This window comes from Dipteris shenzhenensis, chromosome 25 (assembly GCF_047967505.1).
Source record: "Dipteris shenzhenensis isolate YYH24624 ecotype China chromosome 25, Dip_SZ_1.0, whole genome shotgun sequence".
Taxonomy (NCBI): Eukaryota; Viridiplantae; Streptophyta; class Polypodiopsida; order Gleicheniales; family Dipteridaceae; genus Dipteris; species Dipteris shenzhenensis.
Genome location: NC_141620.1, coordinates 4453545 through 4564229, shown reverse-complemented (window position 1 = coordinate 4564229; position 110685 = coordinate 4453545). Strand labels below are relative to the sequence as shown.

Below are 110685 nucleotides of genomic sequence, written 5' to 3'. Positions count from 1 at the left end.
TTTAATAATATTAGATTTGACAAACACAATATTTATAAATGATATCGAATCCTTAGGCAGCAGTCCATGTTCTGAGGTCATAACCTACCACCATCTAAACAAATTAGGTGTTAGAATATCATAGTTACATTTTGGGTGGATAGGTAATGCCTGTTTTCCTTGGCTTGTTATCGCTTTACCTAGAAATATAGACAACCATATGGATTCTTATATAATTTAAAAAAAAATGAAGTCACAAGTGAAGTTTAAGTCATAAGTGGAGTAAGGAGCGAATGAGTGTATGGGTTGAGAAGGGCTTAGTGGAGGTATGGGAGGATTAGTGTGCTTGGTGTATGGGGTGGTTAAAAGGATCAACTCACCTGATTTGAAAGTGGAAAACAAGAGATGGAGGGAGAATCCATGAGAGGAGAGAATTTGCTAGACCAATTATGTAACGTATGAGCATAAGTTTCTCAATTATCAAGAAGAAAGACTTGGGGTGGTAGAAATACTATCCCATACACACATGCACAAGGTTGAAGGCCTGAGTAGAATCTTATTTCTAATAGTTGAATGGTACACTTGGGCTCAATACAATATCAAAATTACACTTCCTTTGGAGTAATATGGGGAATTGACAAGAGCACATAAGTCATCTCTCTGCTTTCAGTGCTCGTAGCTCTGTCTTTTCCCCTTTCTCATGCTCGCATGTTCGTTGTCCCTCCTCTCTCAATATCATCCCCTCTCTTCTCTTTCTCGTGGATTGCCATTTGAGCTGCCGGGAGCCACCACAATCGGTGACACTCATGGATGGAAAGCTCTTAACAAGAGTGAATCAAATCGAGCATCGACCAATAATATCCTAGAAGTTGCCTCGATCTCTTAAGGGTAGAATACCTTAAATCTTTGCGCCATTGTTAGGAATCAAAGGTACACGTTAAGATTTATACTTCCTCTCTTCTTATCTTCCATTGCCCAGCATTTAGTAGGTTGGTTCAAATGGTGGCTCTTTTTCAGAGTATAGAGAGTTGATAGGCTGTTTCTTTTATGATTTTTGGGTTTTTCAACATCAAAGTAGGTTCAAATTCAAGGATTTGCTAGAAGACCTCAAGTACACGTGCATACGGGGAATGAGGAGAAAACCCAACCTTAAGTGTGATATCTCTAGTTTTTTGCACTTTTTTGAGTTTTTCTATTGTGTACAACTAGAAAATTCTCTATTTTGTGCAAGTTCAATAGTGTTTAGTGTGAATTTTTCAGTTAGGTGTCAGGGAGCATTAGCAACATGATGGAACCCAAAAAAACCCAATATAACACCTCACATCCCAAAGATCTGTGATTTTTGTGGTCGTGGCTACAACATGTGAAAAGAACGTAGTTACATGAATGAAACTACTTAGTTCCACATGTAAAATTGCCAAATTTCTAGATAATACAAGCTATGTCACCTTTTGCAGAAATGCTTATTCTAACCAAGTTTTGCCACTCATGTTGTACATGTGAAACAAGGCTTGCATGATCAAACAAGTATTTGTTTCATGGCTCAAAAATTTGTAAAGTGGTCTAGCTATCATGGCATACCGCAATATAAATCTTCTATAATAGCCGGCATGTCCCATAAAGACCTATACACCTTTGGAATTTGTAGAAGGAGGTAATTTCATAATGATTTGCTATAATAGATTGCTGCAAAACTGAAGTATGGAGGCTTAAGGATGAGCCAACATAACAAAACCCTAGGGCTAATTGTCCTAATTGGACTGTGTCCTAACTGACCTAGATGGTACATAAACTAACTGTACCAATAGTCCTGACTGACTAGGCCTACAAGGCTCATACCAAGGTATAAGTGGCATCTATGGATAGCCCATGAGATAGCCTACAACCAAAGGCAAGGAATTATGCAAATCAAGGATTGAATGGATGACCTTTATCTTTTAACAAAGAGGCAGCCTATAGACAGTACATTAGAAATGTGGGATAGGCTATGGCATGATGATGGGATAAATTTAAGAAGACAAAGATCAATCTCTTTTTTTCCAAAGAAGGTGAGATTTTCGTAAATGAGGATAATGTTGCCCTCTAGAAACACATGATATGAAACATGAGGCATCCAACAGACCAACACTCTATACATGCCCATTGATCCTGGGAGGACTTTAAAAAAGACAAGAAGGCTAACCTAAATGTGAAATTTAAATTTCCATACTTTGCAAACGCTAGCAAGTAGAGTTAATGATGCTCTTAGAGCATGTAGCATAAAACGTTCTTGAAATAATGGTTGCTAATTTGACCTTTTGGTCTATGTGTTGTGTAAGTCAAAACTTGCCGATCACATCCTTTTGACTTGAAACTCTTCTTTATAGACTTGAATATGGCCGAAAGATGTACAACCAATTGCCCATAGCTCCCATGGCGATCCACTATAATGAGCTGCTTGCTTTTTGGAGACATCATTCAACAGCCTGTTGGTCGTATGATTTACCTATGCCATATGAGACCTGTTCTACAGTATGATGTCTCACAGTTGAGCACATATATGCACAACCCATCTATGCACCATTGGCATGCCGTGAAGCATGTTTTCAGATATCTTAAAGGCACTCAAGATTTAGGTCTTCTTTATGGGGTTGATACTTCACTTGTCATGCATGGATTCACTGATAGTGATTAGGCTGGTTGTTCGAACACTCGTGTGTCACATAGTGGCAACTGTTTTATGCTTATTACTTCATGTGTTTGTTGATTCAACAAGAAGCAGAGTACAGTTCCCACTTCTAGCTGTGAAGCTGAGTACAGAGCGGCTTTTACAGCTACAGTGGAGTGTGCTTGGCTTCGAAAGCTACTTGCAGATCTTTGTGCATGTCAGACTTCTCCTACCGTCATCTTCACTGATAGTCAAAGTACTTTGACTGTCGCACGGAATCCAATTTTCCATGCTCGCACAAAGCACATTGAGGTTCACTATCACTATGTCAGAGAGCGATTATCAATAGGTGATATTGAGTTGTCTTATGTTCCCATTGAAGACAACTTGACAGATCTTTGAACGAAGGCTCTACCTCGACCTAAGTTTAAGGCTTTTCGACAAGCTTTAAACTTAGTACCTTTTGTAACTTGAATTGTTGTACCCTGTACAGTCATAGGTTGCTACATCCTACGGGACGAACATGTGCAACCATGACGCTAGATATTTAGGTATCCTGAGCCATTTCCAAGATACTTCAGCCCATACCATGGAGAGGGGTTTGTAGGCTATCTCATGGGCTATCCATAGATGCCACTTATACCTTGGTATGAGTCTTGTAGGCCTAGTTATAATCAATTGGGAGTATTGGTACAGTTAGTTTATGTACCATCTAGGTCAATTAGGACACTTAGTCTAGTTAAGACAATTAGCCCTAGGGTTTTGTTATGTTGGCTCACCCATGAGCCTCCATACTTAAGTTTTGCAACAATCTATTACAACATCTCGTTTTTCTCCATTGTGCTTCCATTTTTAAGCTTCCATTGCTTCCAACACCCAACATTGGTTACATCTATAGCCATATGTGGGATTTCTTGCGGACGTGAATGCATAGTAGAGTGCTACCCCTTTCAAAGGTATCTTCCTCATCCTTTACACCCTGTTGTACTAGCTTACCATTTGAAGGTTTGATTTTTCAACGATTACAAGCTTCCATAACTTCTTCCAATGAGTGGCACTTTTATTTTGCCCATCTTTTAATTATTATGAAGTTTATGTGCTGGCCAGAACTAGGCTTGGTTACTTCGCAGCGTTAATAGTTTAACATCATGGCTTATGAATATGCATAAGCCAAGTTTTACAATTGTCTTTCAAAGAGGGGGCTTCTCATGCCTTTCTATATAGCAAATAATTCCTATGCCCCCCCTTTTTCTTACGTAAATGGAACGATCAAAACAAATCATCGTAAAGCTGATAAAGAGAGCTATCATCTCAAAGTGAAACTTCATTTAGAGAGATATATGGTGCAATATCTCACTCCTCTATACATTAATGTCTATTTTGCATTGTAATACTCATCGTTTTTTCTGATATAGACTCCTATTAAACATAAAAGAAACAGCCAGGAGAAGAAACCCAAGGCAGAAATACATCATGCAGAGATTTTAAATCTGGTGGGATATACTAGATAGAAACCAGGATTGTGGCTAAAATGCCACATCAAACCTGTGATGGTCTCACAAAAGAAGCTGACCTAGAAGGACCCTGCATCCTAAACCAAATAGCTATGAGAGTGTGCACATCATCTACCCAATGCAGATCAAGGTATGAGCTGGGTGGACCTGGGTGCCATCAATAGCCTCTGTACATCTACGACTCATTGATCTTCAAGAAAGGTATTTTGCAAAAGCATTTATCCAGATAAATTGGACCTCATATAGCCACACACACATGGATTGGCCTAAGAAATTCTCAAAACTTGATTATTAATTTGTTTGCGAGTGATATATAATCAACCTACACAAGATAACACGAACAAAAAGAAGCCTTAATTTCGATTACAGCGTGCTGAGAAGATATTTCACTATTATAAATTACTACTGATGATGTCCTCCTTGGGGCACATTTAATTGCCTTCTCTGGCAGTAAATGTGAGTTTTCAACTAGAATGAAAGATAACACTTGATTCTTTCTGGAAAAAAGACTTCTGACACAGACCTTCAATACTGTCAATATCCTGTTAGCTTGGGTTTTTGCTGGCCTTGAACTTCTTAAATAAGGCAATAGACCTGAGGGCTCGGCTTTGCTCTTTTCTTAAAGCTTCATTTTCTTTTATAGCTCTGAGAACCCTAAAATGTGATGCAAACAACCTATCTGTTTCTCCCTCGCAGAATTTTCTATCGAGATCATCACCATAACAGAGTAAATCTTTACTTGTCTTCAATTGAACTCCATGCTGACTAGCATAAGATTTTTTCTTGGCTGTTCTTTTGGGTGGTTGCACCGAAGGATGAAAACCACCTTTGCTGGTTGAATAGACATGAAGTGCATCTTTTGGAGTTACTGTAGCTAAAACAATCTCCCCAATACCAGCCATGGTAGATATTTGAGATGCAAGCTTAGCGATGCCAGGGTGATAATGCCTTGACAAAAGTGTGATCTCCCATAGAACAGATGACAGTGCACCACTTAGATCAGGATCAGTCCCATCCTGCTGAAATACCTATTAAAAATAAAACACAAGAATGTTAAATTGAAGGACTCGGAATATTTTTTCTAATGAACAGCCATGATCTGTCAAACAAGAAATTACAGATCTTCACACTCCGTTCATCCTTGAAGAAGTGAACCAGTAAGCAACTTCCCTTGGATGTGGAAAGCATTCAGACAGAAATGGGTACTTGTAAACGTAAACACACAATGAAGAATAATGGTGGAATAAAACACACTTGCATCCCATCTGTGTCATTTCTACTGGCATTGCCCTGAGTCAGTGCGCCATGTCAAGACCTTCTAGTACAAAGCTTGTTTCTTGAAACGTCTAGAGGCAGCCCTATGCATTAATCAGCCTTATCTCATGTGGGAGAGCCAGCTGCCAACCCATTTTATTTCTCTACAAGCAGCTTAATTCAACAAGTAGATACAAATATCCTTTACTAAATGGGGAGGACACATGCATACAAGCTGAACCTTAAAATTCAAGTCAGTGGGCTAATTACAAGCCTAAAAAGATCAAAGCTTGTAGGATATTTTTCAGGTAATATGCACTTCTAAATGCACCTGATCTAGGTTAATTGACTCTTACAACTTTTCTCTCTTTGACGAGGATTTGTAAATCGTCTGTAACCAAAACATCCTCAGACTAAGCATGCTAACCAGAAGAAAATTATACTCAAAACCGTGCGACATTCGCAAGCTTGTCACTGTTAAGCACCATTGTGTTGTCCATTGTACTATATTTTTACATACATGCACCAAAAATGAAATAAATGAAGAACTTACAGCTATGCTACCACCAATAGCACCGCCGCCTCCATCATTCTCCAAAAGGTTACAACACTTCTTATAGCGCTGCAGTAAGTGCTGGACTGTGGCAAGAGCTGCACATTTGTATAAATGTTTGTGACAGCCACAAAAAGATTGCAGTTTCAAAGACAAGATAGAAAATCAGGGGACTCAAAACTTTTGATTTTGTACACAGAAAAGCAAATACAACCACCACAACTCCGTTGATTGCTAGACTCTTCAGTCTTAAAATTTTCCCACACAACTTCATTGACTTCCAGCTTGTAAATAAGCGCACTGTCAAGACACATTCATAGATCAAGGCTTCAAATCCTGAGGATACAATATTTTAGAAAGTGACAATATGACACTGAACTCTGGAAGGCAGGAAGGACAAAGGGGTCCATTCAGATTCCAGTCCACGTGACCCTTTTTTTTTGTGTGCAAGGCCAAGTTGTGGCAGCGCAATTGCGTTTACACACTTATTAGGTCTTTAGCTTCCCTTTTCTAGCTAACTTAACACTAATGCTTTCAAAAGCTTTCCTTCATGTTAAACAGAGGCTTTCAAAACGTTTGCAAATACAACCGGAAAATAATCCGGTTCCTATTTGGTTCTAAAAATCATATCCTTTTCAAATCAATTGACAAGCACATGGGAAATATGAAAGAGCAAGAACAAAATTCACACGTAAAACAGAAGGAAGTAGACGTTTTAAAAACGAGATGCATCCACCCAACATACCAATATTGTTTAAGTGGCCTAACCTTGTTTTCGCTTACTATGACATGTATGAGGGTCCCAACCTCATCACCTAGCCACCCTCCAATGAAGTATTCATTCCCAAAAGTGAATCCAGGGATACGTCCTCTATTAATTTCAGCCATTATATGGGAGGGTCCACCAATATCCCCATGTATGTGTGACTAAGGGCTCTTTGGCATTGCGACATGTTGGCCCTCCCCATATATTTGTTCTAACATTTTCCCTTCAGCCTAGCCCAAGGGTCCATTAGGGTTAACTTCCAACCCTCACTAAATCCTTCAGAGGGTTTGTGGTTGTATATACAACATTTGGCTGCCGCTGCCCCTCGCTGTCCCGCTGCCCCGCCATCTCCTCCCTTCCGCAGCCTACTCCGCCTCCCCCCCGCCCTCCTCCTCCTCCTCCTCCGCCCCCCCCCCGCCGTCCCTTCCACCCCTTCGGCTTCTCTACTGCCCACTCCCCAGCCCCTTCCGCCATCTCCTCCGCCTCCCACCTCCTCCCCTCCGCCGGCTCTTCTCCTCTTCTCCTCCACCCCCCACCTCCTCTCCCCCGCCTGCTCTTCTGCCCCCCCCCCGCGTCACTTCTTCAACCTCCCCCCACCTTCTCTTCTTCCTCCCGTTGCCATCCCCTCTTCCTCCTCTTGTCGTCCCCCCTGCTCCTCCTTCCGCTGCCCCCCGCCGCTTTCTCACCATCCTTGCCTCCCGCCCTCTCCACCTCTCTCCCCCCATCTCTTCGCCTCCTCTTCCCTGCCATCCCCCGCCGCCCCTCTTCCCTTTTCCCGCCTCCTTCCCTGCCTTCTTCCTCGTCTGCTCCCCGCCCCGCCTCGCCTCGACTCCGTCTCCTCCTTGGTCTGGCCAGAGGGGCTCTATGGCAACACCCTCGAATCCCACAGACGTTAACGTTCTTCTTTCCCAAGCCGACAAGCAACGGGTACAACAGGCAGTTCAGTCCCTCTAGGACAAGGCGCTTGTGGGCACAATTGAGCGCCTCACTCCTACAAGGAGATAGGTGCAAGAGCGGATCTGGGCGAGCTTGGCACTAGAGGGTGACCACATTATGGAGGTCACCATCTATGAAAGAGGCGTATTACTTATCCAGCTGAGCTCCCCCGACACTGCCTCAACGCTCGTGAAGCAGAACCCCATCCTCCTTGGCCCACATCTCGTGTACCTCTTCCCTTGGTACCATGGCTTTATAGTAGAGGACATCCATGGACACGACACACCATGTTCCCCGTTTTACAATTACGCTCTGCTTCCCAGGGCTCCCAAAGGAATATCGAGACATCCTACCCTCCATTGGTCAAGCATTTGGAACCGTGCTAGAGTCTCTGCCAGATTCGACAGCATCAGTGGTAGCAGATGACGGGGTCCCCACGATCAGACTGGTGGTTGAGAGCCTAGAGTCCCTCCCAGAGTTGATCCTCCTAGAGACCCTTGAGGAGAGTACACTTCGCTAGCGGCCGTCCCCCTCCTTCCCCCTGCCCCCCTCCCTACGTCCCTGTCTCCATCTCCTTAGCAGGTTCTTTAGCCTCCCTCCCCTCCCCTGCCTCGACACCCTTGCCAGTGGGCAAAGGTAAGACAACGTCCCCTTCCACTTCCCCTTCACAACATCCCATCCGCTCTTTCCATTCGAGGGGGGAGCCAGAGGGAAGGAGCTCGTCCTCTCGATCAGCCGCTTCTGCTTTCTAGCTTGGGCGTCCCTTACTGTGGGACTTCTGGAGATTGGAACCCTGTAATTATCTAGAGATTCCGGACTCTTACCCTCTATCCCTAGAGGTAACACTTGTGATCTTGCAACCTCGGAAAGGGAGTTCGATCAGCGTAGTGCACTCCCAGACACACCCAGTTTGGAAATTCCAGTTCGCCTCCACAGGATTGAAGAAGTGGTCCCCGGTGGTGTTTGATGCTATACTGGAAGATCAGATCTCACGCATGATGGGCGAGTGGATGGGGCCACAAGGACTCGACCTTTGGCATGCCCATGGTGCTCAGGTGGACTTTCAACTGGGCTTCATGCGGGAGACGCCGTTGTGTCGTTTAGCGGTAGGAGTGATCAGATCGCCACTTAGGGCAAAGGTTGATCAAGCATACTACTGGCCGCTTCAGAAGTGTGCAGAGTTGTTCGGGGTGGAAATCTCCTTCATGATTGGCACTGAGTCGGTGTCCACCCTCGTACGCCAACGTATAGACAAGGACTACTCGTCCTCTAAACCCCCGCAAAATCACATAAAGCAATCTTTCTGAAACAGACACCCACTTACAGGAGAGCCTTGTTTTCTGCATCCTCGTCCTCATGAGCTCGACCTTAATGAGTTAAAACGTGCACGGGCTCCATGACCGTGCTCATAGTCAACTGCAGTAGTTGATCCTTCGGCAGGAGCTATAGAGGGCAGTGGTAGGGCGGGCAGTGGACATCCTTCTGGTTCAGGAGCATATGTTCTCAACATCAGACATTGGTCGTGACACCACCTTCTCCCGGGGAGAGGCCCGAAAGTGTGGTCCCCCGCAGTAGGACGGAGCGGAGGGGTCTGCATCTCGGTCTCACAGCCAGTGGCTCTAGAGGTTTATGATCAAGGCGAGCTTTAGGACGGGCAATTTGGATGGAGAGTCCGGGATTGGGATCATGAACGTGTATGCCCCAACGTGCAAACAACATCATCCGGCCTTTTGGAGGAGGCTGACAGAGTGACTTCCGGATGTAGATTCCTGAATTGTTGGAGGGGACTTCAACAACCTAGAGTTTGGGGAGGACAAGCAGGGCGGTGCCTCCTTAGAGATGCCAACAACAGAGCGGAGCACCTGGGAGCAATTCATTTTCATGATCAGTGGCAAAGACCCGTGGCAAGAGTCAGAGTTTAGCACATGATACCTGGCAACCTCTTCTCTTTTGGACAGAGGAGACATGATGGATTGCTTGAGAGGCGAGACCGCTTCTACGTTGGGGACTGGACACTCCACAAAGGCGGCTCTACCGGGATTCTGACAGGCACCACGATGTCAAACCACTATCCAGCAGTACTCCACTTACAGCAGCCCCGTCGAGGTCTTCCCCAAAAGGGGATCCACATCCTAGAGGACCTCCTGGAGGATGAGGAGATTCAGCAAGTCATGGCAGAGATTTCGTAGCAATCAAAGACGGCACCTTGCGAGGGCTGGGCTTCGTGGGTAACTGATGCGATCTAGAGAAGCAGTGAGGAGTTGCAGGCTCATTCCTTTAGGAGGAGGAGGGCTCTTCAGAAGCGCGAGTAGACACTGCGGAGAGACCTCGCCTCCATAGAGAGGTTCAAGGAGAAAGACCCAGGATCCAAATGGCTTAGTGGTAGGTTTGAGAGCGCGCGCCTTGAGCTCCAGGACACGGAAAGTCGGTGGCTGAGTTCTCCTATCACTCCTCCCAGGCCCATGGGACAGAATGACTAAGCAGTTCTTTTAGACCACTGGGCCCCGATCGGCAGGCACACAGCTACAGTGTCTTCGTGATCCGCAGGGCATCATGTACATTGATCTGCAAACCCGACTACATGCTTTTACAGCCAACTCTTTCAGATAGAGAGGATGACTACAGCTTGTCTTGTGGCCCGTGAGGTAGTTTGGGATCACATTCCGACAGTAGTCTTGCAGGATTTGAGCAGCAGTTTGGAGGAGCCCTTCACGGATGAGGAGCATTGGGAAGCCCTCAAGGCTCTCTCGTACAAGGAAATGAGCAATCACCAAAAGGAGATAAGTTCAGGGCACTGTGAAATTCCTCAAACTTTTCCTGTGGAAGTGCTTTGGTAAAGACGTATGCAACATTGTCATGTGTTGACACATAGATCATATTGATCTCCCATGCATGCAACTTCTCTCCAACATAATGACAATGAACCTCAATGTAGTTTGTGCGAGCATGAAACATAGGATTCTTCGCAATTGCTATAGCACTCTGACTACCAGTGAGAATTGGAGAAGGACCCTCCAATGAAAGATAAAGATCAGTAAATAAGCGGTGTAGCCACACACATTCAACTGTTGCTGTGAAAGCTACCTTGTACTCAGCTTCACATGAGGAAGTAGCCATAGTAGATTGTTTCTTACTTAGCCAAGAAATGCAAGCATGTCCCAAAAAGAAACAATTACCACTTGTGGACTGCCTAGTGTCATAATCTCCAGCCCAATCTAAGTCAATGTAAGCATGCATCTGCAAGTCACCGCCCTTGGGAAACATCAAACCATAAAACTTTGTACCTTACAAGTAACGGAAGATGCATTTTACAGCCTGCCAATGTGTTGTCTTTGGACTGTGCATATGTCTGCTCACTTGTAATACTGCAAACTAAATATCGGGCCGTGTATTGCACAAATAAATGAGGCATCCTACAGCCTGGCTGTAGAGTGTGCCATCTATGATTCACCTGCATCATACATAGTAAGCTTCAGCCGTCGCTCCATGGGAGTGGCTATAGGCTTGCAATCTTGCATTTTGAACTGATTCAAGAGCTTTTGCACATACTTGGATTGAGACATAATGATGCCATGTCTGTCTTGTATGAACTGGATCCCCAAGTAAAAATGTAACATGCCCAAATCTGACATGCCAAATGTAACTTTCAATGCAGCTTTGAAATCTGCAATTTTTTCTTCATGTGACCCTGTGAGTACCATGTCATCTACATAACGAATGATGACTAGAATATCCCCCCCATCCTTCTTGATGTAGAGGGTACTTTCAATTGGATTGTTATGAAGCCCCTTACTGCTCAGAAAGGCATCCATTTTGCGGTACCATGCACGTGGGACTTGTTTCAGCCCGTACAAAGCCTTATATATATATACCTTTGTAAGACTACAATAAGTCCAATCATACAAATTTAGATTTTTTGTTGTTCTAAAGACCAAAAATCTACACAGAAAATAAAAGGAAAAATGAAAGAGAAGAAAAAAGAGGTAAACAAAAGCTTTTATAAAAAACAAAAGAAAGACATACTTAACAAGCAAGCAACACTTATGTCGTCATCAGTGCCCAAGCATAAGCAACTATACTAGGTTTCTAAAGACCCACAGGGGTACATTGTACGGACTGATTGTGCGCTTGCTTGCACATTGCCTGTACGGTCGCCGTACTGCTGCATGGCTCAGCCAGCCCACCCGCCGTACAATCCGTACACCCAACGCTGGCTCGTTGGTACACCTGCGCTAGCTCGTTTGTACACCTGCAACTCTAGTGCTATAGAGTTCTGTAAGCCCATCCGTACATCAGTTGGTATCAGCGCTGTACAGTTCCGCTAGCCCATCCGTACATTTGTTTGTATCAGTGCCGTATAGTTCTACTAGCCCATCCGTACATCCGTACATTCATAGTCCGTATGTGTCCGGACAGGTCTCCCGTACTATTCGTACAGTTTTATCGTTGTAGTACAAACCTGGGCCAGCTTTAATGGTCATACCTTTGTTTGGTGGGACGCTGCTTCAGCTACATTACAGGAGAAATTTGGGGCTTTTGCAGACAATTGCAAAATTTGGGGCTTTCAGTCAATTTGTCCTTTTTCTGCAATTTCTCGAAAGAATTTGGGGCTCTTGTCATGCGGATGCAATTTTGCAGTGTACAAGCTATTTGGCATTTTTGCAAGCAGTTTTGGACTCAGATGGAGTGACATTGCAGACAATTGTTATTTTTGCAGTGTTATTTTGGCATTTGTAGGACATTCTGGTGGCACTTTGAGCCTTTGATTGGTTATTTTTGAGCAGTACACAGCTTGCATCTATATCCCGGACGGGATTTGTGTTGTGCACCCATAAATCCTAGGAAGGAATATTTCTTGTCACATTCGCTGCATTTTGTTTTCTTTGGCAGTTATGGCTCAGAACAATCCCAAAGAAATGTTTGGCGTTCTCACACAGGAGGATAAGTTGGATGGTACCAATTTCTCTTTATGGAGTTTTATGGTACACAATCTTTTAGTTGGCAAACATTTGTGGGATTACGTCACTGGGGATGAGACACGGCCAGAGAATGTTGTTGCACTTGCCACTCCTCCTCAACAAGGTGGAGGAAGGGGTAGAGGACAAGCTCAGGGTGTAGGACAAGTGCTAGGTGCAGTGGCTGCTGCAGTTGTGCCTCCTTCACAGGGCCAGAAAAGATGGGATTCACTTGATGCACAAGCACTTTCAATAATCTCTCTTTCTGTCAAAAGGTTTATTATTCCACACATTCAGTCATGCAAGACCTCAAAGGCAGCTTGGGATATTTTGGAGAGTATGTTTGCAGCTCACAATGATGCCAAGGTCTCTTTCCTGAAGAGAGAGTCATCACATACTCACATGGATGAGGGTGACTAAATGTCTGATCACCTCACCAAGCTTTAGGACTTGGGAGAGCAATTGTTGAATATAGATGAGATTAACATGGATGAGGGTGACTCAATGTCTGATCACCTCACCAAGCTTTAGGACTTGAGAGAGCAATTGTTGAATATAGATGAGATTATATCTGATTTAGAGATGATAACCACTACTTTGAATTCTCTTCCTGAGTCATATCTTGGATTTCACACCTCGCTGAATTTGGCATTGAGGGAATGTGGCAACTCTCTCACTTTTCACAAGCTGATAGGACTTCTGTTGCAGGAAGAGTAACATAATTTGTCATACCTTGCAGAATTTGTCATTGAGGGAATGTGGCAACCCTCTCACTTTTCACAAGCTGATAGGACTTCTATTGCAGGAAGAGCAAACCAGGAAGAACATGGCTTCACGGGCTGGTGAGCATGCCATGCTTTCGAAATAAGGGAAGGGGCAGCATAAGCAGCATGCAAATCAGCCTATACATCAGCATAAAGCTGATTCTAGACAGCCTTCTCACAAGGCTAGAGTGATGCAGAGAAACCTAGGAAAAAGGGCATTTGTCATTATTGCAAGAAGCCGGGTCACTACATAGGAGAATGCAAGAAAAGAATTCCCAAGGAAAAGAAAAAGGATTCAAGCATGGCTGTCACAGATTCAGCTCCTCATGCACATGATGGTGGAGATGCTTCAGCTAACTTAGTGGAAGAAGACTACCCTTTTGACTTGTATTTCTGATTTTCAGGTGGTTGCTCTGGATACTACATCCACATCTGAGGATGACTCTTATGCTTTTTTGACTTGCAGTTATGACCCTTCTAAGGATGCATGCACCTTCAATGTCAACGAGACATTGAATAATTGGTGTTTTGATAGTGCTGTCACGAAACTTTCAGGAAGTATTTGTTTGATTCTTTGCATCCATCACCCGCTGGAAAAAGGGTGTCTTATGCAAATGATATTTCTTATTCAATTTGTGGCATTGGTGAGATTGTGCTTACAGCCACAGATGGCACAAATTTCAAAATACATGATGTGCTTTATGTGCCTGGAATCAAGAAAAATTTGCTTTCAGTGTCCTCTCTCAATTCAGGTTGTCTTTGAAGATGATAAGTGTGCAGTTCGAGACAGAGAAGATGATTATACCTTGAGACTCTCTGGTACATTGTTTTGTAGTCTTTTTCAGCTTGATATTTTTTAGAAAAGACTAGATAATGCACTTGCAGTTTCTACTCCCACTATTGCTATGCAGAATGCGGAGTTATGGCATGCCAGATATGGGCATATGAGTTATGGCAGCTTGATGATACTTAAAAAACATGCTATGGTTGATGCTTTGCCTCCCTTGGTAGAGTGGTTTTGGATTTCCCAAACCGGGTGAACCATGCAAGTAACTCCAGCTCGTGGCTTCTCCTTGGCCCCCCTTACATGCAAGACACATGCTTGAGCAACAGGTTCCTGACAGAGCCCTCTCAACGTTCCAGTCAGGCTTCAGACCAATTAATCGGCACATAAGATCTCTTACTTCTTTTCGCTGGTGACATAGGCTCGCTTGAGAGGATGGGGAGAGAAGTACATGTCAATGCTGCAAGACAGGCATCCTAGAAAAGAATTGACTCTCTCTATGGAGCTGCCCAATGGCTCGGACATTTATGATGCATTCAGCCAATGTTCAATTCAATGATGGGAGCTTGGCTCATGCAGGATGACACACATTCCATATTGAAGCCGTAGCCCCCACTTAATTGGTGACTGGGGAAACAACCATGCACTAGAAGATCCAAGATGTCACAGTCCCCAGACATCACCCCTCATCCGACAAGGGATAATGTCTCCAAGACAGTGGCAAGCAGCAAGCACAACATATCTAGGTCGTGAGTTGCAGATATCTGATGGGGCAATGGTAGACTCCACCGGCTGCCACCCTCGCTCGATATCATCTGTACTTGGTGTGAGAGCAACACAAAGAAGGCTCCGGCAAGACCTCAGAGCATCATGGAAAGGATTCCACAGCTTATATTTTGATGTCTAACATCTATGTGGATGCTCACATGCAAGAGGAAGAGAAGGAAATTGAAACAATGAGAGTGTGAAGAACCAGCATCAAAGAAGCCAAGACAAAGTTGGACTCACAATGAAGGTATTGTGCATTTGTTTTTGGTGGGGAAGGAAAGACATTCCCATGCCTTCTCTCAAGAAGAGGAAGGGCATGTCCAAGATCTGCATTGGATATCATGAGACGAATCCATTGATACAATTTATGTGGGCACACTGAGAAGGTGGCTATCACTTATGGCTTATCAATAGACCCAATGGGACACCCAATTGTGTGTTCAAGAGTCTCTCGGTCTGTAAGGACAGCATGATATGTGCAAAGATACAGATCTTTCCCTCATAATGAGGATAGGCATGTCCTCCTGCAAGCTTTGCCTGCAGGTACTTTCTAGATTCTTATGGATCGAGGAATTCGCTGTTTCTATAACCCCTCACATTGATTGTTGGCACCTACTCTGAGGTTACATCAGACATTGAACTGAAATCCTGAGAAGCAAGCTGCAAAGCAGCCTGTCTCGGGATAGGTGATCTTTTGTTGGTTTTCAAAGCATAATATATAAGGTTCTTTTCTTGAAAAAAAGAGGGGGAACTAAGGCTACAAAGGGCAGAAACCTTAAGGACTAAAAAGCTAGGAGTCTATTTTTAAAACAACAGAGCTCCTTTGACCTGGAATTTCAAATCAAACTCACTCACCAGCCATTGCTTCAGCAGTTCCAAGGTGCAACGACTGTGATGCTAATCGCTTCACAAAAGCGGAAACCCTTTGCACGTCATGTTGTCGACTTTCCCATAACATGACTTGTAATGCTTCTGCTAGAACAACTGCATTATGTTCATCTCTAAAAAATTCATTCACAAGGAGTCAGTCCAGAGAAACTCAACAGCTGCATCAGCATGTTAAACAAAAACACGCATACCAAGTCAACATCTGACATACTGCAAATGGATATCATTCATCAAAAGAGAGTTGGAGATAACCTGACAAAATCGCGGCTTAGCAAGAGATTATAAAACGGAATATAGAAATCCCGGAGGTCAACCTTCAATGCATCCAGATTGCTTCTCACAATTCTGAAAGCAACAACACAACACTGAAGCCTGTCTGCAAAAGTCAGAGGGAATCCATCTTGCATCTCATCTCCTGCCTTTTGGGCACTAGCTTCCGCAGCCAGTCTCTTCAGAACTGCTAACAAGTCTCCCATAAATTCTACACTTATAAGATTAGAAAACTTTGCTAAGCCATCGAGACATGGCCTTAAAAGTGGACGTGGCCCATATGCAGCCAATTTTCTTTGTAATCCTATTGCCTCAAAATCTTGGACCCTGCAGCATGAAAACACGAGGCATGTTATCTGACTGACTTTCCTTATGATGCACTGACAAATCACCCGTCATACTGATTTCCTTTGACAACATTTCAAATAATGACAAGACCAAAGGCGAATTGCAAGGAAATGTGCAGAGGAAGACCTATCACTAGGCTCCAAGCTTGCTTTTAGAATGCGGAAGTAGGTTTCGAAGACAGCTGATAGTGTCTGTGTTTGCAATCTCCAGCGTTCAGAAGCATCTTGCAAGGCAGAAGACTCTTTGAAGTCTGCCGCAACCTTCACGAGTTACAATTAGACATCGGAACTTTCATGTCAGGAAGCACTTGCAAGTCATTCTCTGAATTATTATATTAAACATGCCTTACTTTCTGCCATCACACCAAGATGGCAGCTTGCTCATGCAATCCCTGTACAAAGGTCCAAAGAATATAAATAGCAAAACTTTTAGTCATTAGATCTAACCTCCTCTCTCAGCTTTTCTGCCAATTGATGTTTCTTTGACTTCTTCTGTTTCTTTTCCTGGCGATTGGATTTCTGGTTCTCCACTTTGTCCACACCTTTCTCTTTCTCAGGTTTTGATACATGTCTATTGAGGTCATCATCAAAAGACAATGCCAAAAAAACCTGCACAAGTTAATTACAAATGAAATCTGCATTAAGACAGGTCAAAATTTAGTAACTAGAATAAAATGAATCAATACAAGTTAAATATACATATTCAAAACCACAGCATAGGCTATCCTCCACCTCAATGGTGTCAGGATGCAAAACACAATTAGTAGCCTTCACAAAGTCAGCAATCATTTGAACTGCTTCAACTGTAGCGACACCAGCATGTTTCCCTTCATTTTGGAAAAGTGATTTGACTGCATCACAGCTCATTTTTCTGCCACAAAACCCAAAATCTGTCACAAGTTATGCTATAGATCTAAGCCTTGTAGGCAAACATAAAAGGATAAAGACATTTAAACCATTCAACAATGCTTGCATCGTTGAGATCAAAGAGACTGAATAGCATTTTTTAAACTGCAGCGCTGACATTCTTAACAAATCAAACTAATCCAAAGGTTCTCATAAAGATGATCGTAAAATACTTCAACATAAGGCAAATCCACAACAAAGTCTCAGAACAGATACAGGACGGATTTCTTTATTCCACCTTGTGAGGGAGGGGAATTTGGGAAGACAGGCTATATAAGTATCAACATGATACTCAAGGTAATGAAATGGATGATTCTGATCCAAACATATGAAGTATTTTTTAATATGAACACGACACCTGGAATAGTATTACCTATTGAAATTGACCCGACATAAATTCGTAACAGCTAGGATCTCTGGTAGGCAATTCACAATCCAATTTGGCAGCTCGGGATCAAATAGGAGCTGATACTGACCTTTTGGAATAAATCGCAATCAGTTCCAGCCTCCTGGTAGAAATCACAATCAAGTTCTAGACACAGGGCGTAGCTGGAAACACTAATCGCAGCAGCCTGCCAGGCTCTGGGGGCTGGAAAAGGAATCGTGATGATAATTGGAGAGGATTCCCGCGTTGGAATCAGTCACATCACTGAGGGGAAGGTGAGGAAGATCTGAGAAAAAGTGAATCACACAAGAAGAGGCGAGATAGAGGAGAAGACAATACACAACACTAGGGCCCACAAATAAGGGCTGGACCCCCCCGAATTTCTTTATTGCAATAGAATAAACTTTGTACAACTGGCTTTGAGAAGAGCATGGAGCTGAGTACAACCTTGAATGAATCTAGGAGTACAAACTTGGCCTAGCTAAAAGCTAGACCTGCTTTTCTAAAGCTACTTTTTACAAAAGCTAAGCTTTCCCGCTTTTAGTCAACCTTGGGGCAGCTTTCATGCTCTTTTTAGAACCCCGTGGGTCCTTCTTTAATGGCGCCATCTCCCGGGTGCTTTTTGCCTTGTGGGACCTGCTTTTTGACACTTGCTCCAGCTTTTTGAGCCTTTTATCATTCTTCCAAGTGCTACACAAACTCCAACACTTTAACCCATTAAAGGTGAGCGAAATGCATGCATTCCTAGTTCTTGGACTAACCCTAGTCCCTTGTGGGCATCCCCACAATTCACTTTTACCAATGCAAAACAAAAGTGAAACATTAAAACTTATTCTTAGTTAACCAAAGTCAACATTCTTTGACCGAAGTCAATTCTAATAAAGTTTATACTTTATTTCTTGAGAGAAGTACCAAATGGTGACATCCCCTCAGTTGTTCTCAGTTGAAAAGCTTCTTGATATAACTGCAAAACTTAATGATATTCTGAAAAGATTCATATCTCTCCTATGCTTATCTGTAGCTTTCTTTTGCTTCTGTTGAGATCTTTCAATTGCTGTCTGAACCTGGGAAAAGGCTGTGACCAAGTCTCGAACATACTGATCAGCTGCAAATACCTTTTCCTTCATTCTAAGGATAGGTGGCAAAATCATATTTCCATAAATGGCTTCGAATGAGGCTTTTCCTGTGGAGCTGTGAACAATATTATTATATGAAAATTCCACCAGAGAAAGATACCTTTCCCATTCGGCTTTCTGTTTGGACACATAACAATTTAGAAGATCTGATGCCATAGAAATGCCATTTTCACTTTGTCCATCTGTCTAAGGGTGAAAAGAGGATGAGAAGTCCAACTTTGTTATCAAACAATGCTCGCCAAAACAAACTAGTCATCCTGGGGTCTCGATCGCTGACAATCGACTTAGGCATCCCATCGTGCTTAAAGATCTGCGCTAGAAACTATCTCGCCATGTGGTCTGCCTGAATGGTTTTTCTTACTGGAATGAAGTGGGCCTGTTTACTGAACCTGTCAATTATGGTTCATCTGTCTAAGGATGAAAAGAGGACGAGAAGTCCAACTATTTTCGGTTTGTCCGTTTGTCTAAGGGTGAAAAGAGGATAAGAAGTCCAACTTTGTACCCATGTTATCAAACAATGCTCGCCAAAACAAACTAGTCATCCTGAGGTCTCGATCGCTGACAATCGACTAAGGCATCCCATGGTGCTTGAAGATCTGTGCTAAAAACTCTCTCGCCATGTGGTCTGCCTTAATGGTTTTTCTTACTGGGATGAAGTGGGCCTGTTTACTGAACTTGTCAATTATGGTCCATATCCCATCATTCTCGTATCTGGATTTGGGAAGGTCAAAGATGAAGTCCATAGTAAATACCCTTCCCTGGTCCCTGTGGTATGGGCAGTGGCACGAGAAGTCCTAGGGTCTTGTGCCGACCATACTTCACCTTTTGGCACGTACATTCCATCACAAACTTGAGTATATGCATTCCCGACCAAAAGAAAATTCTTTCAATGGCTTGTGTAGTATAAGAAATGCCTCGATGTCTGCTACCCTGTTCTGGGCTCTTGGAATATAGACAATATGGAAATGGAACATGGACAAGAATCTTTTCCACTTCATCTACTTTTCGAAGATCTTTGTTTGGGTCAAGAAATACTTGAGGGTCTGATGGTCGGTCTTGACTATAAAGTCAGCTCGAAGTAGATAATGCTTCCAAATAAAGCATGAATGACAGCCAACCTTTCTTTTTCGTAGATACCCATGTATCTCTCTACGTCACCCAGCTATGACTCGAACATCCTGATGAAGGGCAGCTCCTATACACTCCCCACATGCATCATAGTTAAACTGTTTGTGTAGATCTAGAACAGCGAAAATTGGCTTGGTTGGTAAGTTTTCTTTGAGATGGTTGAAAGCTGTCCTTTGCTGTTCTCCCCATTTGAAGACTACAAATTTCTCCTCAAATAATGTAATGGGGGCTGCTATATCAGCAGATGAAGTGTTTGTAATAGTAGCAAAGCTGAGGAAGCTATGTACTTCATGTACCAAGGTAAGCTCTGGCCAATCCTATATAGCTGTTATTTTTGCCGGATCCATCCGAATCCCTTGTTTAGAGATAATATGCCCGAGGCAGTGAATCTCATCAAGAAAAAACTTGCTCTTCTTGCCATTTATAAAAAGAGATGTTCTTGGAACACGGCGGCCAAGTGCTCCTTACGTTCTTCTTCTATCTTTGAAAAGACCACGATGTCATCGAAGAAAGTACCTGTGAAATGTTTGTATAGTCTGAAAATCCTGTCCATCATGCGATTAAAAGTGGCTGGTGCATTGGTTAACCCTAAGGGCATCACCATCCTTCCTCGCCCACCCCTCGCGCTGCGCTACCACACCCCCCACCCCCCTTCCTCCCCCTTTCCCACCTCTGTGCCACGCTGCCACCCCCCCATCCCCTCCCTCCTCTCCTCCTTGCTTCCCCGCCTCAACCTCGCGCTGCACTGCCACACCCCCGCCTCTCCTCCCTCCCCTTCCCCGCCCTGCGCCGCGCTGCCCCCCCCTCCCTCTTCCTTTCCTCCCCTCCCTCGCCATTCTCTCTCCACGCTGCCGCCTCTCCTAACTCCGCTTCCTCGTACATCTCCATCCCCTCTTTCCTTCCCCACCTCCGCCCCATTCCTCCCTCCCTCGCCTCTGCCACCTCCTTTCCCCCGCCTTTTGGAGATTTTGTAGTTTGTCGTGTTGGGGTAAAGTCACATTGCCACCCTTTAAATGTTACGACCGCTATGACTGTCCTAAGACAGTCATAGGGTGAATACCTAATCCTAATAAAACCTTTGAGTTTGTGGTGTGGCTCAATGCATTTCTTTACACACCCACACTCCCTAGTGTCTACTGTCTCCTACTGTTCCACTCCCCTCTTTCCCTCACAAGTGGTATCAGAGCCTACCTCCTCCCTCTCTCACTCCTGTCTACCCCTCCCTCTCCCCGTGACTCCCCTCGGGCCTCGTGCCCTCTGTCAGCAGGCAGCACTGTAACTGCTCTCGAGTCTCAGCTCGAGCTGTGTAAAGGCTTCGGGCAGCATTCTATCGTGTGGCGGTTCTCCTTCAGCGCGGGCAGCAGCACGCGGTTCTTCAAGGGCAACAGCGAGCTCTTCAGCTCGCTAGCAAGCGACTATCGGCAGCTCCAAGGCGGGCGCGCGCAGCGCGCGCAGCATCGGCCGCGCGCAGCCAGGCCAGCTGCAGCCTGCAGCTGCAAGCTGCAGCCAGGCTGCACAGGCAGCTGGTCGCGACCGTGACCAGCCGCGACAGGTAGCCAGCCGTGCAGCTGTTAGCTGTCGGGTCGTGTGACCAGCAGCAGCCGGCTGCACACAGGCAGCCGACCTCCATCAGCGGGCTGTGAAACAGCTGCGCACAAATCGGCCACGCACAAATCTTACTGTTCAACAGCATCCTCGGGACACGTGCACGTATAGGTACAGCCGTACCCTCAGCCAAGGTTCGAGTGCAATTTTTTTTTTAAAAAGAATTTCGACAGTTTTTTTTGGGGATCCGTGCCCTCGCAAGTACAGGGTACAGCAGGTACTCTGTGCAGGCACAACAGGTACTTGCAGGTACAGTAGGCACAGAAATTTTTTCTGGGGAAGAAGGAAAAGAGTGAAGAGCACTCTGCTCTTTTGCGTGGTACATGCAAGTACGCGCACGTACAAAGTACAACAAGGCTGTTTATGCATTTCCCGAGGATTACTTAGAGTAAAACTGTGTTTTTTTGAGGTACAACAAGTACTCTCATTGTCCCTCTTGCTAGGAGGTGACCGGGGCCACAGTGTGTGGTTGTTTGCACAGTTTTTGACGGGAGATCATATGCTTTGATTTTGCAGAGGGCTTTTATGCTTTTGCTGAGTGCAAATCTCAGCTTTCGGGTGACAATTTCATAGGGCTTTTGCCTGACAGTGAATGCAGTGTATGCCTTGGGGCAATGTGGAGCCACGGTGCCCACATTGGTCTCGTTTTCCGCAGTGTATCAGTGACATTTCTTTGCAGGTCACATTTTGTGTACGGCACTTAGAAAATCTCAGTTGAGCCACGCTTGGCTAGGGCGCATCGAGTTTACTCGGTCCCTAACTGTCCATCGTTGACAGTGCTCAAAAGATTTTCTTTTCGGTGTTTGTACCGGTGTTTGTACGTTGGGATCTGTGTTGTTACTGTGCACACAGGCAGTTTATGCATTACATTGTCAGGTGAAAGTGCCAGGAGAGCGCTGAATTTTGTATGCTACCTCATTGTTGAGGGTGTTTATCACTTGGTACAGGTATTGATCAAGGGGCTTTTGCCCAGATTGTGCTTGAGAGCACTTTGGTCACTGTGTAGAGACTTCATATGCCTTTTATCCCCTTGACATAAGGGTGATTTATTGGGATTTGTCCCGTGCTTTGTTGCAGGTTTGTGACAGGCTGAGGTGTTTGGAGCATTTTTCAGTGGTCAGTATAGTGTATGCCAGGTGGTTGATGCATGTTTAATCAGTGCAATACCTCATCTGAGGTGGGAGAAGTGATCAGGACATCAGTGTTTTGTGTTTCGTCAGATGATGATGCACTTGTAAAGCACTTGTGGAACAGCTGCAGCATTCTGTAGTTACTGTTTTATGCCTATTTGAGCATGGTACAGTGACTGGAGGGAAAATTTTCTGTTTTGCTGCAGGTTTTTTTGACAGTAAAAAACAGCACTATTGTGAGTGCTCCTCGCTCTTGATAGAGCAGGTTTTCTGAGAAATCAGAATTTTACTTAGTCATTTTTTGACTTACAGGGAGTCAGGCACTTTCCTTGTATGATATGGCATCAGGGGGAAGTGAATCCTCAATGCTGAACATAAAGAAATTGGAAGGGGCACACAATTATGCATTATGGGCAGAACAGTGTTTGAATGTACTTCTGTTGAAGAAGATTTCTAAGCCCATAAGGTTGAAGGGTGTCCAGCCATCTGGGATGGCAGATGATGAGTGGGAGGAGCTTGATTTGTCCGCAAGGGCGTCTATCATGCTTACTCTCACTGATTCTCTTGTGTTCAATGTTCGGCAGAAAAGACCTCTTATGGCCTATGGCAGAGGTTAGAAGAGTTGTATGCCCAAAAGAGCTCAGCCAGTAAGGTTTATTGGCTGAAAAAGCTCGCTGACCTTCGCATGAAGGAAGGTACAGCTATGACCTCACATTTGAGTGAGTTCAATGCCATCTTTACACAGCTTATCGCACAGGGATTGAACCTTGATGAGGAGTTCAAGGCTGCTTTCTTGTTGTGTACCCTCCCTGAGAGTTGGGACACTTTCAAGACCACCCTGTCAAATTCAAATGTCACTCTTACGTATGCTGATGTGGAGAGCTCTCTCCTTATGGAGGAGATGAGCAGGAAGAACAATATGGGCAGCAAGTCTTCCAATGCTTTGCAGGTGCAGGAAAGAGGTAGGACTCAGCAGAAGGGGAGATCTGCTGGCAAGTCCAAATCCCGCAGTCAGTCCCGTGGCAAAAAGGATATTGAATGCTTTTACTGTGGCAAGAAGGGACACGTGAAGTCTAAGTGCTTCAAGTTTATATGGGATCAAAAAGCCAAGAAGGCTCAAACAAAGGATGCAGGCAGTGGAAGCAAAGGCAAAGGCAAGGCCAAGGCAGATGACTTGGATGCAGTCAATGTTGCAGCAGAGGACAGTGATGGAGATAGACATGATGTTTTATGCTCTTCTGCTGTGATTGCACATACCTTGGTTGTTGATGGCCATGACATGCACACCTGGCTCTTGGATTCAGGTGCTTCTTTTCATGTTACACCTCATAGGGAGTGGTTTACTTCCTATACAGGTACTCATGGAGTTGTTCATCTTGGGAACAACTATGCATGTCAGATTGCAGGGATTGGCAGTGTACAGATTGTATTCCCTGACGGACGCATTTTCATGCTTGATGGTGTTCGCCATGTGCCGCAAATCAAGAAAAATCTGATTAGCACTCGCTTATTGGAATGGCTTATTGGATGACAGTGGTTACCACACCAAGTTTGGGGATTCCAAATGGGTGATTACTGATGGCCAGGTTGTAGTGGCTGAGGGTTATAAGAGAGATACCTTGTACCCTCTTTATGTTTCCAGTGTAGGTAATCATGTTGTTGCCATAACCGAGCTGCCGAAGGTTTCATTGTGGCATAGCCGGTTGGGACACATGTCCGTTAAAGGAATGCAAGAACTGTCACGTTTGGGTTATCTGCCGTCTCTTTCATTTTCAGATTTGCCTACTTGTGATCATTGCATTTTTGGAAAGCATTCTCTGACTCCTCATAAGAGGAGAACTCCCCAGAATAGAGCACCGCTTGATCTAGTGCACACTGATTTGTGTGAGATGCCACAGCTATCACTAGGGGGTGCAAAGTATTTCATTACTTTTATTGATAATGCCACACGCAAAGTGTGGGTCTATTTCTTGAAGCATAAGAGCGATGCCTTAGATGCTTTGAAGAAGTTTGTCGCTCAGGTTGAGAATCGGACAGGATGTAGGCTGAAATGCCTCAGATCCGATAATGGGGGTGAGTATGTGTCACATGCTTTTGTACAGTTATGCGAAGCTAAGGGCATTAAACAGGAACTCACAGCCCCTCATAATCCACCTCAAAATGGTGTGAGTGAGCGGATGAATCGAACTATTCAGGAGAAAGTTCGATGTATGTTGTCTTATGCTGCATTGCCCCATGGCTTTTGGGCAGAAGCCGTGCAAACAGCAGTTCACCTAATTAACAGGTCGCCGAACAAGGCTTTGGAGCTGAAAGTGCCAGAGGAGGTGTGGTCTGGCAAGCCACCTTCATACAAGCACTTACGTGTGTTTGGCTGCGAGTGCTTTGCTCATGTACGCAAAGAACTGCGCACCAAACTGGAGCCAAAGTCTTTCAAATGCATCTTCATGTGTTACGGTGACGAAGGTGACATGGGGTACAGGTTATGGGATCCTGTCAAACGGAAGATTATACGCAGCAATGACGTCATCTTTAAAGAGGATAGTGTACACAAAGAACCCGTGCAACCTGTGGAATACAGGAGGGTTGTTTATGATGATGTCGGACAGCAAAGAATGCCCATTAATATGCAGCAGCAAGCTGCTGTAAATAACCCTGTTCAAGAGGGTATATAGGCTGAAAATCAGCCAGACAATTTTGCCAATGATGCACCACTGGATATGCCAGCAAATGGCGTTGTAGGACAGCCAAATATGGTGGTACAGCCACCCATCATGCATGACGAACAGGCTAGACAGCAGCCTAATACGGAGCATTTTGTTAGGAGGAGCAACCGTGTACAACGGCCTCCTCACAAGTTTGTTCCAGAAGCCAATAATGTGGCTGATTTTATCATGCTGACAGATTGTGGTGAGCCTTCCAGCTTCAGGGAAGCTATGGGAAGAACAGAGAAAAGGAAGTGGGAGAAAGCCATGCAATTAGAAATGGACTCCCTACTTCAAAATGATACATGGGACTTGGTGCAGCTACCTGCAGGCAGAAAGGTTTTGCCATGCAAGTGGGTTTACAAAGTCAAAGTGGATTCAAATGCTTTACCGAGGTATAAGGCCAGATTGGTTGCCAAGGGATTTAAGCAGGAGAAGGGCATTGACTTTGATGAGATCTTTTCCCCTGTAGTCAAGATGACTACTTTGAGAGCAGTGTTAGCTCTTGTTGCTCATGAGGACATGGATTTATGTCAGATGGATGTGAAGACTGCTTTTCTTCACGGAGATCTCCATGATGAGATCTACATGAGTCAGCCAACGGGATATGCTGTTAAAGGAACAGAGAAGCTTGTGTGTAAGCTCAAGAGGAGCTTGTATGGACTCAAGCAGGCACCAAGGGAATGGTACAAGAAGTTTGATGCCTTCATGCAGTCCCAAGGGTATCATAGGTGTGAGACCGATCACTGCTTGTACACCAAACGGGCAAAGGATGGCAGTTTGATGCTACTCATTCTATATGTGGATGACATGCTGATTGCCAGCAAATCTCAGCAGGAGATTAGTGCTTTGAAGAAGCAACTGCATAAGTCTTTTGACATGAAAGACTTGGGTGATGCAAACCATATACTTGGTATGCGGATTATTCGTGACAGGTCCAAGGGACTTTTGTTCCTGTCACAGAAGGAGTACATTGGCAAAGTACTGCAGAGGTTTAAAATGGAGGGGGGGAAGTCTATTAGTACCCCGTTGCCTCCACATTTAAAACTCAGCAGTGAGGACAGCCCCAGATCAGATGATGATAAGGCTGAGATGGCCAAGGTTCCGTATGCATCTGCAGTTGGTTCTTTGATGTATGCCATGGTTGCCACTCGTCCGGATATTGCTTTTGCGGTGGGAGTCATCAGCAGGTATATGGCAAATCCAGGCAAGCGGCACTGGGAAGCAGTGAAAGGTGTCTTAAGGTATCTCAAGGGTACCAAACACTTGTGCATATGCTATGGTAGGCAAGATGCATTGGTGCATGGTTTTACAGATTCAGACTATGCAGGAAATGCAGATAACCGGAAGTCTACTACCGGTTATGTTTTCACATTTGCAGGAGGTGCTATATGGGTGTCTCGTTTGCAGAAATGCATTGCACTGTTAACCACAGAAGCTGAATATATTGCAGCCACTGAGGCTTGCAAGGAAGCAATATGGCTTACTCGGCTAGTGGGAGATTTGGGCATTACAGGAGATATACCAGTTTTGCATTGTGATAGTGAGAGTGCTATCATGTTGGCAAAGAATCCGGTCTTTCATCAGTAGACCAAGCACATAGATGTGAAATATCATTTTATCAGGGAGGTACTGGAGGACAAGCAGCTTGAGCTTGTGAAGGTGCACACTGATGATAATCCTGCAGATTTGCTCACTAAGAACTTGCCTACAAAGCAGTTTGCACATTGTCGCCGCATCATGGGATTAGGATGAGACCATTCTTATCTTATGGTCTTGTATACAGTAACTGTATATTGCTGTAATTTTTATTCTTTTCTCCCCTTTAGGCACATTGGCCTTTAGGTGGGAGGTTGTTGGGGTAAAGGCACATTGCCACCCTTTAAATGTTACGACCGCTATGACTGTCCTAAGACAGTCATAGGGTGAATACTTAATCCTAATAAAACCTTTGAGTTTGTGGTGTGGCTCAATGCATTTCTTTACACACCCACACTCCCTAGTGTCTACTGTCTCCTACTGTTCCACTCCCCTCTTTCCCTCACATGTCGGTGCGGTATGGCGGCCGTAAGTCCAGAACCGGTGGCCCAGACGGACCCCCCCCCTCCTTCAGCCTACCGCATAACACTGACAGAGCATCAGGTCTCCTTGGTGAAGCAGGCCGCCACTGACTTTTCCCAGACTTCCGTTTATGGAAGAGTCATTGGCTACGCCTCTTCACGAGCACACATCAGGGACTGGCTGCAGTCCACCCTATACCTTGAGGACAGCCACATTAAGGAGGTCGCACTCATGGGACGTGGTATCTTCTGGCTCAAGCTCTCCTCAGCACAGGTTGCGAGCGATATGGTCAGACGGTCCCCTACCTCTGTGGGTGGGAAGATCATCCTTATGGTCCCATGGTATAGGTGTTTCAGTGTAGCGGACTTCGATGCCCGCTTCCGTATCCCCCGCCATCCAGTTACCCTCATCTTCCCATGCCTCGCAACAGAGCTTCGCCCAATCATCAAGGACTTGGGGGCGCACTTTGGCTGGCTCATGCAGGACACCTTCGTTGATGCGGCGGCAGCCCAAAGGGTGCCACGCATCAAAGTGGCAGTCCTAAATCCGCAGAGTATCCCCTCGGAGTTCGAGATTGAGACGGACACAGGTGTGGTGACGCAGCGCATTATGGTCACTGGTCGCCCAAATCAATGTCTGAGATGCCACGGCTTCGGGCACCAGGCGCGCTCTTGCCCTCGATTCACGAGGACAGAACCTCAGTTGGCCCCCAGCCAGGCAACTCAGGAACCCCCCCGCCAGGCATCGACACCCCCTCCCAGAAGGGGAAGGCTGGACTGAGGTCAAAAGGAAACGGAAAGGAAACAAAACAGTAACCAAAAAGCCCCCCCCTCTCCAGCAAGAGACCCCTGTGGTCACCAATCAGCAGCAGCCCGGTAAGGGGAAGGAGAAAGGGAAGGAGAAGGTCAGCCAGCCTCCTCCTCATCCTTCACCCCACCCCCCTCCCCCCCCCCTCCTCCTCGGTTCCCCTACCTCCCCCCCCTCCAGGACCCCCCGCCCCCCCCCCGGCACCTTTGGTTTCAGCCCTCCCCTCTCCTTCGAGCATGATCCTGCGGGAAGCCCCCCCTCCGCCTGCGGCCCCCAAGCCAGGACAGACCTCCTCGGCGCCTATCCCCCCTAGCCCGGTGGAGGGGAGAGGCCCTTCCCCACAAACGACCAACACCACTCCAGCTCTTTCGACAGCCAGCACCCCTCTTTCTGGTTCTGACTCCTCATCTTCGTCCCCCCACCCAAGGGCAGCTCCTAGAGCTCTACCTTTGGAGTTTTACCAAGTAAGACCTTGGGATTACTTGGATGCCGCTGGTATTGGCTCCTTCCCTGCATGCCTAGACATCAGCATTTTCTTCCTCCGAAAGGGGGCGGAGGGTAAGGTGTCTGTGCTTGCCCCCCATGATGGTCCTAGCTATTCCTTTACTATCACTAGTGACGGGAATGAGCAATGGTGGACGAATGAAAATGTTTGGGAAACGATTCGTGATCAGTCCCAAGAGCAGGTACAGGACTGGGATCGGCCTCTACGGAAGGTTTTAGAGGATGGGTCCGATGATCCGGCCTCTCCTTCGAAACCTTCACAGAAGCGCCTTCGTCTGCACACTCTCCTCTTCATGAGTATACGCATTATCTCTTGGAACGTCAACGGGTTCCACTCATCACGAACCCGCGGCCCCAGGAAGATGGTGCTCAGACAGGAGCTCCAGCCAGCTTTGGTGGGAAGGGTAGATGTGCTCCTATTGCAGGAACACAAGCTTTCGGCTTCTCAGACCAGTAAGTGTGGGAAGGTCCTCACACGGCGCTCCCACACCTACTGGGAACCTTTGATTGGCGAGCAGGGGAGGAGCGGGGGTGTCTGTACCTCCATCAACGCTTCTCTAGTTCAGCATGTGTATGGTTTTGGCACCTTGATCCTAGGACGAGCACTTTGGGTGGGCTTGAATATTGAGGGATCCCGCATCGGCATCCTGAATATCTATGCCCCGATCAACCTTAGACGGAGAGCCGCTTTCTGGAGCTCTTTGACAGACTTATTGCCAGAGATGGATTCTTGGATTGTAGGAGGGGATTTCAATAACCTTGAGGCTTTAGAGGATCAGCAGGGACGGAGCCCAGAGTTCCTCGGTATAGCTCAGGCGGAGCAGGCAGAATGGGACTCCTTGTTCGCTGTGGGAGGTCGGGACAGTTGGAGGGAGCCTTCCTTTTGCAAATGGACAAGGACCTTGGACTTCTCTTGGGGTTACAGGAGGGAGGGAGGCAGACTTTTGGAGCCGTTGGACCGTTTCTATGGCGATAGGCAGAGGTGGAGAGTCAGGGGTGGTTCTAGAGACGACCCTCTCTGACCATGCCCCAGTCATCCTAGTCCTGGACTCAGCCTCTCATTCCTTACCTCCCCGCTTGTGCCGGATCCCAAACTCCATCTACTCCAGAGTAGTGGACCTGTGGGAGCAGGATTGGGACCCCATGGGGGATATGGCAGCTCAGGTACCTCAGGTTCTTGCCGAGTCTAGTCTCATATGTCAGCAGGAGGCCACTCTGGTCAGGCAGCAGTGGCGGGCGAAGAAGAGGGGTCTCACACGAGACCTTGCCTCGATACACCGGATGCAGCAGTCTTCTCCAGGCTCTGAGGAGCTCAGACGACAGGAGGTTAGAGCCCGAGCCATGTTAGAGGAGATCACCCAGTGACGCTCAGAGTTCTCGTTCCACGCTTCCAAGTCCTTTTGGGCTAGGAAAGGTGACAGGATGTGCAGAGAGTTCTTCAGGACTCATGGCCAGAGGTCAGCAGGAGAACTGCTCCGATCTCTTAGAGCGCAGGATGGTAGTGTTAGGACAGATCCAGACGAGGTTCGAGACTTGGCGACAGATTTCTATAGATCTCTGTTTCAGCAGGAGCCCCCGGACCCTTGTGCCCACCGGTGCAGGGAGGAGGTGTGGAGGTATACGCCGTCGCTCGTGCAGCCTAGCATGAGTGAGACCCTTCTCGCCCCATTCACCGTGGCAGAGATGCAAGATGCTATGAGCGATATTGATGGGCAGAAATGCCCAGGTGAGGATGGGCTCTCTAGAGCTTTCTTCACCACCTTTTGGAAGCAGATCCACCAGCCCTTGCTCGCAGCCTTCCAGCATATCTTCTCCAGCGGACAGATGCAAGAGAGCCTTGCGACAGGCTTGATTTGCCTCATCCCCAAAGGGAGGGACCGTCAGGAGATCAGACAGTGGCGCCCTATCACCCTCCTCCCGACTGTCAATAAAATCCTCGCCAAGATGATCAATGGCCGCATCCGACCCCTGCTACATGACTTGATCCACGATACCCAGACTGGTTTTGTCCAGGATCGCAGCATTTTGGACAACATCTTCACGTTCTCAGAGGCGACGGAGTGGGCCCAGCATAGTGGCCAGCACCTTGCCATACTCCTTCTTGACTTTGAGAAGGCGTATGACAGGGTAGACTGGTCCTTCTTGGAGGGCACACTTTCTCGGTTCGGTTTCCCGGATGAGTGGATTCGAGGTATTGCTAGCCTCTACAGATCGACCTCCAACCGGGTTATCATCAGTGGCAGGATGGGGGAGAGATTCTCCCTCGAGCGCTCGGTACGTCAGGGCTGCCCGCTTGCGTCCTACCTCTTCCTTATTTTTGCGGAGGCCATGACTCACTTCCTACGAGCCCGTTCCACTGGTCTTCAAGGGATGTGCCTCCCTATCCGGGACGATGCAGAACTTCTGGACTCCGAGTATGCAAAAGACACGGCCCTGTATGTGCAAGATGATATCAAGTCACTGGAGCGAGTGAGACTGTCTATAGAGGTTTTCTGCCTAGCCGCTGGGGGAAAATCAACTGGCATAAGTTAGTTGGTTTTCTTACGGATCCGGGAACCAGCTCACAGTGGGGTATTTTCCTGGGGTTTCGCTGGATCCCTAGAGGACAGACGACACATTACCTAGGATTCCAGGTAGGGCTGGATATCACGCCGGCTCAGCAGTTCCTACCGGTCCTAGCTTCCATATGACGGAAGCTAGCCTTCTGGAGCACGGCTCGACTATCTCTGGCAGGCATGGCCCTTGTGATCAATCAGGTCCTTCTAGCCACCGCTTGGTATGTGGCATCCTCCTGGTGCTTCTTGAGATTGTGCGTACCCAGCTGAGGAGACTGGTGCGGAACTTTCTGTGGTCTGGCTCAGACAGTTCCGGCACCACCAGAGCCCGGGTTGCCTGGCAGACACAGTCATTCTCCCCCAGACAGAGGGCGGTCTTGGCATCATAGATCTAGAACTTCAGAGTCAGGCAGTACTTGGCAAGTTAGTTATCCGCGGTCTGACCCCAGGAGGGCAGACGTGGAAGCTCTTGCTTCAGTAGGGTCTCAGCGCGTGTATCCCCCAAAGAGGGGGTGATTGGCAGCCTTCTATCCAGTGGATTTTCACTTCAGCCCCGCTCCCCCTTTCTCCGCGGCCTCATCTCGATCTGGAGGAAGTTGCGGCACAGCCTCTCCCAGGTTCCCCCCAGCTGCCGAGAGGAGATAGACAGACAGCCCTTGATCTGGAGCAGCCGGGTGATAGATGATACAGGTCGCCAGCTTGGAGAGAGATCCCATATCCCATGGGCGCTCTGGGCGCATGGGCCTGCGCGCTCGCTTCGGGTTTGGAGGGACGTCTATAGCTAGTTGGGCCCCGGCGAGCTGGCAGCAACAGTAGGTACGGCACGTGGGATCTAGGCTCGGCGAGCGGAGATCGATGCTGCCATTCCTGCAGGTTGGAGGATTCCCATGATCACCAGACAGCTCTTCCCAGGAGATGAGAGGTGGCTAGGGCAGTTCACACCCCACGGCATTCCTTTGGTGGTTGCAAGCCTTTTCTCAGACTCCTCGATTCATTTCTTCTCTGTCGCCGATGGTAGCCATCTCCAAAGCAGAGAGGCCGTGATCGACCCCTAGCTTCCCTGGCAGCGCCTTCGCATCATAGGGCTGCAAGGGAAAGCGTGGCATATAGACCGCCTGATTGTTCAGGACCAGGACTGGAGACTCTGGATTTGGGAGGGCCGCTCCTTGACAAAGGTGGAGTGGGACCCAGGGGAGTGGCACTGGCCACCACTGGAGACCTCAACAAAGAACCCTACCCCCTTCTTCTCATACAGCGCGCGTACTGGTAGACGTGCTTTTGGGGCTCTCCAACGCAGGCTACCTACCCAGGCACATAGTTGGTATGCCCAAGGGATATCTCTGGTCTTTCTTCGTACCTTCTAGAAGACTCTTTAGGCAAGTTGTAGCCGAGGAAGATCTCTTACTTTCTTTGGATGGTGGTCCACAAGGGGCTACCAGTTGGGAGATGGCTGAGGCATATGGGGCAGGAGGGGCTCTGCCAGATGTCTTTTCAGGAGGAGTCCCTGAAGCACTGCCTTTGGAGCTGTTTGCATGCTCAGACAGTGTGGAAGGGAGTCATGGGGATCTTAGCGAGGGCTGCACCAGAGCTAGGACCGATCACTTCAGGAACTGTTTGCTCGTGCAGCACCGAGATGGAACATCACTTGGCTTATGAGTTCTCTCGGCAAGATCCAGTTTTCTTCATCACGCAGGCCACCAGGGCATACATGGAAAGCTTCCCCTGGCATCTGACAGAGACAGATGCAGGAGCGACGACTCGGCACCCAGTTTGGGAGATCATAGGGAGTATTGTAGGCTGGCATATCTGGACTTCCAGATGCGCGCAGACCTTAGGAGATCAGGCTTCTTCTGCTACATAGACCCTAGCGGACATCTGGAACACGATCATTCACACGCTCAAGGGTCAGTGGGATCAGATTCAGGGGGAGTCTCGGACAAGGAAGGAGAAGAGACAGCGCTTCCTTCACGACTAGGACCATCAAGAGCTGTTCTTCCAACACTCTGCTCAGAGTCTTCAGTGGCATTACTCCCCCCCACCGTGGCTGTTTGTCCACACTCAGATGATTATGCCCTGAGAGGCTTGTAATTATTTTGTTACCACTGGCTGTATCCGTTTTGTGATTACAGCCCGCTGGCCTTTAGGCCTTCTTGTACTCTCGTTTTCAAGCAATATAACTAGCACTACTTTTTGCGCCCAAAAAAAAAAACAAAAGTCAACATTCTTTGACCGAAATTAATTCTAATAAAGCTTATACTTCATTTCTTGAGAAAAGTACCAAATGGTGACACCTATAGAAAAGCTTCTTTCGACGTTGTCCCCACCATGAACCTTTTTTGGTTGTTTTATTAGAAGAGCTCCCTACCAAGATCCAATTCTATCGCGACCACTTCCTAAGAGTATCGGAGGAGGGTTTTATCATCAGACCCCAGCACCTCGAGGACAGAGGAGTCTTACATGCATTGAAAAATCGCAATCCGGCAAATGCATGTTTCGTCCCATGAGCTGAGGATTGAGGCTGTGAGAGCCGCAGGTATGCCCAGAGAGCAACGGTTCTGTATGTTATGGACACTAGGGGCGGTTGAGACAGAGGAGCATTTTCTTTGTGTTTGCCCAGCCTATCTGAGATGCGGGGACCATACCATTGCCTCAACCTGGAGGGGAGAAGCTTTGGTCCACTCTCGTGACTGATCCACTTCCATGATCAAGTCTACATTGGGCTCTATCTGATGGAGATGCACCGACATAAGGAGACACTACTACGATAGATTGGAGAGCAGCAGGAGGCAACCAGGCCATAGGGTACAGACGCTGATCGAGCACAGCAACGCGTCACAGACTTCTACGCATTGGAGTCAGCTCCATGGCACACGGAATAGAGGAGGCGGAGTTAGCTGATATGAGGGCAGCCTAGATTAGCAGAGGGAGCCGAAACAATGCCGTCGAGAGAGGGACACAGACCACTCACGACACGCAAAGCTATCGAGGTCTGTCTTGTCACAGCTTTCCTTAGTGGAGACCCCCAGAGACGAGGGGTCACTATGGACATAGCTCAACGGGGAGCGCAATCTCCTCGATCTCTAGACCAAGATATTTTCAAAGCTCACCAGAGAACCACCACGGTGCTAGGCTTCAGCTTCTGAGTCCCAGCTCCCAGTTTGCTTTGACTGACCTCATTAGATCAATATAGATTAGTATTCAGCAAGGGCCTTAGAGCGCCCATTGATGCTTGTATGAGTTTCTCTTTAGTGTACTTTCTCCCATAGGCCTGCGAGGCCTCTCGTGGACATTAATACCTCTCTCTCTCTCTCTCTCTCTCTCTCTCTCTCTTGCGTAGCCCTCACTGCAGCTGTGTGTCAGTTCCACACTAGCTAAACTTTTTAGCAGAGTGCTTGAGGCAAAAATCAGCGATTGGGCTGAAGAGGCCAAGAAGAGGGCCATTGGCCAAGCAAGCTTCCGTAAAGAACATAGAACTGCAAATCACCTGGTCACATTAAGAGTACTCATGTATGAGAGCAGGCTCAAAGGAGAAACTCTTCTGTGTTGCTTTGTAGATTTCAAGAAGGCATTTGATACAGTCCCGAGAGGTGGCCTATGGAAAAGAATGCAAGACCTCGGAGTCCCTTTGGCACTAAGGGTAGGCATCTCTCGCATATACAAGAAGGTATCATGCAGACTCAGGCAAGAACATGGACTGTCAACTGCCTTCCAAAGTAATATGGGGGTGAAACAAGGTTGCCCTCTTTCACCCACACTCTTTGGAATATGCATTGACAAGATAGAAAAACTGATTAATGAATTTGCAGAAGAAGAAGGGATACAAGAGCCCAAGCTTGGGCTATGGACAATACTATTGCTCCTATATGCAGATGACGTGGTTATTTTCGCTAATGACCCTGACTCCATGTATCAACTATTACAGGTACTACAGGTCTTTTGCACGAAAAGTGGGCTGCAAGTTAACAATGCCAAAACCAAAATGATGGCAGTATGCACCACCTAACCTGAACATCCCCCGGTTATCAGCTTTGAGGGGCAGCCCATTGAATATGTCGATACCTTTGGGAATTGACATACCAACCGATCACATATGGTGGCAATGTGCACAAAGAAGGCTGGATACAGGTTGGGGGAAGTACTATCAATTTGAAAACGACTGTAGGCACACTGACACCTAGAACTGGAAGATTCGGAATATGTTATTTGATGCATATGTGGTTCAAACAGTGTTATATGGAGTAGAAGTATGGGGGGGCAGCATCTCTCTCTCCACATGGAATGAGATTGAAAAAATACAAAAAGCTTTCCTACGAAGACATCTAGGAGTCAAGGCAACTACCCCTTATTCAGTCCTCTTATTGGAAATGGGTAGGCGGCCAATTGAATTCCATGCACTGATCAGAGTGATGCAGTACCTAGTGGAAGTACAACAAATGCCAAAAGAAAGATTGCCACATAGAGCATGGACTGCTAGTATGAAACTTCAGAAGAATCGTAAAAGCAAGATCATCTGCACAGGATGGGGGACAGATATAAGGAAATGGTTCAGCAGATGTAAAGTGGAATCATACCTGTCTATGCCCCCTGAAAGGGTCAAGATGCAAGAATTCCAGTTGTCCCTACTATGCACTCTACAAACCCAATGGTTGACAGCAGAAAAGAGGACCAAGCTAGAATACTATCAAGATCAAATAAATCCTTTATGCTGGTCATCTTTCATGACACCAAATGCCCCTGCTTAGCCATACATCAGTACTCCCATACCTCTTCTCTATCACAGGAATATTGCTAGATTCCGCACACGGTCACAAACCTTGGCAATAGAGACAAGAGCTTGGCTAAATCTGCCGCGACATGTCAGAATTTGCAGATTCTGTGATTCGCAAACAGTAGAAACAGAGGCACATATAGCCCTACACTGCCCCCGATATGCACACATCAGAGACGACTATCAACAAATACTCGCAGACACCACTCAGATCTCGCCAGTTCTCTCCACTACCTCTCTGGCAGTGTTGGGATCTTTTGTCACTCCACTTTTTTTGTACCATCAAGAACTTGAAAATTCTTGACCCCTCCACAGCAGAGGAGATTTTTGTACTAAGGATTAGGTCCCATGGGTCATTTTTGGCCCCCCGAGGACAATAATAAAATTCTACTTCTCTCTCTCTCTCTCCCAGTGCACCTGCGTAGCCCTCTCACTGCAGCTGTGTAGCCCTCTCCGCTTGTAGCCAGTTCGTAGCTAGGCCGTCATCACTGGTAGTCAGCCCGTCAACTTCTCCGTTCGTAAGATATGGCTCAAATGGAATGGCCTAACCTATCTTTGAAATCTCCCTCTGCTGCAACCCAAATACCACCAACTTTTATGAGGAAACCTCTTTATTCCTCAGTCGCCAGGACATCCTCTCCCTACGCAAAGACATACTATCGAGGTGGTTTTGGCAGACCTATCCTTGGACAGTACGATCAGATTTATTTTCTACAACAACACGTGAGAGATCTACAGCAACCAGTAGACGCTCTCACAGCTCGAGTACAAGCTCACGAAGGATCTGGTAAACAGGACGTGGCTGATAAGGCAATGCGGACATACAAGGCTTCCCCTCCTAGCCCTCAACTACTTTCTACAGTGAAGGATCTTGTACAAGCCGAGGTACAAAACATTAAAAAAGAAGTGATTGCAGAGGTAGACACAAAGACAAGCAAGACTCATATCCAAGCAGAAATCAAGGAACACAAAGCCAAACGAGAGAATGCATTGAAGATCAGGATTGGGGGGCTTCCGAAAGGTTGGTTCAAGGTTGGGGACTCATACAATGAGACTTTAGCAAACATCAAAGCAGCTACTCCTAACATTGAATGAGCAGGAGATGATGACGAGGATTCAATGACTAATATTCATAATTCCAATGGACATGTTGTACTCACAGTTAGTTCAAGGGATATGCGACTAAACCTTCTACGCCAATCATACAAGCTGAAAGGTACTAAGATTTGGGTAGCCGAAGAACTCACACGAGCCCAACTAGCCCAAAAAGCAACGGAACTAGCCAAGGTCAAGGCTGCTAGGAAGGAAGGAAAATGGGCACTATCTCATGAGGGTATAGCCCTCATCAAGGAGTGTAAATCAAAATCAAAAGTCTTAAACTGATGTATGGCCGATAATATCGCTTTTATTTCAGTCTACAATTTAGGTAATCTAAATAACTTGGAGTTGCTCTTTGCACTCCTTGAGAGCTGCCTTGTGCCCGGACAAACAGCGAAAGAATGAGAGCATAGACATCCTCGCACAAACAGACAGTAGCAGAGTTTCAGAACCCTAGGGTTGATCCATCCAAGAGGGGATTGGACTCGCGTGGACTGCAAAAGGCCTGGCAAGAGAGCCACAAAGAACTAAGGATGCCATGCACGTCGACACCATCCTCCCCCCCCGCCCAACACACACACACATATTCTCAACTGACCAAGGAGGCTCCCCCGAGGACAAGTGCAGAGGCACCTACCTTGTTCCCCCTATTACTATCAACCGTCCCACCCCCCTCCTCCCACCTCCCCCCCTCTGCCCCCATTCACAGACGTCTGGCTGCTCTCTTCTTCTCGCACAGCCCCCCTCCCCTGCCCCTGCCAGTGATCACCATCACCACAGGATTGCCTAAGCCATCTGCTCACTCTGGCCAAGGCCCAACTTCCTCGTCTCAGTTCCAACTCACCCCTTCACCAAGCAAAAGCCAGGGCTCCCACAAGGCCGACATAGGAGCATCCCTTCCCGATAGAGTTATGGCAGTTGGGTCCCTAGAACTATCTCAATGTCCAAGGAAATTCAAATTTTGCAATATTTGGGGAAAAAATCCAAATGGGCTCAGCATCTGTTTTCCATGCCTGTAACACATGTAAAATGTCCCAATTGCACACATACACATATGTTGCTCCAGAAAGTGCATGTATTTGGTAATAGTATACTCCATGAATCATAAATTTCAATCATTTGCCTCTTTTTTTGACCCCAGACTAGGTAACCCAAAAGTTAACGGCTGGTTTTCAACCAAACGTTTCCAAATGTTTGGTTTTTAAGCAAACCTGTTTCATTGCAAACTATGTGCCCAAGAAGCTCTAAGTGTAAGCAATCTATTTATGCATGCATCTAGATTGGTTTGCACTCGGCTTGTCCTAAAAATGAGGTTGCATGCAGCTTTTCCAAAATGTTGGTTGTGCAGGTACCCTTTGTCAAAAGGCAAAATGCAGTTTGGGCCCATAATGACCTTTTCTAGATTCGGAACCTGCCTTTAGCTCATCATCAGGTGGACGATCTCCCACAGGGGGACCAAACTGCAGGCTCGGGGGTGGTACTTGTATCTAGAACCTATGCTGGGTGGTGCACCGCTAGCTCCCTACATCACATGTTATCAAGGGCACCTCATCTAGGGTATCCACATTGCCCTTTTCGCTCATGTAGGTCAGGACTCTACATGTCAGGCTGTAAAGTAGCACAGCTGAATCCTACTCACAATGATACTCCAAGTACCATAGGGACTTCCCATCACATATGATCAAAAGTGCTATTACAAATCCTTTACATGTATTAGATGGACCTTTTCCCTGGGAAGTAAAAAACAAACAAACAAAACCCAACAGTGCAGTTATTGACTACATGAGATCACACATATGAGTCAAAAACCATCAATTCCCACTGACATCGTGAATGCCTGATGCCATCGTATAAATATATGCTCACACACATGCTTACATATCCATGCATCCACACACATACATTTTACACAAAGGTCCTTGTACCAACTTTTGTTCTGGAGCACCAGAGGTGGAGGGCATACTCAGTCAAGAAGAAGCATCTTCTCTTCATCTCTATCCAGACAAAGACTTCAATGTAACAAAGCTTAGAAAAGGTAACTGATCGGGCAAAGTACTAATAACTGGATTGAAGACTAGGTTTAGATATTTATTCGATACAAGAGTGAAGATGGAGAAATTGTCAACAGCTCAAGTGTGATTTAAAATGCATTTATGATGGATTCAATGTATGTGTAATTCACTGAGTACTTGTCGTTGGGATAAAAGGTTAAAAACAAATTTGTCATATCTGGTTTTTTAAATCCCACCTAGGCTGATAGCACCTTGTGACCATTAAACTTAAAAGAAAGCACAGACTTGCTGTATCCTGCTACCAAAATCACAAAAAGTGAGATTTAGAACACCTTCAAAATACAATCAACAATTCCGACCCTCCATAATTCAGTCTATGTGCTGAGTCCACTGATAATAGCATACAAATGGTGCATTCAAAACTGACACATGTCTATTTGCATCACAGAAACAGTGACATACCTGCACAAAGCATCTGCAGAATCCATTTGTGGGACCACAATAGACAACAAACTATCTTGATAGTTGAAATGTGGGATAGCCTCTAAGAGTCCACACACACAGCGAAGTGCCGGTTTGAAATGAACACTGGATTTGACTGAGCTGGCAAGAACCTGAATATATTTCTGTACAACAGACAATATCAAGGCAATATGAAAATTCAGACACACATGAGCTCAAGAAAACAATATAACAATCCATTCTACAAGAAAATACACAAACTTTGGTTTAATAAATAGAACATTTATGGAAGCCACAATCTATCTCTTGTTCCTTTTCCTGACAAATCGAATCTTTGCAACGCTTTATTACCCCATGCGTTTAATATTCTTAGACTCCATAGAGAGCATAAAGTGCTCACTTTCAGAAACATAACAGGCGAATTGAACATTGGCATGGGACTTCTGCCCTGACAAAACAGTACTATAAAAGAGAATTACATCACTGTCCAACACATATCCATACGAGGCTCAATCTTGCACAGCACTATGGAAAACATGCTCACCAATGTAGCCTGTTCAATTCAAGGTATAATGGCTAGAGCCTCAAACCAACTTGCTTTCCAAAGTCTAATACTTCCCTGAGCAGCCAAAGTGACGATGTAAGTAGTAACTAGGAAACGGAGGTCCAACAATGTCGGAGGGTGAAATAATATTTCTAAAGATAGATATGAAGAGGGTAGGACACTCAAGAACATATAACCAGGCATACGACTGTAGTCTATGACAGAATGGCCAATACTACTAATGCCTCTCATAAAGAGGTGGTGACCTACAGCCTGGCTATAGCAAAGGCCTTCATTGTGGAAGGGCTCCTTGAGGTATTAAGACGCTTGGCTCAAAAAGTTGTCTGCATTTGGTAACTGCAATGCTCTGATATCTGATCATTTTCAGTTTAAGACGTCCTGTTACATCATAATGGTCTCAAGAATCTCCCATGCACGTTGTGAAGTTCTATATAAACAGCTGTGAGGAATGGATCTCTTGATTGACATAAAGATCAGAGATAGGACCTGAGTATCATGTGAGTCCCACCTAGTCTGACTTTGTGTAGGAGCTGGAGGTCCTGTAGCCTGGGTCGCCTCTGGCTGGTGTGGCAGGTTAATTACCTACAAGATGAGACACATGCCCACTAACATATCCCTATAAATTCGTTGCAACCAAAAGATGACTCAAAAATTTGTTGGTTGCAGTCTGCATTAGAAATCTGCCCCAAAAATTGTAGCTAAACCAGCCTACAGGTCTGCTAATTTAGCTTAATCTTCTAGCTAGACTAGCACTAGGGATAGCTGGTTGGAATGCATAGACAAAAAAGCAATTCAAAATGTAAATCATTAAGTAGGTTAGGGGCACTCTTCCCTCATTGAGGTTTTTCCCCCTGACCACAGTCCAATCCCTAACTACGGTTAGTGGATAGGATAGGGTTTTGTCACTTAGACAAAACCCCTCACTCTCATTTTTGTGCTTGCTCATTCTATTCAGTTATTCAGTACACTTACCTTTGCTCTCCATCTTGCTCATTGCTCAGTACACTTCCAATTGGTATCAGAGCAATTCCTTTCTGCCCACCCGTACAAGATTTGCCACTGTCCATACATCGGCACGGATTCTGTACCTGCGTGTCAAGTCCGTACAGCCGTACAGCTCAGTCGCCATTCCGTACCTACAGCTCCCGCAAGCACTCCGTACAGCGCCGCCATTCGCACAGCGTATGGATTCCGTACCTGACAACGCCCGTACTGCACATGCGAACTGTGGAGCTCCCCTACCTGCGTACCGTACCTGTTAGAGTGCCATACAGCACCGTACCACAGTGCGAGTTCCGTACTGCATTCCGTACATCTTGTCGCCGTGCACCTGCTGCATCAATGCCGCCATTCCATACTCTGTCCGTACAATCAACTGCATTTAACCATGCAGCTTACGTTAGCTGTCTGTACAGCCGTACTGTATGGACTGTTGCAAGTCTTCAGAGCAGGGTGTCTTCTTATTCACTGTATGGAGTGGGGGACATCATACTCACATCCACAGATGGCACAGATTTCAGAATTACATATATTCTTTATGTGCCTGGTATAAAGAAGAATTTGCTTTCAGTGTCCTCTCTCAATAGAGCAGGATTTCAGGTCATATTTGATGATGCTAAGTGTGCAGTCCAAGACAAAGAGAAGGACTATGCTTTGATGTTGTCTAACACTTTGTGTCATGGTCTTTTTCAGCTTGACATTTATAAGAAAATATCTGATCTTGCACTTTCAGTGAGCACTCCCACTGTTGCGATGCAGTAGGCGGAGTTATGGCATGCCAGATATGGACACATGAGCTATGGCAGCTTGATGACACTTTAGAGGCATGCTATGGTTGATGCATTGCCTCCCTTGGTGTCACCTCCTCCTCATGCATGTGAGGGCTGCATCCTTGGCAAGATGCATAGATTTCCTAGTAAGAAGGATGGAGCAGTAAGAGCTACTCGAAAATTACATCTCATACACAGTGATGTCTGACTACGGTCCCATGATGACACCTGCTTTTGGTGGTTATCTCTATTATGTTACATTCATAGATGACTTCACCAATTATACTTGGGTCTATGGTCTTAAGGCAAAAGCAGAAGTGTTTATGCATGTCAAACACTTTATGGCTATGCTTGAGAATGAGACAAGACTCAAGGTGGAGACACTTCGCATAGATAGAGGGAGGGAGTATATGTCTCATGAGTTTGAGGCATTTTTTGAAGGAGAAAGGCATCACGCATCAGCTTACAATGAGGCTTACACCTCAGCAAAATGGCAAAGCTGAGCGCAAGAATCGCGCTCTTATGGAGATGGCTGGATGCATGCTCACTAGTAAGAAGTTGCCTCACAAGTTTTGGCTCAAAAGCCTCATGTGTGCAAATTATGTTTTGAATCAAGCTCCCACAAAGGCTTTGAAGACAATCACTCCCTATGAGGCATGGCAAGGGAGAAAGCCTTCAATGGATCACTTCAAAGTTTTTGGTTGTGTTACATATGCCCACGTGCTTGTGGAGTTTCGACATAAGTTGTCAAATAAGGGACGTGAGTAGAGATGTTATATTTTCAGATAATTAGCACATACAAATGCTGAATTTACTATTCCAACTTCTTCAAATGATGTTTTTAAGGGGATGCTTACTATAGCATTTGGTTCCCCACCTGAGGCTCATGCTGAAAATCAGAATTTACAGTAACTTCCTCCTGATCCACATGCTGATTTTGTACCTCCACGGCACTTTTCCCTCATTCAGGTTTTTCCCCTAACCACAGTCCAATCCCTAACTACGGTTAGTAAATAGGATAGGATTTTGTCACTTAGACAAAACCCCTCACTCTCATTTTTGTGCTTGCTCATTCTATTCAGTTATTCAGTACACTTACTTTTGCTCTCACTCTTGCTCATTGCTCCCCTTTGTCTCACAATTATGATGCATCATGAGAGCACATATACCTAGAAGAATCTAGGAACATTCCCAAACTCATCCTCTAAAAACACAACATAGTGCAGTTTCAATCTCACGATAGTCACTCATAAGATTGAAAACCATAAACTCCATCACGCATAGCAGGGACTAGCTACTATGATATCCCCACTGACGTCATCAACGCCCAACAATGGGTAGACCATAGTATAAAAGTATGCATCATGAGAGCACATGTCTCCGAATGTGAATGAAGATCAGGTCACAAGAGGTACTTTGACAATGGAGCTTAAAGATACCTCACCTCCAAGGATTTGTTCAGGTCTTTCAAGATTGCTCCAACTGGCGAACAAATCCCTTGTGCTAATAATTTTGCCTATATCTAGATGAATCCAGGAACATGCCCATACTCATCCTCTAAAAACACAGCATAGTGCAGTTTCAATCTCATGATAGTCATTCATGAGGTTGAAAACCATAAACTCCATCACACATAGTAGGGACTAGCTACTATGACATCCCCAGTAACGTCATCAGCGCCCAACAGTGGGTGTAGACCATAGTATAAACATATGCTCTCACACATACAAATTCACACACCCACATAAACTTGAGCATCCATTTAAACCAAGTCTTCGAGCTGAGTTTTTGTCGGCACTCCGAAGGTGAAGGGTAGACTCAGCCATGACGAAGGCTAGCACTAAAGGAGATGGCTAATCAAAAAGTAGTCCAAAATCTCTTCATTCAAGCTACAACTGCTTGTGAAGACTAAACAATTTCATTTTAGTCTCTCCGAGACGAGCATAATTTTGCCTATCTAGTTAACAGCGTGTGTGAAATAACTCTTATTGCTGCTGATGGTGCAGATTTTTACATTTCAGATGTGTTATTTGTGCCACGTATAAAGAAAAATTTGTTGTCAGTTTCCTATTTTGCAAAGCAAAGTTATGGTGGTGACTTTGAGGACGACAGATGCACAGTGAGGGATGGAGAGAAGGTAGTCACAGTGACGTATAGAGCAAAGGTAGCCACTTTTTGAACACTGTGTCAGGGCTTGTTGCTGGGATTGAGGATGAGAGAATAACACCACAACGTCGTTTTATATTGAGAATGCAAGAGTTGTAAATACTTGAGAATAACCAAAATGAGAATGATGTCCTCTACATTGGAGACCACTCTAATACTAATTCTAGGGGGAGAAACCTCCAACTTGGTGGACAATTTTGCCCCAAGAGTGTGTTCTCACCACACTACTCATAATCTAACAAATTTCCTTGTGATGACCATATGAACATGTAAAAGTAAATGGATCGATCACCAAAAGGAAATAAGCCTGAAGCTTTACGAAAAGCTTCCAACTTTTCTCTTGATATTGCCTTGGTGAACAAATCAACAACATTCTCTGTGTAGAGCAATAGGTCAATGCAATCTCCCCCACATGAAGCCTAGTGATCTCAATGTGCTTGGTATGAGCATGACAAGCTCGATGTGACATAGCCATAGCACTCTGTCTATCCGTGAAAATGGTAGGGGTTGTCTGCTGACACTCATGAAGATCTCCAAGTAGCCTCCTTAGCCCTCCCAAACCTACCATAATATTAAAAGCTTCCAACCTCATAGGTATAGTAGGTTGTCTCTTACTCAACCAAGTGCTTAAATTCCCAATAAGAGAACAATTCCCATTGTGGACTGCCGGATATCATAATACCTACACAATTCTGAATCACTCAAAGCATCAACTGCAAGCTTACCCCTTGAATAAGAGCATCCAAGTTTCTATGTGCCTATAATAACAAAAGATACGCTTACCTATTTGCCAAATCTTAGTACCAAGACTATGCATAAACTTCCTAGCTTAGGAACAACAAACTAAATATCTGGTCTAGTGTTGCACAAATAGAAAAGATATTTGATTGCCTAGCTGTACATTCACATATCATAGGACTCTCTTGCATCATAAATATGCAACGTCATCAGGGTTCCATTGGAGTAGAAATGGAGTTGCAATTTTGAAACCAAGGTTTTGGAAAAGCCTCTATATGCACTCGGACTAAAACAACAATATTCCTTCATCTGACTGCACAAACTATATGCCTAAGTAAAAGTGAAAAAGGACCAAATTTCACATCTCAAAAAGGTGTGAGTGTTAACATGGTGTGGATCGGATAGCAAGGGGTGGACATACTAAAGAAAAGATAGATGAAAGAACTCGGTGATATGCAAGGCAAAGGCAAGGGATCCCATGAGGTAGGGTCTCGCTCATTGTCGAAGCCCCGCAAGGTGAGAACCCGGCTGAAAGAATCATGTGATTGTACACTGAGAAGAGTCTGCTAGAGTGCCTCACCCTTGTCTCTATGATCGGAGTAAACATTATCAGTGCCTGATTGCCTCATGAATGAATGCGGCCAAACACCTCTGGTCTGGAAAAGCAAGGAAGTGGGAGAGCAACCCGAAGCTATCTCTTTTTTTGCCGAAAAAACAGTTCTAATTATATTACTTCGAGAACAAGATACAAGAGGTCAGCTTATAGCTGACGGGCTGCGTTCACAAACCGGACGCAACCCAAAAGGTAGCATAATAAATCATACTCTCACGGAGGAATATGCTGAGTGTGAATGAACAGCCATCGGGGTGGTGAGTAGTGCCACCGAAGGCCCTGCGTAGTCTGCTCGAAGAAGAGGCTCTGTGAATCCCAAGCCTGGAGGAAGCGTCTCCGCTTCTCCTGCCCAGCCCGGGAGTCTCCCTGAATCTGGTCCCACTGGCCTCTGAGGGTATGAATAATCTCACTCCAAATCTCCGCCATGATCTGGGCAGTCGATAAGGAGGTGCCACCGAGGATCTGCGCGCAGCGCGAGGTCCAGATGTGCCATCCTGTAATGCTGCTGATAATCTCCCAGACTGGCTGCCTCTCCCGAACTCCTGTAACAGCCTCTGCTAGGTGCTGTGGGATACCCTCGAGCGGCCCCCACGTCCCCTGTGTGATAAGGAAAGTGGGGTCCTGCTGGCATGCCTCGAACAAGTGATGAAGACCAGGTGCGGTGCTGCACCAACAGAACGCGCCCCAAGTGATCACTCCTAGCTCTGGTGCTGCACGAGTAAGAAGCCCGAAAGTCCACCTCCACACTTCCTGGGCGCGCATGCAGCTCCACAGGCAGTGTTTTGGTGACTCCTCATCCGCATGGCAAATCTGACAGCAACCGTCCTGGCCTATCTGCCTCAACCAGCTCCCCACTGGAAGGCCTTTGTGGGTAAGAAGCCACAGGAAGTATGAGATCTTCCGCGGCCGCCAGCTCTCCCACAAGGCCTTCCAGAAAGCCTGCAAAAAGAACCTGGAAATACCCTGTGCGTACCAGCTAGGACGCTGGGTGGGGGGGCGGCTCTGCATCCTCCCGAGAACTCGCCTGCCCAGAGTCGTGCTGTAAGCGAAGAAGGAAGTCTGCCCCTGTCCTGTCACAATCTCTGGCCACCACCACTCTCCTGGGTCCCACTCAAGCTCTGACAAGGCCCGCCCCTCCCAGAGCCAAAGACGCCAAAGCTGCAACTGGTCCTGCTCAATACTAGGGTCGGTATGCCAGACCTTCCCAAGAAGGCCTACGACCCTAACCCTCTGCCACGGGAGTAGGGGGTCAATGAGCGCATCCTCTCTCCTGAGTCGTCCGTCCCCTGAAACCGCGAAGAAGGCGATAGAGGAGTCATCCAAACGTCCTGCGACCACCAGTGGGATGCCACGGGGGGTGAACTGTCCCAGCCAGTGGGTGTCTCCAGGCATGAGGACCTGAGGCTCAGGTGGAGCCAACCAAGCGGCTGGGATCGCGCCGTCGATCTCCGTGCGTCTCGCCTGGACTCCGCGTGCACCTCCCGCTGCGTCTGCCAGATCGGCCATCTCCAGATGTCTGTACGTGTCCCTCCAAACTCGAAGGGACCGGGCTGGCCCCCTCATCCAGCCGTCCCACCTGATATGTGATCTCTCCCCCAGCTGAAGGCCCTCGGCGTCTCTGACCTGCCCATTCCAGACGAGCGGCTGGCGATCGATCTCCTCCTGACAGCTGGGCTGGGACTGAATGAGGCTGAGACGGAGCCGCCTCCAAACCATGAGGAGGCTACAAACGAGTGGGGAGCGGGGCTGAGTGAGCGGGGCGGAAGTGAAGATCCACCTGAAGGACGGTAGCCACTCTCCACCTCGGCGCGGGACACAAGAGCCGACTCCCTGCTGAAGTAGCATCTTCCACGTCTGCCCCCCTGGGGTCAAACCGCGGATGATAAGCTTGCCTAACAAGGCCTGACTCTGAAGCTCTGGATCAATGACCCCCAGACCCCCCTCCGCCTGCGGAAGAATGACTGTCTGCCAAGCAACCCTGGCTCTGGTATCTCTCTGCCCATCCTCCCCAGACCAAAGAAAGTTCCGAACCAACCTCCTGAGCTGTGCCACGCTGGATCTCGAGAAGCACCAACAGGAAGCCACATACCAAGCCGTGGCTAGAAGGACCTGGTTAACTACTAAAGCACGACCTGCAAGGGACAGCTTAGCAGTGCTCCAGAAAGCCAGCTTCCGTCGGATGGAATCTAGCACCGGGAGAAACTGCTGAGCTGGCGTAATGTCTAGGCCAACCTGGAAGCCAAGGTATCTAGCTGTCTGTCCACGTGGAATCCATCTGAAGCCCAGGAATCGCCCCCACTGAGAACACGCCCCCGGGTCTGTGAGAAAACCAACTGATTTGTTCCAGTTGATTTTCGCACCAGCGGCCGAGCAGAAAACCTCCAGGGCCATCCGCACCCTCTCTAGCATCCTCTCATCGTCCTGGACATAAAGGGCTGTATCATCTGCGTACTCTGAGTCCAGAAGCTCCGTGTCCTCCCGGAGTGGAAGGCGAACACCCCTGAGCCCTGTGGACCTCGCCCGAAGGTAGTAAGTCATGGCCTCGGCGAAGAAGAGAAACAGATAAGGAGCCAGGGGACAGCCCTGACGTACTGATCTCTCCAAGCTGAAACGCTCACCCATCCTGCCTCCAATGATGACTCTGCTAGACGCTGTCCTGTACAAAGCTGAGATACCCTGAATCCAGCCTGCCGGGAAACCTAGTCGCTCCAGAGTCCCCTCCAAAAAGGACCAATCCACGCGATCGTAGGCCTTCTCGAAGTCGAGAAGTAAAATGGCAAGGTGTGAACCGCTGTACTGAGCCCACTCCGCCGCCTCTGAAAAGGTGAAGACATTATCCAGGATACTGCGATCCTGGACAAAGCCTGTCTGAGTGTCATGGACGAGGTCTGGGAGTAGAGGTCGAACTCTGGCACTGATCATCTTGGCGAGGATTTTGTAGGCAGTGGTAAGGAGAGTGATCGGACGCCACTGGCGGATCTCCTGTCTATCTCCTCCCTTCGGGATGAGGCAAATCAGTCCCGAGGAAAGGCTCTCTGGCATCTGACCGCTGCTGAAAATCCCCTGCAGAGCTGCAAGGAGGGGCTGATGGATCTGGTCCCAGAAGGAGGTGAAGAAAGCTCGGGATAGCCCATCCTCACCTGGGCATTTCTGCCCATCAATAGCCATCAAGGCCTCCAACATCTCATCCGCGGTGAACGGCGCCAACAACGTCGCCTGCATGCTGGGCTGGACCAGGGATGGAATGTGCCTCCACACCTCCTCACGGTCACGACTAGCACGAGGGGCAAGTGGCTCCTGCTGGAAGAGGGTCCTGTAGAAGTCAGTGGCCAACCCCAGGACCTCCCTCGGGTCCGTAACAATGTGACCATCCGCTGTCCTGAGACTCCGTAGCTGATCACCTGCAGCTCTCTGGCCGTGTGTCCTGAAGAACTCCCTGCACATCCGGTCACCCTTCCGGGCCCAGAAGGAGAGAGAGGCGTGAAAGGAGAACTCGGAGCGACGCTGGAGGGTCTCCTCCAAGAGGGCTCTGGCTCGAAGGGCCTGGATCCGAAGCTCCTCCGAGCCCGGGGAAGACTGCTGAAGTCGCTGAATGGAGGCGAGGTCCCTCCGAAGAGCTCTCTCTCTGCCCCACCAATCCTGTCGAACCTGTAGGGCTGCGAGCTGGCAGATCTGGCTGGAATCCTGCAGAGCCTGCGCGACCGAGTCTACCAGATCCATGCCCTCCCCCCAATCTCTGTCCCAAAGACTGCAAATGCTGCTACGGACGTCCGCCCTCGAGAAGATGGAATCGGGAATCCTGCATGATCGGGGGGGGAGAGTCTGGGCTGCCGAATCTAATGAGAGGAGCACAGGCGCATGGTCGGATAGTGTCGTCCCTGGAACAATGCCCGCCTGGCCACCTCTGCTGATGGCCCAATCGCTGACATAGAACCTATCAAGCCGCTCCAGGAGTCTGCCTCCTTCCCTGCGGAAGCCCCAAGAGAAGTCCAGGCTCCCGTGCCAACGCCGGAAGGACGGGTCTCTCCAACTGTCCCTCCCTCCTGTCGCGAAGATAAAAGAGTCCCAAGCTGACTGCTCTGCCTGAGCCATACCTGTGAACTCCGGATCTCTACCCTGCTGGTCCTCCAAGGTCTCCAGGTTGTTGAAGTCTCCTCCAACAATCCAGGAATCCATGTCTGGAAGAATCCCTGTAAGTGTCCTCCAGAAGGTGGCTCTGCATCTGAGGTCTGTGGGAGCATAAATGTTGAGGATTCCTATCTTGGATCCCTCCAAATTCAGGCCTACCCAAAGGGCTCGGCCTGGGATCAACGTGCCGTGACCGAAAACTGACTGAGCTAACTGCTCGCACACGGAGGTACAGACCCCCCCGCTCCTCCCCTGTGCGCCGATCGAAGGCTCCCAATAAGTGTAGGAGCGTCCAGGGAGAACCTTCCCGCAGCTACGGGCATGAGCCGCAGAAAGCTTGTGCTCCTGGAGCAGCAGTACATCCAATCGACCAATCACTGCAGGCTGAAGTTCCTGACGCAAAATGAGCTTCCTGGGACCACGGGTACTCGAAGAGTGAAACCCGTTCACATTCCAGGATACGAGGTGTAGGCTCATGGAGAGGGATGGGGGGCTGCGAACAGCTGTCTGCTCGCAGAAGAAGTCGAAGAAGAATCAGACAGATCGGAGTGGAGGCGCTGCCGCTTGTGAGAAGGTTTGGAGGGGGAGACGGGGTCGTCCTGCCCGTTCTTCAACACCTTCAGCAAAGGCGAGAGGCCTCTAGTGCCATGAACAAATGCTTTCTCGAGCCAGCTCGAGATCTCTGAAGCAGTCATCCCGTAGAAGGTTCGGAGTTTCTGTTGGGACCAAGCTCTGACATCCTGGGGAAGAGGCCATGCCAGGGGGGGTCTGAGGATCACGATCAATCGGAAACGTTTGGCAGCGCAACGCCACCGCAAGCGCACATCGCCCTCGGACCACTGAGTCTCGAGGAGCTGCCCACCGGACGGGCCTATCCAGGAGCAAATCTGGGCGTGTGTCTGCTCTCTGAGAGCCTCCCACACCGAGTCGTCTGTCCAGGTCTCGGTGCCATCGCTGAGGAACGTGAAGGCGAAGCTAGGGCCATCCCTGGGAGCCAAGGCACCAATCCTCCCATCCGCCCCTTTGCGGAGCATGAAGATACTAATGTCGAGACAAGCCGGGAAGGTCCCAAGGTCGGCCACATCCAGGTAGTCCCAGGGGCCAGATCTGTAAAAGTCTCGAGGGAGCTCTCTCTCCTGGAGCTGAGACCCAGCTGAGTCTGCCACTGAGGGGCTAGCGGGAAGGGAAACCTGCTCCACTGGTGGTACAGACACCGGGTGTCCTGCAAGCGGGGGAGGAGGGGGAGGAGGCTGCGGGATAGGCGACTCGGGCTCCACGGAGGCGACTGGCGGGGAAGGTGGAGGAGGTGGAGGAGGTGGAGCGGAGGCTGCACTCGGCTGGGAAGGCGACGGTGCAGCTAACTCTGTAGGAGGGGCGAGGGGAGCAGGGGGGGGAGGGGGATGGGGATGCATCTGGAACTGGGGCTGAGAGGGAGGGGGAGGGGGAGGGGACTGAGGAAAAGGAGGCGGGGGCTGAAACTGCGGGGCGGGCGAAGGGGGGGGAAACTGGGGAAACCGGGGAGAAGGCGGGGGGGTGGGAGAGAGGAGGATCTGAGGCTGTGGAGGGCGGGCTGCCGTCGAAGAAGAGGCTCTCCCAGGTCCCTGGGGCATCTGCCTGTCAGGCCTGTGGAGTGCTGCTGCAGGAATGGTGACCTCTGCCTCCTTGCCTTTATCCGAAATCTTCTTATTCTTTCCTCTTTTCCTTCGAACCTCGGTCCAACCGCCCACTACCTCTGGCCCAGGCTCCGACTGCCTCGGCTCCTCCTGACGTGGCTGTCCGGGGGGGGAGGTGGGGGCGGAGGGGGCGGGGGCGGGGAGGGTCGAGACGAGCTGGCAAAGCGTGGACAAGCAGCCGCCAAGTGCCCAAAGCCATGGCACCGCAGGCACTGACCTGGCTGTCCGGTGACTATCATGCTCTGGGTGATACTGCTGGCACCTGTAACGATCTCGATCACTGCAGGGAGAGTCGCAGGATCCGCCACAGCCACACGGACTCGGGGAGCTCCTGCCGTGGTCACCGCGTCGGCAAAGGTGTCGTGCATAACCCAGCCAAAATGGGAGCCCAAGTCCCTGACAATCGGCCGCAGCTCAGTAGCAAGCCCTGGAAAAACGAGTGTCACTGGGTGGCGAGGTATACGGAACCGAGTGTCGAAATCCGCTGCGCTGAAACCACGGTACCACGGGACTATCATGATGATCTTCCCATCCACCGATGTGGGGGAACCGGCAATCAGATTGCTCGCAGCTTTCTCACTGGAGAGTTTGAGCCAGAAGATGCCCCTTCCCATAAGGGCCACCTCCTCGATATGGCCATCCTCTAGCAAGAGAGTGGACTGGAGCCAGTCCCTGATGGTAGACCTGGAGGGGGAGTGTCCAATGACTCTACCGTAAACAGAGATACGAGCAAAGTCACTGGCTACCTCCTGAACACGAGATGATTGTTGCTCTGTCAGGATAACGCGGTAGGCATCTGGAGAGGGAGGGTCCGACTGGGCCTCCGGATCCGGGCTGGGGGCCGCCATACCGCCAAGACTAACTGCAAGCTTCCGATGAAGAAAAACAGGCTGCCACCCAAGAAGAGATGAAGCGGCGGTGGAGCCTGGGGGTGAGGCGGCGAGGCGGGATGGAGCGGAGGGGGCGGCTGGAGCGGAGGGGGCGGCTGGAGCGGCGACGAGGCGAGGATGGAGCGGAGGCGGGCGAGGCGAGGCGGGATGGAGCGGAGGCGGGCGAGGCGAGGCGAGGCGGGATGGAGCGGAGGGGGCGAGGCGAGGCGGGATGGAGCGGAGGCGGGCGAGGATGGAGCGGAGGCGGGCGAGGCGAGGCGAGGCGGGCTGGAGCGGAGGCGGGCGAGGCGAGATGGAGCGGAGGGGGCGGCTGGAGCGGCGGCGAGGGGGGGGGTTGGAGCGGGGGCGAGGGGCGGGTTGGAGCGAGGTGCGGGATGGAGCGGAGGTAGGGGGCGGGGATGGAGCGAGGGGGCGGGATGGAGCGAGGGGCGGAGGTGAGGCGAGGGGCGGAGGTGAGGCGAGGGGCGGGATGGAGCGAAGGGCGGAGGTGAGGCGAGGGGTAGCGGGGTGCCGGCGGGGGGGGAGGAGAGGGGACGGGGGTCGAGGGCGGACGGGAGGGGTGGAGGTGGACGCGGCGAGGGGGGGGGGGAGCGAAGGGGAGGTAGGGGCTAACGGCGAGGGGGGGAGGGGAAGCTCGCAGGAGCTCGATGGGAGCTATTATAACTGTCATACCCGAAGCTATCTCTGAAGAGACAATAAAAGCGACCTCGCATCACGTAATACACTGGACATCTGAAGATGAAATGTTCCTCCGACTCGACCTCCTATAGATCACAATAAGTGCATATGCACCTCTCTCTGGGTACTCCCTCAGCTCATCCACTCTCAATGCGGAGACGGTGTGACAAAACTTGGAGTTGTCCAATAGAGATCCTCAATGAATGAGGAAGATGAATCCGAGTATATCTTGGGGGATCAACAAAACCCTCATCACTTATGTGTAGGCAGTGATCTCTGTAGAAGCTAAGCTTCACTGGGAGCTCACTCGATTCCACCCAGGTGCGGAATGTGTAGCTGTAGGAGATCCTCGCGTATGACCTAACCTTGTGCTACCCAACTGGGAGAAAAGGCACGTCAACGTTGTACTTGAAGGGAGGAAGTCTATCTATGCCAAACCCCAATCTCTTGAGCCGCTTGTCTATGTGTGTGTGTAGCAGCATCTCTGGTCACCCTCGGCTGCTAGGGCCATAGAGGAGGATAATGCCAGCCATGGAAGTTTGTGAAGTCCTGAAGTGCAATCTTCGTAACTTTTGACGCGATGTAGATATGTGATGATCTCGAAAGCTGCATCAAGTTGTAGTGGAGACGACCCAAACGCGGCCTTGATGATCTGGTGGGGGACCGATGGCTTACTCCGAATCATCCGTGACAACGTGAGAACCTGAAGACGCTCCACCCGAGCCCACTCTGCATGTCGAAAGCCTTGGTCCATGGTCATGAAAGTGTGAATGGAAACATTGTCTCTCCAACCTGGCTAACAAGGCATACCCTCTACTAAGACGGGCCTGCATCGCCAGTCTCATAGTGAAAAATTATGGCATGCAACATTTGGGCATATGAATTATGGTAGCCTAATGCTGCTGCAAAAACATGGTATGGTATAAAATGTTCCTCGTGTAGAGATGCCACCAAAGCATGTGTGCGAAGGATGCATCTTGGGTACAATGCACACGAATACTATTTTAAAGGATGGGTCAGTGAGGTTGTCACGTTATTCACAGTGAAATATATGGTCCCATGAGGACACCATCTTTTGGAAAGTATCTATATTTTGTAACCTTTAAGGACTTGGGTTTACCCATTGAAAGAAAGTCTATAAGTATGTAAGTGTTTTCAGCATTTGGCTGAAAATGAATCAGGTTGCAAGGCGCAGGCCCTCCGTACAGACAAAAGGGGGGGTATATATCAAATGCAATCAAAGCATACTTGGCAGAAAAGGGTATAAAGCCCCGAACCTTTTCTTTCCAAACCAGATAATTCGTTCCATCCAATTTTCCAGCCTCGCCAAAGTTCTCAACAAAGTTTGGTATAAGTGAGTTGTGATCGCCATGGAAAGGGTGTAACAAACTGCAAGCCACACCAACACACCTGAGTATGGATTCCATGCACTAACTGCAAGCCCAAACCAACACACCTAATATGGAAGCTCCTTCTCGGCAAGGACAACACCCTTCACGTAACGAGCAATGGTTAATGATCATATGATAAGCAGCAAGACTTCTTAAACCTTTAGCGAGTCGTCTTCAACATGCACCACAGAGAGGGAAGAGAGATGAACTGAGCTGGGATTGGACTGAGAATGAGAGAGATGAAGCAGAGATAACTGAGAGATGAACTGAGGGAACTGAGAGAGAATGTGCTGAGCTGTAAGCTGAGAAAGAACTGCTCAAACAAGACTGAAAAACCTCAACTTGCTGCAGTCCAAACCTCCTGCTGTGCTGTGTTGAGATCTGCCCACAAATCACAATCAATTTGGAGCCCATTCAAGGCCAGGTATGGAGTTGGATTTGGACTCGGGTTCACAATGAGGCCACAGCATACAACAAAATGTCCTCAATTAGGAACTACTGATGTACATTTTGCACTTGATGATGAGTCCAGTGTGTCACAATGCACCTAGTGCAGGGGTGCATGTGACACTCCAGTTTGGAGGAGTGTCCCGGTCTTCAATACCTTGGGCTTTGAATCACGAGCAAGGCTATCCTTGGATGGCCATCTTCAGCTCTGATACCATGTAGAAAAAACAATAGGACAGTTGCCTGCTATAGGCCAACACTCTCGAGCATAAGATTGACCGAGATTACAAGACACTTCAAGAAAGACACAATTCAACTTCTGTGCTTACCGAACAATAAAGAAGGCAACAAAGACCTGAAAAGAACTCAGAAGCACAGTCAAAACAGAATATATAAAGGTAGATACCAAGTACAAAAACTGCCAACAGAGGTACTAACACCTTCAGTAAACCACCACTGAATTAAGGTACCAAATCTGGCTCCGATTGCAGCACCATCTGAAATAGACTTCTCTTCTGCCACGTGTGTTGGTGTGTAGGCTTTAACCTTTAATAGCTGCTAAAAAATTTAGAGTACTCTAGCAAAGTTTTGCTCCTAAGTTCACTGCTGTCAGAGCTCCCTCCTGTGCACCTTCTTATGCTCTCCTACAAACTGTAGGTATGCACCTAGGTGTGCTCTGGATGCTAGAACTTAACGCTCTTGCAAGAACTCCTGTAGTGTGTATATACCTAGATGAATCCAAGATCATTCCCAAACTCATCCTCTAAAAACACAACATAGTGCAGTTTCAATCTCATGATAGTCACTCACAAGGTTGAAAACCATAAACTCCATCATGCATAGCAGGGACTAGCTACTATGACATCCCCACTGACGTCATCACCGCCCAACAATGGGTGTAGACCATAGTATAAAAATATGCTCTCACACATACAAATCCACACACCCACACATACTTGAGCATCCATTTATACAAAGTCTTCGTACTGAGTTTCTGTCGACACTCCGGAGGTGAAGGGCAGACTCAGCCATGATGAAGGCTAGCACTAAAGGAGAAGGCTAATCAAAAGGTAGTCCAAAATCTCTTCATTCAAGCTACAACTGCTTGTGAAATCTAAACATTTTCATTTTAGTCTCTCCCCAACGAGCATCTAAATCTAAATCTAGCTGATAGGGCAACGCACCAATTAAGATAGAAAGAATTATCACAATACCAGCAGGCCGCAACTTGGTGAAATTTGCATGTCCGCTAATACGGCAGAAGCATATACCTAGATGAATCCAAGAACATTCCCAAACTCATCCTCTAAAAACACAACATAGTGCAGTTTCAATCTCATGATAGTCACTCACAAGGTTGAAAACCATAAACTCCATCATGCATAGCAAGGACTAGCTACTATGACATCCCCACTGACGTCATCAGCGCCCAACAGTGGGTGTAGACCATAGTATAAAAATATGCTCTCACACATACAAATCCACACACCCACACATACTTGAGCATCCATTTATACAAAGTCTTCGTACTGAGTTTCTGTCGACACTCCGGAGGTGAAGGGCAGACTCAGCCATGATGAAGGCTAGCACTAAAGGAGAAGGCTAATCAAAAGGTAGTCCAAAATCTCTTCATTCAAGCTACAACTGCTTGTGAAGTCTAAACATTTTCATTTTAGTCTCTCCCCAACGAGCATCTAAATCAACTCCTGTAGTGTGAACTCATCAATGGATCAGCCTCTTCCTTTCACCTTGGAAGAGACCTAATTCTCGGATAGTGGAACCCCAAGTGGGACTCCTTATATAGGAATCTAGCACAGCGTCGACTCAGACTGGTCCACTACTGACGTGCCACAGGTTTGTGGTCCGTCTCATGCCCCTACCCGCTGCTGCCTGTCTCCCGATTGTTGAACACACAAATTATGCATGCAGCTCTCCATTGGCTTACCTGAACAGACCAACCAGACTGCCTGTAAATCATACTTCTAATGAAGCCATTCTTGCCCAATACCAGGGCCTGCAGGCTGCAGTATGTTGAAGCATGGGGCAACCCCCTCGTGTGGTGTGGAAATAATTGAAGGGTAATGAGGCCTCTAAGCACTGCATGAACGTGGTCCCATCCCCGTCAACAAGGAACACTGCATGGCTATGAGGGAAAAGATGCCAAAAAATATAAGCTCAAATTTTATATGTACTACAACAATGGGCCTTTCATTGGAAATGAGCTCTTTGCACATTACTTCTTTCATTGCCATCAAAAGTGCCATGAATGTTCACCAAAAGATAATGTATACATGAAGAAAATGAGCATAACCAAAGAGAATGAGATACGCTACCTGGTATAACCGAAGAAGCTTTGTTTCAAAATCACGCACTTTTCGTACTTCCTTTGATACTTGCATCTCCAACTCCTTTGCTGTAGGTATTCGTATTTGGTACCTAGCATTACAACATGCTATAGTAATGTGAAAATAAGTAAACATTAATACGTTTCACAAATTTGACAAAACTGATTATCTTAGAAAATATAATGTGAAAATTTGAGTATATACATTCTCAACTACTTTACATATGTGTGTGTGTGTGTGTGTGTGTGTGATTGATATTACCTCCTCCTTGGATTGCCCATCATGCTAATTCTTTATGGCATCTGAACAAATCATTAGCCTGGTGGAAAGGAAGATTGCAAATGATATGGAAGTTGAAAATGCCATTGAAGCAAAGACTATTCTTATGGAGATGTATTGTTGGTATTCTTCCAGTGGGAGTGAAATTGGCTAAACGACGAATAGCTTCACCTCTCTGTCCAAGATGTCACCTTGCATCGGAGAGTATTCCGCATTTATTGTGGTTTTGTTCATATTCCAGAGACCTTCTAGATAGAATCTCCTATTTTTTATCTCTCAGATTTCCAGCACACAGGTTCTACAGGTTTTTATGGATGTATGGCAAACTATCAGCTTCTTTGTCACAGTATTCTCTCTTCTTCCACTGGATCAGATATTGGGCCTTATGGACCCTCTGGCTGCAGCGCATCCAAGCATATCTGAATTCTCCTCTTCAGCATCCTTATGAGTTTTTCAGAGCCTCATTAAGGCAGTCTTTATATGATGCCTTCCATGAAAAAGATTTGGATGTTTCTTGTATTCAACTTTTCTTTTACTGTTTCTGATGGATAGGGCTGTAGCTCTATTTTGAGCACAGCCTGGATGTAAATGAATGTTTTATAATATAAGTATCTTGGTTTTACCATTTAAAAAAAAAGTGTGTGTGTGTGTGTGTGTGTGTGTGAAAGTGCTTTACATACAATGTACAGAGCCTCTGCAATGTCTCAAAGTGGAGGCTTTTGTGAAATTATGTACATAAAATGCAGCCAGAATTGTTTGTTTGCAAGAGCATAATCAACACTCTAAGGCTGGTCATCATGATTACTTTGGCGGCTATGATATATATTATGCTGGTACCACTACCTACTCAGGTGTATGCATAATGGTTAGACATGAGCTGGAGCCTCAGTTCGCATTCAATGACATCAGTGGCCGATGGATGGCCATACAATGTAATGTCAATGGTGATATTCTTGAGTTTGCATCAGTCTATGCCTCCCAGACCTCTGCCATGAGGGCTTTTTTATGGGATTCTTTAAGCAAATATCCATGGAGATCTAACATATTTATCTGTGGATATTTTAATAATTCCCCTCTACTGAGAGATAACACCACTTCAAGATCTCATATGCTATCATCAGAAAGACAGAAATCGGATAACATGCTTCTTTCTGTGCAGGCTGAAGATTTATGGCTGCTTCTCCAAGGGTCAGTGCCTCGATAAACTTTTCATCATAATGCATTTACTACATAATGGGCAAGGCTTGAAAGATGGTATTTGTTTTATCCACAACAATATGCAGATTTTAGCCCTCATCTCCTCATAGATTTCTCATTGGGCTTGTCAGATCATGCCCCATTATGGATAAATCTGCAACTTGGTATGCCACTGGATGATTTGCCAACTCTTTCCAGCAAATTACTGCATGTTAATCAAGCTTATTTCCGACATCAATATTTCCAGCAAATGATCAGACTTGCAATTCATCCCTTGCCTTTGCATGCCCACGAGGACATGAATTATGCTTGGGACAATTTTGTCTCTCGTATACAAAATGTCATTAGGGAGTATGGAAACTAGCACATGGCTACATGGAGGAATGAGGTCAAATGGGCAAAAAGGGCAGCACAACAACTGACTGATAATGATCAGAGGAAATTGCACAAATGGCAGATTAGAGCAAGAATGAAGCCCCTCATGGATAAGGGCTGCTCATCAAAAGCCTTCTTCCAGGGACTGCATGCTACTCGAAAGAAAAACTCATGTCTAAGGGTAAGGAAGCTAGATGGCTCCTGGACGCACTCTTTCTCTGATCTCCAAGATGAATGCCAAAATTACTTCCGGAAATTGTTCTCTACCCCTGGCTCCCCATCAAATCAAATGACTGATGCGAGGACATAATTTCTTCAATATGTTTCTGAGATAGTGGAAATGGATGATGCTCTTACATTCGACAGACCTTTTACTGACACAAAACTTGATAATGCATTGTCCCACCTCGGCAAATACAAGTCCCCTGGCTGGGATGGTCTTACGGTGGAATTTTATATTTCCTTTTGGGGTGATTTGAAAGATGTTCTCTTACAAATGATCAATGTTCCCTGGCAAGAAAATCACTTGCCGCACCTTTGGAAGCATGGCATAATCAAACTTGTGCCCAAAAAACATCTGTGTGACCATATGTCAGATTGGAGGCCTATTACATTGATGCCCGTAGTTTACAAACTCATTGCCAAAATGATTGTGTATAGGCTTCATGGGATACTGAATGCGGGCCTTCATCCTCATTAGTATGGGTTTGTGCCGCAAAGACAATGCCATGACAATATTTCCAATGCATTGACTGCAATTGAATATGCTAAGTACTCGCATCAAGATGTGCTCATATTGCAGGTAGATATCACTAAGGCATTTGACACTGTTCAATGGGATTTTCTCTCTCAAATAATGACAAAGTTGGGCTTTGGTCCCAAGATAGCAAATGCAATTTATTGGCTTTATTCTGGCTCTACCTCTCAGCGCATTCTTGGGAGTCATCTATCTCAATCATGGACATTGGGTAGATCAGTTAGACAGGGCTGCCCTCTTAGTGCTCTCTACTATGCCATTGCGACCCATCCCCTCTTGATGTATCTTCATCATCTTACAAACACAGGACAGATCACTGGTCTTAAAATCCCTGGGGCTACATCTTTTTTGGCACAGGCATATGCTGATGATTCCTTCTTTATGCCACAGAACTCTCCCTCGGAAGTTCACATGCTTATGACCACACTATCATTCTATGGATTAGCAGCGGGATTGCATGTCAACTTTGACAAATCTAAATTGCTTCCCCTGAAACAATGTGACTGGCATTCTATTCTCTGGCCAGGTTAGGTAGTGCATTCCAAAGATGTAGTCAGGCATTTGGGATATCCTATAGGATGGCATATCACCAGGAAGCAGCATTTAAAATGGACCTTCCAAAGACTTCAACATAAACTGGAATATTGGAAAATTTCTACTTGGCCACTTCATGTCAGGCTCAGAATAGTACAGTCTATTGTAATGTCCTATGTTCAGTTCTTTTTGCCTTTGCTACATTGGTCCTCTAGAGATATTTCAGCCTTTGTCTCAAGCTATGGAGCTGTTATGGAGGACAAAAACTGCTGTGAAAGCATTGAGACTGATGAAGATGGAAATGGTGTGCTCTCCTAGGATGCATGGGGGACTTAATGTTCTCAATATCAGATATCATGTACTTGCAAGGAAGGCGACTATGCTCCATACTTTTTTCCGTCAACAACAGCCATGGACTTGTATGATAGCATCCATGTGTGTCAACATGAGGACATCTGCTTATGGCCATTGGACTACTGTATCATTGGGAGGTTGTCATTGGGGGATTCCTGGCCGCCCTTTCTCTACTGCTCTGATACTTGACTGGAAACAAGTACTTTCCAAGGTCAAATGGACTCCTGATAATCGCTCGGGGACAAACTCAATGAGGAAACAAAGTATTCATTGGAGTGCCATCTTTGACATTCCACTTGCTTTAGAGGAACCTGTTCGGGCATATAATCTCATGAAATTGGGAATTAGATACATCAATGATGTGGTAGATGATTAGGGCTATGTCTTATCTTTTCCTCAGGCCACTGCCTCCTATGCATTGGGAATGCATCATAGGTCGATATGGAAGAAAATTGCAGATCTCTTATATTCTTTTCTACCTGTTCCTCCTATGGCTGACACAGACAGGCTTATGGATTGGCAATTGCACCCCTCTGCTACATGCTCTCATCCTGTTCCTCTGCCGGTTTTGACCTCCATCAAAGCCTACAAGCTTCTTCAGCCTGCTCCATGGATTCAGCAATATGCTAATACTCTGTGGCATATCAGGCAGCCCCTCTCATGGTGACGAAAGAATCTCCAAATATTATGGAGGTGAAAATGCCTTTGAAACAAAGACTTTTTCTTTGGAGATGCATGACCGGCACATTGTCAGTGGGAATCACACTTGCCAAACGTCACATTGCACCATCCACATGTCTACGGTGTTAGGCTACTTCGGAGACTATCCCTAATTTGCTTTGGCACTGCCCGTCTTCTAGGAACCTCCTTGGGAGAATTTCAGGTCATCTTCGGCTCCGTTTCCCGAGTCATAGATTTGGGAAACATTTTTGGTTATTTGGCACATTTATGAGGTCTTTGTCTTAATATTCACTATTTCTCTCATGGGTGAGATATTGGGCTCTTTGGACAATCTGGAATGAGCATAATTTGGCATACTTGGGCCGCCGGATTTGCAAGTCATATGAATCTTTCAGAGCCTCATTGCGGCAATCCTTATACGATGCCTGCCATGAGGGTGATATACATGCTTCTTGCATAGAGCTTTTCTTTTTATGCTTCTGATCTTTGGGATACTCTCCATTTTGGAGACTTCCCATCTTGTAAATTTATGAGTATATAAATACAATGCGCTCGATTTTACCAAAAAAAAAAGTGTGTGTGTATGTGAGACCAGATATAGCTTCCATTATTAATTTGAATTTTGCAAAAGAAGCATATGGTGAACATTTTGAGTATTTTCCAACTCCACCAAAGAACAATATATTTCAGCCCCCTACAAGTACATTCTTGACTCCATATCTTGGAATACATACAAACTTCATTTTCTAGCACACATAAAAAAACTCATTGTACTTCATTTTGCTATTTTAAACAGGAAATCACGAAGAAGACAAAGAAAAAGAAACAAAAGGACCATATTATGTATATTCTATTCTATGTATTGCTACAGCAAAAAGATATATTGGACAAACTAGTAACCTTGAAAAAGGGATAGCACAACACCAAACCAAACCTCCATAAAAAATTAAACATGATGTTCACAGGCAGGTACAAACCATTCCACTCAAACTTCAAAACAGAAATCCTAGCCACCATAAGCTTAAAAAGCAAAGAAGATACACTTAAAGAGAAATTCATAAGAGAACTCAACATAACCGACTTGACATATGGCTACAAACAGCATCGTCCCAAGAACTAGGAACGCATGCATTTCGCTAGGTAATTCTCCCAAGAAATAAAGAGGAGTCTCTATCAGATTGACTACAGTAAAAAAAAGTTGACTTTGTTCACTAGAAGAAGTTTTATAATTTTTACTTTTGCTTTGCATTGGTAAAAGAGGACTATGGGGACGCCCACAAGGGACTAGGATTAGTCCAAGAACTAGGAATGCATGCATTTCGCTAACGAGTTAAAAGTGTTGGAACTTGTTTGGGCAATGTGTAGGACCTAAGAGAGTGCAAAAAGGACTCAAGAGTGGGGAGAAAAGCACAAAAAGGAGGTCCCACGAGGCCTAGGGGACGTCTCTTTAAAAGAAGGGCCCACAATATAAAAAAGGTGCCAAAAGCACCAGATTTGAAAAGAAAGCCTAAAAGGCTTGGCTTTTATGTAAAAGTAGCTTTTAGAAAGCACGCCCTAGCTTTTTGCTAGGCCTAGTCTATAAAAGAAAGCCCCCCATAAATCTGTCCACTTCAAAGATCCTCTCTTTATTGTACAAAATGGGAGGTACCTTTCTTCTGCCTTCCACAATATCAAAGGGTGCTTTCCCTGTGGAAGAATGCAATGTATTGTTGTAGGCAAACTCAACTAGTGGCAAAAATTGCTCCAATTTTTTTTGCTGGTCTGAAACATAGCATTTTAGAAGATCCAGGGCAGTAGAATTTGCCTCTTCTGACTGTCCATCTAGCTGTGGGCATAGTTGCAATGAAACGCGTTTTTTTTTTTAAATAAAAGTTTTCAAACATTGCCAAACGTTTGGAAATAAAAAACGCGGTTTTTTGGCAGTGGTTTTTGGGGCAAAAGGCCCTAAGGTCAATTTTTCGCCCTATTTTTCATCAAAACAAACCAAGGAGCTGTCGCCATCACGCTTTGTTGGAAATCGAATTATTGGTATATTCTAGGCAGTGGCCAATGTAATGTAATAAGTATGTTAGGGGCACTTTTCCCTCATTAAGGTTTTTTCCCCTAACCACAGTTAGATCCCTAACTACAATTAGTGGATAGGATAAGGTTTTGTCACTTAGACAAAACCTCACACTCTATTGTACTTTCACACTCATCTATTCAGACGTTTTGCTCACTTTTGCTCTCACTCTTGCATTATGCTCCCTCTACTCTCACATTTAAAATCTCCCAAGCTGCCTTCGAGGTCTTGCATGACCGAATGTGAGGAATAATAAACCTCTTCACAGAAAGAGAAATAACTGAAAGAGCTTTTGCATCCCTAGAATCCCATCTTTTCTGCTCTGCTATGGGAGCCACTGGAGTAGCAGCTGCTGCTCCAATCACTTGTCCTGCATTTTGACCTCTACCCCTGCCTCCAGCTGTAGGAGTGACGGGTGTAGCCACAGTTTCTAGCCTGTCTCATCTCCAATTACATAATCCCACAGATGTCTGCCAACCAAGATGTTGCAAACCATAAAACTCCACAAGCTGTAGTTGGTGCCATCCAACTTATCCTCCTGTGTGAGGACTCCAAACACCTCGTTGAGATTGTTCTAAGCCATTTCTGCCAGAAAACTCAAAAATGCAACAAACTAGACAAGTAAAATCCCCTTCCTATGATGTAAAATGCACAACCAAAGCCTGCCAAAAAATTCTGCCCACAATGACAATTGCTCTCACAGCCTATCAAAGGCTTGAAATACACCAAAATGCTCTGCAAAGTAGATCTACAAAAAGTGGCAAAGAATCATGTGTTTCATGCTCACACGAAGCACATTGAGGTTCATTATCATTATGTTAGAGAGAAGTTGCATGTAGGGGAGATCAGTATGATCTATGTGTCAACACATGACAATGTTGCAGACATCTTCACCAAAGCACTTCCACGTGAGAAGTTGGAGGCATTTAGCAGTGCCCTGAACTTATCTCCTTTTGGTGATTAATCACTACCTTGTACACCACATTGGCACTACAGGGGGGGAATAGAATTATTTTGTATATTCTAAGTAGTGGTAGAATTATTGGTATATTCAAGGCAGTGGCCAATGTAATGTAATAAGTAGGTTAGGGGCACTGTTCCCTCATTGAGGTTTTTTCCCCTAACCACAGTTAGATCCCTACCTACGGTTAGTGGATAGGATAAGGTTTTGTCACTTAGACAAAACCTCACACTCTCTTGTACTTCCACACTCATCTATTCAAATGTAGGCACATCGAAGATGAAGTCCATGGCAATGCTTTGCGAGGGTCTATCTGGAATAGGCAATGGCTGTAGCAATCCGGTTGGCTTTTTCCTGTCATACTTTACCTTCTAACAAGTGATGCACGTCTTCATATAAGCCTCAACATCTTTCCTCAAAGTCGGCAAGTAGAACAAGTGCTCCACACCTTTGACTGTGGCTTCAATGCCTCGATGTCCTACATATGGTGGGGCATGACTCTCCATTAGAACCTTCGGCCTCAACTGCTTTGTGACACAAAGTCTACCATGCATCATCACGAATCCATCCTTAAGCATATAGTGCTCATGCCTATGGCCTTTCAACCAGCTAACCATAAATCCTCATAAAATCGTCATCATTGGCATACTGATCCTCATGGCATCAATTTCACTGTGGTATGCAATGGTGACAAATGAAACTTGCTATAGCCAACCTTCAAGAAACTAAAGGGCAGTAATCCTCGTCTACTCAGTCATAAACCTCATAAATAGCCACAATGCAAGCTTTAGTCACTTCCACCACTTAACAATACTTAGAAATAAAGTTCAACAACAACAATAGGGAGGCGAGAATACCCCTGCTCAGTGAAAACAATACAAAATACACCCACTGGAACCAAATTCCTTGGTACCCCTTTCGGTATTTAATGCTTCTGAATGGAAATGCTTTACACCAGGGGCTCACCCCTGTACTGTTCTTCTCCGTAGATCCTCTGACTATCTTCTGGGCAGCTATTCCATAGTGCATCACTAGAATCCAACTGGCAAGGCAATCTTAGGCATCCACTTTTGACCTGACCCAACTGAATGGCATCCAAGAATCAAAACCACTAGCAAACTATGCTCAAAGCAGCCTCAACGCTTTCACATGCAACACAGTGGCCCTCTGGCCTTTCCCTAGGCACACCCTTTGCTTCTGAGTGCTTGCTTAAGCTTGTGGGGACTCCAAACACAAGCGATACACTGCAGATAACTTCAAAATAAGAAATGACAATCAAAAGAAAGACATTAACCAAATACCCGCTGTCCCTTGGCAGAGGGGCGAGCTCAATCCTTGCACCTATCCCCTAGCCAGGCTCCCAGCATGATGCAGATGTCTTCCAGCCTCTGGGAGAAAAGAGAAAGAACAGACACAGAAAGCCGAAGAAGGGCAAGCAAAGAGTTGGAGAGGCTAAGGTCCACACACTGTCCCGAATGGCAAGGAGAATCCGTACAGAAGGAATAATCTGCCCCGGGATCTCTGCCCTGCTACGATCACCTCAATAGCCGTATCATCTACTAACTCACTATACCTCATGTCTCAACGAAAGACTCAGCCCTACAATATCAGCTTGAGCTCTAAGGTAATAGCTCATAGCTTCGGCCACAAATAAAAAAGGAAAGGGGGCTAAAGGGCATCCCTGACGGACCGATCTAGTAATCTGAAATCTGTCTCCCCTAACTCCACCAATGAGAACATCGGTATCGGCCGATCTGTAGAGAGCTGACACCCCTCTGATCCATGCATCTGTGAATCCAAAGCGAGCAAGGGTACCCTCTAGAAAACCCCAGTCTACTCTGTCGTAAGCTTTCTCAAAGTCTAGGAGTAGAATGGCAAGCCTATGACCATTCCGCTTGGCCCATTCAGAAGCCTAATGTAAACTACTCAGTGCTTTCTAACAACTTGGAGATAGGGCGTTACAAACTTTAGAATTTTATAAGGTACTCACGGATGCATTCTGGAAGAGATTACATGAGAATGTGAGATCTGGCAAAGCTTGACAATTTGCTGAATATGTATAGCAATAAAGAGATATACACAATTCGAAATTTGCAAAACTTGCTGACATTACACAAGTTGAAGGGCTAAGACGGGGCCCCCCCTTATGCAGGCTTACTTTATTTCTTGAAAAAGAGATACAAGACCAAGGTGCAATGCACCTCCCAAACTTTGAACTCAGTTGATGACTATGACCTAGACGGAAGACTTAGGAACACTGTAGAAAGAGATAAACAGTAGAGAGAATGACTCCATGGCTGAGACTAGAACGGCTTCAGCTCCTAGACATCCCAATCCTCAAGGAAGAAGCCTGCAACAATCACCACTTCCATCCAACATTGGTTGCAAGACTAGTTATCTAGAAAGAGAGCAATACCAACATGAAAATGTGTTGCAAATGAGACAAACTTGTAATTACAGACTCCCCTCATGACTTGATTCCTTTGGAGATGGAGTCTTTGATGCTTTTGCAGCCCCCTTGGATGGGAAGAGTGAGAACAAGAGGTTGGAGTGAGAACAGCTCAGAAAAGAGGCCTATAGGCTAGAGAGAGAGAATCTGAAAGGAGTGATGCTTTTAGAAAGAGAGTATCATGGCTGCTCCCAGGCTAGCAGATGGGAAAGAGATGTTGCTGATGTCTCAAAAGTGCAGAGAAGAGGCTGATTTCTGCAGAGGGGAAGAGCCTAAACTGTAGAGAGAGAATTTATGCACAGTAGAGAGAAAAAGACTGGCAGAGGAGAGAGAAAGCTTGCAGCAAGAGAGAGAAAGGCTTGGAGAGGAGTTGGCTGGTCCCAAAGGGTGGAGGAGGGGCTGCTGCACCAAGGGAGAGAGGCTAAAAATGAGTTTTTCTATGCAAGAATGGGAGGGGGAAGGCCCTCTCTTATAGGCTGAGCCCCCCCTCTCAGCCAAGGATAGAAGGAGGGACACTTGGCAGCTTGCATGGGGCTGCAATGACAAGTGGTGCCATGGTCCATGCATGGCTCTCCACTGGTCCCACAGGCTGCCATGTGTCCCATGTGTTGACATGTGCCTATGCCACATGTCAAGGCTACCATGTCAGCATGCCACGTCACCCAAAAACCCTAAAAATACAAAGTGGTCAGAATTCAATTCTGATTCACCATCGGGTTCCTATCAGTTTGTACTATCGAATGACGTACTCTAAAGTCACAAAAGAGCCATAACTGAGCTCATTGGTATGTCATCTTATCTTGTATCTCCATGTCTCTTTGGCATGCTTCCGGGCTCACACCCAAAGCTTGGAGACATTCTCCTAAATAGTTGCTAGGTCAGTATACAATCTGTGCATTTGATTGGTCCCATAAATCGGGTACTCATGTGGAGTGTGATTTCCAATGTCCCTCCTAAAGGAGGTCATAACTCAGTGGGACACTAATGCTTATAACCCCAACAAAGGGGATCCACCGTCAAATACTAGACCTTGCCCCCATGTACCTAACTGAACAGTAGGAAAAACATTTTTATTCTTTTGCAAAACATATCAAATCTAAATCTAAAAGATAAATTACCAAGCAAGTGGATACATGTTGTTGAAGCAAAGTGACACCTCCCAAAATGAGAAAATATTATCGAAGATGCTCTTGCCATGCACAAATCCCGTCTGCGTATCATGTATAAGACCCGGAAGAAAGGGCTGCAGACGTAGACTGATTACTTTTGCTAGGATTTTGTACAAAGTGATCGGTCTCTACTGAGACACTAAATTCCTGCAACCCCCTTTTGGGATAAGATGGGATCTGCACCTAGAATCCATACAATCGCCTCGAATCTCGCTCTAAAGTGTCCATACAACTGAACAGACTGTCCGTACAGCTAGTACGACAGTCATACAGCAGCCTTGGTTGCCTTGAAAATCGTGCCTAAGGGCCGTACAACAGTCAAGTAGCCTCGGGTTCAGTGCAGGAGCTAGAGCAAGCGTTAGAGCAGCAGCAACAGGTGGAAGAGCAGTAGTAACAGATAGGGAGAGCAAGAAGATGCAACGAAAACAGCTCCAAGGGCTTCTGCAAAACTGAGGATGCGAGAGAGATGGTAGGTTGGGGACAGCACATGCATTTGCTTGGCCCTTCATTAAAGTCCTAACTACCATACCATGGACAACGTTAGTTGTCCTTGGGCCAACTTTAAAACCCCTCTAAGATGCCTATGCCTTGCCCCTAGGGACTCCTAGGAAGTCTGCACTTCCTCTAGCCAGTCCCTCACAGCCAAACTATTACTAGACTTAACCACGGTTAATCCCGGATTGGATTACATTTAGCTTTACATCACTTTTCACGTCAGGAGTCAAAGCAGCAACAGAAACAAGCAGGGAGAGCAAGAAGATGCAACGAAAACAGCTCCAAGGGCTTCTGCAAAACTCAGAATGCTCTAGGAGGGTAAGGGAGAGAGATGGTAGATTGAGGAAAGCACGTGCATTTGCAGGCATGCCACTTGGCCCTTCATTAAAGTCCTAACCACCATACCAAGGACAACTCGATTGTCCTTGGGCCCAACTTTAAAACCCATCTAAGATGTGCCTATGCCTTGACCCTAGGACCTAGTGGGTGCACTTAGGAATTGCCTCTGGGGACTTGCCAGTCCCTCACAGCCAAACTATTACTAGAATTAACCACGGTTAACCTCAGGTTGGGTTATATTTAGCTTTACATCACTTTTCACATCCCCGTGACATACCCTCCTCTTAACACAACAAACTACCTGACAACTTACATAAAAAATAAGGAAAATACGTAGAAATAGCCCATACCAAAAATATACATCATCTGTAAGATACAACCTGCAATGATAATATGGGCTAAGAGAGCTTGAAAATCCATCCATACATCGATGCATCCTCTGTGTCGAGTGTCGCAAACACCCATCATGGAGACCTCACGGCAGAAATACTGTCAGCAAGCAGCATCTCGGGTGAGATAATCGATGTCACCAAGCGATCTCCAAATATGTGAGCAGTCTGTATCAAGGAACGGGAGCTGCTACCCTCCTCTTGAGCACCAGGCAATGCTTTAGATCTCTGCTCTACCGAACCCATTGGAACCTGCACCACAGTGGGCTCAAGCTGAAATGCATCCAGGTAGAGCTACAAAATCTGAGGTGACTCTACTAGACCACCCTCCTTCATCCACTTCGCATATGCAAGATAGTTCCTGAACTTCACCAGGTAGCGACGAGAAACTCTACCTCTTACCTTTCTTTCCATATGTGCCAAAATCTATTTCGTACCAAGACTTCATCTAATTCTTCAACCTTGAGCTGATCCTCATGAAGTAAGTCAATAGGCACATCGCCATGTAAAGGCTTCAATAAGTCACATGAAAGGCATTGTGTATTGTCCAATTTTCAGGTAGCTTCAGCCTGTAAGCTACATCATTAATCCTTTCAGAAACCTAGAAAGGACCATGTAAGAAATCCTAAATTTACTATATTTAGAAATGTGCTAAGGAACAGAAAGGAGACTGAAATAGCAGAGAACAAGGAATAATTGTATTGCTTGAGTGTCTGTAGTGTATCTCTAGTGTGTCATCCATACAATTGGGCCTCTCTTACATAGAGAGTGAAGAGTCACACATGAAAAGGTGTATACTCCAAAGTGTATGTGCATGACGAGGTGTGTATCCCTTATGAAAGGTGTGACCCTTGATGAGAGGGTACATTACAATAGGAGTGTCTCTTCAATAGAATGTCTCTTGTGAAGGGTTGTGCCTCATAGGAAGTGTCCCGTCGAAAGAGCATACCCTTCCACAAGTGTCCATTCATCAAACCATCCATAAGTCTAGATATAGAGAAAGGAATACGTCACAGATCGTGACATCTCCTCCCACTCAAAATAAGACCCTGGTGGAGATAATGAACTGATGCAGAAAATATCACGGTAAATTCTGAAAATACTGCTGTAAAATGTCAGGGTACTGCTGTAAGTCTTGATCAAATTGCCAAGTAGCGTCGGAGTCGTTCAGATCGCGCCAAAGAACAAGGAATTCCGTGATAAGTCGATGTCGAGTCTCTCGCTGTCAATGGTCCAGAATACGCTCACGAATAAGGAGAACATAATCGTCTTCAATTTCTGGGACTTTACCCAATGATGGTGGTAATTCCAATTTGTAACTTAAAGGTAAATTTTTCTTGACGATCCGAAAAGGTCCATAGTATCTTAGTCGCAACTTAGGAAACACAGACTTAACCGTCTTATAGTGATGTGGGGCTACAAATAATAGCACCATGTCACCAGTGTCAAATTCCAGGTGACGTCTATGTTTGTTGGTAGACTGTTGATACCGCTCTTGCATTTCTTGAACCAGTTTATCAGCTAGGGCCACTCGATGTTGAAGTACAAAATTCGTTGGTACGATGGGAGTGTGTCCATAAGCTGCTTGGAAGGGAGTCATGCTGATGGCACTATGGAAAGAGTTATTATAAGCAAACTCAAGGAGTGGTAGATACTCTTCCCAAGCTACTAGGCGTGACTGAATATAATGTCGAAGCATTTCTTCCAGAACTTAGTTGACTCTTTCAGTCTGGCCATCTGATTCTGGGTGGTAGGCTGAACTGAACAGTAGAGTTGTACCCAAAGATTCGAACAGCGAAATCCAAAAGTGACTGGTAAACTTAGGATCTCTGTCGGATATGATATTCTTGGGTAATCCATGGTGTCGGAAGATGTGTTGTATGAAGAGTTTGGCGATGTCCGGAGCCTGTGCACTGCTTTTGCAAGCAAAAAAGTGTGCCATTTTGGACAATCGATCAACAATTACCATAATCTAAGTGCTACCTTTGGAGGATCGTGGTAGTGTTGTAATGAAATCCATGGAAATACTTTCCCACCTTTCAGTTGGAACTGGAAGAGGCTGAAGAAGTCCTGCTGGAAGTTGTCGGCTTGCTTTCATTTGTTGACAAGATAAGCAAGATGTAACCATTTTGATGACGTCGCTTTTCATCTCAGGCCAGTAGTATGTTGCACTAAGTAACCTATAAGTCTTGTTGATGCCCGGATGGAAAGCATAAGGAACTACATGATGCTCTTTTGACAAAAGACGTCGAACATCCTTGTCATGTGGTACACAGATGCGATCTTGATAATACAAAAGGACGTCCGTAACAGAATAGGATGAGAAAATCTTCTATTCGGAAGTCGAAGGTTGATCTTTTGAAAGAACTTGTACTCCTGTGCCAGAGTCTTTATCATTGAAATACTTCCCTTTGAATGAATTCGGAACATCCACAGATAATGTAGAGATTACCATAGCTGATGCTAGAGTTAACCTACTGGGAGCATCTGCAACTACATTGCGCAGTCCTGGAATGTACTCAATGGTCATGTGAAAGTTGGCCAGAAACTCAACCCAGCGTGCTTGTCGAGCGTTCATGACTGGCTGAGTAAAGATATACTTTAAAGAGTGATGGTCTGTCTTGACCACCGAGTCGCCTCCCATGAGATAATGTTTCCAAGAGCGATAAGCATGTACAACGGCAAGAAACTCCTTATCATAAACCGGGTATCGGGTTTGGATATCGGAATGTTTATGGCTGTCAAAAGCAATAACTCTGCCTTCTTGCATCAAGACTACTCCTGTAGCGATGTCGGAAGCGTCAGTCATGACCTCAAATGGAACGTTTGGGTCAGCAATAGCCATAACTGGTGTTGTAGTGAGTGCTTGCTTGAGTTGTTGGAAACTATACTCTGTTTCGGGAAGCCATTGAAAAATTGCTGTGCTTTTCAATAATTCGGACATAGGAGCTGCGATTTCGGAAAACTGATAGACCTTTGTATGGTAGAAGTTTGCCAATCCGAGAAAAGAGGAGATATCATGAACATTCTTAGGAGTAGGCCAGTTTTGGATTACCTCGACCTTCTTGGGATCCACAGAGATGCCTTGAGCTGAAATAACCCAAATATTCGAGTTGGGTCTTGAAGAACTCACTCTTCTCAATGTTGATGTAGAGAGAATTTGCGCGGAGAACTACAAAAACTTGGTGAAGTTGTTGCTTGTGCTCATGTAGGAATCTGCTGAAAACGAGGATGTCATCGAGGTAAACGATGACCAAACATTCATAGTGTCCATATCGAAAAGCTGTCTTGTACTCATCGCCTTCTCGTATGCGAATTTGATGATAATCTGAACAAAGATCAATCTTTGAGAATTGTGTTGCGTGTAGAAGTTGATCGAAGAGATCATCGATGCGAGGCAATGGATACTTGTTTTTTATAGTGAGCTTGTTGAGGGCTCAGTAGTCGATGCAGAGGCACATTGACTTATTCTTTTTTTCCACAAGTGGTACAGGAGATCCGAAAGGGCTGCAACTGGGCCGAATGTGACCTTTGTCGAGTAGTTCGGTCACCTGTCTTTGGATTTCTTCATTTTGAGTGTAAGAAACCCGATAAGGAGGTTTCAACGGTGAATTACTGCCAGGAATAAGTTCGATTGGGTGATCCACTGGTCGTCGAGGTGGTAACTGCTTTGGCAATTCCTGTGGAAAAATATCCAGGTAGGGCTGGAAAAAAGATTGGTTGAGATATTCAGGAGGATCCTTTGTTGGTGTCTCCTCTACTGCCGTAACCAACAGAAGTGAAGGCTTTACTTGACGTTTACGAACCCACTTCTTTACTTGTAGTGCAGAGGCAACTGGGGTTAAAGGAGAGTCCCTAAAACCAGTTAGCTCAATAAGCTTTCCCTGGTGGACAAACTAGATAGTATGGCTGCAAAAACTGATTGATGGATCATAGTCGTAGAGCCACTGTTGTCCAAGTATGACATCGTACCGAGAAAGAGGCATGATGTCGAAGTTCAACTTCTCCGTATAATGTTGGATGCGAAAAGACAAGTTTTTGATCCTGGTGTTGCACAAGAAGGTAGTTCCATTTGCGAGTTCAATCTGATAGTCCATGAGACTAGGACTGGTGGTCAACCGAAGTTTGTCGACCATAGAACTAGATAGGAAGTTATGAGAGCAGCCATTGTCGATGAGAATAGTGACCGTTGTTCCACGAATCGATCCTTGAAAACAAAGTACTTGAGTGGCCAGGGACGACTCGGGGTTGCTGGCAAGGCTCATGTGGATGGTATTTGCCATTTGAACAGCTTTGCCTTTCTTGTCTTGTGCTGGGGTAGCATCTTCTGTTTGGGAAGTGCTAGGTTCTATATTGGAATTTTGCTTTGGTCGCTTGGGACAATCGAACCATCTATGGTCGCCTGTACAGATGGTACAAAGTCCTTTTGTGCTGAAGTTGTTCTTCTTGTCAGTGGCCGCACCTTTATGTTGGGGATGACGGTAATGACTTTGTGAAGAAGAAGAGGCGCGATCCTTGGAGGGGTGCTTCTGTTGGAATCCAGCATATGATTTCTGAGACTTGTGGGGATCTTGAGACTGTCGATGACCTTGATTGCCCGAGTTTTTTCTAAACCTGGGGTTATCTTGAGGGCGAGCACCTTTGGCCATAGTAGAGTTCTGTGTTCTATTAGCACTCTGCTTCCCTGTGTTTTGGAAATCTGTTATGCGCTCTGCGTAAGCAATAGCGCTAGTTGTGGTGGTGATTTTTGCTTTAAGGACATCAATGCGTAACGAGGGATGTAGGCCTGAGATGAAAGCATGAAGGTGATCATCATTAGTTAACCCATCAATCTCCAGTACCAATGTGGTGAACTGAGAGATGTAGGAAGACAGGGAGCTTGTTTGCTCCAACTGTCGGAGTTTTGAACATGCTTGGAAGTCCGCATTGGCAAGTATGAACTGCTTACGGAGTACGTGTTCAAAACGTTCCCAAGTTAACACACTTTTGTTGTCCTTTAAGCGTCTTTGCCACCATAGGAAAGTTGTATCCTTAAGGAGGGAGTCTGCCAAGGCAATCTTTTTGCCTTCTATGAGGTTAACAGTATCAAAGTACATGCGCAATTTTGCGAGCCATTGGTCAACTGTTCGGCAATTTCGTTAACCAATGTAGGCTTCCAGAAGTTTAATGTCGAGTCTTTTAGTTTTGGAAGCTTGAAGTAAACGGTAGAGGGCACGGAGTTCAGTGTTTTCTACCTCTGGTGGGAATGAGTCCACATAGTCGTCTGGTTACGTCACGTCATCCTCTGTATGTGTGGTACTGCGAGAATCTTGGAGCTGTTGGACTTTCTAGACCAAGTCGGAGATGTTGTCCTGAAGCTGGGAAATTTGAAGTTGAAGTAGTGCTTCGCCTTGTAAGTTGACTTCAGGGGTCTTTTTTGGACTTGAGTCGCTTATCTCCAGAGAGGTTGCACGCGAGCGTTGCAACATATTTGAGGTCCCTGTGAGAAAAGCACGAACCTACACTCTAGTTTGTACCATTCCTGGAAGAAGATTCACGCTGCTCCTTGAGGTTACTCATGTTGGAGGAGGCAAGAGAAGCAGGATGAAACCAGCCGTGGAAATCTGGTAAAGGAGGTCATGTCTGAGGTAACACTGGTGATGCCGAAATGGATGTTACTGCTCGTGAAAGTACAAGGATAGGTTACAGAGTCCACGGATCTGAGAAGGGATAAGGAGCTACTGTCGGAAGTGGAGGATATCTAGGAGGAGTGCCTTCAGAGTGTAAATACTGTCTTGGGGAAGGTACAACCTGTATGGGAGGATATCTCGGAGCTTAAGGAGGTGGAGAGTACCCTGGAGATGCTGAAGCTCAGGAGTGAAAGTCTCTCCAAAGATGGACAGCAAACTCGTGAGGAATATCGGGTTCTGGGTATCTACGTGTCTCGTGGAACACAACCTGGACTGTGCTGAGGAAGTAATGTAACTGAGGTGCCTCACGCAGAAGGTATAGGATGTGGTCCAAGTCATTGGAAGGGCACGTGACACAGAAGACCCACGATGCAAAAGCTCCGAAATGGGCTGGTTGTGCAATCTGAACACGATATTGTGTGGTAGATGATGCCTAAGGTGTCCTTGAAAGGACGGGTGAATTACCAAGGTTTCCATGCTTTAAGGAGAAGGCTTTCATTTGCTGTAATTTGATAATGAGCGTCAAATAACAATATGAAAGAGAATCCTTAGAAATAGAATGGAGAGAATCCACCTGGCATAGATTAGATCTGCCAATTAGTTGCATAGAATGGCCTGAAAATCTCCGTCCGGAGGTCCATTTACTATCTTTGCAGGTTCACGTTTAAGTGTGAGCAAGAAAAAGATGCCTGGCGAGACTTTCGACGCAAAATGGGGCGTTGGCATAGGCTGGGTGCAGAAAAGGCAGATTTCGTGGAACCAATCACGCTTTTCCTGCGTTGAATTCAGAGGCAAGTACCGGTGGGGTGCGAGGAGCAGATCTGGGCCTGGCTGGTCAGAATTGGAAGGCAGCAAAAGTGCGCTTTTCACAGGCTAAGGTGGCGAGATAAGCCATCAGGATTCAGCTGGTCTGAATCGCGATAGAGGGGCAGAAAAACTGCTGGGCACAGGTAGGGGAGGCTTAGAAGAAATTCGCTGCATCTGGTGCTGTACTTGCGGGCAACAAGGCTGTTGATCGCAGGTAATCATGGCCAATTTCTGGCACCTTGGCGCTGTTTGCAGAAAACGAGGCAGCAAGTTGACGATAGAGGCTGCAAAGGGGGTCTGTTCGATCACCAGGTCTTGCAGGCAGGTATGCAATAGAGCCGGCTGGTGCAAGCCATTGAACGATGCAAGATTGAGGCCTGACAAAGGGCACGTGTTGGCTGGAAGAAGATGGCGCAATCACGTACGGCAGAATATGGCGAAACAGAATTCTGGAATTCACGTTTTTTGATTTGGGCACCTAGTGCTGGGTGGTGGTTACCAGAAAATTAAAACGTGGGTTTAATTAACCCTTGGGTAGTCTAGGGTTAGGCCTAAGGTATGGGGCTGGTTTTCCTTTTTAGCCCTTTTAGGTACCCTTTTGTAGGGTGCTTGGTGCCAAAAGGTGTGCCTCTTCGAAGGGGTGTGACCCTTGGAATAGGTGTATGTTGGAAAGGTCACCTCCCCATCTGTAAGCCCCCAAATGAGGAGAGCGTGGGGGAGGGAGACCTAGGGCAGGATGTGCCCAAGAGAGAAAAAGGAAAGTACCTGGACGCATCAAAGTGGCTGCAACACATGGCGTCGAGACCATGGCAGATGGCGATGCATACATGGCATAGATCTGGCCTGGAAGAGACATATCTGGAGCAGCGCGAGATGACGGGGTATCCCGGTGTACAGGCGCCTACATGGCCAGCTATCTGGCAAGGTGTGTGGGTAGGCACATGGCCTGCAGCATACCCTAAAGATGGCGCAGGAATATGGCGGGACAGATCAGCAAACAGGTCAGCCAACAGTAGAGCTGGTTGGGGCTGGTTGAGCCAGCCAACCAGGCTTTGGTTAGGCTGGTCAAGAGGGCTGGGTCCCTGCATGGAACAAAGGCTGAAAAGGGCCTAGTGAAGTCCCTTATATAGGGCCCTGGTTGGGCTGGTAGGGACAGCCAACCAGCTCGGTTTTCAGCCAGAGACTGAATCGGCCAAAATAGGGCTGACCAGTCGGTATTTTTGCCAGGCCTCAGGGCCTATAAAAGGAGAGGCTCAGGCCTCATTTTAGCATCCAGCAAGTGCAGCTTCTAGCAGAGCAGAAAGGAGCAGCAGAGCACAACCCTTGGGGCCTACATCCAGAAGCTGAAGGAGTACCAGTGTTGCTGCAGACTTAGCTCAGTGTGAGGCTCAGACCTTGGCTGTCTTCTAGGGCAGCAAGGAGCTGAGGTCAAAGGACGGAAATTCTACAGAAGCTCCAGGTGGAGCACGTGGGCTCGAGTCTAGAGATAGCCAGCAAATAGGAGAAGGACCTTGTCGTAAGATCAGAGGACCACATCATTGGTGGGACTCTGGATCTGTCTCTTTTGTATTGTGTCCATATTTGTGGACGGAAATATATATTTTGGTGGTTTCTCTATCTGGTTGGTTCATTATCTATTGATGAGTCTGCACATCTATCGAATGCACATAAGTAAAGAAGTTTGTGCACCCACACCACATTGTGTGAGCTCTTGGGCATTACTATAAGTCTTCCGCTGCGTGTACCCTCTGTTGGGTATTTTCTAACATGGTATCAGAGCCCAAGTAGGAGGCTCACAGGTGTGGGAGCCTGAGCACATCAAAAGACACGATTTTTGTCGTGTCCATTCACATCAACTCGTGATGTGGGGGAGATGGAGAGGCCATTTATGACTTTAGGTGGGGTTGGCGCTAAATATTTTTACGCTCATTCTCTCCATCTCTTCCATGCATAATGTGCAAGGATCCTTCTAGCGGAGAAAGATGTATCAGATAGGCGCTAGAAGGTGGGGGGCATTTCCTACAGACAGGAGCGAAATTTGCTCTGATACCACTGTAAGAAATCCTAGATTTACTATATTTAGAAATGTGCTACGGAACAGAAAGGAGACTAAAATAGCAGAGAACAAGGAATAATTGTATTGCTTGAGTGTCTGTAGTGTATCTCTAGTGTGTCATCCATACAATTGGGCCTCTCTTATATAGAGAGTGAAGGGTCACACATGAAAAGGTGTGTACTCCAAAGTGTATGTGCATGAAGAGGTGTGTACCCCTTGTGAAGGGTGTGACCCTTGATGAGAGGGTACATTACAATAGGAGTGTCTCTTCAATAGAATGTCTCTTGTGAAGGGTTCTGCCTCATAGGAAGTGTCCCGTCGGAAGGGCATACCCTTCCACAAGTGTCCATTCATCAAACCATCCATAAGTCTAGATATAGAGAAAGGAATACGTCACAGATCGTGACAGACCATAGTACCTCATTTTCAGCTTTGTGTACACTTTGTCCTTGCCTTTCATCTTCCTGAGTTGTGCTTTCTGGAAACACAGTAGCACCCAATCGTCCTCTTTCAAGAGTAGCTCGTGGCGATGTTTATCTGCTGCCCATTTGTGCTTCTCCTGGCTTTTATGGAGGCCTGGTTTGACCTTCTGGTAGGCAGCATCCAAACTTTCCACAAATCTGTCCGCTTTAAAAAAACTATTCAAAGGGTTGAGGAATCTCCCTCAACTTAACACGAGGGTCTCGATTCTACATTTCATAGATATACTTTGGCGGGGTCCATTCTGTCTCCATACAGCCCTCTATCAGCTAAGTCTGCAGCTCCTCAGCCCAGTTCACCTCCTGGTCATAGGCCCAACTCGTGCTGCTCTACTCCTCCTACCTGCTCCCTGAAGTGCTGCTCCAAAAGATGATTTGTGAGGGCTGAATGGCCCCCTTTTATAGGCCCAAGGCCTGCTCCAAAAAACCGACCAGGCAGCCTCATTCTGGCTGACCAGTCTGCTGCTGGTCCAGCCCTTTAAGGGCTCTCAAACCGGGCCCTTTGGCCCACACTTCTAGGGCTCTGGCCCTCACATCAAGGCAAGGGCCAGCCCTTAGGTCTGCCCTATATAAGGCCTACTTGGCTGCCTCCAAGCAGCCCAACCAGCCTCTCTCTTGACCGACTCTCTCTGCTGGTCTGCCCCGCCTCTGCTGTGCCCCTTTACCAGCACCCTGTTCTGCCCACATGTGTGCGCCTTTGCCGCTGCAGCACTTCCACCATGTGTCACCTTTTCTCTTGGGTCCCTGCTGCTGTCCTCTGCTCCGCCTTATGCTCCTGCAGATCAGCCAGGTACCCTCCTCCCTTCTTTTGATGTGAGGTGCTGCCCATTTCGCAGCCCCCTCTTTCTTTTCTCTTGGGCACATGCCCTAGGTCTCCCTCCCCCACGCTCTCCTCATATGGGGGCTTACAGATGGAGAGGTGACCTTTCCAACACCTCTTGCCCCTCCTGCTCGAAGATGGTCAACGACCTCTCACGGTGTGGCATGCTTGCTGAGATTGATTACAAAATTGCAATGAAGGCTTCCTTCACCCAACACTACCAAGGCTCACCTCTATAAAAAGATAGTGACGATCCCGACAATGCAACCACTGTAACCAGCCCCTTAAAGAAACTAAAGCAAAGTAATCCTCATCTACTCATTCATAAACCTCATAAATAGCCACAATGCAAGCTTCAGTCACTTCCACCACTTAGTACTTAGAAATAAACTTCAACAATAACAATGGGGAGGTGAGAATGCCCTTGCTCAGTGAAAACAATGCACAATAAACCCATTGGAACCAAGTGCCTTGGCGACCCTTTTGGTATTTAATGCTTCTAAATGGAAATGCTTTACACCAGGGGGGCCTTCTTCTCTTCCTCTGACATCTTTTTCCGAGGCGATTTTCACCTCTATCCTGCAACAAATCTAGACTTGACAGGCTGCTCAAATTATCTGAATGTTTATGGCCTTCCTGTTTGCTGCCGCTAAACTTTTGTGCTTCCTGGTTACTGCCCTTGAAACCCAAAGTCTTCCCGTGCAAAAGGGCATAAGCTGTAGTGGATTTTCTATCAGATGAGACATATTGGAGACTTCGGTTTTGGTGTAGTAGTCCCGAATTTCCTAGGACAGCCCACAACAATACTTCTCGGTATGTTCGCACCTGTAAGAACTCACAGGCAGCAAGGCTTCCCAAAGCTTTTTATTGTTTGGATGCATTCCTAGGGACTTCTGGGAAGTATCACTTCCCCAAGGCTAGTCCCCCAAGCCAAAGGTAGTCACGGTTACCAAATTCACGTTCCCGTGACAAGAATAGAGTATTGTTTTCTTGAACTTGTTTCAAGGAAACGCTACTCATAAATGAGAAGTCTTGAGAGCCTGATGCGCTCAAGTATCGGTACAAGTGATCATTGGCCACGTGTTTCTTTCTCTTATTTGGGAATTGAAGTTGGAGTTTCAGCCAAAGAAGTCGAGGGGAATAGAGAGCCCTTGGAAGAAGCAACCAGTATTATTACGAAACTGTTGAGGTTATTTGCAAGGAAGATGATAAGCAGAGTATGGAAAAACTCATGAATTTCTATTATTATAGTCTTGTGACTGTTTTGGAACACCTTCCTTCCACCACCAGCATAAATGGCAAGAGTTAGGGCATGTGAAAGGCAAAGCCGTCAACTCCACAGAAAACAAGGGCATGTATTTGCCAAGAAAGAAAAAAAGGGTTCTGAATTTGCCAATGAATCATCTCTGCTGTTTTGCACAAAAACGACCGGCAGCTGAATGCTTTTTTAGTAAAACTTGCTGGGCCAGCAAGATTGCACTCCCCCGAGATGGGATAAGTGGAAACAGGTCTGAAAACTACCTCAAAAGTGGGGCAACAACTCAAAACAGTAGGCAGCCTGTTCAGAACAAAACAAACAAATCCGGTACAGCTCGAAATTATGACTGTAGCAGCCACGAAATGCAGTCTGCAGACTTCTTTTGTAAGTGGCCAGTGAAAAAAAAAGGTGCAGCAAGTCCCAAACAGCAAAAACGCCTTTAAAAATAGCTCAACCTGCACCATTTTGGCTCCAGATGAAGGCAGCCTGATGCAAAAGCCCTCCATGAGTGAAAGTTGAAACGCCTCCTTCAAGACAGCAAAATCAGATCGAAACCAGTCAAAACAGAAGCAATCTTCTCCGTTTTTGGGGCGGCCAGTAGAAGAACAGCTGCAAGAGGACGCTCCACACCAAAACTGAGCTCATCCACGAAAAAACAGGGCAGCTGATCAAAAACGGGATGGAGCAGCAACTTTCTTGCAACGAAATACCTGTCCCCAAGGGCACAGAAGGGGAGGGGAGGAAGGAGGAGCCAAACTGTGAATTCATTTGCTGTCTAGGCTGCTGACCGCACAAGCATAGGCATTTGACCAATTTGTATGACGTGCTAAGGTGGACAAGCTGATTTCAAGCAGTTAATCCAACTATAGTGGTGTTAAGCCTAATTTCTAAATACTTAGGACATGGTACATTTAGGACTTAGGATAGTACTAACTGTCCTAGCTGTGAATTCATTTGCTGTCTAGGCTGCTGACCGCACAAGCATAGGCATCTGACCAAACTGTATGATGTGCTAAGGTGGACAAGCTGATTTCGAGCAGCTAATCCAACTAAAGTGGTGTTAAGCCTAATTTCTAAATACTTAGGACATGGTACATTTAGGACTTAGGATAGTACTAACTGTCCTAGCTGTCCTACACTAATAGGCCTTAGCATCACTTCGATCTCCCTAACAAGTGACCACTTTCTTACTTCCTAACCCCAAGGCACCCCCCTACGGGCAATGCTACACCCAACTATCATTGATGTAACATTTCCCCCCCTTAAGAAGAGTTGATGTCCGTGGCAACGATATTATGAAATAGGTTTTGAGTTTTCTCTCACTTTCCCAGGTGGCATTTTCTTTTGAATCTTCTTTCCACTTTATAAGGTATTCTTAAATAACTGCATGGCACGCACACCTTTCTTTGATATCAGGAATTCCTTGTGGTTTCGCACTTTCTTCGAATTCCAATTCTCTTGTATGTGGATTCACTTAACTTTTAGCTCTATCCCGAGCTATACTATTCTAGGGTCGTTTTCAATCCACACTCCATAAACTTGTCGATGGCTTGCTTCAACCCATTGTCAATAGTGGCCAATGATTTTGTAAAGATTCTGCCTAGTGATGACTTCCAAGCAGCATAGGCAGCATTCAGTTCGGTGCTTTAATCTCAATTTGGGAGGAGAGCTGCTCCCTCCATTGCATCTCTTGTGCTTGGACCTCCTCATGGGCAGCTCCCTTACACGTAAGAAGCCTTTTTTAAGATTCACATGCCCTTATGGCATGTTTACAGCAGGACTTGAATAAAATATGCAGGCCCCCTTGTAAACCCTTTCTTAACTCTGCCTGTCTCCCTGCCACTTGTAATCTTCTCTCTTTTTAGAGCCGTTCAGAGGTTGTGCGAACATTCCACTAGCACTCCACATGCCCAAGCCCATGCACGCTCTTTGGGCCACCCAAACAGTCATTATTAACTCAGTAGCTGCAACTATGTCAGGTACACAAGGGTGAAAATGAAACTACCAAGGGAAATTTTCATTAGCCTTGTGACAAGTAGATTCGCCTTGGTAGGAGAGGCATTGCCTATGAGACCCAAAATGTGAAAACAATCACACCTCTAACAAGCTACTGATAAATATAAGAAAATAAAGGCAAGCTTGTGGAAGAGGACGTGGCGCGGTTTTTTGGGAAGGCAGCCGGGGGGGGCGCTGCTGTGCAGGGCGCTTCTCTTCACCTGCAAATCACATCATTTGTCAGTCATGAGTCACCCTCATGGGGTGATGGGTACCCCATTGGGAGTCCTAGTGTCTCTTGAACATATCCGAGATCAAATGCTAGCGTCCCTCAACTCCTTACTAAGCACTTTTAGTCATGGATAGCGTTGACGCCGAGATGCAACAATCATGGTACCACGAATCGGATAGGTGCTCGCAAGTCTTGTATCCAATGTTCTACTACCCTGGTGTGTCTAGATCTCAAGGTCACAATCCCAGCACACCCCAGCCACTTCTCCTCCTATGAAGAAAAAGTTAGTAATCTCATGTTCTCTAGGACCATGACCCATAGCGGACTTCACGAGTCTAGATCTGAGTGTACTCCATGTTCCAAAGTTGTTCCTCCCAAATCACATGTCATGTCAGTCTCACGAGTCACCCTCATGGGGTGATGGGGATCTCACTACGAGTCCTAGTGTCTCCTAAACACATCCGAGATCAAATGATGGCGTCCCTCAACTCCTTACAAAGCACTTGTAGTCATGGACAACATTGACCCCGAGATGCAACAATGATTGTACCACAAATAGGATAGGTGATCGCAAGTCTTGTATCCAATCTTCTTACTACCCTGGTGAGTCTGGAACTCAAGGAGTCAAGGTCACAATCCAGGCGCACCCCAGCCACTTCTCCTCCTATGAAGAAAAAGTTCGTAATCTCCTCTTGTCTAGGACCATGACCCATAGCGGGCTTCACAATCCTAGATCTGAGCCAATTGACCTCGTGTACTCAAAGTGCAGTACATCAATTCAAGCAGCCCCATTCAATTGATGCAGTTCCTCCAGGTAACGATTTGATGAAGATGAGACTAGATTAACGATATTGCATACTCCATGGCTATTGGTGATGACCCAAAGCAGAGCAGAAGGCCAAGACTAAGAGAGTCCCTCAATCCCCCTCCTTTTCCATCCTCATGTAGATCCGTTGTGCCCACTAGTGTGCTAAGCCAAGCTAATATACCAAAAGCACAGACTTCAAAGACTTGGCAAAAAAAAACCAAAACATAAAAAGACTTGGCAAAAGGACCATTCCACCACTCCCCCCTTTTGCATTGAAGGCGTCCAGATTCTGAAGTGCAGATTAATTGCACACCCACTGTGCTAATGCACAAAAAAATGTAAATTTTTGTTTCCTAGGTTTGAGATCTCTTTCTGCATGTAGATGGAATTGTCAAAATTTATTGGTGGTTTGTTTCTTAATTTGTAGCAGCCATATCAGCATGTTCATATGTTGAGAAGACATCATCTCCTCCCTCTCCAAAAGCAAATTTAATGTGCTTGCTTCTGCAGGATAGCATGGAGATAGAAGAGATCCTTGATCCCTAGCTTAGGGGTTCTTTCAATCTCCTCATGGCAGTTTTGAGACCCTCCTAGTACACCTCCCCGTGTTCCTCCTCATTGGGGGGGGCTCACAGGTGGGGAGGTGAACTTGATAATCCTAACAATATTGCAAATGTTTGAGGCTGGTAAGGCGGGATTAGAATGCAATTTTGCTTTTAGTGTTTTACAAACTGTACAATAAAAGAGAAAGATCTAGGCACCGTAGTGCTTGAGAATAAAATAGGCAAGATTGGCAAAATAATGAAGGGGAAACAGGGGCAATTTAGAGGACCTTTAGAGGCCTCTTACCTGGGAAATGTGGAGGGACTATATAAATCCCCATCCACCCCTATTTGTGTACTTTTTTATGTGAGATCTAATCCTATCTACTCCCACCTCCTTCCTCCTACGTGCTGTCTACACTCTCTCCCGATCTCTCTCTATCTTTCTTCCCCTCACTCCTCTCTCTTTTCCTCTCCCTCTACCCCTCTCTCTCCTATCTCTCTCTCTCCTCTTTCCTCTCCCCTCTCCTCTTCCCCTGCCATCTCTGGTGCTCCACCAATTCAGCCCCGGCCTCCTTTCATTGCAAAAAGCCATCACCACACTAGAGCAGGCCCCCAAACCTTGAGGACCAAATCCAATTCATGACAGTCCCTTCAAAGTTTCCTAGGACCGGCCACAAAAAACTGTACGAATACCTGGACCAACATATCTGTGTTAAAAATGCTCAGTCCCTAGAAATAAACTGGGTAAGTCCTTAAATGTTCCTTTTGAGGTGTTTGCACGCTGTGTCCAGAAAGCTTTGGCAGAAAGTATGCTTTTGAGATACCTTCTCATCTTGCTCTTGTCATTACAAGAACAAAAGCAAACAGAAAAATTTGCACACAATTGGATCTCACTTACCCAGGGATAATATCTTTGTATACAGCAAGCAGAGAAAGCATTGCCAGTCTGGCAATATTTCCATCTTTATCTGTACAAAACTCTTGCAGATCCTTCAATGAGTCAATGTTATTTTCTGGATTAGCAAGCACTACTGTTCCAAGCTCAGCCATATGAGCTCGTGCTTCTGCAACTCTCTCCTCTGCAGAAAGGTCATTCCTCAATTCTTCCTGAAAAAACAGCTTCAAGAAACAATTATAACCCAGTCCATCCTGAAGGAATGTATTCGACCAAAAAAGATCTGTCAATTCACACAGAAAAACTCAGAAAGTTGCAGTGCATAAAAGCCTTTTGGAGAACCGAAAAACTCAGAAAGTGTGGAGTACATGAAAAACTCAGAAGGCTAAATTGTGTATTAAACTTCTTTCACAAAACTCTGTAATTACCAGTGCCAATGACTGCAATGCTGGAGGTACATGAATTTCAGCAGTTTCCCCATTCATAACCTGTTTTGCCACTTTCCGTGCCCTCTTCTGCTTGTTTTTTAAATCAACTTTTGAACCCTTCTGTCTGCCCTCATCAGCTTTGTCTTGCTTATTGCCTAGCTCTCCAAGAGTTTGTTTCAAGGAAGCAGTCTGTTTAGCCTTCCGCACGAGTACCTTTCTGTCTTCCAGACTCAATGAATTTTCCTTTCCACCTATTCAAATCAAACATGAGACATCAGACTCTCACAAGAAACATAGAATGATATCTTGAAAAGCGGGAGGAGTATACAAGGGGGGAACAAAGAACTTCCATCAAGACTCTGATATCATGTTAGAAAGAAAGAAAGAAATATATAGTAACGTCCACGGGAGGCCTCGTGGGCCTATGGGACAAAGCGCACGGAAAAGCGAACTCATACAAGCCTCAATGGCCTTGAAGCAAAGGGTACGCTAATCTATGCTAACAGAATCATAATCATATCATATCAATCAATCTCTCCAGGCACTAGGACGAAACCGAAGCCTGGTACAGTGATGGCTCTCTAGTGGGCTGCGAAAATATCTCGTATCTGCGTCTGTCGAGCTGTCTCGAGCTGTGTCGGGGGGCACGGTCTCCTCGCTCTCTGGACTCTCTGGGCTATGTCTAGAGTGAACCCTCGTCTCTATCGATCTCCTCTGAGAAAAGCTGTGATAGGTCGGACCTCAATAGAGTGTACTCTGGGGGCTCTCTGTCGCACATGTGGCCTCTGTGTCCCTCTCTCGGCGGTACTGTGCCGGCTGCTCATCCAGACTGCTCTCATATCGGCTAGCTCCTCTCCCTCCACTCCACTGTGTCCGGGGGCTGACTCAAATGTATAGAAGTCTGTGACGTGCTGCTGTGCCCGGTCACCCTCTATGTCCTGTAGTGGTCTGAATAACCCCTGCTGCTCTTTGATCTGTCGTAGAAGCGCCTCCTTGTGTCGCCGCATGTTCATCAGATAGAGTCCAATACAGACCTGGTCATGGAAATGGATCAGTCGTGACAAAGGACCAAAGCCATTCCCTTCTAGGTAGAGACAATGGTAGCGTCCTCAAATCTCATAATAGGCTGGGCAAACACAAAGGAAATGCTCCTCTGTCTCAACCGCCCCTAGCATACATAGCGTGCAGATCCGCTGCTCTCCCTGCCTCAAACCTCAGCTGATGGGATGAAACCTACATCTGACCAATGGCAATCCTCAGTGCATGAGATACTCCTCTATCCTCAAGATACTGGGGTCTGATAATGAATCCCTCCTCTGATACTCGCAGGAAATGGTCGCGATAGAACTCGGTCTTGGTGGGGAGTTCATGGTCCTCCCCCCAAAGTCCGCGATGTGTGAAGCTAGAGGAACCGTATAATACGGTTGATCTCATCTTGCGGGATCAACTCAGGAGGTGCATCCATGCTGTACTAAAAGGAGGGAAGCCTATCCATCTGGACACCGTGCCTAGCAAGCCATGTAAATATGTGTGCATACATGTGTCTTCCCCGCTTTCTACGAGTCGTCTGGATGACTCTAGGGCCAATCTCGAAAGTCTCCAATGGGGTAAGTCCCACACCCTGTGGATGAAAGTCACTGTCTGAAAGATGGCGTCAACCTAGAGAGGCGTCATGGCGAACTCTGCCTATACTATCTCATGTGGAACTAAGGGCTTAGATCGGATCATCCTGGATCCCATCGTCACCTATAACCGCTCGAAGCTCCTCCAATCTGTCCTCGGAAGATCGCACCCCCAGAAAGGTGCTGCATACATGACAGTCGATCGCACTAGTGTGTCGAAAAGCCAGCCCTTCATTGGTGGATCTTGGAAGTGCGCCTAGAAACATTGCCGCTCTAGCCTAGCCAAAGCACGCCCTCGTGTGAGTCGTGCCTGGGCTGCATGTTTCATCGAGAAGATGGGTCCTGTGAAGACTGCTCCCAGATATATGTGTGACTGCACTATCTCCACTCGTTCACCAGCTCGTGAGGTGTTGAAGATCATAACCTTAGTTTTCCCAAGGTTAACCGTTAAATCTCTCTCTGCAAAACACCTCTAAGGCCTCCAGATCTCTCTGTAGTCCCTTTGCTGAAGAGGATATGAGGACTATATCATCAGCATATAGCAGTATCTGCATGAGGAGATCCCCTAGAGATGAGCCCTCACCACCTATGCGATCTATGAAAGATGTGATCTCATCAATGTAGAGTCCAAAAAGAGTCGATGTTGGGTCTGCGCCCTTTCTCCTCAGTGGACCTTCTGTGGTATATAAGCTCTCTTTTGCCTCAGAAACCCCTATTGACCGATATCAAAGCTCTATTGAACTAGCCAAGGATCTTGTATTTCATGCTCGGACAAAGTAAACCCTGGAGATAGTTCACTAAATTGCCCTAGGGGTTAAAATTAACTAAGGTAAAAAAGAGTGGTGTGGATCGATCTTAAGTTCTAGATTAGGATATCCATGATGTTTTGTCATGGACAAGGGCTAATGTGGCAAGCCCCCATACACAACCATCATGGATAAAGGGGATGGTTGCCACATGGCACCAATCCATTGGTTTATCTCATGTGGCAAGCCCCCATACACAACCATCATGGATAAAGGGGATGGTTGCCACATGGCACCAATCCATTGGTTTATCTATGCATTGTATAGTGGACACTTACATCATAGTCCAAGATCTGGATGAATTTGTAAAAAATGGCCGATGTGGATAAGGTTGACTCAATTTTGCACCCATTAAAGGGGATATAATTACATGGGATGTTGTGGCTCACTATATAACTTGTGCTTGTAGTTTCTGAGGTTTCATGCTTGGGGTACAGGAATTTCAGCAAGGCTAGTCAAGCGATTCCAAGGGCATACTAGCTCTACTTAACACTAGAACTCCCAGGGACACATGTTTGCGCTACTTTTCCTATGATGTGTGCAAATATTTAATTTTTAAAAGTGGATTAGTATAAGGGGGAGCGGCTTTTTTTGTGGTTTCAGAAATTCAATGATTCTCCCCCCAAATGGGGGGGGAGATAGGGATTAGGTATATGGCTCAGGCTTTTGGTATGCGCCAATGGAATGGTCCCAAATGTCTGAGGGACTTTGCACCAGCCCACCCACACATGAGTCTTCAACCACCAAACTAGAAGCTTTTTACGTAATTAAAGAGGGCTTCAGATGCCTAGGACATACAGGGTGGAGAGTCCCCTAGGTGCATCCAGAGGGGAGAGGCTTCCTTCCCTATCCAGTTGCAACATACATTTGACTATTGATGCTTTCAAACATATTCCAATTAATCTTCCAAGTGGAAGCATTTTTGTCTAGTGCGGAAGCATAAGCATAATTGAAAGACAAATAAGGACTCTGAGATGCTGTCCTCTGTGAGACGAACTACTGCCCACAAGGGAGGCTGTTGGTTGTAGATCTGCTGAACAATGTGTATGCAGCTGCTGGTCTACTAACCTCCACGTGTGCAGAGTGTCGACTGCACTGCTGAAGAACTAGCATTAGGAGCTGATGGAAACAATGAGGCTCAAGGCTCTATTAGACTAGGAGGACCTGATCTGGACTGACCAGTCTGTGGGTCTGACTGACCAGGCTCCTGACCTAGTCGACTTGCTCTGTGGTTCGGACGAACTGGCTTGGTTGGTCCGTAGACCCTATAAATAGGCCCGCATCCCTGCTGTTGTCCTTTGCATTTTGCTGCCTGCTGCTGACTTCTTGAGAAGGCAGCCTTTTGTCCCAGATGGTTGCTGATGCTTTGAAAGGTTTTGGCCAGGCACAAAACCGATCCCCCCCCCCCAAAAAAAAACCCAAACACAGAAACAAACACCCAAAAAAAAAAAAAAACTCACCGTACGGATGGAGTTTGAGGATCTCTGGGTAATCTGCTAAAAACTCTTCATCCAACCAAAATGCCTCAAACAAGCTTCTGTGTTTGAACTTGTATGCAGCAGAACTTGCTAAATGTGAAATCCAACTATTTGTTCATTGGCTAAGCTCATCTCTAATTTTTTGAATCCTGTATAGATTATACTGTCACGGGGGCGTGAAATTCCAAGTACTTTAATGTACTACAAGACCGTGACAACTTTGGTTTTAAAAGTCCAAGCATGGGCATAATAATGTGTAATTAAACGCGGCATGGTGACTAGCACATAAGCGTAATTAATCCCTAGGCCCAAAGGCATTCCAAGGAATTAAAAGAGTGGTTGTTTGGAAATGATGATGTGGCATTTTTAATGGGCCCCCTAGAAGGCATTGTACCTTCAGTGGCCCCCCTAGAGTTCCAGGTGGCTCTAGTGCCTTCTACATGCTCCTTTGCCATTCCTGGACCTTCCTGGGCCTTCTAAACTTCACATATGTGGTTTTCTCTCTCATCTTCTCCCTTTGTTGAGATTTTGGACTGGTTTTTCAGCCTGCTTCAGCTGAATTCCGTTTTTCTTCAGAACTCCTCACCCGTTTGGATTCCTCGACTTCCGTTTGGCCTGATGGCTTCCCCTCTGTCTCCCCTTCATAGTGATATGCTTTTCCCTCCGTGCGTTTGGTAGAACGGGCAGAGCTGAGCACTTCTTTTGCTGGTCGAATTTGCAAAAGTGGCTTTTTCTTGACCTTTTTGCTTCCGTTTGGCCCGATGGCTTCCCCTCTGCCTCCCCTTCGTAGTGATATGCTTTTCCCTTCGTGTGTTTGGTAGAACGAGCAGAGTTGAGCACTTCTTTTGCTGGTCGAATTTGCAAAAGTGGCTTTTTCTGGACCTTTTTGCTTCCGTTTGGCCCGATGGCTTCCCCTCTGCCTCCCCTTCGTAGTGATATGCTTTTCCCTCCGTGCGTTTGGTAGAACGGGCAGAGCTGAGCACTTCTTTTGCTGGTCGAATTTGCAAAAGTGGCTTTTTCTGGACCTTTTTGCTTATGCCGCCTCCTGGGCCTCTCCTCTTGCAAAGCTACAACTTTCTGTTGAATTTCGAGTGGTCCCACGCGCTGGTTGACTGGTTTTTCTCAGTTTTGGAGGACTTTCCGGCGATGAAACTTCTCCAAAACCTTCTCAATGCATTCCTCTCTGAAGCACGCTTCTTTTGAGTCCAAGAACTCCCATTTCTTCGTGACAGAAGTGCTTCTTTTCGCATTTTTCAGTGGAATTCTTGCTGGTCGGCTCTTGTAAATGCTCTTTCTTCATGCTTTTGCACTCCTCTTTGGCTCAGAATGCAATTGGGCATTGGCTACTATGTCCTCTTGGCGATTGAGGACTTGGTTCAAGTTTTCAGGGCTTGGTGAGTTGTGATTTTGCTGCTCCAATTTCTTTTTGCCATAAGCTATTGGTTGGCCTCGTGTGCCGCCTCTTTCTTGGCTCACAGGTGCCCAGGCAGTGCTACATGAGTCATTCTTTGGTTGGATACTTTGCTGAATTTATTTTGGAGCTTTGAAAAGCTTTGTGAATGCCATCTGGAAACCACTCAAAGAGAGTGCAGCTGGGGTGCAGTGTGATTGCATCTGGACAGCCAATGGAATTGCACTCGGAAAAGAGAATGCCTTTGGATTGAGCCTATGGGTTAAGTGCACTTATGTGATGGTGTTCTATGCTTGAAAGCCTTGCGAAGGCTTAGTGAATTGGGGCTGCGTGCTAGTTGCAGGGAAGGTCTCCCAGATGCAACTTGTAATCATTTCACTGTGAAATATAAAGAAATACCGAAAGGAGCGCCACGGTGTTTGGGGCCAATCGGGTGCACTTGTCTATGTTTGTTGAGCAGGGGCATTCTAGCCTCCATCCCTTTTTCAGTGGTTTTGTTTGTGAACAAATGGGTAAATGCCAAATGGTGATCATGCAATGGTTAATGGTTGTGATATATGCTTTGTGAGCTGTAAATAAGTACTGAAGTGATAAAAGGTTTAGTTCCACTACCCTCTAACTGATTAGAGGCCGGTTTCATATACCATTTCATTTCCATAGTTCTTCAGAAACAATCAACATCAAGCTGGCCCTGGACAAGAATTCACCTTTGAAGGGAGATAAAACGCCATTTATAACTCTATGGTATCATAAAGTTTAGATTTGCATGTTCTAGGTTCACCCAATTCCCCTTCCCAATGAAAGATATCCAAATCCGTGATGCCAATTGAAGTTGCTCGGGAACCAGACCACATAATGACAGGGTGAAAGAGACTTATACACAAGATCCCAATCAGGTTCAAGCATGACTTTGTCAACAATGGACAAACCTATCATTTACGTTACCTACCTTGCTTAGCCGTGATACCATGCTCATGATGAACAAAGAGGGAATTGGGAGAGGCTACTGCCATTGAAAGAGAGAATTACCTTCATCCTTCTTCACATGGGAAGTACGGTATTGAAGCTCTCCAGATAATGACTTGACTGGAAGGACATCAGCGGGCTCCACAGAATGGCCTTCGCCAGCTTCCTCTCTAAATGAAGGTGTGTACTTAGCTTTTTTCTCATAGTATGCCTCCAAGTTTTCTTCGTCCTTCTTTTTGGACTTCAGCCCGAGAACCTGCCTGCCCAAGTGAACAAATTGCAATTCAGATATTCTGAAGATAATCACAACATACAGAGCAGATATCCATAATGCAACAAATGAGGCTGCACATCCTAACACAATGAAAAAATCAACTAAGACATTTATAGTGATAAAGTAATGTTAAATCAATTGTTCCTTCGAGTACGAAAAAACTGAGACAGCCACACATCAAAGAGCAAAGCCTAGGATATATGATGCATTTGCAGATAGAGACGTGGTTCGGCGGGAATCCACTTGAAAGTTAACAAATGAAAATGCTGCTTTGTTAAATTTGTGGTTTCTTCCTTACTCTAAACCAGAGTCAGGAAGAAACCACACACACACACACACATATATATATATGTATACACACACACACATATATATTTATTTATTTATTTACGCATATATATGTGTGTGTGTGTGTGTGTGTGTGTGTGTCAATGCAACCCCACAGTGATCAAAACATAAATTTGTTAAAAATCATTCCTATGTTCTACGAATCTGGATCAAGAGCACAGTAGTTTTCTAAAGAAACACCAATTTTGCTTTGCTGACATAATTTCTGTTCCCCATGGGTTTCAGCAGCTAACCTAATTTTGCAGTAGGACACATGCATTAGGTCATAGTCGTGCACATGCCTTCGGCCAAACAGCTGCAGTTTTCCTTTTTTGTACACAGGTGGAGACCATAACGGGTACATTTATGGCAGCAAATCACATTTTGATGACCATATAATGGCAATCAGTAGAACAGCACTCAAATGAGGCCTAACCGTGGTTCTTTTATTGTGAATTTCAGCAGACTACAGTTTCATATTTGGTGCAAAATAGGTAGGATATGGATAGCATGGCCTATATTATCTTGGACTGCATGATGAGAAACATTCGCTGGCAAGTTGTTATAATAACTGCTGAACATACAATATCTTTCGTAGATGCATGGAATCTAGGGTTTCCTCAGGCTGAAGGATCTGCTTCTGCAACTGAATCTCTGTTCCATTGAGAGGCTTCGGTAGCCAGGAGTAGGCAGGAAAGGAAGGAATGTAGAGGCACTGGAGGTGAGGTACTGAACTGGGGAGAAGTGAGGGGGAGGGGCTTCATATAGGCACCAAACTGGCGGACCAGTAGGTCAGTTTGTTCAACTTTGTGGGGACATAAGGGCTGCCCAGGGACATGTTTGAAGACGTTATTATACTTTGACTAAGACAGGCACTGGAGGGTTTTTGGATCCTTTTTTGAGTTGATTTTGCAAGGTCACTGGACCCTTTCTGGAGCAGCAGGAGCCGCAGGAGGCTGCACAGTAGCAGGCCCCGACGCTGAAAGATGTGTGGTCTAGACCTTTTATAGGCCACTGGACCAGTTGGCCTGCAGACACGTCGGCCAGCCAACCAGGCTGGTCAGCCTACTGACCAACTATTAGAGTTAGGTTGGGACTCCTTGTGCCTTTGTGATCTACTGAGCTTTGTGCTTCTACTTTATTGGGCCTCCACTCTCCAATCCTAGGTTCTCAGGTCACCTTTAGCTAATTTTGCTATTATTTGTTACTCAGATCCATTTTGCCATGCTCTAGTGTTCCACACTAGGTACTGCCAGAGTTATTCAATCCTACTATCTGACATTAACCGACACGGCTGCTATTCTTTCACCTATAGAGTTGCATTCCTCTATCCGTCCATTGGTGATGGCGTACTTTGCAAGAACCTGTCTTTGGATGTAGTTGATGTGAAATTATGAGAGCGATTGCTACATATCAACATCCTCCACAAGCGGAACACTCCTCTTCTGAGGTTTGGTCAAATGCAATGCACATGAGGCATTTTCTTTCTTGATCTTTAGAGCCAATTGCTTTGCTAAGATCAGCTGCATTTTTGCGGCTGTCAGAACTGCAACACCAATGTCTTGCCTTTTGTGTGTAAAGTGGAGAGTCATGACATTCGAATCGACACTAAACTCCCCCATAGATCTCATCCAATCAGATCCCAAATGGGACCCATCTCCAAGGCAAAGGGATAACACGAGCTGCTTATTGGCAACCTTGGTCGATCTCCAAGGCTGCCAGCCTTACTTCTGCAAGGTCTTGGTGTCCCACTATCCAATAGCATATGAACAGTCCTGCCATCAATGTCACCTCTCAACCTAACTAAGTGTCTAAGCATTTTTGGCACCCATCAATGCATCAAGGGATATTCAATAGAGCTCTGACTGGACTGGGAGCATCCCAATACTGCTCCCCCTCATCCATTGAAGAATTTCCCTCAACCTCATTCCAGGTATGGAATGGCATAGCAATGTCGTGGATGCAACTCTGGAAATCTCAGACGGAGTACCAGCATTGGGCTGAGAGGTAATTCTCTCATTGTCCTAGATCCCTTGGCTGCCCAATGCAAACACACACCGAGTCATTAGTATGACTTGGGTCAAAGGGAAAATGGGGCATCTCGGGCTTCTCGGGCCCCAACCTCTGTATTTGCCCTACATCTTTGGCAGCATCTATCTCGGAGGTCAAAGGATAAGGAGCAAAACAGTGCCTTACCATTGGCTGTCCACCGGAGAAGTAAGGAGGTGTGTTTGCAGGCCACTCAAGCTCTAGGAGAGCATGCAGGCTGACAATGCTTTGAAGGTGTCACGAAGAGGAAGGAGAACAGTTTAGAAGTGACAAAGGTCCACATCTAGGCAGCACCTTGCTGCTAAATTGTGGCATACTATGTACAGGTTTTGTCCATCTTTAGTCAACATATATTTACTGTTTCTACTCTCATGAGCATAGGTTTGCATCTCTCTATGCACTTGTACACAATAACGAGAGAAGTAAGATTTGAAATAGCATTGTGCTGTTTCTAATGCTGCGTAGGGTGTTGGCTGTAGCAAGCAACCTCCACCTCTGTTTTGTAACACTGCCAGATCTAGATCAATGTCAGGCAATAGAATCGAGTCGTACTGAAAATCAATGATCGGTACCTGGAGGTGGCGTTGAAATCTCCAAGAAACTCGAGAAGTCCATGATATTTGGATATAAGGGAGCATACGGAGATGCTTCTCTCTACTCACCAAGCTCCCTACCAAAGTGCGAGGCCTCCAAGGAAAAGTAGCAAACTGCGATGAAGTATGCTGCGATGATATGCTCCTAATCCGGATCCAAAGGAATCTCGCATGTGGGGATGGGTCGTGCCACTCCACGGTGATCATCCCAGTCAGAGATGATCAGTATAGAACTGCTACACTGCCCAATCCTCATACCCCTCATGTCTCTCTAGTCTCATTCTGATACGATAACTTGCATGTGTAACCACAGGCTGTTGGTAGTGGGTGCTCTAGGCTCTGATGAGTCTCTATGTAGAAGACAATGGCTCATCCTATGTATATGACTCCGAGAAGTTCCCTGGCTCTCACCATAAGGTTCCATTATAGCTCCAAATGGTACAATCGGAGTCTCACTCCTATCAGTCTCATAGACCCCACCTCAGTAGGTGAGTGTGTCAACAAGCCCTTATCTAAGGCTAGTCAAGAGCCATCCCTCACGTACCACTGCCCAATTCCACTCTCTACGGGCGGCATCTTGCTGCTGTTTGTAGAAGCACTCGTCTCTCCTCTACCAGGTGACCCAAGGATGGAGGTCACAAAGGTGGTGGCATCTGAAACCGTGGAGCTGGTGCATGGAATCTCGTGGACCCTGATGTTGAGCCTTAATGACACTCATTGCTAGTGGGTATATGCTAGTGGCTGAGACCGCTGCCATTGCAGGCTCACATTACCCCAAATCCACCCACCTGCATGTTTGAATCTATCGAGGCTAATGATGGAGAGCAAATCTGAGACAAGAATGTCAGATTGATGTTGAGCTGAATAGATTCAGATTGATGTTGAACCAAGGTATATGCCTCTTTTATAGGCAAAGGAGCCTTATCCTATGACTCAGTCAACACACACTTGGCATCACTGATGATGTCAAACACAAGCACGTGGACATCATAGATGATGTCTATTAAAAAGACAATCACTAGAACTTATTCTCACTCGTACATACCAAACCACAACCCTGTTCATACTACAGACACCAAACCCCCCCTCGGACCAAAGGTGGTCAGACCTTCGGAAAGAAGTACCAATCTCCAACTTCACCGCAATACGGGGCCTGGAGTCCACACCTCCCGTTTCACAATCAATCAGCTTGCAACAAATAGCTGAGATCGTCGTCAATCCCCACCCCCTAGGGTAAAGCTGGACATTACGAAGCTTTTTATAAACAAACAAAAAATAGAGTCATATCTTAGGGGGGCTGCCCAAGGCAGAGAACCTTCATTTTCACATACATAAATAGAGCACTTAGAAAACATACTCTTCATCCTGAAGATTAAGGTCTTTGAACAGTGCATGCATTTATTTTAATGTCTCAACACTGGTTTCTTCTTCTTCATCTTATGCAACCAGATTATGTGAGAGATTCAGAAGAGAACTGACATTTCTAATCCAGCCAAAGCCGCAGCAATAAGGCTATGCAGGGTAGCAACAGCAGCACACAACCGAACACATCAAAATTTTGAAAGCGACGTCAAATCAAGTATGTTTGAAATGATTCGAGCGCCACGTAAACATACTTAGTAATAGTGGACGTATCGAGGTTGGAAAGGAACCCAGCATAGCGGCCATGCTGAGTAACAAATCTAATATCGTCGTCGGAAATATTCACGTCGTCTGCCGCAACCTCGGGAGGAAGCAAGGGAGTTGTATGTGCATGACTCTGCCAACGCCACATTATTAATGCGGTTACAGAAGATAAATATTACAGAAAACCATGTTTGGACGGAAAAGGTGGTGCACCTGCGACTTCCGATTGCGTTTTCGGGAGGACATAGCTGCCGTTTTGTGGGCAGAGGGATGCACCTGAGAAAGGCGACCTACATTCAGTCCTGAGTGTGTGATTTTCCGCCGTTGTCGAATCGTTTACAATGTTTGGCCCTCGTTACACATTAAATTAAGTCATGAGGAGCAGCAAAGTTGATGAAAAACTCTGTCGCTCCTTTCTTTTAGTGCTGTCTGATATGTTGATTCTTCTGGATCCTTGTGTCTCCCTTGGCTCGCTCCCTGTGTGCGTTGAGGGAGCTGTCGTTCAATGCCGATAACAAGATGCAACTTTTGCACCACTAGAAGAAGCCCTAGATTTCAGGGTTGTCCGCCCTGCCCAAGCTTATGTTCGCTACCGAAAGATCCTGTCGCAGCCTTGAGTTCTCAGTCACATTTGTGCAGCTTGATGGAAGCCATTGAAGGTTTAGGGAATGATATACTTTTCATCATAATGCATTTACTACATACTTGGCAAGGCTTGACAGATGGTATTTGTTTTATCCACAACAATATGGAGATTTTAGCCCTATCTCCTCATAGATTTCTCATTGGGCTTGTCAGATCATGCCCCATTATGGATAAATCTGCAACTTGGTATGCCACTGGATGATTTGCCAACTCTTTCCAACAGATTACTGCATGTTAATCAAGCTTATTTCCGACATTAATATTTCCAGCAAATGATCAGACTTGCAATTCATCCCTTGCCTTTGCATGCCCAGGAGGACATGAATTATGCTTGGGACAGTTTTGTCTCTCGTATACAGAATGTCATTAGGGAGTATGGAAACTGGCACATGGCTACATGGAGGAATGAGGTCAAATGGGCAAAAAGGACAGCACAACAATTGACTGAATTTTCACATTTAAGGCCTCTCTCTGAATCAGAAAATGATTCCCTTTCACATGCTCGGATCAAATTGACTGATAATGATCAGAGGAAATTGCACAAATGGCAGATTAGAGCAAGAATGAAGCCCCTCATGGATAAGGGCTGCTCATCAAAAGCCTTCTTCCAGGGACTGCATGCTACTCGAAAGAAAAACTCATGTCTAAGGGTAAGGAAGCTAGATGGCTCTTGGACGCACTCTTTCTCTGATCTCCAAGATGAATGCCAAAATTACTTCCAAAAATTGTTCTCTACCCCTGGCTCCCCATCAAATCAAATGGCTAATGCGAGGACTGAATTTCTTCAATATGTTTCTGAGATAGTGGAAATGGATGATGCTCTTACATTCAACAGACCTTTTACTGACGCAGAACTTGATAATGCATTGTCCCACCTCGACAAATACAAGTCCCCTGGCTGGGATGGTCTTACGGTGGAATTGTATATTTCCTTTTGGGATGATTTGAAAGATGTTCTCTTACAAATGATCAATGTTGCCTGGCAAGAAAATCACTTGCCGCACCTTTGGAAGCATGGCATAATCAAACTTGTGCCCAAAAAACATCTGTGTGACCATATGTCAGATTGGAGGCCTATTACATGGATGCCTATAGTTTACAAACTCATTGCCAAAATGATTATGTATAGGCTTCATGGGATACTGAATGCGGGCCTTCATCCTCATCAGTATGGGTTTGTGCCGCGAAGACAAATCCATGACAATATTTCCAATGCATTGACTGCAATTGAATATGCTAAGTACTCGCATCAAGATGTGCTCATATTGCAGGTAGATATCACTAAGGCATTTGACACTATTCAATGGGATTTTATCTCTCAAATCATGACAAAGTTGGGCTTTGGTCCCAAGATAGCAAATGCAATTTATTGGCTTTATTCTGGCTCTACCTCTAAGCGCATTCTTGGGAGTCATCTATCTCAGTCATGGACATTGGGTAGATCAGTTAGACAGGGCTGCCCTCTTAGTGCTCTCTTCTATGCCATTGCGACCCATCCCCTCTTGATGTATCTTGATCATCTTACAAACACAGGACAGATCACTGGTCTTAAAATCCTTGGGGCTGCATCTTTTTTGGCATAGGCATATGCTGATGATTCCTTCTTTATGCCACAGAACTCTCCCTCGAAAGTTCACATGCTTATGACCACATTATCATTGTATGGATTAGCAGCGGGATTGCATGTCAACTTTGACAAATCTAAATTGCTTCCCCTGAAACAATGTGACTGGCATTCTATTCTCTGGCCAAGTTAGGTAGTGCATTCCAAAGATGTAGTTAGGCATTTGGGATATCCTATAGGATGGCATATCACCAGGAAGCAGCATTTAAAATGGACCTTCCAAAGACTTCAACATAAACTGGAATATTGGAAAATTTCTACTTGGCCACTTCATCTCAGGCTCAGAATAGTACAGTCTATTGTAATGTCCTATGTTCAGTTCTTTTTGCCTTTGCTACATTGGTCCTCTAGAGATATTTCAGCCTTTATGTCTCAAGCTATGGAGCTGTTATGGAGGACAAAAACTACTGTGAAAGCATTGAGACTGATGAAGATGGAAATGGTGTGCTCTCCTAGGATGCATGGGGGACTTAATGTTCTCAATATCAAATATATGTACTTGCAAGGAAGGCGACTATGCTCCATACTTTTTTCCGTCAACAACAGCCATGGACTTGTATGATAGCATCCATGTGTGTCAACATGAGGACATCTGCTTATGGCCATTGGACTACTGATCATTGGGAGGTTGTCATTAGGATATTTGTAGGGAAGATTCCTGGCTGCCCTTTCTCTACTGCTTTGATACTTGACTGGAAACAAGTACTTTCCAAGGTCAAATGGGCTCTTGATAATCGCAAACTTAGTGAGGAAAGAAAGTATTCATTGGAGTGCCATCTTTGACATTCCACTTGCTTTACAGGAACCTGTTCGGGCATATAATCTCATGAAATTGGGAATTAGATACATCAATGATGTGGTAGATGATCAGGGCTATGTCTTATCTTTTCCTTAGGCCACTGCCTCCTATGCATTGGGAATGCATCATAGGTCGATATGGAAGAAAATTGCAGATCTCTTATATCCTTTTCTATATGTTCCTCCTATGGCTGACATAGACAGGCTTATGGATTGGCAATTGCACCCCTCTGCTACATGCTCTCATCCTGTTCCTCTGCTTGTTTTGACCTCCATCAAAGCCTACAAGCTTCTTCAGCCTACTCCATGGATTCAGCAATATTCTAATACTCTGTGGCATATCAGGTAGCCCCTCTCATGGTGGCAGAAGAATCTCCGAATATTATGGAGGTGTAAAATGCCTTTGAAACAAAGACTTTTTCTTTGGAGATGCATGACCGGCACATTGTCAGTGGGAATCACACTTGCCAAATGTCACATTGCACCATCCACATGTCTATGGTGTTAGGCTCCTTTAGAGACTGTCCCTCATTTGCTTTGGCACTGCCCATCTTCTAGGAACCTCCTTGGGAGAATTTCACATCATCTTCGGCTCCGTTTCCTGAGTCACAGATTTGGGAAACATTTTTGGTTATTTGGCAGATTTATGAGGTCTTTGTCTCAATATTCACTATTTCTCTCATGGGTGAGATATTGGGCTCTTTGGACAATTTGGAATGAGCATAATTTGGCATACTTGGGCTGCCAGATTTGCAAGTCATATGAATCTTTTAGAGCCTCATTGTGGCAATCCTTATATGATGACTGCCATTAGGGTGATATACATGCTTCTTGCATAGAGCTTTTCTTTTTATGCTTCTGATCTTTGGGATACTCTCCATTTTGGAGACTTCCCATCTTGTAAATTTATGAGAATATAAATACAATGCACTGGATTTTACCCAAAAAAAAAAGAAGGTTTAGGGAATGGGAGCCAGTGAGGGTTTAGGGAATGGGAGCCAATCCCGGGCACACCGGAGGCCCGCAGCGGTTGCCCGGGTTCTCGATCACGATTGGCGATGACTGGGGTTGATTACCGGTCGTCAGCGGATGTGGGAGGCAGAGGTGTACATGTGTTTATTGCGGGTTGGAAGACGATTTGGCATGATAGCGGTGCGTGGTTGTGAGCGTGGCGGCGACGTGTTTGCGTCTGGGAGTTATGTGGTGGGGCGATAGGTAACGTGTTGGTGCAGGTGCGGCTTATTTTGCGAGGTTGTGCACGGTGTTTTTGGTGCTTTTTGCTTATGTGTGGTAGTTGTGTGTGCGTGCGCGTGTTGGAGGCATGCTTGTTTTTTATTGGGTGCATTTAGTGTGGTGGCTGGCTTTTGGTTGTGTGGTTAGTTGCGTACATGTTTGTGAATGGGTTCTACTTCGTGTCTGTTGATTTTGGTTTTGGGTCGTTAGATGTGTTTTAACCAGATGGTTCTAGCTTATTTGTGTTTATTTTCATTTGTAGCCGTTGGATTGGATGTGGTTTGACGGTTGGATTTTCGTCTTGGCTTAGTGTGTAACTTTGTTTCTGTTTGTTTCCTCATGGGAGTTGATGATGCGTGGGTTGTCGGAGGTGACACTAGAAGTTTATGGAGCTAGCGATGGTGAGTATTGAGCATGGCGATTCCCTTATCACCTCTTCTATTATTTATACTGGTTTAATCTGTGAGGTCAATGAGTGTTCAGTGGGTGTGGTGTTGTGGTTCTTTGGTCTGCGATGGATGGTGTTGATGTGCCATCTTTTTTGTTAAGGGTATCTACTGGAGTTTTTGATGATTTGGAGTCGGGTTTTGTTGCTAGTTCGGGTATTTCTTATTTTGAGGCTTCTGGAGGTGATTTGGGTGTTTCTAATGTCGCATCGTCAGTAGTGTCTATTCCTTTCTTGGCTATTGATGAGGATAAGGAGTGTATTATTAGTGAAGCTAGGTCTTACAGGAACATTGCTAAGGGTGAGTCGTTGTTTTTCGAAATGTGGAGGCAAGTGAATGGATTGGATGTCTCGGTGAGGTTAGAGTGCTTGGAATATAGGGAGCTGAATGATCTTCTGAAGCGGTTATGTTTGCAAGTGGTGAAGATTGACGGGAGTCTTTATCCTCCGGAAGCTTTGATGGGTATGTACCTTGTGTTTTGATTGGATGTTGAGAAGGGAGCAAGATGTGAGGGTTGCGGCTTGTGGCAAGATGGAAGTTTCTTTTGACATCGTGATGAATCCTATGTTTAGATCGAGTCAAGTGGCTATTGTTTCTGCAATGAATCGGTCTGTACAACATGGTACTAGTGCTTAGAATGATGGTAGTTCTATTGTTGGTGTGGGGGAGGAGCATAAAATTTTATAGGATATTGATTTTAGCATGTATCATCCTCATGGAGTTCTTCGCACATTATTGCTTGTCCAAATTCTGTATCCGCGAGGGGAAGGAACTTCACTTCGTGTTGCAGGCGGATGTCTTCAGGAACTCTTATGAGCTTGGCGACCACGTGGAGTGAGTTTCTTTTGCTTTGCTTTGTGATCAATCGTGTTTATGTTGTCTATTGTTGTTTTCTATGTGGAGTTTGCACTCCTTGCTATAGCTTACAATGAAGAGCCTTTGTGCCATAAAGATGCTTTTGATAGCAAAGAGTGGATGGATGCAATGAAAGCTGAGTTACAATCTATTGCCGAAAATGACACATGGGAATTAGTAGATCTCCGACCTGGCAAGCACGCCATTGGAATGCGGTGGGTCTACAAATTAAAAACGAAATCTAATGGCAACATAGATTGATACCCGTCTTGTTGCAAAAGGGTATGCCCAACAACAAGGCATTGACTTTGAGGAGACATTTGCTCCCACCTCTAGGATTACTACCATTCGATGTGTCATTGCCATTGCAGCCCATCATCATTGGCAAGTGCACCAACTTGACATCAAGACCGCTTTTCTTCATGGGGATTTGCAGGAAGAGGTCTATGTCACACAACCTCCTGGCTTTGAGGTTGTTACTTTTGAAAATAAGGTATGCCAACTTAGAAAAGCCCTTTATGGTTTGAAGCAGGCACCCAGGGCATGGTATGCCGAAATTCATGCACACTTACTATCCCTTGGTTTTCAGAATAGTCCCACAGAACCCACTCTTTATGTCCGTGGGAGTGGATCTGATTTTTTAGTGCTGATTTTATATGTGGATGATATGCTTATCACGGGCCCAAATACTCAGCAAATTGCACCTTTCAAGGTTGATTTGCAGCAGATTTTTGACATGTCAGACATGGGACGGCTCCATTATTGTTTGGGCATTTAGTTCGCTCATGTTGAGGGGTGTATCATGATGTCTCAGTCCAACTATATTGGACAGCTCCTTGATCATTTTCAGTTTGAGGATTGCAAGCCAATCTCTACTCCAGTGGACCTTGGCTTCAAATTCTCAGCTCATGATGGGAGCCCACCATGTGATATCACTCTTTATCAGCAGGCTATTGGATGCCTGATTTATTTATGTCACACCAGATGTGACTTGCAGTATGCGATATCTCAGCTCAGCAGATTCATGCACATGCCCAGTTCACAGCATTGGCAGGCAGTGAAGAGAGTCTTTAGATATATCAGAGGCACTCAGGATTTAGCCCTCTTCTATGGTGATCAGGGTTCACTTACCATCATGCATGCTTACATGGATAGTGACTGGGTAGGATGTTCCGACACCAGAGTGTCACATACTGGCAATTGTTTTTTGCTTGGCAATTCATGTATTTCTTGGCTCAGCAAGAAGCAACCGATAGTTGCCACATCTAGCTGTGAGGCTAAGTACATGGCAGCTTTCACCGCTATAGTAGAGTGTGTTTGGCTTCGACAGTTACTTACAGATCTTGGTATTCACCAGACATCCTCCACTATTGTCTATACTAACAGCCAGAGTGCTTTGGCCATTGTGCGTAACCCAATGTTTCATGCGTGTACCAAGCATATTAAAGTTCACTATCATTATGTTCGGGAGCGGTTGTCAGCAAGAGACATAGAGTTGTCCTATCTTCCCACAAAGGACAACATTGCAAATATGTTTACAAAGGCACTTCCTCTTCCCAAGTTCGAAGTCTTTTGATAGGCTTTACACTTGGTTTCCTTTGTTACATGATCTGACATTCCTTGTACATTCACAGGTGGCTATATCCTTTTGGATGAACATGTGCCACCATGACCAGAAATTACCAGGTATTTTGAGACGTTTCCAGAGTACTTCAGCCCACCATCCCATGGAGGGGGGTTTGTAGGCCATCTTCTGGTGGTCCTAATGATGCCCTATAAGCCATGGTATGTGCCTTGTAGGCATAAGAGTAGGCACTTATAGTGCTAGTGCCTTTTAGGCCACATAGGACACTTCGTCCTAGGTCTAGGTACAAGTACTTTGTACTTGTGTGTTATCTTTTATCTAAGTTTTGACGTGACTACCTATCTATTGACTCATTACGTACATGCACTCTCTCCTTCTTTGTTTCATACCTACAGGCATCCTAAACGATTCAGATGGTCTAGAGTAACCACAAAACCTTGACAAGTATACCTCGCAGCTTGTATTGCTCATTGACTATAATCTTGGAATCTAGTTACCATGGGAAACATGTGATAGATAATCCTAGGGGGTTCCCTTAGTTTTTAGCGATTGGATAGATTAAAATCAAGGTAACATTGATATAAACTATGAGGTTGTCAAGTTTAGCCTTCACGGAACAAGATTCAAGTGGGGGAAATGGTAGAATTTGCCAGTGATGTGAAAGGAGGGAGCAAGGAAAGCCAAGATGGATGCAAGATCGAAGGATGGCAACACCTTTATTCATATGGCTATAGTCCATGTGAGACAATATTGTATAGACTTCAATGAGGATCAATTATTGTATTGCCTTATTCATGTATTTGTTGGACTTCAGGTTCCAAAATATGAACATTATGAAATCAATAATAAATCACTACCCTTGACATTTGCAAGAAGGATCGGGTCCTCATAAACCTTGTGTCGCATCTCATATCCACCATTTTACTCTTTCACTTTTTTCCTTGAAATTTTGATAAAATAATAAGATTCATGTTCAATTTCAAGTTAGTTGTTATGTGCTCCATGATGCAAATGCTGCGTGTTGCCACAAATCTAGCTAGCTTAAGGTTGTTCTTTGCCCCAAGAGGTGACGGAAGGTGAATGGCTTACACAATGGGCACCACCCACAAATCATGCACTAGGCCAGCCCACAGTCGAGCTGCATCCAATGTACCATGGACGGCTCTAATCTGCAAACACCTTGAGGCTTAGTAACACCAGGGTGGAGGAGGAGGTTAATTACCTTACTAATTAATTGAAATAAAAAACTTGATCCATAATGTTCCCTTAGGCAATATTGGGTTCACCTCTCCTAACAAATTCAATTAATTAATTAGTTTTGGTGCATATAGGCTTAATTAAGCTATGTTTATCTATGGCTTAATTTATTTATAGTTTAATTAACCTATGTTTCTCTATGGCTTAATTTATTCATGCATTAATTAACCTATGTCTCTCCATAGCTTAATTTATTTTATGCATAGACCAAACATTTAAGAGCCCAGTACCAATATTTGAACCCAAAACTTTCTTTTTCCCAAGCAAGAGCCCTACCACTAGGCTATTAAGTAATATTCTATGCCTCTTTCCTTATAATAGTATCATGAATCCCCCTCCCCCAGAGGGGGAATTCATGAATCCCTCATCCCCCTCCCCCAGAGGAGTGAAAATCTACTCAGTTGAGCATAGGCCAGCATGCCGCAAGGGATGATGTGAGGGTAATGGCCTCCCCCAGTAGACTTAGCTTCCAGTGATTCCACATCCAAAATGTCGCCATTAGCCTCGATTGTTTGACAGCTAATTCTAGCTTTAGCCACACACCTCTAGAGAGATGACATCTCCACATGAGGTGCTGCATGTCCTCTAGGGCTACCTCACAGAGAGGACACACTAGAGAATCCAAAAGGAAAATTTCAATTCTACAACGGCGGATAGGGAGCCACTGGTGAAGTGCCTTCCAAAGGAGGAAGCATGCTTTGGTGGGTAGCATGCTTTTCCAAATATCCATGTGGCGGCTATGGATCCACTAGGTAGGGCTCCTCCTGGATTGCTATTTCCCAGTGAGGTCAAAGCCATTTCCAAATCTCCCTCTAGCAGTGGATCCACCAAATAGAGCTCCTTCGGGATTGCCATTTTGCCATTGAGGTTGAACTTGGGAGGGGGTTCCAAGTCTAGCAGGTGATCATAGATAACCTTGGCTAAGATTCAGGTGAGCTGAGTGCCTAGCCTCCACATTTCAGCCCGCCACATTGACAAGGGGATAGGATTAGCCCTATGATTGCCTTTACCTCTATACCATATGACAATAGAGGTCCACGAGGTGTTAGAGTTGGAAACACAGGGTGCAACTTGCTGAGAAGTGCATGGTTACGGGACCTATAATCGCCAAGGTTGAGGCCTCTATGTAGCTTAGGGAATTTGAGGGTGTTCCAAGGAATGTGATGCAACTGTCAACTGTTCCCCGAGAGGAATGCTTGAAGGACTTGATTGATTTTGTGCCCATGGCACTTGGCAAAGTTCCACATAGAGGACAGAAACATGGTGGTTGTGGCTAGCACATGTTAGATAAGGGTTTTCGCATTCTAGCATAGCGAGAGACCATTCTAGTACCTTGAGGTGCTGGTGGGCTTTGGTTTTGGTTTTATTTGTTTCAACCCTCTTTGGCAATGCCGCATTGCTACTGTGCCTCAATGGTGGGATTTCCCTAAGAAGATCCATCCACCTGGTACCCCTCCTCTTTGACCTTGTTAAGGCATTGGAGCTCCCTAAGGGTGGTCGTAGCTCTTTGTGGATTATGGCCAAGACAAGCACAGTGTTGCTGCCCTTATGCTTAGATCTGACTTCGACCACCCCTTGATTGGTCAAAGGGGTCCCTGGTTCATTATCTGGGTGCTCCCATTGGCGTTGGAGCTTGTTGTTCCATCAGTTACCTCAAGATTCCGCCATGTTGAAGTCTCCCATGACTATGGACTCCCCTACTATGAGTAGGTGTCGCACAGTAAGGCCTTGTAGTGAGTTTGGAGCATAAAGGGAGAAAATATCATAGATCAAATGCTTGTGTTTAAATTCTACCCCAATATCATTATGACAAATAAGAAGTAATACCTGAACAATACAGCTAACTAAGTCTTTGTATATACCTTTTCTTTTCAATAAATAAGAAACTTATGTTGATACTTGTTGAAAAACACCATACAAATCAACTTCCAAGGGAGCCAAGGATGGTAAGTACAATGAGAAAAAGCTAGATATCAAGAAAGAACTAGCCTGTATTAGAGAACCATCTCAATGCTTAAGGAACCTTGAGAATAGGGGCTAACAACTAACATGGTGGTCCATACATCTAGTGGATATCTCTCATGGGAAGGGTGTGAAAGATTCATGCAAGCCAAGCCTTGCAAAAATGCTCTTACCTTTTGGTAATTGCTCTCAACCTTGGAGTATCGTCTCAGTATCGTGCTCCCCAACGCATAGAGTAAAGAGATGTCCTGGCAGATGGCAACTAGGGTAGTCATCAGAGGGACCGGTTGGCCGTCCATCACCTAATTGCACCGTGCAACCTAGATGTTCCAGGCTATGATTTTGGACACCATCTCCCAAACATTGTCCTCTACCACGATGATATCGGGCATACACGAGAAGTTGGTGGTGCATCGTATAATTCTATTTGAGAGATATGATGACCATAGACCCTGTATGTTGGCAAAATTGGATAAATCGAGAAGGCATGCCCCCCTCCATGAGCCATGCAACTATCCCCTAGTTGAAGTCCTATTGCATTTGTTGCGTGTATGCCACAATCTTAAAGGCCGCTAGCCATATCCTCTAAGCTACAAGGTAGCCCCATAAGCAATAGGGGACTCTCTCTATACAACAAAACCATCTGCCATCTACTCACATCTACTCTAACTGGGGGCCGATAGGCAATCTCTTGTGAGTCGATAACATTAAAAACTTTTATGGTCTCATCCTAGTCCAAAGATGAGGCAAAATTTGGGAGATGACCTCCCGATGAACATCCTGCTCAACCTAGTGGTGCTCCCTTGAGGGTGTCCAAGTGGTTGCCTCTAACTGGAACTGTCGCCTAATGTGAGTCATGTATGAGAAAAAGGGAGCCTCCTCTACCCTGTCCAAGTGTCCCACTCGATCTGGCTAAAATCACTCCCTAGGATCTTACTAAATGTCTCGAAGAGGGTGACCCTCCCAAAGCCATAAGTGCCAAAATGCTCCCTTCAGGGCTTACAAAACTATCTTGCATCAATGTGCCAACCCTTGCCCAAGCAGCTTATTATCTTGATGTGCCACCACTCTAGACTCTCCAAGGCCTTCTCATCCCCATCATTTATCTTTGTCTCAACCTACAATAGGCTTCCTAGCGGCACCTTGTAAAACCTACGACGATAGGATCCATGGGACTCCTAGGAAAAAATTAACCCTAAGATGCACCCCTATCCATAAAAACTACCTAGACCAGCTGTGACGGGTCTAAGGATTGTGTAACCCTCCCACTAGATAGTGGGAATCACCGCGATCAATCTCAGCCATCCGTGTGCCTGTCCCCCTCAAATGTGAGAGAGCATGTACCTTGGTCTTTGTATCCCAGGAGATGCCTCCAAATCCCAAAAGATTTAGACCGGCCATTGTCTCACTGTGCTCATCCAATGTGCATCTACTGGCCTAGCATACGCCTCTCCCAATCCCTAATATATGGGTGCCAAATGAGTGTCTACCTCTCAAACTCCTCCTTTGCGAGAAGGGAAAGTGCTAATAAGGCTCCCCACCAGATGCCGCAAGATCCTAAAAAGGCTCCTCATAAGGGGGGAGCCCTTCCCTATGAGGAGAGCCTCTGAAAAGATCCACCTATGGAACTGCTACAATTGTTCACCTATGCATAGAGTGCTCCCAAGAAGCCCTCATTAGAGAGGAGCTTTTGAGGCTCCATGCCTGGAGTAAGACCGCGTACCACTAGCTTGCATAGGAGGTCTATGTTCACATCTTCAGGTAAATGATACCCAAACCTCCTCATGCTTACAACATAATCATTGTCTGCCATGCCACTTGAGCTCTAGTATTCCATGTGCCATCTAATCCAGCCTAAAGGAAGTTACACGCCAAGTGTCTTAGCTGCACCATGCACCCCCGATTGAAGCATTGGTAGGAGGCTATGTACTAGGCTATGGCAAGAAGAACCTAGTTGACTACTAGTGCTCTACCAACTAAGGAGAGTTTGGCTGAGCTCTAATGGAGAAGCTTACACAACACACTCTTTACAACTGGGGCAATCTACTCCTCTGCTGAGACCTCAATATCTATCTAGCAACTAAGGTATCGCGTTATCTACCCCCATGGAATCTATAAAAATTTGAAGGGATCCCCCCAACCTTCGACCTCCTAAATCTTCTCTATGCTCCCGAAGAAGCTAATAGATCTAGTCCAATTTATTCGTTCCCTAGAAGCCTCACAATAAATGGCCAGGGCCCCCTAAAAGTCTCAAGGCTTGCAAATGATCCCTCCACATACAAAGGCATGTATCATCTCCAAACTATAAGTCCATAAGCTCCTCCTTCTATCAAATTGGCAGTCTCATCCCTGTGAAGATAATCGCTTGAGAACACATAAAATAGCCTAGCACTTCTACTACAAAGAGGAAGAGGAAAGGGATGAGAGGGCAACCCTATCTCACCTGTGTGCCCTCTAATGATCCTTATTGGTTTTCCTTGTGTAAAGGGCTAAGACCCCTCTAATCCATCTTTGTGAGAAGCCCAGTCTCTGCATGGTGCTCTACCACATGCCTTCTCAAAATCCAAGAGAAGGATGGCAAGAGGATCCAACTTCTCCCTGGCCCAATCCACTACCTCCCAAAAAGTCAAAATGTTGTCCAAGATTTGGACAAAACTAGTCTGCATCAAATATTTGATAGGTACTGCCTTAACCACAAGCTCAAGACCTTGGCACTGAAGGTACGATCTTCTATGACATCACTAAGATGAGAGGCATCTTGATGGATGCATGGGGGAAGGACATCATAGCCTTCATGCACTCTATAGTTCATAACAACTATAGAGATTGCTTTATTCGATTCAAAGAGTAGAAAAAAAGTTTTGTTAATGATACCATCAATGCTATATGCTCTAGGTATCCCAATCCATCCAACGTTGAGTTCACAGACAAATGGGCAAAGTCAAAGATTACCATTATCCTTGTCAATAAGAGATCTTTGCTTAAGAGGTAGGCACTAGCCAAGATGGCCACGAAAGACTCTGGGAGGTCAACCACCAAGGGGTCAACCCCACACTGCTCATAAGTGCGAGTGGAGGAAAGCGATGAAGGAAGCAAAGGTGGACCCCAATCTACAGCACATGGAGGCACGAAGGATCTAGATGGAGCAATATGGAAACGTGCATTTTGGAGCAAGGTGTATTGCATCATGGGAGACCCAATTTGTAAGTATGAATATCAAATTATATTGTGCTTATGTGGTTTATTAGGAGGTTGTTCCTTTGTACTAACCCCTTTGCAAATTGTATCATCTTGCAGCTTGATATTGTGGGCAGATACCCTACTCTTGCCAAGACAACCTACCATCGTGGACATCGTAGGTGACATACATGGAGGTACTTCTATGATGAGGAGTTGATTATTGAGGAGCTGTATATCCGGGCTATTGGAGCACCCTTGCAGGTATTTAACCCTTGGAACCCACCTTGTTAGCTAGTGCAGCAATTGCCACATGAGGTTCTTAGCAAATTTCATCAAGTGTGTGTAACAATCGACTTGACCCTCTGAATGTGAGGATTGAGACCTTTTCTTTTTGTGGGAGAAAATGTGGGAGGCCATCCTCAACATGAGGACGTGGACATTGAAATCATTCAATAGACTATGATATTTTTATTCTCTTTAAATACAAGTAATTCAATTAACCATGTGTGAGGTGTTGCACAATTCACAATGGCATTTGCTAAATTGAGAAGATACAATATTAGATAGGTCGATTATACAAAATATTTTTGTGCCTAAATTTGGCCTTCAATAAGTATTTTCGATCTCCACTATCTGATGTCAAATCCATCTCCCCCCTTTAGAATCAAGCAAATCTATCCTCGACTCAAAGACTGCGAGAAGGAGCCTGAGTCAAAAATCTATTGACAAGCAAATGAAACGACATGGAGATATTCTGCCAAAAACATTAAAAGAAACACTCGAGATCAAGCCATCCTCCCCTAGGCACTTTTGTGGAGGGAGAGCTTT

At 46.0% G+C, this 110685-nt stretch overlaps 1 protein-coding gene across 1 annotated transcript; it reads right to left on the bottom strand.

Moving 5' to 3' along the window:
- Positions 1-4479: 4479 nt before the first annotated feature.
- On the bottom strand, positions 4480-96940 carry LOC147885336 (binding protein). The gene is made up of 14 exons (XM_087396522.1): positions 96486-96940; positions 96263-96405; positions 91467-91663; positions 85121-85371; positions 84696-84904; positions 57076-57178; positions 39685-39848; positions 17158-17296; positions 16873-17034; positions 16553-16686; positions 16061-16405; positions 15776-15921; positions 5948-6045; positions 4480-5168 (listed from the first exon to the last, which is right to left on the bottom strand). The coding sequence occupies exons 1-14, from the start codon at positions 96516-96518 to the stop codon at positions 4686-4688; spliced, it is 2607 nt and encodes an 868-aa protein (XP_087252648.1). The 5' UTR covers positions 96519-96940; the 3' UTR covers positions 4480-4685.
- Positions 96941-110685: the final 13745 nt, after the last annotated feature.

Excerpts from the sequence above, each read along its gene's own strand:
- LOC147885336 (XM_087396522.1), bottom strand. The coding sequence starts at position 96,518 with ATGTCCTCCCGAAAACGCAATCGGAAGTCGCAG. Across the intron at positions 91,664-96,262 it reads GATACGTCCACTATTACTAA|GCAGGTTCTCGGGCTGAAGT; the intron begins GTATGTTTACGT and ends TCACTTGGGCAG. Across the intron at positions 5,169-5,947 it reads CTATTGGTGGTAGCATAGCT|GTATTTCAGCAGGATGGGAC; the intron begins GTAAGTTCTTCA and ends TATTTTTAATAG.